The 139,703-nt window shown below is 42.7% G+C and overlaps 1 protein-coding gene across 1 annotated transcript; it reads left to right on the forward strand.

Moving 5' to 3' along the window:
* Window positions 1–34,405: 34,405 nt before the first annotated feature.
* On the forward strand, window positions 34,406–115,757 carry KDM3B (lysine demethylase 3B). The gene is made up of 24 exons (XM_068277026.1): window positions 34,406–34,776; window positions 39,137–39,304; window positions 44,236–44,349; window positions 45,105–45,213; window positions 52,667–52,791; window positions 63,158–63,232; window positions 64,375–64,929; window positions 67,763–68,954; window positions 69,743–69,944; window positions 70,918–71,132; window positions 74,169–74,321; window positions 78,024–78,128; window positions 78,671–78,798; window positions 82,646–82,907; window positions 90,949–91,190; window positions 95,538–95,801; window positions 95,888–96,059; window positions 97,108–97,198; window positions 98,742–98,872; window positions 100,541–100,660; window positions 100,789–100,928; window positions 101,018–101,194; window positions 109,618–109,752; window positions 115,436–115,757. The coding sequence occupies exons 1-24, from the start codon at window positions 34,621–34,623 to the stop codon at window positions 115,514–115,516; spliced, it is 5,112 nt and encodes a 1,703-aa protein (XP_068133127.1). The 5' UTR covers window positions 34,406–34,620; the 3' UTR covers window positions 115,517–115,757.
* The last annotated feature ends 23,946 nt before the right edge of the window (window positions 115,758–139,703 follow it).

Below are 139,703 nucleotides of genomic sequence, written 5' to 3' on the forward strand. Positions count from 1 at the left end.
GCGATTGCTTTAGTGCTACAGAAACACTAATCGCGATCGTGGAAAATTGCCCCAAGTGTGAATGACGATTTTTGGCATTAATCGCCAAAAATCGCCAGAGCAAAATGCTAGCAAAATCACTAGCGTTTTGTGTTTTGCAAGTGTGAATGGGCCCTAACAGAGACTTTCAGCACATTAGACCAGGTGTAGAAAATAAGTTATAAGCTTTTACTCTGTGCATATAATTAATCATGCAGCAAGACGGGGACTTTCAAGATACTCTGTACTTCACAAAGAAGTACAGATTTCAGGCTGACCAAGAGGGTCAATCTTGGTAATTCATAGCTGGCTGCCAACTGAAATGTACACGGATACATCTGTAGTAATTGGTGCATAAGTTGTCCCCTGAATTTGGTCTCCCCTCCATGGATCTGATGTAATGGATCATTCTTTCCTTTCTGCAATTTACATTTTGGGAGCTTCCTTTGAAGTTTCTGGAGCAGGACGCCATTTGCTCATCCTCCCTTCTCCATAGAATAGAGCGCTTGGCCAGGACCTGCAGCATCTGTGATATGCCAACACTTCCTACTGACAGGATCAATAATGAGCATTTATTTCATTGTTGATGATAAGAATCCACTTTCATTAAAAATGCTACAAAATACATCAGTGCTGCAGAAGTTTTTTTGTAATTTAATATTAAAAATATTTTTCCATTTGTTTGCAGCCAGCTGTGAATTTTTAAAACTAACCAGTAGCTCAAACATTGTACTTATTTGTGAGCCTGAAAACACGAATAGCAATATGTCCCAAGTGTCCTACACCCACAGGGGGTTATAAGTAATGCTATTAAAAACAAAAATAAAACTGTGTCCCTAAATTAGGCTTTAGGGGTGGATAGAGATTTTCTTAAGGGGCCCATACACCTAACGATTTTCCCGCCGATATACGGCCGATTCGATCACAGTGATCAAATCGGCTGTGAAATTGCCACGCACACCGCTGACAGAACGATCGATTTCCGTCCGAAATCAATCGTTCCCGTCGATCCGTCTGTGCAGAAGCTTTTTCTCGATCGCCGGTTCGGGAGTGCGTGGATAGCGGCGTTTGAATGCCCGACGACCGACGCAATACAGCGGGTATACATTACCTGTTCCGGCCGGCGCGAGTCCCCTGGTCTCTGCTGTCTTCTCCGCTCTGGTCTGGTCGGGTCTCCGGCATGCTTCACTTCTTCCTGCCTGGCAGGAAGTTTAAACAGTAGAGGGCGCTCTACTGTTTAAACTTCCTGCCGGGCAGGAAGAAGTGAAGCATGCCGGAGACCAGAGCGGAGAAGAAGACGGAAGAGCCCTGGGAGTCGCGCCGGCGGAGTAGGTAATGTATGCGGGGGGGGGGGGGGAGCAGCGGCAGCACGACTACCACCACAGATTGTGAACAGTTTCAGGCTGAAATCGGTTCACAATCTGTTTGCAGTAAGGTGGCCATACGATCCCTCTCTGATCAGATTCGATCAGAGAGTGATCTATCTGTTGGTCGAATCTGATGGCAAATCGACCAGTGTATGGCCACCTTTATTAGCATTGCCCATTCGTGACAGTCTTCGTATGAAATGTCACTTGATCTTTCATATTTGCTGGCTAATGTGGCTACTGTAGTGAAGGTAAGCAATGAAAGCTGCTGCAGTCACCTGCAAGGGAGTAGCCTGGTGAAAAAGACCCCCTGTTTTAATCCACAAGTGCATGGGGTGCATATTCTGTACCTGCTTCTACTATTTGCAGAGTTTTCACTAACTTCTGTGTGTAATGAAGCGAATTCCAACAGGCTGAGGGCAAAGAGATACTGACTGTATTTTCCTTACTGTAGGTATATATAATTTGTTTATGTTGTATCATTTATCTATACCTTTTTATTACTCATTATTCTTGATGTCTTATTTGTGGTGTTCTGCAGCACTCATCCACCTGATCTGCTACAACCTAAAAAGTGGCTTCTATGGCTCTGTAAACCAGCAAGGCAGAAATACCATTCATATGTAAATACTGCAGGTTTTTTTTGTATATAAAATGTCTATCCAGGGACTTAAAGGATACCTTGTACCCTTATAAAATGTCTTTCCAGGGACTTAAAGGATACCTTGTACCCTTCTAAAAAAAATGACATACTTGCCTAAGAAGAGGGAAGGCTCTGAATCCTTAAAGGGACCCTGAGTCATAAGAAAGAAAACTGGACTTATCTGGGGTTTCCTCCAGCCCACCATACTTAGCAAAGTCCCTAACCCCCTTCACGGTCCCGCTGGCAGCTCTGTTAATGCGCTGACTTCGGGTGAAGTCACGTGCTAGCCCCCGCTGCGTAGCCATCGCATTATCACGCTGGCTGCCGAAAGAGTCCTGCGCGGTTCAGTCTTTAGAGAACCACGCATGCGCAGGACTGTTACGGCGGCCAACATGATGACACGATGGGTACGCATCGGAAGCAAGCATGCGCGACTTCACACACAGTTGGCGCATTACCGGAGTCACCAGCAGGACCGCGGAGGGGACCAGGAGGATGCCGGGGTCCTCCCGGGCAATGGTGGGCTGGAGGTAGCCCCAGGTAAGTCCAGTTTTCTTTTTATGACACCACTCGGGGTCCCTTTAAGAGCCTTTCTAATCCTCTCTGCATACCCTCATTCCATCTCCAGGCCCCATTGCAGTGGCCTGACTTTAATGTCGAAGTCTTCAGGTCTCCTACAAAAGCTTTGGAATTACTTGGGTCTCCAAGCACTTCCGAAGATGCAGCCGGCGGAAAATGTAAATGGGAGATAGCGGGGGAACAAGGAGACCAAGAGAGCACCTGGAAGGCTCTATAGCAGTGGTCCTCAAACTAAGGCCCGTGGGCTGAATGCGGCCCCCTTAGGCTTTTTTACCGGCCCCCCACAAACAAAATGTTTTACTTATAGATGCGGTCAGCTACATCTTTAAATATTGGTGGTCCACACATAGAATAGCAGTGCTGGCACCACCCATTCACATGGAAGCCAGAAAGCAGTAATTCGCTGGTTTCCAATCAAATTCCACATCAGGTGACACTGCTGTCCAATTGGACTTCAGGTTGTCACCTGGGTATGCTTCACTGTCTGGCCTGCAAAGACATCATTTTATGTATACTCCGGTCCCCCAGCAGTCTGAAGTATGTTGACCTGGCCCTTGACCCAAAACGTTTGGGGACCCCTGCTCTATAAGATCCAGAGCCTTCCCTCTTCTTTGAGTATTTTTATTTAGAAGGCAACCGGTATTCTTTAATTTGATAGTAACTCTTAGTAATAAATTGAGCTGTCTTTTCCCTGATTTTGCTTTAGCTACCACTGTACACAGCTGTGTTCTTTTATATAATGCTATCTTGTGAACCTGTTTTGGCCATTAACTAAAGGACAACTGTACTGATTTTTGGGAAACCATGGTGAGACGCTTTTGTGCTATTTATTATATAAACCCCTTGTTAGATGATTGTTGTGAAGCAATCTGCATTATGGTGGCCACTAATGATCCAACCTGTCTCAATGATTAATTCAATATATTCACTCAATTTACCCTCATACTACATAGATTTGGTAAGATTAGGACAAAAAGATTGTATCATAAGTGGCCACCTTTAGTGACAGGACTGAGAGAGCCAATTTTTGTCAAAAAGTTGAAGTAGCAGCTTATGTACTAGCTTCTACTTGGTAGTCTCCAAGTTTTCTAAAGCTATCTCATAAGATTTTCCTTGAATGTTTGTACTGTTGTCAGTCACCTGACATTACTACCTTTCCTGGTTGTGATCCATCAAGTCAAATCGCTGTCCTCTGATGCCTATTCTTGTGGGGGATGTTGATGGAAGTTTCTGTAGCATGAAGTTGCTGGTATGTCTCCCCATCCCTATCTCCATAAAACAGAACATGCTGTTGGACTGGGAATTCAACAGCTTGTCTCTACAACGTTTATACCAAAACTGCTAAAGGATATGATTTATATAGTATGTACCTCAACGCAAATGTTAATAACATTGTTGGTACTAGAGTATGGGATAGCAGACACCGCATAGATGCTTTCTTTCCTCGCCACAAGTTTATTGTATATAGACTTAATACAATAACATTTGTTAACCACTTTTCTCCCATAGGACTCAAAGCACATAAGACTTAAGGCCCTTTTCCACTAGCAATAGCAATCCCAAATGCCAGCGACTGCGATTTTTCATAATTTTGTTATGAGATTGCAATTACGATTTTTCATTTGCATTGCATTATCCCTCTTAAAATCGCTCCAGAAAGCGATTGCGATTTGCAAATCGAATCACTATAGTGGAAAATACTTCTCATGATATTTATGATAAAGTAGCAACCCTAGCGATTTAAAAATCACTAGCGATTTGCGATTTTGTGATTCAGCTGTGCAGTGGAAAAAGACCCTTATAGTCTGTCGTTCTTTTTTGTTGCTACTTATCAGACACATGAATTGTATGCTGTTCCGTCTTTGCTTGAGGATATACAATAGCCTATTTGATGCCTGGATGTGCAGCTGCTGCAGTGTTCTGTGTGCATCAGATCACAGCACTTCCAGTCAGAGGCTCTGCCCACAATAGCAGCTGCTCCTCCAGGTCTCTGAGAGGCTGTGGCAATAGCTTGGGCAAGTCTGGTGTAGTAGTCCTGTCTCTTGCCTGACAGATTGAAACAGAGAAGTCCATAGACTGGACAAAGGAAGTGCAGTAAACCCCCCGTTATCTAGAACTCGGCCAGAATTCTCAAGCAACCAGAAAAAAATCCTGGCCTTGCAGAATGCCTAAATCCACTTTTACACTTCTTTATACAGTAATAAACCTCTGTTACATTGTCTGTCCTTTTTATAATTTGTTTTCAATTGTATTTCAACAATAATACAGAGTTTATGGAAAGTACACAGTATGGGGTATAGCACTGTTTTTTAGTTATGCCTGTTTGTAACATTGACTCTCTAGCAACCAGAAAGCACACTTATCCAGCATCAAATGATCTCTGTAGGTGCTGGAAAATGGGGGTTTTACTGTACATGGCATTTGTTTTCTCCTACTGCTTCAAACGTACTGAAATGTTGACGTTGGGAAGCTACCAAGTAACAGCCAATAGGTTAGCTGCTGATTCAGCTCCATAATGTAAATATCTCTCCCAGTCACCTTGCCATTGCAGATTGCCTCTCATAGGGCAGCTAACAAAAAACTTATTTTTATAAAAAAATAAAAGCACTTAGGCATGATTAGTTTTTATTTGGATTTTAGAAGGGTGTTAAGGTGTGCTCAAGAAAATACTATAGTAGTCCTTTAATGCAAGTCTGTCAGAAGGTTGTACAATTCAAGCTGAGCATATTATGGACCAGTACTTAGCTTGAAGTTCGTCTAAAGTAAATGCTATCTGCAGTGTCATTGGGCACCAGCCACCTATTAGTATGAGATGGTATACATTACCTGTCACACCTTTTCAATTTTTAGTGTTTATTACTGTCAGATGTTCTTCTGTTGTAAAGATTTTCCAGTTACTGTTGACAGCAAAAAATGTTTTTGCTTTATTCTAAACTTTAAAAAAAATAAAATACATTAATTTCACTTTAAGAGAAACCAGAGACAATGTAAAATAAGTTTTATACATACCTGGGGCTTTCTCCAGCCCCATGCGCACGGATCGCTCCCACGCCGGCGTCCTCAGCCTTCTGTTTCGCTAGTAACGTGACTTCGGCCAGTCTGCACAAGAGAAGTGTGCTTTCTACGTATCTCTCTGGCACCCGCCAGCGCACTTCTCTTGCGCAGAATGGCGGAAGTTACGAGACCCGGTACCAGTGATACAGAAGACTGAGGACAGCGGCGTGGGAGCGATCTGTGCGCATTGGGCTGGAGGAAGCACCAGGTATGTATAAAACATTTCTAAAGTCTCTGGTACACTTTAAGTGTCTTAAGTTTCTGGGAAGCCAGTACATATATCTTTGTATAATTTAGCTATATTATGATGAATTTATATAGTGAACATTTCTGCATGGCTTTACAGGTCACATTGAACAATTCATGTCTCAAAATGTCCTTGCCTCATATTCCTACCACTACCCGGGGCCAAATATTTGGGTATTCTGGGAAGAAACCCACATAAACACATGGAGAATATACATGCTCCATTCACATAATGTTATAGCTGGGACTTAAAGCTTGCACTGCAGTGCTAACCATCTTACCCGCCTTGCTGCCCTGCTGGTAAATGCAACTAGGCAGTGAGTTTGTGAATCCTTCCCAAACCTATAAGATAAAAAAAAATGGCATCCCTCTAGGAGTAATATTGTTGGCATTTTCATATTCCATATATCATCAATTCACAATACAGTAGTGGAGGTGAATCAAATGTTGCACATACCTTCTTTCTGTACCTCGTTATAAAATGCAAATGTAATAAAATTGTAATCTCTCAGGATCCACTCAGTTTGCCTTGCACCTCATTTTGTTTTTTTTTGCCAATTTTCTTAGGCCTAAAAATAGTAGTGGAAAATTATATATGCAGTTTGTCAGTTTTCTTATTCATTGCAGAAGACAAAAAGATAATGTTCTACCTTGTTGAGCATAATTATATGTATGTACAATTGGGACCCCTCTGTATAATTCTGAAGGAACTTTGTCCCTTGCAGTCACATAGGTGGGGGTATTCATAAAGATTACAGCTGCACCCACACAATGACATGCTTCTGCTTGGACAACATCAGAACTGAATTGTTGGACTGAAACCCATTTTTACTGGCCATACATGTTTGTATGTTGTTGTATGATTACATTGATTTGATAATACCATCTCATCTAAACAAAATCAAGCTGGGTTAATGCTAGGAACACATCATACAATTTTGTGGCAGATTTACCTGCCAGATCAATTATTTCCAACATGTCCGATCCGAATTTTGATCGATTTTACAATTTTTTTTTTAAATTGGTTTTTCAATTGTTTTCCATAGAACTGAATGAAAATCGATCTGAAAATTGATGAGAAAAACGATCAGAAAATCGGTTGTAGTTCAGATCGGACATTGTATGATGTGTACCTAGCATAAGAATGACTGATGTCGATCATGTTCCAAATGAATGTGATCAAACTATCAAACAAGGTCACCCAGGAGTTTTCATTGAATGGAATCTGCTGATTTCAGTGTGGTTCAAGAGTATTTTTTTATTTTCACTAGCAATTGATATCAAATGAACTGCATAAGTTGATTACATTAAAATCTTTTCATATGTGGGCAGCATTAGATGCAGCAGGATGAGCTGGTTTGTATTTAGAACTGGATGTGATTCTTATAGCCTGATGTGTCAGTATGTTCTCCCTGAGATCCCAGCATTACTCCAGGCCAGCATGCAAGCTCAGCTGCTGTGTGAAGACAGGACTCCAGTGTTAGAACATAATAACACATCACGTTCTATCCAATTGATTTAATAAGATTGGAGAGCATAAATGATCTTCTGTTCATTACCTGGAATCCTAAAAATGTCTCTATTAGGGGGCAAAAGTCACCTGGGCCATGTCAAACTTGGTAAAGGTGCTGTTAAGTTCAAAAATGAGCTGCATGGGCAGGATTTATAATATCAAATAAGATCTCAGTGGAAGTGCCACACTTGTATATTTTATTGACTATAATGTACTAATCTTTTACATAAAACCCCAGTTGTTCCCAGGGCTGTAGGCTTTGCCCGTGTAATAGGAGGCCATATTTAAAGTGCTAATGTATTTATTCTCAAGTGTGGTCAGATGTTTTAACAGGCCCCTTTTATCAGTAATGCACTGTTTTGATTACTTATTTTTAGGCCAGTTTTTCAAATACTGCCCTGTGCAATCCATTGTCTACATTAAAAAACTGCCTGTATTTATCAATACGTGCAGTTTGCCAAAGTTCTGAAAGATCTGCACAGTAAATACAGAATGTATAGTGGTCTGTGGGTGTGGCGCAAGACACACTTTAGAAGCTGATATTTCAGGTACAGTTTAGCCCTTAATTAGAACGTACTCTTAACACTTCAAACGAACCAGCTCAGAGTTGCAGATCATGTATTTTCTCCAAGATTAGTAAATCAGTTCCTCTGTATCTTTTTCTTGCATCCTTTCAGCACTGTAAGTTTTACTACAGTGTCAGCTTTTGGCTTTCCTTAAAGGCATCATACAAGTGTTCACAGGTGTGCCAAGCCAACCCAAGGGCTGTACATAACAAAAATAAACCACGTCTCTAGAGGCCAATGGGGACATCAGATCTTGGTGATCTATAATATCAGGATGTAACAAAAAAACAAAAAGGGAGTACTCTAAATACCATTGGAGAGTTGGGTCTGTGTAACAGTGCAAAGCACAATGTAAACTAATAACCTTGCTGTATGCGGAAAAGGCTGGTACAATTAGGTAATATGGATGTGATCATTTCTAACTGGGATGTCTGGGAAGCAAATCACCAAAGTCTTAAGGGGTTTTTATTTTCTTTGTAATTTTTTTTTCCTCCTTTTTTTTTTCCTTTCAGCCACCCAGCACACAGAAAATAATCTCCTCGTCCTGTGAAATAACATGTATTTTATCCGCTCTCCTTTACAAGGAGCCTTTTTTTATACTGTTTAAAAACCAGCTTCATGAATCAGCTCAATGCAAGACTTTTTACGTCTCAGTATGACATGCACATCGCAGGTTTCTTTTTCTCCCATTCAAGGTTTTTGTGGCTGACTAGGGGTTCATAAGTTCTGGTTATGGCAAATCAGCTTGATAGATAAGGAGAGGGCCCTCGTGATAATCTGTGAATACAGACCATGCATTAACTATTTGGATAGTAGCTTTAATACCTTGCATTATAGTATTGATTTTGTTCTATCCTCTTTACGTGGGATTCTGTTATTTTTGGTTATTTCCCCTGTAATTTCCCATGTGACATGGGATAACATGAGGGTCTTTTGTTAACCCTCTTCAAAGACTCCTACTTCCTGGAGCTTTGCCTAGATCCGTTTCCTGTACTGGTGACGTCCCAATCTGCATGGAGAGGATATTAGAGCGTATGTTTCCCTGTACTGTGGCCCCACATCTGCAATGGGTGATCTTGTATTAACCCCGCATGGACTGAGCTGAGATGTGACCCTGTGTCCTAAAGGTGCAGTGCTGTGTGGTCAATCTTGTGTTGGTTTGTTACAGGTTATGCACAGCTGACCAGCTTTTTATAAATTACGCGGAGTGTCAGAAATATATTTTTGTAGACAATGAACAATATGCCTTTTTTCAGCTGGATAGCTAAAACTGTGAAACATTGAAAAGCTGTCTGTAAACAAGTGTTCTGTATTTTCATTGGTTATTTTTCTTTTTTTTTTTTTTTATTTGTCTGACTGCAAATACTTTAATTTTTTCCACGTATAGTACCTAGAAAATGATTTACTAGAAGATAGTTTCGTCTCCTAATCATTTCTCTATAATATTTTAATAAAGTCCTACAACCAGTGTCTTGTCTGTTGTTTTCTACTTATATGTTGCTACTATATACATTACAGGAGACTTGCCATTTAAACTATTCTGTAAATGAATCTGTTTGCTCCCAAAAGTACAGTAAAAACCTAAATTACACCCTCAGACCACAGATCTGGTCACTGCCCCTCCATTCTATTCTGGCAGTTGTAAACAGTTATTTTATCTTTTGTCTACTCAAAGTGAACCCAAGTTTTAAGGAAATGCCTAAGAAAAGGGAAACCTCTGGATCTTATAGGGCTTTCCTGGATAGCCCTCACTTGCCGCCACTTCCATCCTTAAAGGGAACCTGAAGCAAGAAGTATATGGAGACTGCCATATTTATTTCCTCTTAAACAATGCCAGTTGCCTTGCAGTCCTGCTGATCTATTTGGCTGAAACACACCAGGAACAAACATGCAGCTAATCATGTCAGATCTGACAATAATGTCAGAAACCCCCGATCTGCTGCATGCTTGTTCAGGGTTTATGGCTACAAGCATTAGAGGCAGAGGATCCGTAGGATAGTCAGGCAACTGGTATTGCTTAAAGAGGCTCTGAAGCGAGTATAAATTTACTTTTTTAACATGCAGTCATGTTAATCAGTATAACCGTTGCTAAAACGCAGCTATCCCGCGGGAAAACGAGGGGTCTTTATCCCCCAAATCCCCCCCCAACCCCCCCCCCCCCCCCCCCCTCTGCAAAATCCACAATTTTCTTGGTCGTGGATTTTGCTGCTCATGGAGGCAGAGCTATGAGCTGCAGCTCTGCCTCCATGCGTGTCAATTGCCGCACGGATCTCCGCCTCTCCCCCGCCCCTCTCTGTGAAAGCAGATTGAGAGGGGCGGTGATTGACGCGCTGAGAGGCAGAACTACAGGGCTTAGCTCTGCCTCTTCAGGAAGCGCACTCCCCCGAGCTTACAGAGAGGATTTGGGAGGTAAAGACCCCTCGCTTTGCCGCGGGATAGCGGCGTTTTAGCAGCGGTTATACTACTTAACATGACTGCCTGTTAAAAAAGTAAATTTAGACTCGCTTCAGAGTCTCTTTAAAAGGAAATTACTATGGCAGCGTCCATATACCTCTCGCTTTAGGTTCCCTTCAACATCGTCATTTTGTGTGGCTTGAACTTCCTGCACAGGTGCGGCCAAACTCGTGCCGGCACAGCAATGCTCGTGCTTGAAGAGCCAAGTTAACGTTTCTGACAAGCACTTGGGGAGGGTTGGAGGACAGAGTGGAAAGCTTCTACTGAATCCAGAGGCTTCCCTCTTCTTAGGTGAGACCTGAGAGATTTGGCTCAGGTACACTTTAGGTGTACTTTAAAGAGAGAAGCACATGGTGGCTGCCATATTTATTCTCCAGCTGCCTGGCAGCTCTCTCTTTGGTGATGACTGAATCGTACACCTGAAACATGCATACAGCTAATCCAGTCAGAAACATCTGATTTGCATTCTTCAGGGTCTGTGGCTAAAAGTATCAGGCAGAAAAGAAGTAGGACAGCTAGGCTATTTGCATTTTTTAAAGGAAAGAAATGTCAGCCTCCATGTATCTCTCACTTCAGTTATGTTTTAAAGTGAACCTGAGGTGTTAAGAAACCATTGCATTCATCCTCATGCAAAGGACTTATTAAATATCCCAGTTTTATGTTTTAAAAAGTAGATTTAATGTATTTTATTGTCTTTGATCAATGACACAGGCTTTCTTGTGTCCCACAGCTATAATATTTGAACTATTGGCCTTTGTATCTTTCTCCTGCACTCAGAAGCTGTTCTCTTCCAGGAAAGATTTTTTTTGGTTGTAACACCGTATCAGTGAGGACTACACTATAGTCTACTACACAAACAATTGAATGTGTGCATTAAACACCAAGTGAACACCTGACATATCTGGCTAAGCAAATTTGGCCTAATTTGCTATTCATGAGGCAATGCTCATGCAAATATGCATTCACTTTCGCATGCCAACTTATGCAGGGTCAAAAACCAATGCCGCAAAGCGGTCGCCCTGCGGGAATTCGTTCATGCTGCAATAAGCACTATCCAGGAGTGCCACGGGGAGGCTTCCCAATGCCTACACTATAGTCTGACTGGAGAGAAACTGTCACCCGAATGTTAACTCTTTCATGCAGAACTGGAAAAAAGGAACAAAGCCCAGTTATTTGTGTTATTTGTATGCCTTGCACGTACATACACGTCTGCCTCAATATGTTACTGTAAATGTATGTCACCTCCGGTTCTGGTTATGTGATATTTGAAACCTCTCTCTTACTAGCATCATCTCTACCCTTAGCCACTACAAACCAAGTTTTCTGTATACTTCTTTGTGTGAATAGAGATGAAATCACTAATAGTGTAGATTGAAGCACTAAGTCACAGTGGCCAGATCTCTTTATGTAGACAGCTTTGGTAGGGTACTCATGGAAATAAGAGGCGCCCAATAGTATGAAATGATTTAAATCACTGAAATGAGGCAAGAGACTGCTTACCTTAAGATGAATGTTTCAGCTTGTGTGCTTCAAAAGAATGCTTATTGCACACAAAAAAGAAAGCGTTTCGTGGGCTATAATGCCATTTCCTCATGTCAATAACGTGCTTAAAAGGTAAAGGACGATGCTAAGAGCTCCACAAATATTTAACGTTAAGTCCTATATCGGGAACTATCAAGTATGTAGACATACATTTTCAAAACAAATCTAACTCTAGTATAACACAATTTGACAAATCTATTACTAAAGAAACAAAACCCACACAGGAATGTCTACTGAAGATCCTCACGTTATATCTATTATAAATAGGGACTCAAAATAGTAGTATTGCATCATTGCCCACATATAAATCAGATATTAAAAAAAAAAAGACTTAAAAGTGTAATACAATGTATAAGGACATACAGAGTTTGAATAAAAATAATATATAATCTCTAAGATGTAAAAGCATCTCCATAAAACCTAGTCCCTACCCACATGACTATTTACATGTATTATAAATCAGCTGGCAATGTATAGTTAAAGAGACTCCGTAACAAAAAATTTCATCCGGTTTTCTTCCATCCTACATGTTCCAAAATCTATTCTAATGTGCTCAGGCTTACTGCAGCACTTTCTACTATCACAGTGTCTGTAATAAATCAACTTATCTCTCTCTTGTCAGGCCTGTGTCTGGAAGGCTGCCAAGTTCTTCAGTGTTGTGGTTCTGTGATGCATCTCCCCCCTCCAGGCCCCTCTCTGCACACTACCTGTGTATTATTTAGATTAGGGCAGCTTCTCTCTGCTCTATTATCTTTTACAAGCTGGATAAATCCTCCTCTGAGCTGGCTGGGCTTTCACATACTGAGGAATTACATACAGGCACAGCTGTCTGCACTCTGCAGGAAGAAACAGCCTGCCACTTCAGTGGAAGATAGCTGCAGGGGGAAAGAAACACACAAATGATCTCTTGAGATTCAAAAGGAAGGCTGTATACAGCCTGCTTGTGTATGGATGTATTTTCTATGTGTGGACATACTGTACATCAACCTACTTCCTGTTTTGGTGGCCATTTTGTTTGTTTATAAACAAACTTTTTAAAACTGTTTTTAACCACTTTTAATGCGGCGGGGAGCGGCGAAATTGTGACAGAGGAGAATAGTAGATGTCCCCTAACGCACTGGTATGTTTACTTTTGTGCGATTTTAACAATACAGATTCTCTTTAAAATTAAAAAATATATTTAAATACAGTAGAATCTATTTATAGTAAACTCCAAAGGACCAGGAAAAGTCATTTACAATATAAGTTTACTGGATTGCTGATACATTGTATATTTATACAGACAGTTGCTGAGGACTGAGTTTACTATATCCAGAGGTTTACTATGATATTCTACTGTAATATAAAAATGGTAATTAGTACTGTTTATATAAAATATCACCCCACTGCATATATATCAAAACATAAAGAAATGTATTGCTGTACATTGCAAGCATAAGTAAAGACCTGTGCCAAAATATAAAGCTTTCTGGGCGGTTCACAGCTGGACTGTATCCGGGGCTAATAGAAGATGCCTAGGATGTAATCTGCCTTTAACTAGAAACCGTGTTCTCCCCAGAATTTTTTTCCAGCTAGGTGGCATGAAAAAGTAGCCGGGTGGGATGTGAGGGGTGGAATGCAGAAGCCGGAGCAACTCTGCGTACAGTATAGGAGGAGGTAAGCCAATGACAGCCGAGTGCTCACCAAAATTAGACTGGTGGAGCACCAGGTTAAAAGTGCCTGGGAAAATACTAGTAAGAACAGTAATGAGGCGTGTGGAGCGGGTAGGGGGAATGGAAACGTACCTGATCAGCTGTCTGATGGAGCTCAGTGCACCTCTATAGAAGACATGTCCACTCTGGATAGTTTAAATCTGTATTAGTCCTGAAGTGTTTTTCAGCCTCATGCCTCATTACTGTTCTTACTAGTTATACCCAGATTACCTAGTTTAATTCCTAGGCATCTTCTATTCACCCCAGCTGTTAACTGCCCATATAGCTTTATATTCTGTAACAGGTCTTTACTTATGCTTCCAATATACAGCAATACATTTACACATGTTTTGGCATACATGCATTGAGGTGGTATTTTATGTATACTACTCACCATTTTTTTTTACAGTATTTTATACATTTTTCATATCTAACTATACTGTACATTGCCATCTGATTTATATTACAGGCAATCAGTCATGTGGGTAGGGACTATGTTTTATGTATATGCTTTTATATCTTAGGGAGAGATCATATTTTTTGTTTGGGGGGGGGGGGGGTCAGGGATGCTATGCAAGTCCTTATACATTGTGTTACACTTTTAAAGGATATCCGGAGCAAGAAATAAAAGTTATGTTTACTTACCTGAGTCTTCTTCCAGCCCCTAGAGGTCACGTGTGTCCCTCGCCGCAGCTCTGGTCTTCTTCCGGTCCCGCTGGCAACCTCTGCAGTATTGTCGACTACCGATGAGTCGGCATCTACTGTGCATGTGCTAGTGTGCGTCTATGGCACGGGTGCATGCGCAGAAGAATTCTACCCATCGGGGGTCTCTATGATGGATATAACATGAGGATCATCAGTAGGCATTCTTATGTAGGTGTTGTTTTCTTCATTTATTTGTCAAATTGTGTTATACTAGAGTAATGCTAGGTACACGCCATACAATTTTCGGTTAGATTCTTCTGTTAGATTTACCTACAACATGGAAAAAAGCTATGTGGCAGGTAAATTTAAGAGAAAATCTAACAGTAAATGGTATGGTGTGTACCTAGCATTAGGGTTGTTTTGAAAATGTCTACATACTTGATAATTCCGATATATGACTTGTTAACTTTATGGAGCTCTTAGCATCGTCCTTTATCTTTTAGGCACATTATTGACCTGAGGAAGTGGAATTATAGACCACTAAATGCGTTTTCTTTTCTTGTGCAATAAACATTATTTTTGAGCATACAAGCTTAGACACATCTTTAGGTAAGCAGTCTTTTACTTTATTTTTATTCATTTTAATAATTGTATACTATTGGGTGGCTCTAACCTCCCAAAGTACAATTGTGTTACCCTCATTGGAAGACAGAGACAACTGTCTTACATTTTTAGAGAGAGTGACCTACCCACTGAGAGGCCAACCACTAACTCGAGTGCAGGACAGGTGTTCCCCACACGCGCTGAAGGTGGTTGCTACAGCATCTAGCAACCCGGGTTTGTAAGTACATTATTTTTCTACGTACAACTTATTTTAAGTAGTCTGACATACTCCACTATAAAGGGCTCCTGTTCTTATTTGTGTGCATTTTTCTGATCAAGGGCACTCGATCCCTTTCCTGCAGCTTAGTTAAGCGGTCCAGTTTAGTTTTTAATATTCTTTAAAGGACAAATGGGTGACTACACTTTTTTGTGCATTAAAATATAATTAACCTTTGAACAAGGTACTTTAACCTCCCTGGCATTAAGTTTCCACTGTTTTTTTGTGCAAAAAGAGATCCAATTTATTGTCATAACATTTCTTCCAGTAACTTACCAATATGTATCAAGCAAGGGTCTAATATAATGGGTGGGCCATTTATATGGATACACCTTAATAAAATGGGAATGGTTGGTGATATTAACTTCCTGTTTGTGGCACATTAGTATATGTGAGGGGGGAAACTTTTTAACCCTCCTGGCGGTCTAATGAATTCCGCCAGGAGGCAGCGCAGCAGTTTTTTTTTTTTAAATCATGTAGCAAGCCCAGGGCTCGCTACATGATAGCCGCATCCCCCCGCCCGCTTCGATCAGGAAATCCCGTTCAAAGAACGGGATTTCCTGGAGGGCTTCCCCCGTTGCCATGGCGACGGGGCGGGATGACGTCACCAACGTCGTGACGTCATTGGGAGTCCCGATCCACCCCTCAGCGCTGCCTGGCACTGATTGGCCAGGCAGCGCACGGGGTCTGGGGGGGGCGGGCGCGGCACGACGGATAGCGGCGATCAAGCGCGGGGCGGCGGCGATCGGTGTGCTGACGCAGCTAGCAAAGTGGTGTGCTTGGTTTTAACGTAACTTTATTATTTCATAAAACACCAATAAGGGGAGCCCCAGTGCTGCCACTGCCAGGGGATTCACCCACACTTCCTCTATATAATGCTGAATGCAAAACACACAAGAAGAAAATGCTCACTCCCAGCCAGCAATCCGCCATTTTAATATGGTACACAACGAGGGATTAGGGCCTGTTTCCACTACACGCGGATTCTGGATGCTGAAAAACTGACTCCAATAAATGTCTATGGGAAATCTGCGTCAGAAAAATCGCCTTTAGTGGAAATAGACCCATAGGCATTCATCGGAGTCAGTTTTTCTGCAACCAGAATCCGTGTGTAGTGGAAACAGGCCCTAAGCACGCCAATGGTGAGCATAAGCCGACGTCAGCACCAGGGTGCTGGGTGCTAACATCACACTGTGGGAGCCTTATTGCATTGTGGGAAATAACAGCTGTTTCCAACAGCCAAAAATGTATCATCTCTTTCCACAGACATCACCTGCCAGCGGTAAAAAATGTCGTCATGTAATAAATGTCAGAATGTAAATCAGGAAAAGGAAAGTTTTGACAAACACTGACTAAATCATTTATAAATAATTATTGTAAAAATTAAGCACTTTTTTCATTGTTATTTTCACTGGAGTTCCTCTTTAAGGCTATCTGTGCACCACCTGAAGCTCAGCAGAAGATGGGTGTTGCAACAGAACAACAACACAAAGCATAGAAGTAAATCAACAACAGAATAGCTTAAACAGAAGAAAGTACACCTTCTGGAGTGGCTCAGTCAGAGTCCTGACCTCAACCCAATTGAGATGCTGTGGCATGACCTCAAAAGCGATTTACACCAGACATCCCAAGAATATTGCTGAATTGAAACAGTTCTGTAAAGAAGAATGGTCAAGAATTACTACTGACCGTTGCGCACGTCTGATCTGCAACTACAGGAAACATTTGGTTGAAGTTATTGCTGCCAAAGGAGGTTCAACCGGTTATTGAATTCAAGGGTTCACATACTGTTTCCACCTGCGCTGTGAATGTTACATGGTGTGTTCAAGAAAAACATGGAAACATTTAATTATTTGTGTGATATTAGTTTAAGCAGACTGTGATTGTCTATTGTTGTGACTTAGATGAAGATCAGATCACATTTGTGCAGAAATCCATATAATTCCAAATGGTTCACATACTTTTTCTTGCTACTGTACCTTTTATTGGGATCACCTAGGCTTGCTAACCTATTCTGGGGGAAAACATTTCAACAAAAAACCTCCTGAGCGGCATTTCCAACACTTTTTCGGGCATACCATTTTTAGCTTTTCTTTTCTAGCCTGAGAGTGTGGGGCATACCGCCAAGGAGGTTAACTAAGGGTTAAACTTCACCCCAATCGGTAGCTGATACCACCTTTCCCATGAGAAATCCTTTTTCTCAAATAGATTGGGGGGGAGGGAGTCTTGTGGTGAAAACCCTCCCATAGTGTGATGTCATGACCATGTTTATGACCGTTGGATTATCTAGAGCAGGGCTTTCCAACCGGTGGTATGCGTACCACCCGTGGTTCTTTGCAGCTGCCCAGGTGGTACGCGCCGGGTCGGTGCCGGCACCGCTCTCCACAGCCTGCCCGCCTTCCCTCTCCGTCAGACCTACAGATCAGCATGGGACCCGAGCAGCACACAGTTACATCGCACAATTCAGATGTGGAGTGACGTCACTTCCTGGATTCGAAGAGATTTGCGCGGCTGCTGGGTGCCGCTTGGGTCCCATGCTGATCTGCAGGTCTGTTGGTCGCTGTGCTGATCTGGAGGTCTGAAGAGCCAGGTGAGCTAGCTGTACTGGGAGCAGCATACTACCTATAATGGGGGCAGCATAATGCTTATAATGGGGCAGCATATTACTTGTAATGGGGGCAGCATACTACCTATACTGGGGGCAATTTTGTACCTATGCTGGGGGCAGCACTACGTAATATGTTGGTGCATTATAAATACAATAATAATAAGTGTGCATACTTTATCATTTTTTTTATTGAGTTGTTGAAAACGCTGGTGGTACTTCAAAATTTTCATGCGATAAAAGTGGTACAATTTCTGAGAAGGTTGAAAAGCCCTGATCTAAAGTCTTCCCACTAAACTTTTATACTTTTTACCCACTTCAGGATTGTATGTATGGTCACAACCATAGATGCTGTTTGGAGAGGAGTCGACAAGGCCTGTGTTGAAAAGTAGGGCTGTGGAGTCGGTACAAAAATCTTCCGACTCAGACTCCTCAGTTTATGAAACCACAACTCCGACTCCGGGTAATCAAAATGGCTCCGACTCCTTAGGCCACATACACACATCAGACCATAGTCTTTGGAAAATGAAAGATCACAGACCAATCTTACCACCCTTCATGTAGTATAAGAGCCATACTCTACAGTCTTTTCTATGGAGCTGAACTTCCCATCTGACAGAAATCTTTGCAAGATGCTGCACACACCGATGCTGTACAGACACAAAAGATCAGTATCTGCAAAAGATCTGTTCCTGCCAAAAATCCATTCCTGCAAATTGCAATGATAGTCTATGAGATCTGCAGATCATCATACACACATGATTTAACTGACATTCATCTGCAGATCAGATCCACCAGGATGGATTTTCAGATCTACAGATGATTGCTTGATCTGCAGATGAATGTCAGTTAAATCATGTGTGTAAGATGATCTGCAGATCTCATAGACTATCATTGCAATTTGCAGGAATGGATTTTTGGCAGGGACAGATCTTTTGCAGATACTGATCTTTTGTGTCTGTACAGCATCTGTGTGTGCAGCATCTTGCAAAGATTTTTTTCTGATGTGGAGTTCAGCTCTATAGAAAAGACTGTGTAGAGTATGGCTCTCATACTACATGAATGGTGGTAAGATTGGTCTGTGATCTTTCATTTTCCAAAGACTATAGTCTGATGTGTGTATGAGCCTGCCCTTTAGTCTAATATTTAACAGGGCTGTGGATTTTGTACAAAAATCACCCAACTCCGACTCCTCAGTTTATGAAACCACGACTCCGACTGCCCAAAATTGCCCCGACTCCAACTCCACAACCCTGTTGAAAAGTACACCATCACTACTGTGAAGCACTGTGCAGGATCGTTGATATTTTAGCAGACTTTTCAACTTTACAATGATCCCAAACAAAAGGCCAAATCGACCACTCATTGGCTACAGCAGAAAAAAAAGTGAGATAAGGGAGAACAGAGATGACTGGCACTCGTTGCACACTGGCTAGGCAGTTGGAATTTGAGCAGACTGTGCTCTCCACCTATAGAAACTCACGTTTTGATGCTCAAGAAGAAAGCAGGTCCGGCACCAGTCTCAATGCTTCAAAAGTAATTTAATCCAACAGGTACAGTAATGTCATTAGGGGTACAGAAAGAGCGGCCTGACAGCCGTTTCGCAGGTCTCCCTGCTTCGTCAGAGGCCTCTGACGAAGCAGGGAGACCTGCGAAACGGCTGTCAGGCCACTCTTTCTGTACGAAAGGTGAAAAGGAGAAAAACAGAGCGAGGAGAAGGACAACCGCCGGCTCAGAATCCTCTCGGCAAGCCGTCTGACGTCACTACGCGTTTCGGCGCTTTAGGCTGTGGCAGACTGGTGAATCCCACACAGCCCAGTGCTACGGATCACGTAAGTCCTGTGTTTATTTTAACACAGCTAAGCACCCTCCGCATTTCAGATATACCCTCCGTAGCACGCCATCCAATATAAGTTTGAATGTCTTAATTACAAATTATATACAAACTTTGTTTCATAAGCATTTCTTTTATCAAATTCTTTTTTCCTGAGCGTTTTTATCAAAAAAAAAATTTTATAAAAAAAAAAAAAAAATTTTTATGAATTTTCAATTAAACTTTATCAAGTTTTAAACTTTGACATTGTGCGCCTTGCCCCGCCCCAATAGGCGGGTCAACATGCAATGCCCCTCTACAAAACGGCAGCCGTCCAGCCGTCGCGTCACCCGAAGAAGGCGTGGCTAAAGCGCCGAAACGCGTAGTGACGTCAGACGGCTTGCCGAGAGGATTCTAAACCGGCGGTTGTCCTTCTCCTTACCTGCCTACCATCTGCACGGATCCTGTTAGCCCTGGCCAGGCACAGGAAGCTGAGGGGACTCGCTGGTGGCCTCTTATATGCGCAATTCTTGCGTATACACTGTAAGTGTATAAATTTTAGCGTGTGATTTTATTAAAAGTGGTAACGCACCATTGGAGCGCTCTGTTTTTCTCCTTTTCACCTTTTCTACCAGCACACTGGCACCACCCAGTTAACCACTTTACCCCCGCGCGTACGTATTTCTCCGCCCCTTTTTCCATCCTTTAAAAACCAGGGACGGAGAAACACGTACTTTCCGCGTTCCCGACGCTGCCCGCGCTCCCGCTCGTAAACACGCCGCCCGCCGCTAGTAAAACCGCCGCCGCCCGCTCGCCCAGAGATCAATGAACGGGAAAATCCATTCCCGTTCGTTGATCTAAGCCCCGCAATGATCAGCTGCTCTCCTATGGGCAGCGCGATCATTGTGAGAAAAAACTCACGTGTCCAGCCTCCTTATACTTCCTCCAAGCTTCCGGAAGGAAGCTTGGAGGTCGCATTAAAACAAAAAGTTACTGTGGCCATCTTGTGGCCAAATAGTAAACTACACCCTACACATTTTTCACATACAAATAAATGACTTTTACACATAAAATTAACTCATTACCTCCCACACTCCCCATTTTTTTTTTTTTTGTAATTAAAAAAAAATTAAAAAATTTACAATTAAAAAAAATACATAAATAGTTACCTTAGGGACTGAACTTTGTAAATATTTATGTCAAGAGGGTATAACACTGTTACTTTATAAACTATGGGCTTGTAATTAGGGATGGACGCAAAACTGAAAAAAATGCACCTTTATTTCCAAATAAAATATTGGCGCCAAACATTGTGATAGGGACATAATTTAAATGGTTTTATAACCGGGACAAAAGGGCAAATACGTTTCATGGGTTTTAATTACAGTAGCATGCATTATTTAAAAACTATAATGGCCGAAAACTGTAAAATAATTATTTTTTTCCCCACATTTTTCCTATTTTCCCATTAAAACACATTTAGAAAAAAATAATTCTTGGCATAATGTCCCACCTAAAGAAAGCCTAATTGGTGGCGAAAAAAACAAGATATAGTTCATTTCATTGCGATAAGTAATAATAAAGTTATAGACGAATGAATGGAAGGAGCGCTGAAAGGTGAAAATTGCTCTGGTGCTCAGGGGGTAAAACCCCTCAGTGGTGAAGTGGTTAAAGGAGCAGCACCGAGGCACATCCACTTAAAGGGCCATATTTGTCTCCAGCTAGCGCCGGCACTAACACTTTGCAGCTCCACTCTTTCTGTACCCCTAATGACCTTACTGTACCTGTTGGATTAAATTACTTTTCAAGCATTGAGACTGGTGCCGGACCTGCTTTCTTCTTGAGCATCAGAAAAAAAAGTGAGGCCTCTTTCAGATGGATGGCTGAACTGCTGCATACTTGTGGAGCAGTTTAGTGTCCCGTCTACCGGCCATAGGTGCCATTTGAATGCAATTTAAATACAGCCGAGTGGCAGTATTTGACCCGCAGCGTTGTTACTCTGTGACAGAAAACTCATGATGTGTCGCATCTGAGCACAGTGACTTCATGAGGGAGTGTCTTTCCCCCTCCAGTCAGGGCCGGATTTGTACTTCTTACCGCCCAAGGCCGACTATTACCAGCCGCCCCAACCGAAACCGTATCCTACCACCTCTCTCCACACACACATCCACCCAAACATTTTTGGGCCGCTGGTGTCCTCTATTGCGGCTAGTGCCGAGGTCTCCATGGCAATATGAAGTGAATCAATCACGTCTCACTGGGAACTGGTCAATCAAGCGATCTACAGGTGATGGCCTTGGTGGGAGCCGTCCACCACACACACATTGTCAAAAGTGGCTCACAATTGGACATTGGGTTGGGTCAGCAACACGTAAAAGTGAGTCCTGTACCCACTGCTGTTTTCAGGGTAACAGCGCTGGCCAATCAATAATTAAGAAATGGGTACTGTGAGAGGCTGCCTTCTGTATTCTGTACTATTTGCTGGTGCTGCCCCTGGTCCTTTCATCCCCCACGCCAAGTGCGTGAGACCCGGACCTCTGTAACTGCCTGCAGCTACTGCTATGTCATTGGACAAGGTCTGGCTTTTTGCTAGTCACACACTGTTCACAAACGTTTGGTTAACGGACTGCAGCTGCCTGTAGCACAGCACAGGCAGATGCCAGCTGGTACTAATAGTGCAGTTATCCTGACCCCTTTCATTTGTTTGGACACTTGCAAATAATGCCCTGCAAATAATGCCCACTGTCTGCAGGCCGCCCCTTGTTTATCTGGAGCCCTAGGCCATGGCCTATGTGGCCTTGCCAGAAATCCGGCCATGCCTCCAGTAGCAAACACTAAAAAGCCCCCGGCCAGTTGACAAGAGCAGCTGACAGATGGTAAATTCACAGCCTTCAGCTGCAATCTGAGAGGCCTAAAGGTTCTTGAGTGACCATCACAGTCCCCTGAACTCAATATCATTGAGTCGCCTTTGAGGAGATCTCAAACAAGACAGCCTAAGAATGTGTAGATTTTTCTTTATTTTTTACCAATAAAAATGAGCAGTTTTACCGTCTGATAAAATTAAAGCGTAACTGTAGATAGGCTTAAAACAAACTTTCACTTACCTGTGGCTTCTGCAAGCCCTCAGCAGCCGTCCTGTCCCGCGCCAGTCCTCCATGAGCCTCAGTTCTCCCGCCACCGCTTCGTTCCGATCCTCGAATTGTAATTCGAGGCCAGCGCAGCCCTGCCAAGCATATCCTTTCTATGCGTTCCCATCTGCAATTCCGCTATTGCGGACTGGAACGCCAAGAAAGAATACGCAGGCGCAGTGGCCCGGCGGCAAAACCGAAAGCAGCTGTCGAGAACGAAGGCTTGTGGAGGACAGGCACGAGACAGGACGGCTGATGGGGGCTTGCAGAAGCCCCAGGTATGTGAAACAGCTTGTTTTAATCCTATCTACAGTTACGCTTTAAAGTGAACCTAAAGTGAACAAAAAAAAATAAGACTACCTCACCTGGGGCTTCCCTCAGCCCCCTGCAGACGATCGGTGCCCTCGCAGCCCCGCTCAGATGCTTCTGCACCCGCCGGCGAACACTTCCGGTTTGGCCGTCAGCGGCCGACAGGCATGGGAACGCGAGTGATTCTTCGCGTTCCCAGCCTGTATATCGCCCCCTATGCTGCTATTGCAGCCAGGAGGTCGCAATAGCAGCATAGGGGGCGATACACAGGCTGGGACCGCGAAGAATCACTTGCGTTCCCATGCCTGTCGGCCGGTGAAGGTCAAACCGGAAGTGTTCGCCGGCGGGTGCAGAAGCATCTGAGCGGGGCTGCAAGGGCACCGATCGTCTGCAGGGGGCTGAGGGAAGCCCCAGGTGAGTTAATCTAATTTTTTTTGTTCACTTTAAGTCCCTCTTCCAAAACTTTCACTATGACATTGCAATGGATAAGGAAAACCTTAGCAAGGTTTTCAGACCCTAAACCTCACCTCTATCAGAATTCTCCCAACTAACCAAACACACCCTCTCTCCTCTTTAAATCACTTCCCACTCATTATCTGCCCCCTTGTTCTTTCCTCTTCTACCATATCTGCCCTAACCTTTCTTTTTAACCTTGTCCCATCCACTCATACTTTCCCATCCACATTCAAGCAAGCCTTCATAACACTTAATTTAACAAACCTTTTTTAGACCTCACTGCACTCCCCAACTAAAGGTATTTCCTTATGCCTCCATGGCAGCACATTGGGTAGTGGCCCCGCTCACGCAACCCCATTGGACGAGTAAATATTTAAATAGTTTGTGAGGACAGAGAACCCTGCTTTTTTCTCTTGTCCTCACCTCATGGACTGAGTGGCAGTTTCTATGCCTAAATTTTTTTTATATTTTACCCCTTACCGGCCGCATCATGTGGCGACCACACAGTTTCCCTCCCCCTGTGTGAAGGTCTCCTGTATGTCCTGTAAATCAGGTCGATGGAGACACCCCCGTTCTGCTGGTCTTGGGGGGTCTGGCTATGCGTAGTAGCTAGCCATGAGTTGTGGAGGGTCTGTGGCTAAATGCTGCATTCTCCGTGACTCACATTGTTAAAATCTGTAATCGAGATTGATGGCGGTGTTCTTCCTCCTCTTGGGGTGTTCTCCCGTCTTCTACGGCGGGGAGCGGAGCGGGGTTTGCCAGGCTCTAGTGAGTACTTCCGCCTTCCCTTCCTCTCGCCTGCGTTCCGGGGACCGGATGTCGGGTCCCGCGGACCAATGGGAGGCGGAGGGCGGTGCGGGGAGGAGCGGACCTCGCTCTCCGCATATTTGAATGGCTGACGGCCGGCGTGCGCTTCAGTGGCGGAAGTCATGGCTGGGAACCCGGACTGCGGCCATTCCTTCCTAGCGTCTGGATCCTTGGGAAACTATATATATATATATATATATATATATATATATATATATATATATATATATATATATTCTATATCCTCCTTGGGTAAGTCGTGTGCTACACTTTTTATTTATATATGGCATATGGTTCAGATGTGAGCATGTGTTGGGTGTAGCTAGGGATATGTATATATATATATATATATATATATATATATATATGTATGTATACTTAATGGGGGTCAATCTCTTCCTCTTTTACCTTCCTATGTTTCATTCTTTTACAGTGGAGTTTTCTGCTGTCACTATGGACACCTATGCACCCAACACAGACCAGCGACACATTGATAGGTAAGGGGGGTCAGGTAAGTGGTTTCTACAATGGGAGTGTCACAAGACTAATAGTCATAATTTTGACTATCTTTTCCAGCCCCAGAAGATCTCGTCATAAGGAATCGAAGAAGCGATCGTCTAAGAGAAGATCAAAATCTAGAGAAAGGTCACGGTCTCCTCGAAGATGTTCCTCCGACCACAGAAAAAATGACGCTTCAGCTCAGGGCCACTCCTCCACACTACCTTCACAACCAATTACGGGCTGTTGGGCCTCCGGAGATGTAGTAATGCCGGGCAAGAAAGTATGCTCTACTTGTTTTGAGGAGATGGCGGGGGGATCAGAGCAGACATCAGTCGATGTATCAGCTATCATAAAAAGAGCGGTACAGGAATCGATGGAATCCTATATGGCGAATCTCCCCACGGCTCCGGTACAAGCCTCTGAACCCATACCCTCAACTTCGTCTGCAGCTATACATGAAGCGGATAATATCAATGTGGGGTTTGATCTTTCACTAGTACAGCCTTTCATTAGGTCTGTCAGAGAGGCAATAGACTGGGCTCAGGAAGAAAGATCGGAAGAAACTTCGGAAAAACGAAGATATACTCACTTAGATAAATCAGAGGACACCTTTCCACTCATGGTGGAAGTGGAAAAAATCATTAAAGAAGAGTGGGAGAAGCTGGAAAAGAAGCCCTCCTTGACAAACCGTTTGATGAAACTGTATCCACTGTCAGAGGAGGAGGCAAAGCCCTTTGATAACGCACCAGTTATGGATGCCTCGGTCATTCGTTTAGCGAGGCACATGACTCTCCCACTAGAAGACTCCGTCTCCTTTATAGACCCGTTACATAGGAAGGCGGATCTGGACTTGAAGATCTATATTTCTTCAGGTGGAGCCTGTAAGCCGGCGATAGCCCTCACGTCAGTGGGAAGAGCGATTAAAACCTGGACTGAGAATGTAGAAGATGCGGTGAATGCAGGTATGGACAAAGAGTCTATTATTTCAGCACTGGAAGATCTAAAGCTGGCAGGAGACTTTGTAGGCGAGGCTGCCTTTGATGTTCTGAGATCATCAGCACGTGCAATGGTGTATTCTGTAACGGCAAAGAGAGCACTCTGGCTCAGATCTTGGTCGGCAGATTCCAATTCTCGTCAATTATGGTGTAATTGGGAAGGCGGTTTTCGGAGAGAAGATGGATGCAGCGATAAGTCGTGTCACTGGCTCAAAATCGGGGTTGTTGCCCCAAGAACGTCGTGCTAAAAGGCCCAATGTCTCTAAAAAACCCCCAACAAACCAGATTCAAGAACGCAAAATCATACCGGCCGGGAAGATCTTTTCGCAAGAACTGGCAAAGCTCTCAATCAGCACTTCATAAAGCCACGAAGCAAAAATAAAAGTCTTTTGGACGGTGCGCTGGTCCAGGAAGTCCCGGTTGGAGCAAGATTGACAAAGTTTTCAGCCATTTGGAAAGAGAACATACCATCTCCCTGGGTAAACAGGACGATATCTACGGGACATTTCTGGACTTTCATAAACAAAACCGAGGGACAGCTTCACGCCCACAAAGATTCCTCAGTGTCCACAGAGACGGGAAATCTTAAATTCATATTTAAAGGAGTTGATCCAGAAACGGGCCATCTTAGAGGTTCCTTTAGGAGAAAGAGGAAGGGGGTTTTACTCCCCATTGTTTTTTGTGCAGAAAAAGTCGGGAAAGTGGCGACCGGTGCTCGATTTGAAGAGATTGAACAGACACATCGATCTCAAAAGTTTCAAAATGGAGTCCCTCCAATCTATCATTCAAGCAGTGATCCCGAACGATTGGATGTTGTCCGTCGATCTGGAGGACGCCTACCTGCACATCCCCATACAGTACAATCTGCAGAGATATCTAAGATTTTCAGTGGCGGGGCAACATTTCCAATTTGTTTGTCTCCCGTTCGGGATATCGACGGCACCGAGGACATTCTCAAAAGTCTTGGTGTCAGTGGTGGCTATGCTACGCCTGAAAGGACTTCGTCTTCATCACTATCTCAACGATATTCTTCTCCTATCCTGCGACAGAGATACTATTCTGGCACACAGACACCTCTTGCTTCAAACCTTGAGACAATTTGGATGGTTGATCAACGCGGACAAAAGTCAGCTAGACCCAGCCCAGGATCTAATATTTCTGGGAGCACGCTTTCAGACGCACCGCAATTCAGTATCTCTTCCAGAAGAGAAAGTTCCGATTATACGTCAGAGAGTTCTCAACGTGGCAGTCTGCATGAGATCAACAGCGAGGCAATGCCTCAGGTCATTGGGAACGCTCTCCTCCACCATACCTATGCTTCCGTGGGCCCACTGGCACATCAGGGGCTTTCAGTTTGGGTTCCTGAACCAGTGGAACAGGTGGAGATTAGATCAGCCAATCACTATTCTGCCTCGAATGAGGAAGAGCCTAGCTTGGTGGTTGGAGGGCGACAACATCAGAGGTCATGTGCCTCTTCTGATGGAGAAGCCAGTGACAATAACAACCGACGCAAGTCAAAGAGGTTGGGGAGCACTTTGCTGTGGACGGACAGCTCAGGGCACCTGGGATTCCATAACTACTGCAAAGCACGCGAACCTCCTAGAACTGTCGGCGGTACGATGCGCTTTGCAAGCCTTTCTTCCCCACATCAGAGGCAAGAACGTGTTACTAAGAACAGACAACAAGACTGCTGTCGCCTATATTCAGAAGCAAGGGGGCACACGCAGTCTACCTCTATTGACAGTTACCAGCCACATCTTTTTATTTGCGGAGAAACATCTGAAATCCCTAAGGGCGATATATATTCTGGGAGTCCAGAACATGGAAGCGGACTTCCTGAGTCGTATAGTTTTAGACAACAACGAGTGGTCGCTCCAACAGGAGGTGTTCGAGAGCATATGTCGCCGATGGGGTCATCTGGAGATGGACTTAATGGCATCCAGCAGGAACAACAAGTGCAGAAGGTTCCTGGCCAGATTTCCGTTCCATCAAGCGGAGGCTGTAGATGCTCTGTCAGCTCCTTGGGAGTTTGGGATGGCTTACGTCTTCCCTCCAGTTCCGGTTATTCACAAGCTACTGGTACGACTGATCTCGGAGCCGGTGACTCTCTTGGCGGTGATACCCGATTGGCCAAGACGACCGTGGTACCCTCTGCTCTTGTGGATGTCTGTAGCGGAGCCATTCCCGCTTCCTCGCAGGAGAGATATAATATCCCAGGGACCCATCCTGCATCCCAACCCGGGTTGTCTAAACTTGACAGCGTGGAAGTTGAAAGGGGGAAACTTAGGAGGCTGGGCTGTTCTGGGCTGTTCAGACGAGGTCATAAACACTCTACTACAATCGAGGAAAAGAACGACCAACTCGACTTATCATAGGATTTGGGACACATTTTCAGAGTTTGCATCCAGTAAGGAATTTGACCCTCTTATGCCTCAAACGCAACATGTCCTGGAATTTCTACAAACTGGATTACAGAAGGGCCTAAGTTATAATGCGCTTAAGGTCCAAATATCGGCCATTTCGGCCCTTACCGACAACAGATGGGCCTTCCATCCATTGATCAAACAATTTATTACAGCGGTTCTAAAAATAAGGCCACCGTTAAAATCAATATTCCCTAAGTGGGACCTGCCCCTGGTGCTTACCTACTTGTCGGGTGCCCCTTTCGAGCCAATAGAAGAGTCTCCAGTTTGGAGCCTTACCCTGAAAGCTGTGTTCCTGGTGGCTATCACCTCTGCTCGCCGAGTCTCTGAGTTACACTCTTTAAGCTGCAAAGAGCCCTACACAGTGTTCTATCATGATAGGGTACAACTGAGGCCAGTGGACAGTTTCCTGCCAAAAATCACAACACCTTTTCATCTGAATCAGGAATGGTCCTTGCCAGTGTTCCAGGAGGAAGAGGCGTCACATCTCCATACTTTGGATGTGTCAAGAACTCTAAAAAGCTACATAGAGAAGACTAAAGACTTCAGGAAATCTGAAAAATTGTTCGTCTTCCCGATGGGGTATAGGAAGGGCCAGGCGGCCTCCTCCCGGACAATATCCTCTTGGCTCGTCAGAACAATTCAGCAAGCATATCAGGCTATCAATGTTCAGCCTCCTGAAGAGATCAGGGCGCACTCGACTAGAGGTGTATCCGGTTCATGGGCAGCTTTCGCTAAGGTGTCACCCTCGAAGATCTGCCAAGCGGCCAACTGGGCTTCGATTAATACTTTCGTTACACACTACAAAGTTAATGTGTCGACTCCCACTTCGGTGGAATTCGGGAGAGCAGTCATCTCCTCTTGTTTCTGACCACACCCTCTCAGGGCAGGTCAGTCACCACGTGAATGTGCTAATATCCTATATAACACTTCAAATCCTTCTAAACTTCTATTATGTCTCCATAATCTAACAGCTATCCCTTACATCTGTTACTTCACAGGTGATGCATAGCTGTCATCAACAACATCAATGATAAGGACCACGGGCACCTCTTCAAAGAATACCCAGTATTTGCATATAAGCGAGGCAGAACTATTGGTGAATTCGTGAGTAATAAAGATCTAGCTACAAAAAAGAAACCTAGGTTTCAGGGAACAATAAGAAAGGGGACTTTCCCTTGTCTTTCATGCAATTGTTGCAACGCTGTACTCAAAGGAGACTGGTTCCCACACCCCCGGACAGGTGAAAGGGTTAACTGTACTGGGTACTATACGTGTGAGAGTGAGGACGTAGTGTACGCCATTAAATGCCCCTGTGGATTGTATTACGTGGGAAAGACCACCAGGGGGGTTAAAACACGAATACAAGAATATAAGAATAATATAAAGGGATATGCCAGAGGTGAAACACGACACGAGACAGCTGTATCCAGACATTTTGTAGAATGTGGTCATAATTCCATACAGTTGAGATGGTTAGTACTTGATCAAGTGGGTCCTTTACCGAGAGGAGGGGATAAAGAGCGGTTGTTGCTCCAGAAGGAAATAAGATGGATTAAGAGACTAGACTCTGTAGCACCTAGAGGCCTGAATGAGCAGGTGAACTTAAGATGCTTTTTGTGATTTTTTTCTTTTACAGGAGATGAACTGTGTTGCCGCACTGCACGAAATTGACAAGCAATTGTATGTAACATTTATTACATTAATTGGAACAATGGAACTGTTATGCTGCGAGCGCAGCTCTTTATCTGTTTGTCCAGGGTAGACCTTGGGTAGTGCCCTGGTTTAGAAACTGTTCTTTTAATTTCAATTTTAATTTTATGTTATGTTGATTGATCATTGTATATTTTTGAACTTCTATCACCTGATGTTGATGACAGCTATGCATCACCTGTGAAGTAACAGATGTAAGGGATAGCTGTTAGATTATGGAGACATAATAGAAGTTTAGAAGGATTTGAAGTGTTATATAGGATATTAGCACATTCACGTGGTGACTGACCTGCCCTGAGAGGGTGTGGTCAGGAGTATAAATTGAATATGGAGGTGGGGGGAGGTTACACCTGATGAAGGGCGGAGCCCGTAACATGTAGTGTGTATTGACATGCAATAAAGTTGAACGCAAGTTCCTGCCTGTGGAGTGCCTCCTTCTACTAGAATTTATATCACGGTGTGGAGCAGGGGTGGTGTACCTGCTTGGAGGAGTTGCACCGGCACCGACTCTCCCGCAGGGATTGAGTCCTAAGGAGTCAAGTTCAATCATTCATTACTGGATCTCCTCTTGTTTGGCAAACGCTGAATAAATGTATGTTATTTGAAACTGCAAAAAAGTTTCCCTCCCTTTTTATTTTTCTAGTTAGATCCCAATGTGCTGCCATGGAGGCATAAGGAAAGCGGAAAATTGTATACTTACCTGTCGGTAATTTTCCTTTCCTGATGCATCCATGGCAGCACATGGGTCCCACCCGATAACATTTCAGTGAGCTAAATAGTAACAAAAGCAGGGTTCTCTGTCCTCACAAACTATTTAAATATTTACTCGTCCAATGGGGTTGCGTGGGTGGGGCCACTACCCAATGTGCTGCCATGGATGCATCAGGAAAGGAAAATTACCGACAGGTAAGTATACAATTTTCCGCTATCTCTCTTCTTCCTTTTTTCCCCAAACTACCTGAGTGACATGTTCGCTATGAATTGGTGTATCACCAATCAATTTTTCACCCCAGTAATTAAATGGAGGCAGTCTGAGTGGTCAACCACTTATTGACTGCTAAATTTAAATGTCTCTACTCTATTATCATCCTTCTTGATCTCTCCTTAGCTTTTGACACAGGAGATCATCATCTGGTTCTCCAAATCTTCTCCTTTCTGGGAATTTAGGGCCTTGCTCTCTTCTGGATTTTCTCCTCTCAGATAGGACCTTCATAGCTGTGTACCCTGGAACCACCTCTCTGTCGGAAGTACCCCAAAGCTCGGTCCTCTGACTTTTTTCTGACTCCATCTATACCTATGGTCTTGGTCAACCACCCAGCTCTGAGAAACTGTGACCAAGAATTGAAATTCATCCCAATCAGTAGCTAATATCCCCTTTTACATGAGAAATCTATTCCTTTTTACAAACTGATCATCAGGGAGCTCTGTATGGCTGATATTGTGGTGAAACCCCTCCCACGAGAAACTCTGAGGACCGTGGTACTCCTGGCAGTTTCCTGTCTGTGAACCTTATTGCATTGTGGGAAATAGCTGTTTACAGCTGTTTCCAACTGCCAAAAAAGCAAGCAGCAGCTACATCACCTTCCAGCAGTAAAAATGTCACCATGTGATAAATGTCAGAATGTAAATTAGGGATTTAAAGGATACCCGAAGTGACACGTGACATGAGATAGACGTGTATGTAAAGTGCCTAGCACACAAATAACTATGCTGTGTTCCTTTTTTTTTTCTCTGTCTGAAAGAGTTAAATATCAGGTATGTAAGTGGATGACTCAGTCCTGACTGACAGGAAGTGACTACAGTGTGACCCTCACTGATAAGAAATTCCATCTATAAAACACTTTCCTAGCAGAAAATGGCTTTTGAGAACAGGAAAGAGATAAAAAGGGGAATTTCTTATTAGTGAGGATCACACTGTAGTCACTTCCTGTCTGAGTCAGGACTGAGTCAGCCACTTACATACCTGATATTTAACTATTTCAGGCAGAGAAAGAAAAAAAGGAACACAGCATAGTTATTTGTGTGCTAGGCACTGTACATACACATGTCTATTTCATCATGTCACATGTCACTTCGGGTGTCCTAAAGGAAACCTAAATTGAGAAGGACATGGATTTTTCCTTTTAGGCTGCTTTCACAGTGGGACGTTAAAGTCCCATGTTACAGCAGCCTGTAACGCAGCCCAACTCACAGTAATGTGTTCACAGTGTCCACGTTGCGTTACATTGTAACGCTACACGTTGAATGAAAGTGCAGCATGCTGTGCGTTATACTGGGCTTTAGCTACGTTAGACTGCTTGCACATGCTCAGTGACTAGCCACATGGCTAATTAATATTAACTGTGGTGACGTAACCTGGACTCGTAGTGTTGTCCGGATCATGAATGAATCGTTCATTTGATCCGGATCTTTTTTGGGAGTCGAATCATCCGGATCATCACAATGAACGATTCGGTTCACAGTGGATGTCTGTCTGGAAGAAACAAGAACATACAGAATGTACAGTGCAGGGAAAGTAGTGTCCTGCTAGTCATTTCATCCCCAGTCTGCTTCCCTAGTAAAATGATTCAAATGATTTGGTTCAAAGATCAGGATCTTTTCAATGATCCGATTCGAATCATCCGAATCCTTGAAAAGATCCGGACTTCCCATCACTATCCTGGAGTGGCTGTTCTATCAGTATAGATAGGACGAAAACAGCGAACCAAGAGCTGCATAACGCGGCTCAATCTGACGTCCAACTTCAACACCACCATGCGTTGCGTTAGGGGCACGTTATGCGACCTTAACGTCCCCTAAAACGCAACGTCTTGGTGTGAAAGAGGCCTGAAAATAAAACCAGCTGCCTGACTCTCCTGCTGATCCTGTGTCTCTAATACTTTTAGCCACAGACCCTCAACAAGCATGCAGATCATGTGCTCTGACTGAAGTCAGACTGGATTAGCTGTATGCTTGTTTCAGGTGTGTGATTCAGAAACTGCTATAGTCAAAGGGATCAGCAGCACTGCCAGGCAACTGGTATTGTTTAAAATGAAAAAGCCATATCCCTCTCAGTTAAGGTTCCCTTTAAAAGATTTTACAATGGGCAAACACTGACTAAATTATTTATACATAATTATTGTAAAAATGAAGTACTTTTTTCATTAAATTATTTCCACTGGAGTTTTTCTTTAAAGTGTACAAGAGATGGTCTAATGTGTGTATTTATACTTACCTTGGGCTTCTTCCAGCCCCATGAGGTGCATGGGCTCCCTCGCCATCCTCTATGGCCGCTCAGTTCACTCGCTATCGTTCCTGGTAATCTGGTCAGTCGTGCGCTTCTGTGCATGCCCAGCTGTGTGCACTCCTTGGAACACTCCCGACTGCAGGAGCGTGATACAGGGGTGCAGGCGCGGCCAAACCGTGCATGCGCAGAAGAGTGTGACTGGCTAAATTACAAAGGGGGATAACAAGTGAACCGAGAGGATGGTGAGGGAGCCCATGCACCTCATGGGGCTGGAGGAAGCCCCAGGTAAGTATAAATACACACATTAATGCCATTTCTGGTTTCCTTTATTATTTCACTATCCCCTATACACTGATGTGACATCCAAATCTATCGCTTGGCTCCTGATTTAGATACACCAACTACTCACATGCCCGACTGTCTGAACCCAAACATTTTCGGTCAAGGGCCTGAGTCAACAGAATACATAAAATGATGTAGAAAAACTTTACATTGAGCCTAGGTATTGTAGACAGCGCCTATTAACATGGGCAGCTCTCATGTCTCCCATTTATCCAGAGCTGATATTATGCCACCAAAACAGCATGTGCAGATAGTATGCCCCCAACACGCCTTTCTGGCTTCCATGTGGAAGGGTGGTACCAGCACTGCTATGCTATATGTGGGCCACCAATATTTAAAGATGCAGTGGGTGACATGTATAAGCAATACGTTTTGTGTGTGGGGGCCAGTGAAAAAGCCTCAGGGCAGGCCTTAGTTTGAGGACCACTGGTCTGAACTAACACGCATTATTTACTGGATGCTAAATTCAGTAAATTATTTTTTAACTCAATGGTTACAGATTTCTAGGCCACCAATGCTTACCCCAGACATAATTACTTTATTGACCTCTCCCACTTCTCATGCATCATCTTTTGTAAAGCTTGTGGCCAAACCTATTACATTTGTGCATAACATGCCACATAGTGGACCATTCAAGTGATGTAGACTCTATAAAGAACAATTTGACCTAAATCCATTATTCAATGCAACAATGGGACCCAACGCTATATCAGTAGACCAAAAGTAGCCTCCGCCCCTTTCACGCCAGCCAATCGCGTTTTATAGATGTACTCTGCGAATTGAAATGAATACTCCACACCACGAGGGGGCGCTGTATTGTTTTGGGCACATTGCTCGCAGCCCGCACTTGTACTCCTAGTAAAACCTTCGTGATCCCTGCCAGTTGAGGGCGCTCGTACTCATGTAACAGAGTGTGAACTGAACACAACAGAAGCCTCTCTGGTGTATTGTTCTGGCGACGCTTCTCCTCCTTGCCACACGGGGCGCTGTCGACTCGTCAAAGTGCACAGGCAGCCGCAGGGCGGCGTTGTTGTGTAACGCGTTGCTGTCTCCGCGGCGGCCTCCTCTCCAGTCCCGCTGTGGTTCCTGTGAGCTGTACGGACAATGGCGGCCCCGGTGTCCCCGGTAGGAAAGCGACTGAAGCTGCTGTTTGGCGAGAGCTCCGGAGTCCCGGCGGAGCCGTCTATCCCGCTGGGGAAGCGGGCCTGGGAGGGCGGAACTGTGCGGGGCCTGAAGGGAGCAGCGCCCGAGGAACTGGCGGTAAGTGGGGACTTGGAGTAGCCCTCCCCCACTCGGGGGTGTCCCGCCCGGGCCTAGTCCGGCCCCAATCCGCTGCTGGCAGCCCCGTGACTCCGGCCCCTCCCCCACACCGTGTAAATAGAGCACGCCCGCCCCGTGCCCGCATGGGGGAGTCTGTGTAGGGCTGTGTGTAGTGCTATAGCCAGTATTGCGCTATGGGGGGTGATGTTTTATGTAAATAGAAATGTATGTATATTAATGTGTATGCTGAGAGGGCGGGGAGGCCGTGTCCCGCCCTGTACACACATCTATACACACAAAACTCTTTACACCTGACTTGTCATGTCACATGTGTGCACACTACTGTACCCTTCACTGCACTCCTCTGTCTGCGGCTCCCTGGGCACACTATGGAGCAGGCCACGTTACCTCAATGTGCTGGGACAAGGCTGTGCTGGGTACCGTCTACCTAGGCTGAACACTAAGTTACAAAAGTTGTCTCGCAGTGTGCTAAAGCACAGCTCCTGACAAAAGTTTTTAAAGTTAAAACAAAACAGAAAATAGCACATTAGGACTGTATTACCTTGCATATTCATAGAGTAAATGATTCAGTGCCACCTTGATGAATTGATTATGTTGTGAGTTCATCGCTCTACATTTGATTAACCCGTGTAAAGTGTTTACAGCCCCTGCTAAGAAGTTAGGGCCTTTTTCCACTAGCCTGCGATTTGGTACATTAAAATAATGGAAACTGCAGCAGCAATTTCCATTAGTGCGATCCGATTGCGATGCGATTTTGGTCAAAGCGCAATCGTCGTCCTGCCGCGTTTTGTATGCGATTGAGCCGGACTATAATGAGTATAGTAGCTCAATCGCATGGTGGAAATTGAAACGCGATTGCGATCGCGATCGCATTTCATAGTGGAAAAGAGCCCTTAGTGTGGTTGAAGAGAGCCAGTGAGAAAGTGTAGTGTGGGTGTATTGTTACTACAATCTATGTGAAACCTGGCAGTTTAGAAGGGTCCTGTCCACTCACTTTAGTGGAATTGGCACTAGTGTACTTTAGGGGACCCAGTAAGAAACATTTATAGGGAAGATCAGCTAATGTGATTCTGTGGACTGCACCCTCTCGAACTGCTAGGTTTCTAGTAGGAAGTAGTAAACCAAGTCCACACTGGTCAATCACAACGCTTTGTGCTGTAAGAGGGTGCTGAGAACTGTTCCCTATAAGGTTTCTTGCTGGGTTCCCTAAAGTAGACCAGCGCTGCAGAAATTTCCTATGGGCCTTCTTGTTGGCTCTTCTCAACCATACTAGCGCCTCTAACAGGGCTGAGGAGTCGGAGGAATTTAGGGTACCTGGAGTCGGAGTCAGTGGTTTCATAAACTGAGTCGGATGATTTTTGTACTGACTCCACAGCCCTGTCTGTTAATACCAGTTATTTTAGCTTTAAAAAACAATAGGTTGCCTTGCCAGACGTGTATCGATTTTACTGACAAATATCCAATTAACTTTTCGAGTCTGTTGCCCCAAACATCACTGAGCGATCAAATTTCAATCTAGTTTGATTAGGTGATCAGGGACTTTCACAAGGGTAGACTGGCACCATTGATAGTAAATACGCCAACTCCAAAAACCTAATGCTAGGAATACACAGTGCGTTTTTGCAGTGAATTTGCCGTTCGATTGTGTTTCGATTTTTTTTTTTTTCCTCTCTATTTCCTGCTTGATTCTCCTATCTGTTCAATTTCCATTGACTTCTATCAGAAATCGAGCGGTAAAACGATCGAAAGTAAGATGGGACATGTCGGAAATTATCAATCGAACCATCTATCTGCCTCAGAAACGCATCGTGTATTCCCAGCATAAAAGTTTAAGAGGGTGTTGTCCACCCAGTCATGCTAGCGGAATTTCCTAATGGTTTTCCCCACTGGGTTGTACAACAAAAAGTTTAGTGGGTGACCAACTTTTAAGTGCTGCACCACTCTTCTGAGGAGCTGCTTCAGTATGTTGAGCACTAAACCATCAACAAAAACTGTTTTGAAGCCTCAGCGTGTGCTTACAAAAATATATTTATTAGTGGCATACAAAATTTGGAATGTGGCGGGCCCCAGACTCTGTTAAAACAATCCATGAAAACAATAACCTGCACATATGGTCTACATACATTGATCCCACTGTCTGTGAGGGAACTGTCCTGATCACCCAGCCAAAGCCTATGCCAACCACATTGGTCCCCAATCACAATCTGACGTATGGGCCCTCCTGGTACACACCTTGAGACCTCTCGATCACCAACCAATCGCACAAGTAAGGCAATAGTAGTTACTCATAGGCCAGTTGGCATATCCATGAACTATGCACTATAACTTGTAGGATCATTCAAATTAGGATGGTACCATTCTTTTATGTACACCCAGTTGTTGAATTCAGAAGCGGCAACCATTTTGCGTTTCCCGTCTTAAATTGCCTTTTTTGGCCATGACAGGTAATTCCGGGTCTCTTGTTATGTTGGAACATACAGTTGAAAAATCACCTCCATGCGATGTATTCTGTAAACTGCTGCATGCACTAATAAAGGTTCATTCCAGGCGCTGTAGCCATATGGGAATGTTTCAGTGTAATAAGGCATCAAGCTTCTGATCTACCTCCATAAAGGTGCCGTGTGATGTACAGCGTGTGGTGGTTTTGGAGGATCAAAACATCTCACGTGTCTCTCATAAAAGAAGGTAAAACCTCCCACGTTGGTTTCAATTTTCCATCAAGGACACTACTATGGGACAGCCTGGAGGGCGTTCCCTGCTCTTGTGGATCTTCGGAATGATGTAAAAAATTGGGGTTCTAAAAGAAATAACACCACAGAGTTAGTTAACTTTTATCTACTACTAGTGCATATGCCTTTGTCTTTATAATCAAAAAAGGATTCTCTTTCAATCTCAAATAGGTGCTTTGATCATCTAAAAGTCGCAGACACTCTCCTTTAATATTCAGTAGTGAGAATAACCACATTTCTCCCACTTGTATTGTACGGATGATTGTCATCTCTTTTCTTCAGATTCCAGGGCCATTCTCTCATCCAGGGTTACAGTTGTTGCTTTTTTGTGATATAACATTTTATTTAGGAATAACAAGAATATAAACATAGAAAATATAACACTGGAAAGTGATATTATACATGAAATAAGCATTACATACAGTATTTAGGCATCTTAAAGACACATTAAACCTAAGTTGGGACCAGGAAGCTTGAATCGTGTCCTTCAAAACCAATATAAGAGTCATATCGCAGTCATCCTGTATATTGAGTAAAGGAAGTCTCGATAATCGCATAAAAGCAATGCAATAGCATGAAGTGCCAAGTTGTACATAATCACTTAAAGCAACAACTTGAAGATCACCTTGGCAGGGGAAAACAAAGATAATGGAAAAAAGAAAGGTATGAAAAAAGACAAACCAAGTCAGACGAACGTATAGAAGAGTGGGAAAGAAGAACCAGCAAACCACCTCGAACCACCAATCTCGATAACTGTGCAGTACCCTAAGAACCTCAAAAACAACCCCAACCTGAAAAGATTTTGTATTAAAAACTATAAGTGGATTATATGTCACAAAGTTATCCGGCCAAAAAAAGTAATAGCCCCAAGAGATGAGGGCTTTGGACCGATCTGAGTCTCTATACTTGTACCAAACAGGCCACTTCATAACAAAGGCTTCATTGTGATCGTAGACACGATGGTACAGGTCATCTAACCTACAAATTTGAATAAGTTCAGTAAAAACTTGAGGGGGGTTCAGGATAGTAGCGCTTTTCCATTTACGTGCTATTAATTTAAAAGCTTGGCAATAATCAATAGTCTACTTGTAAAAGTTTTCTTAGCTTGGGTATTTTGCTGGGCAACAAATTAAGGAGTGCTATCTCAGGGGTGAATGGGAGTTTTTCCCAAGTACAGAGACTCATTGATGGTAAAGATCATCTCCCAAAACGGTTGTATGAGTGGGCATTGCCACTATATATGAAAATATGACCCTGCATGCTGTAAACACCTCCAAGCAGCATCTCTGTTTCCCCTGCTTTGTATTTGACTGAGCAAAGCCAGACTGAATGCTCAGTCGGGGATTTTATCAAGGCTGATTAGAAGCAGGCTGAGCAGTAAAGAATGAAACAGAGAGCAGGGTAGGTGTTTTCTCTAATGTTCCCACTGATATATATGATAAAATACATGAGGGTGCTTCGTCTCTGGTTCACTTTAAGCAGTATATATTTTCACTGAATAGAGTCTTTGATATGTATGTTTTCAGTGCTTTGTGCAATACACTTCCAGAACAAGTCAGATATAGTGGTTACTTGTTGAACATTTAATAACATGAAGGTTTTTATTTCAGGTGTATGTGGAATTTGATGAAAAAAGCTCCAGACGACCATCATGGGTACAAGTTCATGGAGAAGATATTTTGGTAATCCTACTGGAGGGACCATTAGTTTGGTCACCAAGAAAAGAACCTATCATTGTGCAAGGGAGCCGCATTTGCCCTACGCACTGGCCTGCTCTGGTAAGTTGCTTCACAGTAAGCAAGCATTTCTTTATGTACTAGGTATTATTTGCAGGTAAAACAAAGCTACCTGTTGGGGAAAGTTTCATTGTAGTTCCTTCATTTGTTGCATTTTCATTCCTAAGAGTAGTAGAGGCTTCTTTATTTCAGAGTCTCTTACCATTGGCTTCTGCCATCTCCCTGTGCTCTGTAGACACTGCAGTAGCAGCCTTTAATCTTGGGCAGCACTTTAATGCCTGGTGGAACACTGTTCAATAATAGAAATTATAAAGCATAATGTACACAATTTATTTCATTGAAACATTTGTCCTAAACTCTCCAATCCCATCATCATAATCCATATGAGGTGGTCAGGGACAGGGCAGTATATGTGTGCACAGATCACCTGACACCCCCCTTCCCCACTTCCACCCTTTTCTTGTTTCAATTGTTTTTTATTGAAAAGTTTTGTAGGTGTTACAGTTCAATTATCAACAAGAACAAATTTCAACATTGGAAAACAGAAACAGCATAAAAAGTTTACAATCGACTCATCTTTAACCTGAGCAAGTAAAAGCCAGTTTAACACTAGTAATCTCAACATACTGATCTGTGGGTAGAACAGCTATTACAGTTAATAGTCAGATAAGGAGTTCCTAAACGCTGTCGTACAGGATAGTCCATCTACCAACTCTAACCCATAAGGGGTCGGGAGAGGACTAGTCTATCATACCTGACCAGTACCTATAGCTATGAAACCTATGCTCCAGCGAGATAGGTTTTGCTAATTACCTAGCATAAGCTAGGGTCAGCTCATTAGGTTCTAGTTGCGACAGGAAGTGCCAACGCGTGAAATAGAAAGAGGAGTATGTTCACATGTAATCAAATTCACAGACTTATTCAAGTAAACATCTAGTGTCTTAACATCCACAATGCTATCATAGTAAAGACAGGTCAAAAGATAAGCAGTGGTTATATAGAGATTAGAAGAAAGTATAGAAGGTAAGAGTTAGAGAGAAGAGGGAAGGGACAGTAGAGGAGGGTTCCAGGGACGAGGGCCGCCATCCTTGCTTATGCGAGAGACTTCCACCCTTTTCTAAGCATTTAAATCCAAGTGCACACTTCCCTCTAAGAGAGTGGCCTGAAATCCAAAGTGTGTAAATGTCTTCCATGATGTTGATGGGTGCCTCTTTCGCAACCCACTTTTGTATTTGCCCAGTATAATCGGGCACATAAAAGCTGTGCAGTGCAGTGCAGTCTGGAAAAGCAGTGACGCATCAGCTGTTGCCATAGCGATGCATCTATTTAAAAGAGGAGGTGCGGGAGCAGAGTGAGGAGGCCAGGCAGAGTGCTATTCCTGCCATGCAAGTATTCCTGTTGCTGATTATGAGAGCAGTACAACAAAAAAAAGTTTTTGTTTTTTTTTTTGGTTTTTTTTTTTTTAAAAGCAGGGATTTAAAGCATTCATTTAAAATGAACTTTATGACCAACAATAGTTGTACAGAATTTTTGATTTCAGTCTTTTAATCCCACTTTTAAAAGTATGTAACACATTTAAAAGAACCTGTCCACAAATCTTTACCCTACAAATAACCTAAATGAACCACCTTTTATAATGGACCTTAAATTATTGCACAGGGCAGAATGAAAACATACAGAAATTACCCTGTATGTCTTTAGAGAGGGCCCTTTTCCACTAGCAATCACAAACACCAGCGATTGAGATTTTTCATTAATTTTGTTATGCGATTGCGATTGTTCACTTGCATTGCATTATCCATCTTAACCTCCTTGCCGGTTATCCCGAACTCAGTTCGGGGTAACCTGCGCAGGGAGGATTGCTCAGGCCCCGCTGGGCCGATTTGCATAATTTTTTTTTTTTGTTACAAGCAGCTAGCACTTTGCTAGCTGCTTGTAACTTCCGATCGTCGCCGCCGATCCGCCGCAATCCGCCGCGCCGCTCCCCCCCCCCCCCCCCCCCCCCCGCCCCAGACCCCTGCGCTGCCTGGCCAATCAGTGCCAGGCAGCGTTGAGGGGCGGATCGGGATTCCCCATGACGTCCCGACGTCCATGACGTCATCCGGCCCCGTCGCCATGGCGACCGGGGAAGCCCTGCAGGAAATCCCGTTCTCAACGGGATTTCCTGCATACTCTGATCGCCGAAGGCGATCGGAGTGGGTGGGGGGATGCCGGCGCTCAGCGGCTATCATGTAGCGAGCCCTCGGCTCGCTACATGATTTAAAAAAAAAACAAAAAAAAAAACCTCCTGCGCTGCCTCCTTGCCGGAGGAATTGAACCGGCAAGGAGGTTAAAGAAGGCAAATTTCACCAAAAATCGCTCCAGAAAGCGATTGCGATTTACAAATCGAATCACTATAGTGGAAAATACTTCTCATGATTTTTATGATAAAGTAGCAACCCTAGCGATTTAGCTGTGCAGTGGAAAAAGGCCCTAATTCCCCCTCATCTGTGACTAAGCTTATGCTGTAATTTGATCAAACAGTTGTTTCAGCTGCCTGCCACAGCAGAGAGCTAATTGGTAAACACAGGATGTTAACAATATGTCTGCTTTCATGAAAGCAGGAAGTAGAAACACTGCAGATTTATTGTAGGATTTGTGTAGCTGTAACAGAATTTTTTTTCTTTAATGCTGGGGATACACGGTACATTTCTGTACCATGTATCGGCCAGCTGATAATATTCAGCTGGCCCAATCATGCCGATCGACCCTCGCCCGCTCGATCCCCGCCGGCTGACAATGGCAGGGGATCGAGCGGCAATCGATCTGTGCGGACGAGCCGGCATTGAGCCGCTGGCTCGATCTGGCGCATAAAACGAGCCGTGTGTGTCCGACATAACACCTGGTTAACATTAGCAATTAGTGTCAAATGGACCCATGAAAACCAATCTGCTTACCGATTTGATCGGATCCGTTTTTACTCCATTTGCCTTCCGCTGCTTCTGTCCCGTTTCACCCCTCCCCCCCCCCCCCCCCCCTCAAATTTCCCCACATCCCAACAAATTTGCGGTCCATTCAACGTTTCCATAGGTTAACTTTGGATCCGTTCGCATCAGTTAGGATCCGTTCCGATCCACGAACGGACCGTTTTTAACGCTAACGTGAACCGGGCCTTAACCACTTTACCCCCGCCCGTACGAATTTCTCCGTCCCTTTTTCCATCCTTTAACCCCCAGGGACGGAGAAATCCGTACTTTCCGCGCTCCCGCTAGTAAACACGCCGCCCGCCGCTAGTAAACACGCCGCCGCCCACTCGCCCGGAGATCAATGAACGGGAAAATCCATTCCCGTTCGTTGATCTAGGCCCCGCAATGATCCGCTGCTCTCCGATGGGCAGCGCGATCATTGTGAAAAAAAACAAACACTCACAGCCCCCTTGTACTTCCTGCGAGCGTCCGGAAGGACGCTCGCAGGTCTCAATAATCAAAAGGTTACTGTTGCCATCTTGTGGCCAAATAGTAAAACTACACGCTAAGCATTTTTTACATAGAAATTAGTGTTACACAAAAAATTAACTCATTACCCCCCACACTCCCCTTTTTTTTTTTTTTTTTTTTTGTAATTAAAAAAAAATTAAAAAATTTACAGTTAAAAAAAAATACATAAATAGTTACCTTAGGGACTGAACTTTTTAAATATTTATGTCAAGAGGGTATAACACTGTTACTTTATAAACTATGGGCTTGTAATTAGGGATGGACGCAAAACTGAAAAAATGCACCTTTATTTCTAAATAAAATATTGGCGCCAAACATTGTGATAGGGACATAATTTAAACGGTTTTATAACCGGGACAAAAGGGCAAATACATTTCATGGGTTTTAATTACAGTAGCATGCATTATTTAAAAACTATAATGGCCGAACACTGAAAAATAATTAATTTTTTTCCCACACTTTTTCCTATTTTCCCATTAAAACACATTTAGAATAAAATAATTCTTGGCATAATGTCCCACCTAAAGAACGCCTAATTGGTGGCGGAAAAAACAAGATATAGTTCATTTCATTGCGATAAGTAATGATAAAGTTATAGACGAATGGAAGGAGCGCTGAAAGGTGGAAATTGCTCAGGGGGTAAAACCCCTCAGAGGTGAAGTGGTTAAAGAACCACTATTGCGTAAAATTTTAAATGGGTGTAAACATATACAGATAAGTTTTTCTTCCAGAGCAAAATGAGTCCTAAATTGTTTCTCCTATGTCGCTGACTTGCTGTCACTTACAGTAGGTAGTAGAAATCTGACAAAACGGACAGGTTTTGGACTAGTCATTCTCTTCATGGGTGAGCAAGGCTCTTATTCTTTATAAGACATTCCCTGACAAGCATTTCTACAGAGATGCTGGCCAGCCTCCCTGCTCGCAGCACACTTTTATGGCAGTTGGATGCAGCAGCTTTCATTCACTAAGTGCTTTTGAAAATAAAGAAAACCCTGAGAATACCCTATGAGGAGATAGACTAGTCGAAAACCCGTTGGTTCTGTCAGATTTGTACTACTTACTGTAAGTGACAGTAACATAGGGGAAAAGTAATATATGGCTCCTTTTACTCTGGAAAAAAAACGTACTTCTTCTTTGTATGTGTTTACATATATTTTAAATTTTACGTTTTTAGCTATAGTGGTCCTTTAAGGTCATTATGCTGTTGCTTATCATTTAGAGCAGAGAGGAAGTTCTGAGTTCAGGTCCACTTTAACATCCTAAACAGTTTATAGTACCTTATGAGCATCCACAGTGCAAATAATATAGATGTTCTGGTCTACTGCTGAGAAGGACTTTATTCCAAATCCTAATAAGGTGCAAATTTGTTTTGTTCTCTATTGGAATAGCAATTTATGCTTCAGAAATCAATATATGTGATCTGCCAGCAGATATCTGGTTAAAATGTTGAAATGCATAGTATGAAAAGTGAACTAATCTTTATTTCTTACATTTCAGACTTTCACAACTTTAGTGGACAAGTTGGGTTTGGGATCAGTTGTCCCTATCGAGTTCCTGTTGGAAGACGTATTATATTTTCTTCCCGATGCCAGCACACTTCGCCTTTATCAGGTAACACATTAGGAGGATGAAAAGTTAAAGAGAATCTGTATTGTTAAAATCGCTCAAAAGTAAACATACCAGTGCGTTAGGGGACATCTCCTATTACCCTCTGTCACAATTTCGCCGCTCCTCGCCGCATTAAAAGTGGTTAAAAACAGTTTTAAAAAGTTTGTTTGTAAACAAACAAAATGGCCACCAAAACAGGAAGTAGGTTGATGTACAGTATGTCCACACATAGAAAATACATCCATACACAAGCAGGCTGTATACAGCATTCCTTTTGAATCTCAAGAGATCATTTGTGTGTTTCTTTCCCCCATGCACTGAAGTTTCAGGCTGCTCTTTTCTTCCTGCAAACAGCTTTGCCCTTGTTTGTAATTCCTCAGTATCCTCAGTATGTGAAAGCCCAGCCAGCTCAGAGGACGATTTATCCAGCTGATTAGAGCAGCTTCTCTCTTATCTAAATAACACACAGGCAGTGTGCATAGAGGGGCCAGAAAGGGTGAGTTCATAGCAGAACCACAACACTGAAGAACTTGGCAGCCTTCCAGACACAGGCCGACAAGTCTGACAGGGGAAAGATACATTGATTTATTACAGAGACTGTCATAGTAGAAAGTGCTGCAGTTAGCCAGAACACATTAGAATAGCTTTTGGAACATGTAGGATGATAAAAAACAGGATGCAATTTTTGTTACGGAGTCTCTTTAAGTGGAGTTATTCTCTCAAAAACATGCTAATATTGTTGTTCTTCCCACTTCCAGCAGATGGGAGTAGACAGCCACAAACTGGTATTGAAAGAACAGCCTTTATTGAGGGATGCTGTGACTGATGTCATCAATTCAAGGAAAATCCAGGAGATCATTTTACGAGGTAGATGCTGTAATCCTGAAAATTTGCCTTTTATTTGCTATATTAGTATTTTAGCTTTAACCACCTTAGCGGTATGGACGAGCTCAGCTCGTCCATTACCGCCAGAGGGTGCCGCTCAGGCCCTGCTGGGCCGATTTTGATCAAATAAAGAGCAGCACACGCAGCCGGCACTTTGCCAGCCGCGTGTGCTGCCCGATCGCCGCCGCTCCGCGGCGATCCGCCGCGAGCAGCGGCGAAAGAGGGTCCCCCCAGCCGCCTGAGCCCTGCGCAGCCGGAACAAATCGTTCCGGCCAGCGCTAAGGGCTGGATCGGAGGCGGCTGACGTCCATGACGTCACTCCGCTCGTCGCCATGGCGACAGGAGAAGCCAAACACGGAAGGCTGCTCATTGCGGCCTTCCGTGTTACTTTTGGCCGCCGGAGGCGATCAGAAGAGCGCCTCCGGAGCGCCATCTAGTGGGCTTTCATGCAGCCAACTTTCAGTTGGCTGCATGAAATAGTTTTTTTTTTTTATTTAAAAAAAAACCCTCATGCAGCCGCCCTGGCGATCTTAATAGAACGCCAGGGTGGTTAATTTTGCAAACCACCAAGTATTGATTTGTAGCTTGACATATTGATTGCTTATCTTGTATTCATTATTCACTTTAATGAGAATTCAACAGGCATTTGCAATAGTCCAGATGTACTGCATCTCTCCCCCACTCCAGTAGTAAACTCCAAGGGACCAAGAAAAGTAGTTTACTATATCAGAAGTATACTATATAAGACCTTTTCATACATTGTATCAGGGCTGTGGAGTCGGAGTCGTGGAGTCGGGCAATTTTGGGTGCCTGGAGTCTGAGTCGGGGAAAAAATGCACCGACTCCGACTCCTAATGAATTTGTAACTGAAATTAAAATAGAAAATATGATAAAATGTTCTATTTCTCAGATAATAGTCATTAAAAATAATGTATATATACAATATATATACAGTAATAGCTGTGCTTAGTCCACAAAAATGAAATAAACCAATCAAAATTAGTTACTTGTGCTGCTTCAATAAAGCAGTCCCTGTATTTTTAAGTTCAGATATACTGTACATATCTGATTGTGACTGTATATATGATGTGTACACAGGAATCTCTTATATATACTAAATAACATCTATGCTGTAAGAATAAAGCCTGATGTGTAGCTTTGTCACTAATAGAGATGGTCAATGAGATGGAAATAATTCTGCACTGATGCTGGTTTATGCGAATGTATGCACTCCCTTTGCTGATGAAATCAAATAATTTGATATGTTGTTAAAATTTGGTTTGGTGACTACAAATTAAAGGGTACCTGAGACGGATGAAAAGTAAAGTTTTATACATACCTGGGGCTTCCTCCAGCCCCCTTCAGGCTAATCAGTCCCTCGCTGTCCTCCACCACCCGGATCTTCTGCTATGAATCCTGGTAATTTAGCCAGTCAGCGCTGTCCGGCTGCATGCTGCTCCCACAGCCAGGAACATTCTGCACCTGCGCAATAGTGCTGCACAGGTGTAGTATGCTCCTGGCGGCGGAGTGTGTGCATGCGCACTACGCCTGACTGGCTCAAGTACCTGGACTCCTAGCAGAAGATCCAGGTGGTGGAGGAGGACAACGAGGGACTGATTATCCTGAAGGCGGCTGGAGGAAGCCCCAGGTATGTATAAAACTTTAATTTCATCTCTCAGGTTTACTTTGTTACACAGTAGTACTATACTCTACATATCCACTCCCCACAGAGCTGCAGGGAATCCACTGAGAATGCTGTGCACATTGAACACAGAGATGTTGTCTGTCACCCATAAACCTTGTTCAGATTGTGCATGAAGAATGTGTAATAGAGGAAAAATCTCCTCATTCCCCTGCAGAGTACCTGCACATCATTCTTACATATACCCACACTTACATTGCCTAGGGCCTGATAGATGTTCTTTGTTCCGGTTTGTACCTTTTACAAGTACTCTTACCAAGGACTAGTTTTAGTCTAAAGGGAATACATATAGTAGTCTACATATCCTTCTCACTTCAGTTGTCTTGTAAAATTCCTAAGCGTTGGCAGTTAAGAGACGAATTTCATGTTACATACTTTTAATCAACAAAATTGTAATATGCAAATTAGAGGAGTCGGAGTCGGTGGAATTCTAAACTGAGTCGGAGTCGGTGGATTTTTGAACCGACTCCACAGCCCTGCATTGTATATTTATACAGGTGCAGTTGCTGGGACCTGAGCACTGAGTTTACTATACTCAGAAGTTTACGATATCAGATTTTACTATAGCGAGATTCCACTGTATACATACACTATGGCACAAGTGTGTGTGTGTGTGTGTCTGTCTGTCTGTCTGTCTGTCTGTCTGTCTGTCTGTCTGTCTGTCTGGTACATGCATACTATCGCATTAAATGGTGCTTGTCCCTTCCCCTGAGAGTTGAACAGATATGCTTGACTGAACCAAATTCGGGTGTAGGGCTGTAGAATTGTGTTCTGCATGGTTATCAATCAACTGTCTCCAAATCTGTGTGCAGACTATGCTGTGAGGGCGACTGGCTGGCAGCTGTAACTGCAAGTAAAATACCATGACCAGTAAACAGCAATTTGTGCTATAGCTGACACACTCAGTAAACAGCAATTTGTAACAAAGGGAAGGGTGCATCCTGGACTTTTTAACTTACGGTGCAGAGGTTGATTGGCAAGTCCCTTTCAGAAATTATATGACTGACAGATTGCTCAACTCCAAATATGTAGGCACTTACTCCTGATAGTAAAATAAGGAGCACATCAATATTATGTACACATTCTCCTTTGTTTTAAAGGAAGTAACATGTTTGCTTACAGGAGTTTTCAGAAACAAAATATGACAGGTACTTGAAATGTATAGGTTGCTAGGCAAACAATGTTCAAAGGAAATACAAGATAAAAGTGCATAGAAGGTATCCATTTATTAACTGTATTTTTGAAACGCTGCACTGTGATACACATCTTAGCCATGTCGCATTTAGACCTATTTTCCCCTTATGGCATAGAGCAGCTTTGACGTTTTAGCTACACCCCTATTTAATTAACAATAACTTTATCTCTACTTATGACTCCTTAAGCTTGGTACACACATCCAGTTTTGATTGGTCAAAGATTGAGTAGTTCATACCACTTTATATAGTATGAGGGCCAACATATTTTGAATACTATGAACAGATTGTGTAGGTAAGTTCTCACACCACATGGAAGTGGTAAAATTGGTCAGTGATTTTTTTTTTTTTTTTTTTTTTGGGGGGGGGATAAACTAGACTTTTTGTGTGGTACTTGTGTTCCCATATTTATTTCCTTTTAAGCAATCCCAGTTGCCTGGCTATCCTGCTGATCCTCTGCCTTTAAAAGGAAATAAATATAGCAGTCTCCTTTTAATTCTCACTTCAGGTTTCCTTTAAAGGCTACCTGAAATGACGTGGCATGACGACATAAATGTGTACATACATATAATGTTAACCTTGCTTAGAACTTGCACATGTTCCTTTTTTACTTTTGTTATTGCAAGAGTTAACAAATCGGTGCTTTATCGGCACCGCTCTTTTAGAAACTAATTAACCAGTTCGGCCTATCTGGACGAGCTTCCTCGTCCAGATAGGCACTGCTGCTGCCGCCGGCTGGTGAGCGCGATCTGGCGCGCCCCCGCTGCCCGCCGCTAGCCCCCCGATCAGTGAATGGGAATATAATTCCCATTCACTGATCTAACTTCCCCGCAGAAATACCGACGCTTTCTCTCCAGAGAGCGCAGTATTTCTGCCCCCAGGAAACTTCTCCCCAGCATTTTAGTTCCTGGATGCGAGATCGTTCGCATCCAGGACTTTTTTCACTGTGGCCATCTTGTGGCCAAATAGTAAACTGCACCAACATACATTTTTAATTAAAAAAAAATATTATTTACATTTAAAATTAGCAGTTTCCCTCCCACACCAAAAATTAACCACATACACTTTTTTTTATAAAAAAAAATAAATACAATTAAAAATACAATTAAAAAAAACAACAACATATAGTTACCCAAGGGTCTGAACTTTTTAAATAGGCATGTCAAGAGAATATGTTATTATAATATTTAAAATTATAAGCTTATAAATAGTGATGGACGCAAATTGAAAAAATGCACCTTTATTTCTAAATGAAATATCGGCACCATAAATTGTGATAGGGACATCGTTTAAACGGTGTAATAACCGGGACAGATGGGCAAATAAAATGAGTTTTAATTACGGTTGCATATATTAATTTCAAACTATAATGGCCAAAAACTGAGAAATAATGAATTTTTTTCATTTCTTTCTTAATCTTCCTGTTAAAATAGATTTAGAAAAAAATAATTCTTAGCAAAATGTACTACCCAAAGAAAGCCTAATTAGTGGCGGAAAAAACAAGATATAGATCAATTCATCAGGGCTGTGGAGTCGGAGTTGTGGAGTCGGGCAATTTTGGGTGCCTGGAGTCGGGAAAAAAATGCACCGACTCCGACTCCTAATGAATTTGTAACTGTAATTAAAATAGAAAATATGATAAAATGTTCTATTTCTCAGATAATAGTCATTAAAAATATTGTATATATACAGTAATAGCTGTGCTTAGTCCACAAAAATGAAATAAACCAATCAAAATTAGTTACTTGTTCTGCTTCAATTAAGCAGTCCCCATATTTTTAAGGTCAGATATACATTTCTGATTGTGACTGTATATATGATGTGTACACAGGAATCTCTTATATATACTAAATAACATCTATGCTGTAAGAATAAAGCCTGATGTGTAGCTATGTCACTAATAGAGATGGTCAACGAGATGGAAATAATTCTGCATTGGTGCTGATTTATGCAAATGTATGCACTCCCTTTGCTGATGAAATAAAATAATTTGATATGTTATTAAAATTTGGTTTAGTGACTACAAATTAAAGGGTAACTGAGACGGATGAAAAGTAAAGTTTTTTTATACATACCTGGGGCTTCCTCCAGCCCCCTTCAGGCTAATCAGTCCCTCACTGTCCTCCACCACCTGGATCTTCTGCTATGAGTCCTGGTAATTCAGCCAGTCAGCGCTGTCCGGCCGCATGTCGTTCCCACAGCCAGGAACATTCTGTACCTGCGCAATAGTGCTGCACAGGTGTAGTATGCTCCTGGCGGCGGAGTGTGTGCATGCGCACTACGCTTGACTGACTCAAGTACCTGGACTCATAGCAGAAGATCCAGGTGGTGGAGGAGGACAACGAGGGACTGATTATCCTGAAGGCGGCTGGAGGAAGCCCCAGGTATGTATAAAACTTTAATTTCATCTGTCTCAGGTTTACTTTGTTACACAGTAGTACTATACTCTACATATGCACTCCCCACAGAGCTGCAGGGAATCCACTGAGAATGCTGTGCACATTGAACACAGAGGTGTTGTCTGTTTACAATCTCCTCATTCCCCTGCAGAGTACCTGCACATCATTCTTACATGCACCCACACTTGATAGATGTTCTTTGTTCCGGTTGTACCTTTTACAAGTACTCTTACCAAGGACTAGTTTTAGTCTAAAGGGAATAAATATAGTAGTCTACATATCCTTCTCACTTCCGTTGTCTTGTAAAATTCCTAAGCGTTGGCAGTTAAGAGACGAATTTCATGTTACATACTTTTAATCAACAAAATTGTAATATGCAAATTAGAGGAGTCGGAGTCGTGGAGTCGGAGTTGGAGTCGGTGGAATCCTAAACTGAGGAGTCGGAGTCGGTGGATTTTTGGACCGACTCCACAGCCCTGCAATTCATTGTGATAAGTAGCAATAAAGTTATAGGCGAATGAATGGGAGGTGAACGTTGCTCGGATGCATGAGATTTTCGGACTGCGGTGCTGAACCGGTTAAATGCCATAAAATCTCTGTGTCCATACAAACACTCCTGAAAAGTGAAGTAAGTTCAAAAGGTTGTTTTTCTGTGTGGGAGTTGAACAAACAAAAAGTAATGTCAGTGTGAGGTTATATCTGACTTGATACTTCAAACCTAGCTTTTCAGCCATTAACAACTTCATTCCAAAGGCTGAAGGGTTTAAATCAGGAGTCAGGAACCTTTTTGTCTGAGAGAGCCATAAACACCACATATTTTAAAATGTAATTCCGTGAGAGCCATACAGTATGTTTCAAACTGGGACAGCAGGGTTCACGTCAATGTTGCCACGGTGATGTGTATACAGTTGATCCGCCGGGCAGCGGAAGTGTCAGACACGTCTTCAGCTTCTCTTGGATTTCAGCAACATCAGCAATTTCCCTGAGAGTCAGACAGGAGAAATATCGACTAACTGCTTATACAATTAGCTAGCTGACTTGGGGGTTGATTCACTTTGTAGGACGGATCCCTGCACTTTGGCCCAATAGGCTGCCTGTCAAGTGACAAGCAGCCTATTGGGCCAATCAAAGTGCGGGGATCTCATTTTGTAGAGTCACTGGAACTGACAGGGCCCAGGGTGGGACAATTGGAGCTGCTGTTAGCTTTGGGGGTAGTGCGAGTAAGTTAGTAGTGCATGATACAGCAGTAGTGTGCCTACTTTGAAAATGTTACTTGCGCTGCCACACTAAGCTGCGCTGCTTGAGCAGTGTAGCTTAGTGAATCAACTCCTACTGATTTGTCTGTGAGCCAGAGGTAGCCATCAAAAAAGCCACATCTGGCTCCCGAGCCGTAGGTTCCCTACCTCTGGTTTAAATGTATGTGCATGTGCGGGCCTAGGCAAAATGGATGTTTATATAAACTTCCTATTTGTACCGATGATGCACAAATAGGACGTTTATAAATGTCCATTTTGCAGGAAGTGGTTAAGTATCAGGGAATCCAGGAAAGTTCTATGGAGGAACAATTGTATAAATACAGTTATTTATCTGGTAAGTTTATTTTTAAATTCGGGTTTGCTTTAAAGGGCAGTGAGATGGTGTCTTTTTAATATTTTAGCTTTAAAAGGATACATTCAAGGTCCAAAAAAAAAAAAAATTCTACTTACCTGGGGCTTCCTCCAGCCCCTGGAGGTCTGTCTGTCCCTCTCTACAGCTCTGCTCCAAGCCGGTGTTCCCCTCCGTTGCAGATGCCGACCTTGCCAGGCTTCTTCTGCGCATGTACGTTTTTGTCTTTTTTCTTTAACCCCAGATATATCCTTTAACATTCAGACTGGCAAGCAGACATGTGTGTTCCTTTTTTTTTCTTTCTTTTCTTTATATTTGTCCCTTGATGCAGTCTTTGGTAGGTCTGGCTGAATGTATATATTAATCATGCATCATAGCTTTGTAAATTCTTTCTCTTCAGAAACTTACTACTTCCTGCTTTCCAAGTGGAGGAATTCTGATACACCAGAAAATCTGGTTCAGAAGCTATTTTTCATTCTCGCCTGCAGGAAAATAGTTGCTGCAGTAACACTCTGTATGCCTCTTTTATTTTCTAGGTATTTGCAGTATTCAAGGTCAGGAGGTTAAAGTGTTCAGGCCTGATGAGGATGAAGACTGGGTTTTAGGAGTTGTGACTCATCAAGATCCTATCAGCCGTATAATAAATGTTACTATGAGTGAGGTATGTGTACACTTTTCATAATGTATTTATGTTTATATTATGTTTATTCTTGCAACTGGTGCAGTTTTTAGAATCATTATTTACAGTTAAAATACCATTAGGTAAGTTGCACACACCCTGCTGCATTTTAAAGGACGCCTGTAAATACCTCAGTATGGGGAAGCCTCTGGATGGTCCAGAGTTTTCCCTGGTTTTACTTCGCTCCTCTGTTGGGACCCTCTAACAATCTTGAACTTTAATGTTGAAGATTGCATACAGCCACGCTCCCTTGTGTATGAGCGCACCGCACAAGTGTGAAGCACCACCTGCGCAGTCGCATGGCTTTGTTCTCCAGGCATGACCATCTCCATGCCACTGCACAGGTGCAAGCTCATTGGTGCCTGCACAGTGCGGCTGCCCTCGTACATGGAGGGGACTGCAGTCGCAAAGTTGAAGAGGTTCCATCCGGCAGCAGAGGAGGCAAGCATCCAGAGGCTTCTCTCTACCAACGTAAGTATATAACTTTTTGTTTGTTTGCGTTTAAAAAATGTACAGTTATACTTTAAACCAGGGGTCTCAAATTTAATTTACCTGGGGGGCTGCAGGAGGCAAAGTCAGGATGAGGCTGGGCCGCATAAGGAATTTCACAATCGCGGCGCATCGCCGCCTCTGCCCGCCCCTCTCACTCTTCCTTTACAGAGAGGGGCGGGGAGAGGCGGCGATCCGTGCGGTGATTGACGTCAGGAGGGGCAGAGCTCAAGATGAAAGCTCTGCCCCTTCCAGGAAATGCCGACGGATTGCCCCCCCGGGCGATTTGGGGGCTCTGCAACCCTCGTTTAGCGGCGGGGATGCAGTGGATTACTTGTGAGCACTGAAGCGAACTATAAGGAAGCTTTTGCCGGCGAGGGCCACAAAATATTGTATCGAGGGCCGCAAATGGCCCGCGGGCCGCGAGTTTGAGACCCCTGCTTGAAAAGAATATGGATGGTGTTTTTGTGCTGACTTCTTTTTAAATCGGTCATTGGCTATGGTACTAATTGTGCCTGTAATGTCATCTGAGTCACTGACCCAGAACAACAGTTCTGCTTCCACTAGTTGCCATCTTACTGTAGGTGTGAAACTGAGACATTTATTATATATTGCATTGTCATCTTCTGCAGCACTTCACAGAGTATATATAGTCATGCCCTATTTTTGTCAATTGTAGATTCTGTGGCTAAATCTTTACTAGTCATCAAATGTTTTTGATAAAATGACAACAGGGACACCATTTGTAATGTTTTAAGAATAATCCATTTTAGTACAGTGTATATACACATTTCAGACCTACATCAGCCCTTTGTCAAGTGCTCATTTGACAAAAGGCTAATTTCAGCCTGAAGTGTTGTGCATTTGTGATCATTTGAGGATGTATTTCAGTTGCGGTTTTAATATTTAGTCTCCATATTTCTTTCTGTTAATGTTCTTTATATGTTGTTAGCTTTTATGCTTGAGCTTGTAAAAGATCCATGCATATGAATTCATTGTTATACCTTGAACATCTGAGGTGACGTGTGACATGAGACGTGTATGTACAGTGCCAAGCACACAAATAACTATGCTGTGTTCTTTTTTTTTTTTTTTTTTTTTTTTTTTTTTTTTTTTTTTCTTTCTATGCCTGATAGAGTTAAAAATCAGGTATGCAAGTGACTGTACAGGTTAGGACTGGGTCGTACTATAGCGTAACCTTCACTGATAAGGAATTACAGCCATAAAACACTTTTCTGGCAGTAAATAGCTTCTGAGAGCAGGAAAGAGATAAAAAGGGTCAATCGTTCATACATTATAGCTCTGGCATACTTCAATGAATGTGTCATTGAGAAGAGGGCATGAAACTGTAAAAACTGAAAAAGTAGCTGTAAACATAAAATAAAACCCTGTCACAACCAAAAAAGTCAGGACGACAGATACAATTGTTTTCTTTAACCACTTGCCGACCGCGCACTCATACCGCGCGTCGGCAAAGTGGCAGCTGCAGGACCAGCGGCGCAGTTCTGCGTCGCCGGCTGCAGGCTAATTAAACAGGAAGCAGCCGCTCGCGCGAGCGGCTGCTTCCTGTCAATTCACGGCGGGGGCTCCGTGAATAGCCTGCAGGCCGCCGATCGCGGCTCGCAGGCTACATGTAAACACAAGCGGAAATAATCCGCTTTGTTTACATTGTACGGCCGCAAGGCAGATCGGCGATCGCCGCCATGTGACGGGGACAGCCTGTCACTGGCTGCACAGGATGGATAGCGTCCTGTGCAGCCCGGATCACCAGGGGGGACAGGGAGGAGAGGGAGGGGAGAATCTCGGCACGGGGGGGGGGGGGGGGGCTTTGAGGTGCGGACCCCCCCCCCCCCGCAACACCCATCAGGCAGGAGCGATAAGACCCCCCCCCCCCCCCCAGCACATCATCCCCCTAGTGGGGAAAAAAAGGGGACGATCTGGTCGCTCTGCCTGCATTCTGATCTGTGCTGGGGGCTGTAGAGCCCACCCAGCACAGATCAGCTAAAACAGCGCTGGTCCTTAAGGGGGGGTAAAGAGTGGGTCCTCAAGAGGTCCTAAAGAGAGTCTGAAGCGAGAATAAATCTAGCTTCAGACCTCATAAATAGCAGGGGCATGTGTGTCCCTGCTAAAACGCCGCTATCACGTGGCTTAACGGGGGTCCCTTCACCCCCAAATCCCCTCGGTGCAGCGGGGGAGCGCTTCCTGGTTGGGGCAGGGCTAACCGCCGCAGCCCTGCCCCACGCACATCTGTCAGCGCGTATCTCCGCCTCTCCCCCGCCCCTCTCAGTCTTCCTTCACTGAGAGGGGCGGGGGAGAGGCGGCGATGCGCCGCTGATAGACGCGACTGGAGGCAGGGCTGCAGGAACGACTAAATCTACGACCAAGTATTGCGGGGGTGGGTTTGGGGGTGAAGGGACCCCCGTTTAGCGGCGCGATTTAGCGGTTTAGCAGGGGCACACGTGCCCCTGCTAACTATGAGCTCTGAAGCGAGATTTATTCTCGCTTCAGAGTCTCTTTAATAGTTTATTTTCACCTTGGATGTCTTTGAAGGACCACTATCGCAAAAACATTTTTTTTAAATGCATGCATATACATATGTATAAAATGTATATTTGTTTCACAGTAAAATGCACTATAATTTATTTTTTTTCTAAGTCTCTTGTCACCTGAAGTATGCAAATCTGACAGGCTTTGAACTAGTCTATCTTAAGCCTCTTTGCACAATGCAATTCCAATTTTTTTTTTTTTTTTATGATCTAATTTTTTTTTTTATTACGATTAAAAAATATAGCAGCATGCAGTACTTTTTTACTTCTGAATCAAAAATCGTATTGTATAAAAAATCGGAATTGCACTTGATGTGCAAGAGGTCTCAGGGAGAATTCTCAGGGTTTTCTTTCTTTTCAAAAGCACTTACTGAATTGCAGTTGCTCATTTTAGCTGCCAAAAAAAGCATGCAAGTGTATTGGGAGGGCAATAGGCATCATTATATAGATCCTTTTCAGGGAGAGCTTTTGTGAAAGGTAAAATACTGAAAATCCCCTATGAGGAGATGGACTAGTCCAAAACCGCTCCGATTTTTACTACCTACTGTAAGTGACCACAACATACTGTAGAAGTAACTTAATTTATGGTGCATTGTACTCTGGGAGAAATGTACTATTTTGTGCGATAGTGGCCCTTTAATAAAACAGTAGCTACTTCTTGCCCTGAAAAATTGATTTTTGCAGTAATTGTTGCAACATCATGTTTTTTTTTTCAAATAGATACTTGTAGTGCTGGTTTAACCACTTGCCGACCGCCCACAGCCCATGGGCGGCGGCAAAGTGGATCCCCTAAGGACCGCAATACGCCTTAAGGCGGTGCGTCCTTTTGCTACGCCGGGGGAGCGATCGCGTCTTTGATGACGCGCGCTTCCCCCGGCAACTGGCTCCGCCCACCCGCCGTAACATCCCGCCGGCCATACGGAAGCGCCGGCGGGATGTTAACCCCGCGATCGCCGCTACAAAGTGTATAATACACTTTGTAATGTATACAAAGTGTATTATACACGCTGCCTCCTGCCCTGGTGGTCCCAGTGTCCGAGGGACCACCAGGGCAGGCTGCAGCCACCCTAGTCTGCACCCAAACACACTGATCTGCCCCCCCCCCCTGCCCACTGATCGCCCACAGCACCCCTCAGACCCTGCCCACCCCCCAGACCCCTGTTTGCACACAATCACCCCCCTAATAACCCATCAATCACTCCCTGTCACTATCTGTCAACGCTATTTTTTTTGTATCCCCCCCCCCCCTGCCCCCTGCCCCCTCCTGATCACCCCCCCACCCCTCAGATTCTCCCCAGGACCCCCCCCCCCAGACCCCCCCCCCCCCCCTGTGTACTGTATGCATCTATCCCCCCTGATAACCTGTCAATCACCCATCAATCATCCATCAATCACCCCCCGTCACTGCCACCCAACAATCAGCCCCTAACCTGCCCCTTGCGGGCAATCTGATCACCCACCCACACCAATAGATCGCCCGCAGATCCGACATCAGATCACCTCCCAAATCCATTGTTTACATCTATTCTCTCCTCTAAACACCCACTAATTACCCATCAATCACCCCCTATCACCACCTGTCACTTTTACCTATCAGATCAGACCCTAATCTGCCCCTTGCGGGCACCCAATCACCCGCCCACACGCTCAGATTGCCCTCAGACCCCCCCTTATCAATTCGCCAGTGCATTAATTACATCTGTTCTTTCCTGTAATAACCCACTGATCACCTGTCAATCACCTGCCAATCACCTATCACCCATCAATCACCCCCTGTCACTGCCACCCATCAATCAGCCCCTAACCTGCCCCTTGCGGGCAATCTGATCACCCACCCACACCAATAGATCGCCCGCAGATCCGACATCAGATCACCTCCCAAATCCATTGTTTACATCTATTCTCTCCTCTAAACACCCACTAATTACCCATCAATCACCCCCTATCACCACCTGTCACTTTTACCTATCAGATCAGACCCTAATCTGCCCCTTGCGGGCACCCAATCACCCGCCAACACGCTCAGATTGCCCTCTGACCCCCCCTTATCAATTCACCAGTGCATTAATTACATCTGTTCTTCCCTGTAATAACCCACTGATCACCTGTCAATCACCTGCCAATCACCTATCACCCATCAATCACCCCCTGTCACTGCCACCCATCAATCAGCCCCTGTCACTGCCACCCATCAATCAGTCCCTAACCTGCCCCTTGCGGGCAATCTGATCACCCACACCATCCGATCGCCTGCAGACCCGCAGTCAGATCACCTCCCAAGTGCATTGCATCTGTTCTCTCCTCTAAACACCCACTAATTACCCATCAATCACCCCCTGTCACTGCTACCCATCAGATTAGACCCCCATCTGCCCCTAGGGCACCCAATCACCCGCCCACACCCTCAGACCCCAGCCCTGATCACCTCGCCATTGCATTACTTGCATCTATTCCCCCCACTACTCACACCTTGAGACACCCATCAATCACCTCCTGTCACCCCCTAGCACACCTACCCATCAGATCAGGCCCTAATTTGCCCCGTGTGGGCTCCTGATCACTCGGCCAAACCCTCAGATCCCCCTCAGACCCCCTTCCGATCACCTCCCCAGTGCATTGAGTGCATCTATTTTCCCCTCTAATCACCCCCTGAGACACCCATCAATCACCTCCTGTCACCCCCCTAGCACTCCTATCCATCAGATCAGGCCCAATACAACCGGTCATCTAAAAGGCCACCCTGCTTATGACCGGTTCCACAAAATTCGGCCCCTCATAGACCACCTGTCATCAAAATTTGCAGATGCTTATACCCCTGAACAGTCATTTTGAGACATTTGGTTTCCAGACTACTCACGGTTTTGGGCCCGTAAAATGCCAGGGCGGTATAGGAACCCCACAAGTGACCCCATTTTAGAAAAAAGACACCCCAAGGTATTCTGTTAGGTGTATGACGAGTTCATAGAAGATTTTATTTTTTGTCAAAAGTTAGCGGAAATTGATTTTTATTGGGTTTTTTTCACAAAGTGTCATTTTTCACTAACTTGTGACTAAAAATAAAATCTTCTATGACCTCGCCATACACCTAACGGAATACCTTGGGGTGTCTTCTTTCTAAAATGGGGTCACTTGTGGGGTTCCAATACTGCCCTGGCATTTTAGGGGCCCTAAACCGTGAGGAGTAGTCTAGAAAACAAATGCCTCAAAATGACCTGTGAATAGGACGTTGGGCCCCTTAGCGCACCTAGGCTGCAAAAAAGTGTCACACATGTGGTATCGCCGTACTCAAGAGAAGTAGTATAATGTGTTTTGGGGTGTATTTTTACACATACCCATGCTGGGTGGGAGAAATCTCTCTGTAAATGGACAATTGTGTGTAAAAAAAATCAAACAATTGTCATGTACAGAGATATTTCTACCACCCAGCATGGGTATGTGTAAAATTACACCACAAAACACATTATACTACTTCTCCTGAGTACGGCGGTACCACATGTGTGGCACTTTTTTACACCCTAAGTGCGCTAAGGGGCCCAAAGTCCAATGAGTACCTTTAGGATTTCACAGGTCATTTTGCGACATTTGGTTTCAAGACTACTCCTCATGGTTTAGGGCCCCTAAAATGCCAGGGCAGTATAGGAACCCCACAAATGACCCCATTCTAGAAAGGAGACACCCAAAGGTATTCCGTTAGGAGTATGGTGAGTTCATAGAAGATTTTTTTTTTGTCACAAGTTAGCGGAATATGACACTTTGTGAAGAAAAACAATTCAAATCAATTTCCGCTAACTTGTGGCAAAAATAAAATCTTCTATGAACTCACCATACTCCTAACGGAATACCTTGGGGTGTCTACTTTGTAAAATGGGGTCATTAGTGGGGTTCCTATACTGCCCTGGCATTTTAGGGGCCCTAAACCGTGAGGAGTAGTCTTGAAACAAAAATGACCTGTAAAATCCTAAAGGTACTCATTGGACTTTGGGCCCTTTAGCGCAGTTAGGGTGCAAAAAAGTGCCACACATGTGGTATTGCCGTACTCGGGAGAAGTAGTATAATGTGTTTTGGGGTGTATTTTTACACATACCCATGCTGGGTGGGAGAAATACCTCTGTAAATGACAATCTTTTGATTTTTTTTACACACAATTGTCCATTTACAGAGTTATTTCTCCCGCCCAGCATGGGTATGTGTAAAAATACATCCCAAAACACATTGTACTACTTCTCCCGAGTACGGCGATACCACATGTGTGGCACTTTTTTGCACCCTAACTGCGCTAAAGGGCCCAAAGTCCAATGAGTACCTTTAGGATATCACAGGTCATTTTGCGGAATTTGATTTCCAGACTACTCCTCATGGTTTAGGGCCCCTAAAATGCCAGGGCAGTATAGGAACCCCACAAATGACCCCATTTTAGAAAGAAGACACCCAAAGGTATTCAGTTAGGAGTATGGTGAGTTCATAGAAGTATTTATTTTTTTGTCACAAGTTAGCGGACATTGATTTTAATTGTTTTTTTTCAAAAGTGTCATGTTCCGCTAACTTGTGACAAAAAATAAAATCTTCTATCAACTCACCATACTCCTAACGGAATACCTTGGGGTGTCTTCTGTCTAAAATGGGGTCATTTGTGGGGTTCCTATACTGCCCTGGCATTTTAGGGGCCCTAAACCATGAGGAGTAGTCTTGAAACCAAATGTCGCAAAATGACCTGTGAAATCCTAAAGGTACTCATTGGACTTTGGGCCCCTTAGCGCAGTTAGGGTGCAAAAAAGTGCCACACATGTGGTATCGCCGTACTCAGGAGAAGTAGTATAATGTGTTTTGTGGTGTATTTTTACACATACCCATGCTGGGTGGGAGGAATAACTCTGTAAATGGACAATTGTGTGTAAAAGAAATAAAAAAATTGTCATTTACAGAGATATCTCTCCCACCCAGCATGGGTATGTGTAAAAATACACCCCAAAACACATTATAGTACTTCTACTGAGTATGGCAATACCACATGTGTGGCACTTTTTTGCAGCCTAACTGCGCTAAGGGGTCCAAAGTCCAATGAGCACCTTTAGGCTTTACAGGGGTGCTTACAATTTAGCACCCCCCAAAATGTCAGGACAGTAAACACACCCCACAAATGACCCCATTTTGGAAAGTAGACACTTCAAGGTATTCAGAGAGGGGCATGGTGAGTCCGTGGCAGATTTCATTTTTTTTGTCGCAAGTTAGCAGAAATGGAAACTTTTTTTTTTTTTGTCACAAAGTGTCATTTTCCGCTTACTTGTGACAAAAAATAATATCTTCTATGAACTCACTATGCCTCTCAGTGAATACTTTGGGATGTCTTCTTTCCAAAATGGGGTCATTTGGGGGGTATTTATACTATCCTGGAATTCTAGCCCCTCATGAAACATGACAGGGGGTCAGAAAAGTCATAGATGCTTGAAAATGGGAAAATTCACTTTTTGCACCATAGTTTGTAAACGCTATAACTTTTACCCAAACCAATAAATATACACTGAATGGGTTTTTTTTTGTCAAAAACATGTTTGTCCACATTTTTCGCGCTGCATGTATACAGAAATTTTACTTTATTTGAAAAATGTCAGCACAGAAAGTTAAAAAAATAATTTTTTTGCCAAAATTCATGTCTTTTTTGATGAATATAATAAAAAGTAAAAATCGCAGGAGCAATCAAATAGCACCAAAAGAAAGCTTTATTAGTGACAAGAAAAGGAGCCAAAATTCATTTAGGTGGTAGGTTGTATGAGCGAGCAATCAACCGTGAAAACTGCAGTGGTCTGAATGGGAAAAAAAGTGCCTGGTCCTTAAGGGGTAGAAAGACTGTGGTCCTCAAGTGGTTAATGTATGTAGATGTTTACCTTTTTTTTTTTTTTTTTTTTTTTTTGAGTTGTATTTGAGAAATAAACTGAGGTGAGAAGAAAAAAATGCATACTTACCTCAATATTGGGAAGCCTCTGGACGGTCCCGAGGTTTCCTGGATCCTCATTGTGCCCGCCATACTAGCGCAGGGTCTTTCTATACCGATTTGACTTGCACCATTTGTATAGGTTTCATCTGGTTGTGAGTGTGGCTGTGGATGAGCGCAGCTGGAATGGGCATGCGTAAGCAAGGTCCACGCCTGCCCAGTAGCGCTTGTATACATAGAAATAAAGCTCTGCCCTGGTGGCTTCGTTCTGCTGGGCAAACGTGGACCTTACTCGCACATGTTCAGTCAGGATGTGCTTGTTTACAACAGTGAGCATCGCCAGAACATCAAAAGCATCCTTGAAGCCTCTGGGCTATGCAGAGGTTCGCAGCTACTGATGGAAGAATCTAATTTTTTTTTTTCTCTCAATTCAAGTGTACCTTAATTTACTTTGTCCTCGATACAGGGTCACTTTAATATCCTTATTACACCAATGCTGCTACTAATACATAACTAGGTACAACAAGGTGCTAGCCAAAATTGCAGGCTGTGCATTGATTAGGTCAGGCCAGCTTGTGACTTGAATAGCAATCACTGTCAGTTCTTCACAAATGGCTGAACACAGACATGAATGGAATTTCTGAAGTCTTAGGGGCAATGTTAAATTAATAGAGGGAGAATGTCTGGAATTCCTGTTTAAATGACACTAGTTCCAATTTATTAGCTATTTCTGCCAAATCATGGATCATAAAAATCTCAGGTTTTCATTTGCATTTGAGATGTGGAGTCCAGTACAAAAATCATTTGACTCCTTAGTTTATGAAACCACCGACTCCAGGTACCCCAAATTTGCTCCCACTCCCACTGGTAGACACCACTGTATTGTTATGAAAGTAACCCCCTGTAGTTTGTTTGTAACAACTAGTGATGATCAATGAATTGCAAATTATTTTCAAGTTAATGCAGATTTGATTGCAGTTTGGATGCATAGTAAAACTGGATCGGCTGCAGATGCAATTTTTTTAGTCTGCATACTCAAGCTGCAACCAAACTTGCTTTAATAGCATTTTAATGATAATCTCTAGTAACAGAGTTTCATAAAGTTAAATATTTATGTAGCTTTAAAATCTAATTTTTATTTCATTTATTTTTGTGAAAAGTCTGATTCGTAAAGATTTCCGTGGTCAAACCTAGAAGCAGAAAAAAAAATTCCACATGCATCTCATGGCAAAGAATGGGGATTGTTATTTTGTTATAGATGGCAATATTTGCAGTACAGTACTGTGTAGACGAATGTACATTTCACTTTTATTTTGCTTTTATTGAATTAAAAGAATGTTTGTCTCTTTTTTATTATGACACTTTTCAATCTGATTTATTACAGGGAGGCGAGATTGTGACAGTTGATCCAAAATTGGTACATGTGGTGCTAGTAGATGAATCTTTCTTAGAGCCAGAGGTGATCTATATATATATTTTTTTTCCTTTAAATTAGTTTTTACTCAGTATTAGCATAACTATTGAAATAAACCTGAGTCACTTCAGCTGCTCAGATTGCTAGCATTAATTCTAAACACTTTTCAGATTCCGTGCCTTGGTTCTAGATGACAGAACCAAATAACCACCATCATCCTAAATGCTAATACACACTCTTGTCTTTAATACCCTGCACTCTACTGGTGTGAATGGGCTCCATAGATTGTATAGAAAAGACAGGACATGAGCTGAATAAGGGCCTGTTTCCACTACACGCAGATTGGATGCAGAAAAACTGACTCCAATGAATGCCTATGGGAAAATCTGCATCAGAAAAATCGCATTTAGGCCTGAAACACACCAGAGGAGTTTTTCTGAGCGTTTTGAGTTTTTAAATCTGCTGTTAAGGTTATCCTATGTGTCTGTGCACACTGGAGCAATGAGGTTTTGTAAAAAAAACCCATAGCATTACATTGGGAAGAGGTTTTGAAACCTCTAAAAGCTCTTCCCAATGTAATGCTATGGTGTTTTTTACAAAACCTCATTGCTCCAGTGTGCACAGACACATAGGATAACATTAGCAGCAGATTTAAAAATTTAAAACGCTCAGAAAAACTCCTCTGGTGTGTTTCAGGCCTTAGTGGAAACAGGCCTATAGGCATTCATTGGAGTCAGTTTTTCTGCATCCAATCTACGTGTATTGGAAACAGACCCTAAATGTATTGCTGAGTTCTGTTCACCACTTGGCAATACTGGTGATACGAAGGAGCCCTTAAAAGCTAGAAACTGCTTTGGTGGCACATTTGAATATGAATGAAAACTAGAATATAAATTTGTAGCAGAACAGCAGCTCCCTATTAATAGGATTGAGTTTTCTGAAGTGATAGCTGTGTTTTTATTTGGCAACTAGCCCTTATTATTTGTATCCTCACTTTTTAACTACATAATACAACAATTTACTAACCCTCTCATATGCAGACTAAGCTTGTAGATTAATTTGTAAATAATGAATTAAATACTGTATTTTTCACTTTAATGGTTATCCAATATTTTATGCTGTCTTTAGTAGTGTAATTTTGTTTGATGTATGTACAACAGACTTGGTTCATTATCAATCTTTTGCAGGATTCACAAGTTAAAGCAACAAAAGCATCAAAAACAAAGAGGAGAAAAGAAAATACAGATGGGAAAGAAAGCCGCAGAAGAAAAATAACTGATGCAGAAGGGGATTCATCGGCAAAGAAGCAGAAAGCGGAGAAGAAAGTGGACAGCAATGGTGGCGAGTCTTGTGAGGTCAATCAGGGACCCTGGAAAGGAAGTGGCAGTGCTGAGCCTGCTACAGATCCAAGATCCAAACAAATGCTGCACTTTGTTCCACAGATCAACCCAAATATTCGCTTTGCAACTTACACCAAAGAGAATGGGCGCACTTTGGTTGTGCAGGATCAGCCTGTTGCTGATGGGACCTCCACCCCATATCCATCATTTAATGTGATGGCCACTCAGACCCCGTCTTGGTCCGAAGCAGCGAGATCTGGGAGCAAAGTTGACAGCGTTGAATGCGCACCGGAAAGTGTGACAGCAAGTGGACCTACCCCAACCACAGTACGGATTTCTGACTCTGCTCTTCCTAGTGTGGCTGCAGAGGAAAATAAGAAAACTGGATGGGCTATTGGAGAGGTATTTATTTCTTTTAATAGATGGAAAGTTTATCACTATGGCTCTAAACCTGAAGCTTAGAAGTAGTGCTGTCTCAAAGTGAAGTATGCTCAAAACACCTCTTAGGCCTCTTGCACACTGCATGCGATTCCGATTCAGATTCCGCTTTTTAATCAGTTTTTACATCCGATTCAGATTCCGATTTGCAGTGTGCAGGGAGCAAACTGCAAATCTGAATCGGAAATAAAAACAGATTAAAAAGCGGAATCTGAATCTGAATCGCTTGCAGTGTGCAAGAGGCCTTACAGCTGTACCTCTTTGGGGAGATTTTTCAAGACCAGTGCAAATACCGCGGTTTCCAGGTGGAAACCTTGCTTTTACAGCTAAAAGTTGACTTGTAGCTCCGAGACATGTTCCTTTATTCTTTTCAGTCATATTAATGTGTCCCTCTTCTGTTTAGTATGTTTTTATATTGTAACTGTTGGAGTGACCTGTCCAGACTACAGGTACACGTGTTACAAATAGCACTGAGCCCAACTCTGTATATTTCCCTGTAGCATTCTTTGGTTGTACATAGACTATATGTCTTCATAGATCATATTAAGTAAGACTGGTCTAGGAGAAGTTAGGACCCTTCACCAGTGCATGCGTTCCCAGCTGATATATATATTTGCAGGCCATGCGTTTTCTGATCAGCAGGGCAATCTACCCCCAAATGCAAATGTGCTGTATGTGGCTTTTGTTTCTGCTTAATTCACTGAGAATGTTTTGCACACAGAATGAAGAGGTGTTGTCTTTCTCCCATAAACCCAGTTTAGGTAGAGGATGAATAATGTGTAATAGGCCAAGCTTCCCCTCATTTCCCCTGCACATTATGTTAAACTGTACATTTGCTCTCAGATGTACCCAGAGTTGGATTTCCCAAGGCATATTTCTAGGGTCCGGCAGGTGTTCAGAGAGCATGTGTGCTTTCTCTACAAGTGTTCTCCTAACCAAGGCTGAACTGTTAGGCAGCTTTCTGCATGTCACCTGAGTACTAGGTAATCAGACAAGCAGGCCGCTGGAGCATTGCTAGTTCATGTTTATGTAAAGGAGAACTATGTTTTAACAGGACTTAATAAATCCCTTCAAGGTAGTCGGATTAATAAATCCCTTCAAGGGAGTGGGATTATTGATGCATTACATTTTCATTATTAGGTGGTATAGTAGATGCAAATGTGACCTTACCTAACTTTCCCCAAAGCGTATTTATCTTCAACCTTCCTGGCGGTAAGCCCGAGCTGAGCTCGGGCTATGCCGCACAGGAGTACTTCTCAGGCCCTGCTGGACCGATTTGCTTACTTTTTTTTTTTTTTTTTGCAACACGCAGCTAGCACTTTGCTTGCTGCGTGTGCATTCCGATCGCCTCCGCTCTGAATCGGTGCTGATCGGCCAATCAGTGCCAGGCAGCGCTGAGTGGTGGATCGGGGCTCCCTTAGACATCCATGACGTCGGTGACGTCATCCTGCTCCGTCACCATGACGGCGGGGGAAGCTCTTCAGGAAAGCCCGTTCTTTGAACGGGATTTCCTGATCAAAGATTGCCGGAGGCAATTGAAGCAGGCGGGGGATGCCGCTGTACAGCGGCTATCATGTAGCGAGCCCTAGGCTCGCTACATGATTTAAAAAAAATAAAAAAATAGTGCTGCGCTGTCCCCTGGCGGTTTCTAATAGACCGCCAGGAGGGTTAAAGAACAAGCGACACCCATGCTAACCTAGAAATAAAAACTACATATGTAAGTAGATAAATACTACCTCTACTTACATAACCGATGTATTGTGCTATCCACGTAATGATTCCTGTGAATTTTATAAAGGAAAAGCAGAAAATCCTTTCCTAGGCAGTGGCTATTAGGCCAAGCTAATGCTGACATCATATCCTCCCTGACTCTTGTTTTCCCCCCTCCCTTCTCTTGCTCATTGTGTATTCATTAGCTGCCCTCCTCCCAGAGTCTTTTTTTTTTTTTTACACATCCAATCACTGAGTCACCTCAGCCTTGCTTGTAAACACAAGTGATCAGCTAGGAAGGGAAATAAATGGAAGAGGAGGAATATATTATAGATAAAAAGAACTCCCAGCATTCAACTTTTTGGCACTGTTTGGCACTAGGGCCAGTGCTCCTATAGTATGTAATAACACCAAACCATAACAGCAGAAAAAAGTTTTGAATGCAGGATTAGCATCTTTATCACTTAATACACTCAGACCAGTTGCTGTTGAAATTTGATTTTTATGGTGACAATACCGCTTTAAAGAGACTCTGTAATGAAAAAAGTTCCCCTGGGGAGGTACTCACCTCGGTAGGAAAAAGCCTCTGGATCCTATTGAGGCTTCCCCCATCCTGTGTCCCACGGCGGTCTCGCTGCAGCCCATGGAACACACAGCCGACAATTTGTGAGGCTGTGCAATATTTACCTTTTGACTTGCTCCTGCGCAGTAGAGCAAACCGACAGAGATCGGCTATTTCCGTCTGTCTTCGAGCGGAGAGCCGATACTGTGCCTGCGCTGGAGCCAGGAAGGTAAATATTTACATACCCGCCGTTTGGGGAGCTTTATCACTGCCGCTGTGGGACACAGGAGGACGGTGGGAAGCCTCGATAGGATGCGGAGGCTTCACCCACCCGAGGTGAGTACCACCCCAGGGGAACTTTTTTTAGTTGCAGGTTTTCTTTAAATTACTTCCCTGACGTAATTGATTTTTAATAGTTTTGTGTTCAAATTTTGTTTCTAGTTATTGCATCTGTTTAGAAAGATAACCGTTCAAAAATCCAGCTTTATAAGCCATTTTCTTCCTTTTTTTTTTTTTTTTTTGTAGAGTTTCAAAAAGCCTGTACTGGGCAGCAGTGGTTTTGGGATGTCAGTCCAACATTCAACATTTGGAGAGAGCCAGAACCAATCAAATGGCACAATTCAAGGAAGCAAGTCTACTGGGTTCCAATTTGGGACTAGTGTTCAGGATGATTCAAAAGATACAGACCTGTCAAAAAATCTGTTTTTCCAGTGCATGTCTCAAACTGCCCCATCCAGTAACTACTTTACTTCCATATCAGAGAGTAGTGTAGAGGAATCTTCAAGCAAGGACCCATTCAAACAAATTAAAGAGGGTTTGTCTCCTAACCTGTTCAAGCCCAAGCCTATTGTTTCAGCAGAAAGTAAAGTAAATGCAAAACTGGCCTTTTTGGACTCTATGCCAAAACTCACTCCAGCATTTCCTGGAAAAGTACTTGCTGTACGTCCCCCTGAGACTCATGAAAATCTATTTTTGCAGCCACCAAAGCTATCACGTGAAGAACCATCAAATCCATTTTTGGCCTTTTCAACTACAAAGGACATATCACCATTTGGCTTTTCATCCCAGCCAGTTCAGAGTCCATTAACTGGTTCAGCTACGTCTTCTCTTTGGCCAGACAAGCCCAAAGCTGATGAATCAAGCTCTGTAATGAAAAGCAAACCTTTATTTCTTTCCACGGAGTCCTTAAAAAAGTTGCCTATTCCAACTGGTCCATTAATCAGCGAGTCCCTTCAAAGCTCTCCATTTTTGGGTAATGGGCGATCAAATTCTCCAGCAAATAGTTTGACTCAGCCTATTGAGATGCCAACATTGTCATCAAGTCCCACTGAAGATAAGCCTGCTATCGGATCTGGACAAGTGGACAACCCATTGTTAAGAACCTTCACTGCTCTGTCAAGTAGACTTCAGCCTGGTGTTGTTTCTTCTGCAGATTTTTCTCATGATGGGAAAGCAGCTTTTGAATCTGTTAATAGATTCACTCTTGATGAACGAAGTAGGACATCAAAACAAGATTCAGATTCTAGCACTAACAGTGACCTGAGTGACCTGAGTGATTCTGAAGAGCAGTTGAATGCTAGGGCTGGTTTTAAAGGGATCCCAGAACATCTTGTTGGTAGACTAGGACCTAATGGAGAGCATGGTGTTGACTTGCTGTTGGGAAAAGGCAGAGGAAAACAGGCAACAAGAGGAAGGCCGAGAACTGCTCCGCTCAAAGGTAGGATGGAAAAGCAGCAAAATTACAGTACAGTAAATTGGTGTTAGCACAGTTTGAAAATGTAATTACCCATTTAAATGTAGGCTATATATTACACCTGAACGATTTTAGGAATACATTGAATTGAGCTATTTCTGTCCGAAATCGCAATTTTGATTTGATTCACAATTTTCTTAAAAAAATGTCTTTGTGCACCCTCTATGCCTTTGTGCCCCTTTTTGTCTCTCTCTGTGCCCCCTCTGGGTCTCTCTCTTGCCCCTTTGTGTCTCTCTTCGTGCCCATTTTTTCTGTGTGCTCCCTCTGGGTCTCTCTGTGTTGCCTCTGTCCCCCAAGCTGTGGCAGTGCTGGACATACCTTCCAGCACGAGTCCAGTGATTCCTGTCTATCCACTTTGCCTCCTGCAGGCTCTAATGCATGGCATACTTCCTGTATGTCTTGTGACATACAGGAACCCAAGAAGTATGCCGCACACAAGAGCCAGCAGACGGTGATAGAGGATCGACAATGTTGGACTCTTGCGGAAGGTATGTCCAACACTGCCTATGCTGCGGGCCGCACGTGATGGGACTTGGGGGAAGTTTTAAGCCGCTTCTTCAAACTTCCCCCATGCCTAAATTACGTCATAGCTGAAATCACCATTTTTATGATTATGAAATCATGATCGTGGTGATCGTGATTTTGGTTTAAATTAAATGTATCTTTCAGGTCTACTATATATTGTGTATACAGTAGTTAGGTGTATAGTAGTATGACCTTTTAACATTTGTATATATTTTCTTCTATTATAGTAGGGCAATCAGTTTTAAAAGATGTGAGCAAAGTAAGAAAGCTGAAGCAGTCTGGAGAACCCTTTCTTCAAGATGGATCTTGCATCAATGTGGCACCACATTTGCACAAGTGTCGGGAGTGCAGATTAGAACGTTACCGGAAGTTTAAAGAGCAAGATCAGGATGATTCCACTGTGGCATGTCGTTTTTTTCACTTCAGGAGGTATGTTCTAACCAGAACTATTTTTCTGAAAAGCATCACATTGTCCTTAGTCTGCTCAGAAAACTAGAAGAACCATTTTGCTTTCATCAAGTCGTGTGATGAATAGAAGGTAAATGCAATGACATTGAGTTGTAAGGTTGGAGATCACTAGAGAACATAACTGATCAAACAAACTTGGGCTGAATAACCTTAAGGGAGGTGTGTAAACTGAGTAAGGTTTTGAGGGTTCAGGTTTGCTACATCACTTGTGTTCTGCAACCTTAGTGAATTATCCCTGGTCTCACTCAGCAGTTTATTGCTAGAAGCACTCCACTCCACTAGTCTGTATGTAGCTTCTCTATGGACTTTTTGCTGAATTACTGGTGAGTGAAATTCTATACCTAGACACAAAAGCCACCTGCTAATCACAGATTATACCAAAGAACAAATCTATATTAAGCACAAGATGCCATAAAGACCAATCCACCTATTCGTCCGGAATTTGTTGCTGCATACCCCTTTGCATGGTAACATTTGTGTAGTCTGTGAAGCCATGGTGTCCTGCGGCTGTGAGCAGGATGTGGTCGCAGGGGTGTAAGGTGCTGGGAACAGGGTCCTGTTGGTTGTCCCATCAGTACAGGTTGGAAGGCTTGGCAGGCATCAAGGTTCACATGCTCGCACCACACTGGCTTCCTTGGCCACATCCACATACGTGTTACGCCCCTGTCATGTGGGCTTCCTCAGTGTGAATCCAGTAAGAGTTACCGCTGCCTGAACTGCTCTACATTTTCTTTGAACGGTAATTTTACTATTTTTTTTTTTATTTTATTTTTTTTTTTTTTTTAATGTATGGCAACATTTGTTACTGAACCATCTATTAGTCTGGCTTTCCCTAGGATCTTTTCCTTCTTGTTAGAAGCTGTGTACAGTGTAAGGCTCAGGCTTTCCACTTCCGTTAATTGGCCAGATAATTGAGTTAATGTGTTCTGTCCAGGTTGATTTTCACAAGAAAAGGAATCCTCCGTGTGGAAGGCTTCCTAAGTCCCCGGCAAAGTGATTCAGAAGCAATGCGGCTGTGGGTTCCCTCATCTGTTCCTGCTGAAGGCATTGACTTGGAGACCTCTAAATATATACTTGCTAATGTTGGAGATCAGTTTTGTCAGTTGGTGATGTCAGAGAAAGAAGCCATGATGATGGTGGAGCCCCAGCGTAAGTAGATTGCTTTACTGTAGCATTACTGTTGCCTTTGTATGCGCTCACACTGTAAGTTGCATGCTTATTCTAGAGGATGGGAGAGGAAAGTCCTTACTGCTCCAGTAGGCCTAGAGATGGGAGAGGTTTACTGTGTGGCCTTATGTGTTGATAACTGACGTTCATTTCAAAGATAAAATATATTTTATAATGAAAACACATTCTAACAGGCACTGTGCCTGCTACACAGGTGGATTGTGGTAGAGTGATGTAATTGGACATGTAAAATTATATATGTAGGCCAGGTAACACAGGGACATGTATGCTGCTTACTAGTCTAAACCAATTACAATAATCCAAATGACAAAATTAAGTATAGCTATATCCATCATCCAGGAGTAACAAAAGTAAGCCAGTTTGCAAAATACAGTATGCCTTTTATAGTTGAATAAAAACCAAGACTTTTGGGCCATAAAATGGCCTCTTCAAGCGTTTGTTTATATTTGGGTCTGCATAGAGTGACATTGAAGCATTACACTTCCCTACCCCCAGGGTCCGCTGCCATGCAGTGCAGTGGTGCAGCTTCTGCCTTTGCCCTCTGCTGTTCCCATTACTAATTCCCTCTGTAATGCTCCACCATGCATAGTATGTACTATGCAGCAGAGGGTGTTGGAGAGGTAACGTATAGTTACCAGGGCTGTGGAGTCGGTACAAAAATCCTCCGACTCCTCAGTTTAGGATTCCACCGACTCCACGACTCCGACTCCTCTAATTTGCATATTACAATCTTGTTTATTAAAAGTATGTAACATGAAATTTGTCTCTTAACTGCGAACGCTTAGGAATTTTAAGACAACTGAAGTGAGAAGGATATGGAGACTGCCATATTTATTCCCTTTAGACTAAAACTAGTCCTTGGTAAGAGTACTTGTAAAAGGTACAAACCGGAACAAAGAACATCTATCAGGCCCTAGGCAATGTAACTGTGGGTACATGTAAGAGTGATGGGCAGGTACTCTGCAGGGGAATATGGAGATTCTTCCTCTATTACAAATTCTTCATGCACAATCTGAACCAGGTTTATGGATGGATTCCCTGCAGCTCTGTGGAGAGTGCATATGTTGAGTATAGTACTACTGTGTAACAAAGTAAATCTGAGACAGGTGAAATTAAAGTTTTATACATACCTGGGGCTTCCTTCAGCCCACTTCAGGCTAATCAGTCCCTTGCTGTCCTCCTCCGCCACCTGGATCTTCTGCTATAAGTCCAGGTACATGAGCCAGTCTGGCTTAGTGCGCATGCACACACTCTGCCGCTGGGAGCGTACTACACCTGTGCAGCACTATTGCGCAGGTGCAGAACGCTCCTGGCTGTGGAAGCGGCATGCGGCCGGACTGCACTGACTGGCTGAATTACCAGGACTCATAGCAGAAGATTCGGGTGGTGGAGGAGGACAGCGAGGGACTGATTAGCCTGAAGGGGGCTGGAAGAAGCCCCAGGTATGTATAACACTTTTCTTTTCATCCTTCTCAGGTACCTTTTAATTCGTAGTCACCAAACCAAATTTTAACATATCAAATTATTTGATTCATGAGCAAAGTACATTTGCATAAATCAGAATCAACGCAGAATTATTTTCATCTCATTGACCATCTGTATTAGTGACACGGCTACACGTCAGGCTTTATTCTTACAGCATAGATGTTATTTAGTATATATAACAGATTCCTGTGTACACATCATATATATACTGTACAGTCACAATCAGACGTGTATATCTGACTTTAAAAATACGGGGACTGCTTTATTGAAGCATCACAAGTAACTAATTTTGATTGGTTTATTTCATTTTTGTGGACTGAGCACAGCTATTACTGTATATATACATTATTTATGATGACTTATCTGAGAAATAGAACATTTTATCATATTTTCTATTTTAATTAGTTTAAATTCATTAGGAGTCGGTGCATTTTTTCCCGACTCCGACTCCAGGCACCCAAAATTGCCCCGACTCCACAACTCCGACTCCACAGCCCTGATAGTTACTGTATATTCCTGCGTATAAGACTACTTTTTAACCCTTGAAAATCTTCTGAAAAGTCAGGGGTCGTCTTATATGCCGGGTGTGATTGATGCTGGGTGATACACCTTATCCTGTTACCGCCTCTCAGATTTTGCTGCTGAGGACTGTAGTGAATTGGCGCAGGCACACATGTGTGAGATCCGAGAGGCAGAGAAGGAGGTAGGAAAGATAGGAGACAAAGGTGGGCCATAAGGATGAAAGAGGCATGTTTTATGGACGCAGCACGATCTATTATTCCATACCGCTCTGATAGACAGGGAGAGCCGACCAGTCCTCTTAAGGAGAGAGAGAGAGAGTTGACCAATCCAGCCAGTCAATTGCCTATATACTGGGTGCCGCATACAGTACAGTACAGCACCAGTATCTGTTCAAACATAGCACCAGTATATATATATATATATATATATATATATATATATATATATATATATATATGTGTATATATATGTATATGTATATGTGTATATATATGTATATGTGTATATATATATATATATATATATATATATATATATATATATATATATATATATATATATATATATTATTTTTTTTTTTTTGGTGTGCGTTGGAAGAGGGGTAGTCTTATATGGCGTGTATATCCCAAACACTATTTTAACTGGAAAACTTGGGGGGGGGGGGGGGGTCGTCTTATATGCCGGAAAATACGGGTACCTTTTCTGTGCGCCAAGTGGCTGGGCTAAACACGTGGGCACAAATGCAGGCGCAGAAGAACCGATCCACCAGCAGGGTCTTTGCCAGCGGGACAACACAGAGGACTGAGACTGCTGCTAGGGGCTGGAAGAAGCCCCAGGTGAGTAAAATCTGTTTTATATCTCTCGCATCGGAAGTCCTTTAATACAAACTTGATTAAACATTTTATTTTGTATGTGATGCCATCGCATTATTTTATACATACATACTGTATCTGATTTACTTTTTATTTCCTATTCTTCCTTTCAATACAGAGAAAGTGGCATGGAAGCGAGCAGTCCGAGGCGTGCGGGAGATGTGTGATGTCTGTGAGACAACACTCTTTAATATCCACTGGGTGTGCCGCAAGTGTGGCTTTGGTGTCTGTCTTGATTGCTACAGACTGAGGAAGAACAGGCCTCGCAGAGGTAAGGATCTGCACATAATATTGATGGGCAACAATTCATAAAGCACAATTACAGGAAAGAAGCAGAATTGAGGAAAGATTTTATCTACGTATAAAATATTAATGTGTGTATCCGTTCTTTTGTGAGCTTAGTGACACTATTATTTTGTTATTTAAAAGACTACCTTGTGTATGTTTGAATGCAATAAAACAATTTTTACAGATTATTCCCCTCAGCTCTCTGCCATTACATGACCTCCAATAAACTCAGCTAAACTTCTGTCTGGTAGTGTCCTGAAGGCTCCAGCCCTTCGCTATCCCCTGCCTACCCACACTAGTTATTAATGCTATTGAGGGAAGAAAACTAGCTTGGCAAGCCAGATCACTGAGATGACTCTCTCAATGCAGTAACCTGTGCACTGTGCAGGAATTGGAGTTGGATTCACTTAAACAGCAATTAACACATTTAAATTTTAGGACGTGTTGAATACAATGTATGCCTGACCACATGCAAAGCAATACTGGCCTACTTCTGTGACAGGAGATAATTTTAAGCCCAATCTAAACATGTGTAATGTTTAGATAAGTGAATAGTGGACACACAAAACTTTCAAAAAAATGCACTGGAGGTTAAAGTGCGCTGAAACTCTGACCGAACATTTAATAAAAATGTGTTTTCCTACTTTTTTATTACAGTTATACTATTTGCTTTTGTGCACAAATAATATTGTCTATCTACAAATTACAAGTTTCCAAAGTGTATTTCATATGCCGTGAAAGTTGCCATTGCATTTTATTCTAGCTGCTTTTTATTATATATTAAAATCTTCTAGTGAGCTGTTCTGAACTGTGTATGTGCTTGAAGCACAGAGAGATTCTCAGTGTTTTCAGTTATTACACACAAATGTAACAACATTGAAATGTAAACAAAGATTTTGTTATATCCAGTCTGGATGCGGATTTGAAGCTGAATAGCCTTTCCATAGCAGGACAAAGTGCTGTGTTTTAACAGTTTCAATGATGCGCTGCTACAATTTTTTTTTCTGTTATAATAGCTTTAAAGCTGTAAGGAATCTTTGAGAGCAAAGTCGAAATGCTGATTTTCAGACCACTTTAATGTGTGTTTTTTTTACTCATTACTGATACACCCATTGAAGTTTCCAGTTTTGCAGACTGAAAAGACTTGGAGTCTGTACTGAAAGCAATGGAATTTCAATGGAATAATTTCCATTTAATGCATTTTTTTTGTAGTCCATTCCGAAAAAAATATCAGGCTGCTTGCTGCAGCTTTTTGCACCCACTTCCCATGTGATGACTGCAAAAAATCACATACAAATTTTTATGCAATAACAGTAAACCTTTCCATAAGGGTGACATACAATAGGTGTGTTCACACCTTTAGAAGTTTAATGAAAGACTTCTGAAGTTGCAGCAAATATTGGTATTCCTAGCACAAATATTTTAAGGAAAAGATATGCAGGTCATACTCCACATTTTCATTATTTGCGGTAAACCCCCTTGACTGTATTCAGGTATAAACAAGAAACGTTGGTTCTAGATATTAAAAAGAGATTTTGGGTCTTGTTCACATTATCTGTAATTTCACATACCAATAAACATGGGATGGAAATTTGTCTTAATGGTTGCAGCTCTATCTCACGTCAAATGCTAGCAGTAGAAGTGGTTTGTTCCTGCATTGCGAAAGCTTGCATTGCCAAACACTAGATCCTGTGCATTTGCAATATAAAGGTGGATGAAACTGTTAATTGAGATCCTCTTGTACCTATTGCTAGGTACAACAGTATTAGTGCATCATTTTTCCCACCCATCATGCTTTGTTATAAATGGATCATTTTATACATTTGCCTGTATACTGGAGCAAGTGTTGAGCTACAACAAGCTCTCTTCAGCCGGATCCACACTATAAACGCTTTTGTGAACGCTTGCGTTTGATTAAGGCTTGCTGAGCGCTTGTTAAAAAATTGCTCCCATTCACTTTCATTAAAATCGCAGAGATAGTGTTTTTCACGTACGTGATTGTGGCAATCATGGCGAGTTTTACGTGATTTTTACCACGATTTTAATGAACGTGAATGGAAGCAATTATTATTATTATTATTTTTTTTTTTTTTAACAAGCGCTCAGCAACCGCTAATCAAATACAAGCGCTCACAAAAGCACCTATAGTGTGGATCCAGCCTTCCAGTTATAATTCACTCCTCGTTCATACTGACATATTGCCGTAGAAATAGCTGATGCGTCATTCATCAATTGACCTGAGGTTTTTCACTGGCACGATGGGAAGGAGTGAGCTATAACCAGAAGAGAGCTTCCTGTCGCTCACCACCAGCTTCTGGTATACAGGCACCTCAAGGACACAAGTAATGCATTATCTGTAACAGGAAGTGGTGGGAGGAAAATATTGCACGTAGGTACAAGAGCTTTTCAATATCTGTTTCACCCCCCTCAAGAATTTTATTCAAGCTGAAAACACTTTCCATGTGGGAAGTTAGTATCTTTAGTTCATTATGAAGTCTGTGTCTATGTAATTGCAACATCATCCAGTCCATCCAGGTGTAGTAACCGCTCACCAGATACATCATCCTAGTACATCCTGAGTGGTTACTGTATATTCTGGCATGTAAGACTACTTTTTAACCCTTGAAAATCTTCCTAAAAAGTCAGGGGTCGTCTTACATGCCGGGTGATACGCCCTATCCTGTTACCGACTTTCAGATCTCTCTGCTGAGGACTGTAGTGAAGCAATGCAGGCACACGTGCGAGATATGAGAGGCAGAGGAGGAGGTAAGTAGGATACAAGGGTGGGCCATAAGGATGAAAGAAGAGTGTTTTATGGGCACAGTGCGATCTATTATTCCATACCGCTCTGATAGACAGGGAGAGCCGACCAGTCCTCTTAGGGAGAGGGAGAATTGACCAATCCATCCAGTCAATCGTCTGTATACTGGGTACCACATACAGTACAGTACAGCACCAGTATCTGTTCATACATAGCACCAGTATATGATTTTTTTACATTTTTATTTGGTGTGCGCGTTGTAAGAGGGGTAGTCTTATACGGCGAGTATATCCCAAACTCTATATTTTAACTGGAAAAGTTGGGGGGGTCGTTTTATACGCCGGAAAATAAAGTAGTTCTGCTTCCTTGTGCTTCATAAAGTGCCCTTAGTGGCCAAAAACAGACTGGTGCCATTTTCAGATGTTCTCCAGTAATTCACAGACCATGCAGAAATCACCCACTCATGACTAATTTTTTGTACTTGGAAATTATTTTTATATATAAGAAACAGGTACCATAATACAAATGTATTTATATACAAGGACATCAATGCGACGGTGACTAAATGTCTAATGCTAGGTACACACCATACAATTTTCTGGCAGATTTACCTGTTAGATTGAGAGATCTGAATTTCAATCTATTTTTCGATTTTCTGATCTTTTTATTCTTTTTTTTAATTGTTTTTTATCGAATTTCGCTTAGTTTTATGAAAAGCGATAAAAAAAAAAGATTTTAAAAAATTTGAAAAATCGATCGAAATTCAGATTGGACATGTTGGAAATATTCGATCTGGCAGTTAAATCTGCCAGAAAATTGTATGGTGTGTACCTAGCATAACACAACACGCCATTACATAAAATAACAGAGGAGAGACCCCCACCCTTGAAAAAACTCACTTTCAATTCTCCTTTTCTATTTTAGAAGATGAAATGGCTGATGAAGATGTGTTTTCATGGATAAAATGTGCTAAAGGACAGTCTCATGAACCCGAGAACCTCATGCCTACTCAGATTATCCCTGGCACTGGTAAGGACATTCCTAAACCTTAACAGCTGTGTTACTCCACTGCTGCATTCTGTGATAATAAAGGCAGTTGCTAGGCATTCTGCAAGGTGTGAGGGGTAGCTATATTAGAAAGAGTCCCCATGTTTTTGGATTTCAGTACATCCAAGACTTACATACTGTTAGTTATTCAGTTGGTGAAGGGGCGCAGTTGTCAAAATGGAAGCACTGCTTAGCATAGCCCACAATACCCAAAATAGCATAGAAAAGTGGCATGAACAGGTACCATTTTTCTTTATGGTGACACCAAGTGAATACATTCAAATGTCATGTTTTTTGTGGGTGTCATCAGGTGCAAGAAATTGTTGCTATTATTTAAAATGCTTTAATCCCATCAAAACAAATAAAAATTGAAGTCTATGCTCATGTATTTGATTTTATCCAAAACTGTAGCGTTACCATCAGTAGTTATGCTTGCAGCTGGAACACATTTTCTATGCTGCCATAGCAAATAGCTTTAGCTCTTTTATGGCATTTTGTTAACACATTGTATTTTTGTTTTTCAGCTCTGTACAACATTGGGGATATGGTGCATGCAGCAAGAGGTAAATGGGGTATCAAAGCAAACTGTCCCTGCATCAGCAGACACAGCAAAACAGTTTTGAGACCGGCAGTCACTAATGGCATGTCACAGGTATTTAAGTCTTTATGTATTTTTCCTCAGAAAGAAATTGTATTCCCTTATGGTTGTCTACCTGGAAGAAACATGCTTGTTTGTTATTTTTTTGTTTCGTTGTTAATAGAATTATAGCTAGTATATGAGAAAATTAATTTTCTAAGTAGATGTGGGCCATTTCAAAACGGTTTCCCTAGATGATCTCTTTAATAAAACTGGAGATGGTAATATGTTTAGTCTTGTGACAGGCAAAAAGCTAATCGGACTTAAAAATTCCATTAGTTGCAGACAATGGAAGGAAAAAATTGCTAATAATTTAACATACAGAACCATATTTACCATGGAAACGTAGATACCAAGATGAAAGAGAAAGATGAAACTAAACAATAAAAAAAATGTGAAAACTGTGCAACATTTAAAGGACCACTATTGCAAAAAAAAAAAAAAAAAAAAGTGACCGTTCACAATACTTGTGTACACCTACTGATAAGAAATACATTTCTCCCACAGTAAAATGCTCTAAAAATTTTCTGTTGCTTTCACTGGCTGTAAAAATCTGACTGTTTTTGGGATGGTCCACCTCCTCATGGGGAATTATCTGTATTTCCTTTATCATATATAACATGATCTTTGTCCCTGCCTTTTCCTGTGTCCATGTGTTGGGGTGCCTGTGGTGCATGCATGGCACGCGGGCAGGCTTATGGCAGCAATTGTGACGGGCGGGGGTCACGGGCACATACGCAACTCGTCTGTGGACGGCGCCTTGCCTAGCATCCGTTATGAAAATGGGCGGACCTTTTGCTAGATTTTTATATAGCACTTCTTGGAAAGGAGCTATACACTGCTCACTGTGCACTATTATGTCAGTTGGACTGAGTGACTGCAGTTCAATACGTGCTTATGAAAATAAAGAAAACTGAGACTCTCCAATGGGAACATGGACTGGTCCAAAACCTGTGAGTGACAGCGTTGTTGTAAAAAAAAAAAAAAAATACATTTATGGGGCATTTTATTCTGGAACAATACATTTTTATACATATACATACACATGCATTTAATTTTTTATAATTTGTGGACCTTTAATAAAACAGCAGCAGATGATTCATGACTTCACCTACGAGCAAAATTACATTTCCAAAATAGCCCAAAAAAGAAAATTTACATCCATTAACATCCCACAAAACAGGGCTCATACATCAGATCCCTGTCCCAGTCGCATAACAGAACATCTGCAAAACACTTCTATAAGAATAATCCCTCCCCTCCCTCACCGATCCCATCTCTGTAGCAGCAATAGAAAACCAATATCAAAAACACAAGGCTAGACACACGCTCAATATTTTTTTGTTGTTATAAACTTTACATTTACCCAATGTGCCTTGGAAATCACTAACTATATAACACTCAGTACATTGATAGGGAGTCATTATATGCGAGATCGCCTTAGCAGTAAAGGTGTTATTTAATACATTTCTCCCATATCAGAAAGAGTTTTTGTCATCCTGTCCTTATGAAGTTTGGTTTCCAGCTCATCTCTGTGAAACATATTTAGTAATACTTCTTTAATGCCCGAAATCATTGGCACACTTTGATGTATCCATTTGTTGAACACAACCTTTCTGACTGCTATCAATATGAGGTGGGCCAGCTGTGGTATAGGTTTCCGAGTACTGGTATTGGGAGGATTTGTCAACTCTGGAACCTCATAGTAATTGCAAACAATTGCACATCATAAGGTACATCACACCCACATATTTTGGATATATAATTTTGCGTTTTAGTCCAGTAAGCCCCAGTTCACATTAGAGTAAAAAAAGGTTAGTTCCCGGATCGGAAGGGAACAGTGCATAACGGATGTAAATAGATCCAGTGTTAACCTATGGATCCAGTCACATCTATCCTTTCAAACAGATCCATTCCGCATGATCCGCTGAATGGACCTCAACTTTGGTTCTGCAGCAATATTTCCGGACCGCTGAGCCCAGTGGAACGGAAATGGAAGCTGAAGCGCTGCATTGGGTGCAATGAGAAAACGTAATGTTTCATCATACTAATGAAGAACCATGGACCCTTCTACATATAAAAATACACATTGGGGGCGAGGGATGTGGGCAAACGGAAGCATCTGAACGGCAACAGATCCTTTTGCCACTTTAACGCACGTGTGAACCGGGCCTAAGCCTCATTGCATCACATTCTTATAGGCCATGGAAGATGTTCGCCTCAGGGGTCTTACATTTTGGGCAGTGTGAATCATAATACAGTTGGGCACCTTGTGTTTTTTATATTAAATCCTTTTTTGGCCTGGTGTATCAGTTTGTATTGAAACTCTCTCCAGATTTCACTTAACACTAGCTTTCGCTCTAGTGCCCATTATAATATGCTCCCCCACATTATCATCGGAGATATCTTTGTCCACATTGCCACATTATGTTTGGCCATCACCTTGACCTATAAATTTACCTTGAATTTTACCTAAGTGCTGCAAAAGTTTAACTGAAAGCTTGTACTATTTTATTGACAATTGTGAGGGCTGGCTTTTGAACTCAACTGATTATAAAGCTAGTTGGGTCCTCTTCTTTACCACAGAGAATGCAGCATCCGTGTTCAAAAAAAAATAACTACAGTTTTGCATTTTGCCTCAGTCAAGTTAACCTCTTGAGAACCACAGGCTTAAAACCTGCAGCAATCCCCAACCTCCCCCCCCCCCCCCCCCCCTCTCCCCAAGTGACCAGGCCATTTTTTAGAATTCAGCACACTGCAGCTTTTACAGTTTGCTGCACGGCCATACATCTTAGGACACAAATGAATCTTGCCTCTTTTTCTTGCCACCAACAGAGCTTTCTGTTGATGGCATCTGGTTGCTGCTGCGATTATTATTTTTTTAATTGTGTATATGTATATAATTTTTTTTATATTATATATATATATTTCCTTTTTAGTTTATTCCGCACCCCCCCCCCCCCCCTTCCATCCCTTCCTCTGTCCGAGATCCAATCCTTGTGATCACCTCTCATAGGCATCAGCCTATGAGAAGCGATCAGATTGTGAGCCTCTCCTGGGGACCTCTCAGTGACAGAGCTGTTCCCCATACAGCGCAGCACTAGATCACAGCGCTGTACAAGTAATTGTGGCCTTTTTTGTCTTATTTACAGCCTGCCAGTTGCGATTGCTGCTGGCAGGCTCAGCGGGGATGCGTGCGTATCCGCGTGTGCATTCCCTGCTAATCTCTGCCCCAGGACTTGACACCATTAGGCGTTAGGCGGTCCTGGGGGAGCCACTCTGCAGTTGCCAATTAACGTTAGGCGGGCACAGAGTGGTTATTAATGTGCCCAGATCCTTAGAAATGGGTTGCATTGCAAGGGATCTTACTAAAATGGTTTCTTCTTCACATGGTGGCATTTTAATTCAGAATTGAGGCTGCAGCCATGAACTCTGTTCACAGATAATTGGTTTCAGAAGTGTTCCTAAACCCATGAAGTGATTTCTGCTTCATGATCGTGTCTGCTTTTAATGACGCAGTCGCCTGTGGGTCTGAAGATTAAGGCCATCTAGTATTGTTTTTTGGCCTTTTCCATTGTGCAGAGATTTTTCATGATTTTCTGAATCTTTTAGTGACCTTATCTACTGTAGATAATTATATTCTCCATTTGCAATTTTACTTTGTGGACAGTTATTTACTTGTTGCACTACACAGTGTATGTATCACAGACAGGTGTACCCCTACCCATCTATAGGGATGCACTTCCTATGTTACTGACCCTGTTGCCAGTTGAACTGATTTGTTGTGTGTAAGCGGTTTATGAAATGTATCTAAAACAAAATGTATCTTAAAACAAGTTTGTCTGATTACATTTCTGCTTAGCTTCCAAGTGTAACTCCTTCCTCATCGTGTGAGGCCACTGCTTCTTCCATGCCTGCTGAGTTTAGTGACATTGGTAAAACAGAAGATATTATGAAACCAGAAACTACTGACTCTGTTGCAGAAGACATAAAGCCTGAACCAGATAATATTCAAGACAGTGTGGATAAAACCAGCAAACCGCAGTCACCAGAAACTACCCCATCATCTGCCTTACATTGGCTTGCAGATCTAGCTGCACAGAAAGCAAAGGAGGAGACAAAAGGTCTGTACTTAGTTTCATTTTCACACTTTGGCTTCACTGCAGAGTTAATACAAGAGCATATTAAATAACATTGTGCTGTGACTTGTTAGTTTAAGGCATGGTTCTAAACTGTAGTTAAAGTGTAAAATCAGGAGCTTGTTAAAGTGGGATTGGACTGTACTCCCACACTAAAATTTCAGTAGCTACTGTTAATTACAAACAAGAACATTTGAAAGCTTTCCCAAGTATTTCCTATGTGTAAAATTGGTCATTTTCACTGCACAGAGCACACAAAGCTTGCTTATCTCTGGTTATCAGCACATGTAATCATTGCTGGACGAAGCTATCTGAGGCAAGTGTCTTCACTCTGTATCATCAGCCAGTGTAATCATTGCTGGCAGAAGTTCTCTGAGGAATGTGTCTTCACTCTGCTCCATCAGCAAATGTAATTATTGCTGGCTGAAGCTCTGTGAGGCATGTGTTTTCAATCTACCCCAGGGATGTCAAACCGGTCCTTCGAGGGCCGAGGTCCTCACACATTTTTGACACAGCTCAAATTATTTGATAGTGCTGAATCAGGAAAGGTGGTCCATCAGGTAGAACACATTCCTCTCTTTCCCACTGGCATGGATCTGGCCCTCCAGGCCTGGAGTTCGACACCTGTGCTCTGCCCGATCAGCAAATGTAATTATTGCCGGTTGAAGCTCTGTAAGGCACGTGTCTTCACTCTGTCCCCCTCATTTACTGCTGAAGTAACTCAGCTGTTGCCAGGGAGATGTCTGTTCACATCGCCCTGAGAGAGGGTAAAGAAACACATTCCTCATAAAGCTTCAGTTAGCAATGATGCCTTTGAAAAGAGATAAGCAAACTTCTCCGGCTTTCTGCAGTGAAAATAAAGGTTTTTACACACAGGGATTGTGTGGGAGTACTTTGAAATGTGCTTTCATGTAATCAAGAGTAGTTACTGAAATTTTAGTTTTGGGAGTACAATCCCACTTTAATGTTATAGATACCAATGTAAAAGAATACTCTTGTCCCTTGTAACTAATTGAGAATCATCTGTCTTTTTTTTTTTTTTTTTTTTTTTTTTTTTTTTTTAGCAGCTACAGAAATGAAAGGACGACAATCGTGTATAATGTTTCTATAAATTAAAAGGAAACATTCCTGGCAAGAAAGCAATCAGATTTCTTGACCTCAGTGGTATTATATTTTCGTCTTAAACACCCATTTCCACCTTTTATTTCAGCCTGCTGCTGCTGGGTATTTAGAATATTTAGACAGACACCGTGAGCGAACAGCAGTTGGAGACACATAACAAAAAATATGGAAAAAGGGATATTTTCAGACAGACATTTATTACCACTGTAGATTACAGATTTGTGTTTTTTGTCAGGGATGATTCACCATAGGTTTCAGCAGTGATCTATCTGTATCTAATGATTGTTGTCCTGTAATGGAATCTGCTTGTTCTGAGCAAACGCTTACCGTATTTTTCGGACCATAAGACGCACTTTTTCTCCCCCCAAAAAGGGGGGGGAAAGTCTGTGCGTCTTATGGTCCGAATACTACATATTTGGTCCGGCGCCAGGTGCCCTGTTTCTCCCACACTGTCCCAGCAATAATGTATGTGTGGCGAGATTAGCTGCCAGTGGCCCCCAGCAGTGATAAAAGTGCGGCGAGATTAGCTTCCTGAAGCCCCCAGCAGTGACAAAAGTGCGGCGAGATTAGCTGCCCGAGGCCCCCAGCAGTGACAAATGTGCGGCGATATTATCGTCCCGCATCTCCCAGCGGGAATGTACTGGTATGTGTAGCCTTGCACATTGCACTGTTTACCTCTCTAGTCGGCGCGTTCCTCGCCCGGTCTTGTCCCTTCCTGCATCTTCGCTGGCGTCATCTCACTGCGTGACCTGTCAGAGCTTGTGCGCCGGGGTCACGCAGTGAGATGACGCCAGCGAAGATGCAGGAAGGGACAAGACCTGGCGAGGAACGTGCCGACTAGAGAGGTAAACAGTACAATGTGCAAGGCTACACATAACAGTACATCCCCGCTGGGAGATGCGGGACGATAATATCGCCGCACATTTGTCACTGCTGGGGGCTTCGGGCAGCTAATCTCGCCGCACTTTTATCACTGCTGGGGGCTTCGGGCAGCTAATCTCGCCGCACTTTTATCACTGCTGGGGGCTTCGGGAAGCTAATTTCGCCGCACAGTCATCACAGTTGGGGGCCGCGGGTCATCTCTGTCTTGCCGCACATACATCACCGTAGGGGCTGCAGGCAACTACGGTATGTAGCAAAAGAGTTATTCTTGCAGGCTGCAGCACGGGTATTACTGCTGGGGATGGGGGAGGGGGACACAGACGGTGCTGTAGCGAAAGACACTACTCCAAGCCTCTACCCTTCTTTCTAAAGGCGAAAGCTAACCTCCTGTTTTGACAATACCTAGCTAACGAGTCCCCCTAAGTATTGTCTAACTGAACCTATAATGCAAACCACCTTATAACCTATCCTGGTGACAACCTATCTATGGTTATAATGATCATGATAACAGCAGAGTTGAGTTCTATTTCCCAAACCAACCATCCTTGCCTTGTTTAGGAGGGGGAGAAGTTACACAAGACGCCCCTGCACCATGGATGCACCAGGTTTAGTATATTTTTTTTTCCCTGATTTTTGTCCTCTAAACCTAGGTGCGTCTTATGGTCCGGAGCGTCTTATAGTCCGAAAAATACGGTAATTTTTGTTTGTGTAAAGAGTCTGCTTTATCCAGATCATGATGTATCCATTGTAAATTGAAGCTTTATACTTTTACAACCAGTTAGGCCCCGTTTACACTTAATCAGTTGCTCTCCGTTATAACTGAAAGAAAACTGATTTTCAAAGTAATGCCCATGGTTTCCTATGGCACCTTTCACACTTAAAGAGAAACTGCAACCAAAAAATGAACTTTATCCCAATCAGTAGCTGATACCCCCTTTTACATGAGAAATCTATTCCTTTTCACAAACAGACCATCAGGCAGTGCTGTATGACTGATATTGTGGTGAAACCCCTCCCACAAGAAAAGTTCGAAGTTTTGTCAGTTTCCTGTCTGTGAACCTTGTTGCATTGTGGGAAATAGCTGTTTACAGCTGTTTCCAACTGCCAAAAAACCATGCAGCAGTTACATCACCTGCCAACAGTAAAATGTTCACTGGAGTTCCTCTTTAACGCATTTTAACTGAAATCTTTTTCACAATGCACTGCTATGGAAAAAAACGTGTACCAACGCGTACTAACGCACACCAACTGAATAAGTGTAAATGGGCTCTAAAACGTGGCAGACATAGATTTCCTTTGGAGCTCCAGTTTCTTTTGAAGTATAACTTTCATTAGGGTTGAGTAAGAATAATGTTTTTAATTTCTACCTGAACATTTTTGGCTTTTCAAATCAACATTTCCTTTGCCTGAAGAAACTGATTGTGATTGTGTTAGGACAGGTGTCCCCTGATATTGGTAGCCTACTCTTCATGCAGCTGTCCAGTTAAAAAAAACTCAGCTCATTTAAACCACTTAAGGACCACAGCATTTTTTGAATTTCTGTGCTGCGTGGGCTCTCCAGCCCCCAGCACAGATCAGCTGGCAGGCAGGGCGATCAGTCCCTCTCCTTCCCTCCCCTTCTCATCATAAGTGGTACAGGACAGCGATCCGTCCTGTACCGTCTCAGATAGGCTTCAGCCTATCGGATGCCGGCGATCCCCGGCCAATCAGAGGCCGGGGATCGCCGATCTCCTTCACGCCGCTGCTGTGACCGGCAGCGCCATACGATGTAAACACCGGGGATTTTTTCCCCGGGTGTTTAAATTTAGTCTGTGAGCCGCGATCGGAGGCTCTCGCAGGCTGTTCATGGAGCCCCCCGCCGTGAACTGACAGGAAATGTTTCCATGAAAATACAGGAAAGACCAGCCTATCGGCGGCGGCTGGTCGTTAAGTAGTTAATTGTATGCTTGCAGCGTATGCTTGCTGTTCATTCTACTCTAGTCACTTTCCATAGAGCAGAACAGACTGCTCAGCAGCTGTAGTTTTTTTCAGGATGACAGTATTAAAGAGGAACTCCGTTGAAAATAATGTAATAAAAAAAGTGCTTCATTTTTACCAGGGCTGTGGAGTCGGAGCAATTTTGGGTGCCTTGAGTCAGTCGGGAAAAAATGCACCGACTACTAATGAATTTAAACTGTAATTAAAATAGAAAATATGATAAAATGTTCTATTTGTCAGGTAATAGTCATCATAAATAATTTATAGATACAGTAATAGCTGTGCTTAGTCCACAAAAATTAAATAAACCAATCCAAATTAGTTACTTGTGCTGCTTCAATAAATCAGTCCCTATATTTTTAAAGTCAGATATACATATCTGATTGTGACTGTATATATGATGTGTACACAGGAATCTCTTATATATACTAAATAACATCTATGCTGTAAGAATAAAGCCTGATGTGTAGCTATGTCACTAATAGAGATGGTCAATGAGATGGAAATAATTCTGCGTTGATGCTGGTTTATGAAAATGTATGCACTCCCTTTGCTCATGAAATCAAATAATTTGATATGTTAAAATTTGGTTTGGTGACTACTAATTAAAGGGTACCTGAGATGGATGAAAAGAAACGTTTTATACAATACAATACAATACAATACAATAACATTTCTAAAGCGCTTTTCTCCCATAGGACTCAAAGCGCTTAGGCTCTCTCAGATTCAGTAATTAGTAGGATGAAGTATTCACACAACAAAAGTTATATTTCTGCAAATGCCAAACTGAACAGGTGGGTTTTCAGTCTGGATTTAAACACATCCAGGGATGGGGCTGTCCTGATCTGTTGAGGTAAGGAGTTCCAAAACATAGGGGCAGCATGACAGAAGGCTCTGGGACCAAAAGTTTCCAAGTGGACTCTGGGTATGACTAGATTATTAGAACCTGTTGATCTGAGAATGCGGGGATTGCTACGCAGCTGCAACATATCTTTCATGTATCCAGGGCCTAAATTATTCAGGGATTTAAATGTCAGTAGGCCGATCTTGAATAGGACCCTCCATTCTATAGGTAGCCAGTGAAGGGAGTGCAGGACTGGCGTTATGTGGCAGTGACGGGGTTGGTTGGTTAGCAGTCTGGCAGCAGTATTCTGTATCAGCTGTAGTCGGTACAAGACCTTTTTTTGGAAGGCCAGTGTAGAGAGCATTGCAGTAGTCCAGTCGGGATGTGATGAAGGCGTGGACTAAGGTTGGCAGATCTTCTGGGGGTATGAGGTGCTTGATTTTTGCAATGGTCTTCAGGTGAAAATAGGATGATTTCACCACAGCAGAGATTTGAGTTCTGAAGTTTAAATCCCAATCAATTAGAACTCCCAGGCTACGCACATGATCAGAGCTGCGCAGATCCGTGCCTCCTATTCCCAGTGGTGAAGACTGCAAGTTAAGTTGTTTTGTTATCATGCTCTGCCCTCCTATCAGAAGGACTTCAGTTTTGTCTGCATTTAGTTTCAGCCAGTTGTCATTCATCCATTGCTGTAGTTCACGTAAGCAGGCGTACCTACATACCTAGGGCTTCCTCCAGCCCCCTTCAGGCCAATCAGTCCCTCGCTGTCCTCCTCCACCACCTGGATCTTCTGCTATGAGTCCCGGTAATTCAGCCAGTCAGCGCAGTCCGGCCACATGCCGCGCCCACAGCCAGGAACATTCTGTACCTGCGCTATAGTGCTGCGCAGGTGTTGTATGCTCCCGGCGGCGGAGTGTGAGCATGCGCACTACGCCAGACTGGGTCAAGTACCTGGACTCCTAGCAGAAGATCCAGGTGGCGGAGGACAGCGAGGGACTGATTAGCCTGAAGGGGGCTGGAGGAAGCCCCAGGTATGTATAAAACTTTAATTTCATCTGTCTCAGGTTTACTTTGTTACACAGTAGTACTATACTCTACATATGCACTCCCCACAGAGCTGCAGGGAATCCACTGAGAATGTTGGGTACATTGAACACAAAGGTGTTGTCTATCACCCATAAACCTGGTTCAGATTGTGCATAAAGAATGTGTAATAGAGGAAGAGTAGCCTCATTCCCCTGCAGAGTACCTGCACATCGTTCTTACATATACCCACAGTCACACTGCCTAGGGCCTGATAAATGTTCAGATTGTGCATGAAGAATGTGTAATAGAGGAAAAATCTCCTCATTGCCCTGCAGAGTACCTGCATATCATTCTTACATGTACCCACGGTTACATTGCCTAGTGCCTGATAGATGTTCTTTGTTCCACTCTGTACCTTTTTACAAGTACTCTTACCAAGGACTAGTTTTAGTCTAAAGGGAATAAATATGGCAGTTTCCATATCCTTCTTACTTCAGTTGTCTTTTAAAATTCCTAAGCATTGGCAGTTAAGAGACAGATTTCATGTTACATACTTTCAATCAACAAGATTGTAATATGTAAATTAGGAGTCTGAGTCAGTTGGTGGAATCCTAAACTGGGGAGTCGGTGGATTTTTGTACCGACTCCACCGCCCTGATTTTTACAATAATTATGTATAAATGAATTAGTCAGTGTTTTCCCACTCTCAAATATTTTAAATCCCTGATTTATATTCTGACATTTATCACATGGTGACATTTTTACTGCTGGCAAGTGATGTAGCTGCTGCTTGCAGTTTTGGCAGTTGGAAACAGCTGTGAACAGCTATTTCCCACAATGCAGCAAGGTTCACAGACAGGAAACTGCCAAGAGTACGTACTTTTCTTTCTTGTGGGAGGGGTTTCACTACAATAACAGCCATACAGCGCCCCCTGATGGTCTGTTTGTGAAAAGGAATAGATTTCTCATGTAAAAGGGGGTATCAGCTACTGATTGGGATAAAGTTAAATTCTTGGTCGGAGTTTCTCTTTAACTTGTTTTACCCAAACTTTTCCTTTGGTCAGTCATTTAAGTAATTTAGCGGCAGAAAAGAAAAGCATACAGTTTGTGCACCAACACTTTACAGCACTCCTTTTCATACAAAACTTCTCACCATGGCTACCAAGGGCACTTTAAAGCACACTCGAAGTAAGAGGGCTATGGAGGTTCCCCATCTCTCACTTCAGGTGTCCTTTAAGATTGCCTACACACATCTAATTTTGTTTTGCCAATTTTATACTACAAAACCTGTCCATAGTAGGCCTGAACGATTTTAGGAAAAATTGAATTGAGCGATTTCTGCTTGAAATTGCGATTTTGATTCACGATTTCCTTCAAATCAAGCTTTGTTCCCCCTCTGTGCCTCTTTGTCCCCCCCCATCTCTTTGTGCCACCTTTGCCTCTTTATGCCTCCTCTGGGTCTCTCTCTTGACCCCTTTGTGTCTCTGTTCCCTCTCTTTCTCTCTGTGCCCACTCTGTGTCTCTCCGTGCCTCCTCTGTGTCTCTCCGTGCCTCCTCTGTGTCTCTCTGTGCCTCCTCTGTCCCCCAAGCTGCATCAGTACTTGACATAGCTTACAGCATGAGTCCAGCGATGCCCGTCTATCCACTTTGGCTCCTGCAGGCTCTTATGCACAGAATACTTCCTGTATGTGACATACAGGAACCCGGAGTTTTGCCAAGCACAAGAGCCGGCAGACGGTGACAGAGGACAGACAGCGTTGGATTCGTGCGGAAGGTATGTCCAGCGCTGGGACTTTGGGTAAGTTTGAAGCTGATTCTTCAAACTTTCCCATGTGGAAATGACGTGATCGCGATAATCGCCACTTTGACTATTCCGAAATTGTGATCTTGGTAATCGCGATTTCGGTTTAAATTCGATTTTATCTTTCAGGCCTAGTCCATAGTATTCAGAATCTGTTTGCCCTCGTACTACATAGAATTGGTAAAACTGTCCAGTCAGAATTAGATGTGTGTAAACGCCCTAAGATATTGGAAGACATTTCATATATGAACATTGTATGTACTGCATGCAAAGCCTGTTCTCTTGATTTGCAGAACTGTTGTTTCCTGATTCCACATTTGAAACTTCTGTCTCATTAACAGATTGCTAAAATATTGATGTTTGTTGTTTTCCAGATCCCAACTCTGTGAAGACTGTACCGCCTAATGAGTCTACTGCAGCTCCAGATCCTCCTAATTCCAATGGGAAGAGTAATTCTTCTCCCAAACTCTTCAACAGCCTTTTATTAGGTCCAGCTGCTTCCAGCACAAAGGCAGAAGGCTCCAGCTTAAGGGATCTTCTGCATTCTGGTCCTGGGAAGCTGTCACAGGGAGCTGTAGAGGGAGGCGTGCCGTTTCCACCTGTGTTTAATTCTACAGTACGTAGTACACACTTCAGTGCTTTTCTACCAAAAAGTTCACTGTAACAGTACAAGCTTCTAATTCATACATACTTGTGACCAGTGTATCAGCTTTAGAGTGGCTGCTGGCATCATTTATTAACACTTTAATCCATTTATTGTAAGAACTTATGTAGCATTGTCATTTTTCAAAGCTGTCTCTTTAGTAGGAAGTTCCATGATTTTTGACTATTGTTTTTCTTGCTTACCCCTTGCTGCCTTTGCAGAATTTTAGGTACGGCTTGTGGTTTTTGCAGGATAGAAGTGCTGTTCCCCTCATCCTCCTGGTCTTTCTTGAGAGAGAAATGTGGAGGCTTTCTTTTTGCCTGGCGTACTGTCTCAGCAGCAATCAGCGTTGGTCAGGGCTCACAGAGATATACTAGTAGTGACGTCACTGCTCACTTCCTGTATTTAAAGTTTATGGCGCTTAACACCACTCGCTCTCTTTATCTCTGTGAGCCCCGACCACTGCTGATCGCCTCTGAGACAGTATGCCAGATAGGAGGCAGCAAGAAAGGGCGAGATGAGAAGACGGTGTAAAGAGGTATCACTGTGGATGGCTGGATGCGGGCAGGTGGATGGAGGACGGACCACGGATGGAGTGGTCATATGGCTACCTATATTGTACTGGGGGAGGGAGAGGGCTGCTGGCTATCTATATTGTATGGGATAGGGGGCAAGAGGTCATCTGGCTAACTATATTGTAGGAGGGGGAGGGAGAGATCAGCCGGCTATCTATATTGCACGGTGGGGGGTTATCGCTCTACCTTTACTGTACTGGGGGGGGGGGGGGGCGGTAATCTGGCTACCTGTACTGGGGTGAGGGGAGGGGTCATTTGGCTGCTGGGAACAAGGTGTTGGCGGGGGGGGGGGGGGTCTGTTTGCCAGGGGGCAGCTGGTGATGATGGGCCTTGGGCAGGGAAAAGTGACAAATCCGGCCCGGTTTACATCTACATTATGCATATTAATAAGCAAGACTAATGATTAGGTGATGAGTGATGACATGTCCTTCCTGAGGTATACTGCTAATTCATGCAAAGGTTTTGTGAATGATTGTGATCTTGTATTCGTTTTTAAAGAATTTATGAAGTGAAAAAAATAAAATAAAGCTTTACTTACCTGGGGCTTCTTCCAGTCCCTAAAAGTCTCTGGTTCCTCGTCACAGTTCAGTCTTCCTCCAGGGTCCCACTGTCAGTCCAGTAATGATTGATGGCTTCTGCGCGTGCACGGGCACCTCTTGCTAGCATGCGGAGAACGCTTTTGACTATGCGCCGAAGCTGCTGATTTGGCCAAGTCAACGAACATGACGAGACTGACAGCAAGGCCCTGGAGTGTAGCAGGACTGCAGCGAGGAACCAGAGAGACTTCTACGGGCTGGAGAAGCCCCAGGTAAGTAACGCTTTATGTGCTCCCCCCCCCCCCCCCCCCTCATAAATCCCTACAGGGGCTACAGCAATAAATATCCTGATCTTTAATAGTATTTTTTTTTTTTTATTTTCTCTACAAAGGTAGATCTATATTACGCTGTTTTCTAATAGAGTAGACATCAGACATGATAAAACTTTGACCTAAAGGTAGGTGGACAAGCACCATCTTAAACATACCTAAGAATTAAACCAGTAATCCAAAACCAGAGTGTGCAGAATGGATAATCTACATATAGTACTTCTCCAACAACAGCATAAGCCTCAAAATACTGCACCACACCGGATGTTATTGTGAATAATAATACATTTTATTATCAATCTCTACACGACACTAAAAACATCTAAAAACTTCAAAATGGTGGGGAGGGGATTGCAATAAGGAATAATGCCCATGTGGTCAATAAATACTAAATCCACAATAATATTAACACTGGAGGACAATTAATTATAAAGTGCAAGTGCCAAATCACAATATAGACCACTCAATTATATTAGGTGAAAAACCACATTCTAATATTATGTATCAAAACTGTGCGAATAGTCAATTAAAGTGCTATAAAACCTGTGCAAAAATTGCTATTGACCAAGTATTATGGGGATAAAGGCATCACGTAGAGTATGACGGTAGCAGAAAAGAACCGCAAAGTAAAATGGGCGAGTAACCCAAACAAGGAAGTGCAATAGAACAGAGTAAATGAGTGGTGAGTAACACCCTAATCATAAGTGATAGTATGTGAAACGGAAGTTGAAATCACCAAAAGAAAACCAGTTGTAAGAGAAAAAGTGTCCACGGGAGAGGGAAGTGTCCTACCAGGGATATGTAGCCGCATTCCCCCGCCACCAGCTTTCGTGATTCGCCAACCGCCACTGGCTTCCTCAGAGCTGTCACTTGATAATACTTTGATTCTGACAAAAATCTGTCATAGAAGAAAACCCAAACCACCCATTTAAACATTGATCAGGAAAAGCTGTTCTGTAGGAGACTGAGTGGACAAGGCATGGGCAGGAGCAGCACAAGAGCAAAGGCTCTATAGCGGGGGTGTCAAACTCAAATACAAAGTGGGCCAAAATTGTACACTGGGACCTAGTCGCAGGCCAACCTGAAGGTCTACAGGCCACCTTTCTCCCTTATTAAGTTCCCTGGGGTCAAGAGGCCACCACAATCCCCTATACAGTTCCCTAGTGTTTAGTGCACTGCTTTCCCCCTACCCCTCCCCATATGGTTTCCCTGGTGTTCCTGGGCTTCACCTTCAATATAGCTTCCCTGGTGGTCTAGAGTGGGCCAAACATAATGGAAAGTGGGGAAACCACTTTAGGGCCAAATTTAATGGCTCTGAGGGCCAGATTTGGCCCTTGGTCTACAGTCTGACATGTATGCTCTATAGTTTTGTACTGCAGGGAGCAGCACAGACCTTGCAGCAGGAAAGGGATATCAAATTGAATCTTTGCTGAGATCTATTCTAATATCTTATGGACGTTCTTTGGCAAGATGGTAATACCAAATAGATCACTTACCACATCTGATGTATTCCTACTCTTATAGATGTATGTGTAAAAGTAGGCATTCATTTAGAAACTTCTCTTTAAAGCACACCTGAGGTGTGAGGGATATGGTGGCTGACCTATTTATTTCTTAAAGAGACACTGAAGCGAAAAAAAATTATGATATTATGATTTGTATGTGTAGTACAGCTAAGAAATAAAAAATTAAGATCAGATACATCATTCTAATTGTTTCCAGTACAGGAAGAGTTAAGAAACTCCAGTTGTTATCTCTATGGAAAAAAGCACTTAAGCGACTTTCAAAGTCATGGAGAAGGCTGTTATCTGACTTTTATTATCTCAACTGTTACTAAACAAATTCCTTTTTCTCTGACAGAGGAGAGGTCATTAGTTCACAGACTGCTCTGAAAGAATCATTTTGAATGCTGAGTGTTGTGTAATCTGCACATATTATAGAATGATGCAATGTTAGAAAAAACACTATATACCTGAAAAAAAAATATGCATATATTTTCTTGTCTGCTAATCTTTTAGTAATTATTCATAGTACACAACCAATTCATTATATCAATTTTTTTTTCGCTTCAGTGTCTCTTTAAACAATGCTGATCCTTTGCCTCTAGTACTTTTAGCCACAGACCCTGAACAAGCATGCAGATCAGGTGCTCTGACTGAAGCTTGACTGAATTAGCGGCATGCCTTTTTCAGAAGTGTGTTTCAGAGACTACTGAAGCCAAAAAATTCAGCAGGATACCAGGCAACTGGTATTGTTTAAAATTGAATTAATATGGCAGCCTCGATATCCCTCTCATTTCAGGTGCACTTTAAAGAGTGCCTGTAACTAGGAAATACAGTACATCTGTGTATTTAGATGCCTATGTAAACTGATATATTTTCCTGACTAGTACATCACAGTAGTTGTAGAGCAGGAGAGTGACTTCTCTGGACTACTTTGAAGTGATTTAGCTTGAATCAGGAATATATAGGATCTTTGAAAGTCTATTCACACCAATCCTGGATTCTTATTAAATATATTTCTTCACTTACCACAACGTGAAGAAATACATTCAGTTATACTTGTTATATGGCTTCTGGTTTTTAAAGCTTCTAGATTTAATTTCCTATTAGTAATGGGCTCATGTATTTACTTCGAACATCCAATCATCTGCAGTGAATTTAAAAGGTAAAATGTCCCTGAACATGATTGGATCCGTGAGGTTAGCGGGCATTTCCAACAGTCTTTATGTAAGTGAAGTCATGACAGTTAGCCAAATGCAATACTTGGGCTAAAAATGTTTGCGCTTTACATTGTACTATTTCGTAGTGCTAAATCGCCATTATATTGCACTGTTTAATTACAGTTTGCCAAACTAAATGAGAGTTTGGAATCTTGCAGGCAAAGGGAAAATCCAGCTTGCCGAACTTCCTGGACCACATTATTGCTTCTGTTGTAGAAAACAAGAAGACGACAGATGCAGCAATGAGAGCCGGGAACACAGCCGAGAGCCTGAAGGAGGGCAAGGAAATGGTGATGGGCCTCAATGTGCTTGATCCACACACCTCACATTCCTGGCTGTGTGACGGAAGACTGCTATGTCTGCATGATCCTAGCAACAAAAATAACTGGAAGATATTTAGGGAGTGTTGGAAGCAAGGCCAGGTAAGTGATGTTATGTTTTACCTTTATACGCATTTCCATATATGGAAAATAAGAATCTGAAAATAATCTAAATTTCCCATTCTTAGCCTGTCTTGGTTTCTGGAGTACAGAAGAAACTGAAATCTGAGTTATGGAAGCCGGAGGCTTTCAGCCTTGAATTTGGAGACCAAGATGTGGACTTGGTGAATTGCCGTAACTGTGCCATTATTTCAGATGTAAAAGTGCGAGATTTTTGGGATGGATTTGAAGTTATTGAAAGTAAGTTAACTGTTTTGTTTTAGAATTTGCTATGAGAAGCATTTACTTTCAAATTATTTGATGATTAACTCAATAAAAATGGTTAAGTAACTACTGGTTGAAAGTTCAACAAACATACAAAAAATATTGCTGACTTTTAGAGAGCTGCCCCTCTCCCCCAAGGACACTGTAAAGACGACATCTGAGGAGACTTACCTTTGACTCCCTGCTACCTCCTCCCCTTACAGACCAAGGGGTCTACATGACCCGCCCCCTCTGCTCCCGTGTGTGTGTGTGTGTGTGTGTGTGTGTGTGTGTGTGTATGTATGTATGTATGTATGTATGTATATATATATATATATATATATATATATATATTTTATTATTATTATTATTATTATTATTATTATTATTATTATTATTATTTTCTTGAGGGAGGGGCATCTACAAGGAGGAGCCATGAAGGAAAATCGCTTCTATCAGAATTTGAGAATTTTTGGCAACTTTTCTTTTATAGAGGGAATATGACAGAAGTCTAGATTTAATTAGACTTTTCACAAACACTGACTGTAGCAGCTAAATGTACCATAAAGGTTGCATGCTCAAAGTTTTGTTCAGGTTACAGGCTCTTTAACCACAAAGTGGCATAAGCAAAACTGCAGTCTGGCACAAAAATACATTTTAAACGTATATCCTAACTACTTGCTGGTATAGTTATCCTACTTGATTTTGACCTTAAAGTAATGTTTGTGATAATCAAAAGGCTATGTTCACAGTGACACATTGCAGTGTGTAGCCTGGAAAAGTAATGAAATGTACCTTTTCAGTATAATTGCATTGCATTACTGATGTGATTATATTGTCCAACACACATGTCACTGTGAATGTAGCTTAGTACACGTAACTAACATTGTCTGTTTGCAAAAGTTAATGATCTATAAAAGGTTTGCTTTAAACTTTTGGTGATGATTTTTAGGAAATTCTGTAAATCTTGGCTTTTGCTAATTTCACTCAGATAAAAGGATATATTACCATTAATTAAATGCTGTATCCACAACTATTTGTACAGAACGACTGCGAGCAGATGATGGTAGTCCTATGGTTCTTAAACTGAAGGACTGGCCACCTGGAGAAGATTTTAGGGACATGATGCCTACAAGGTAATCTATACATTCTTGCTTGGTGAGCATGTCCATCCCTAAAAAAAATTTTTTTGTCTTATTGCTGATAGGGAAATGCAGTAACTGTAGATAAGGTTAGGCGTGATGTAAGGTGTGGCACCTTATGTCACTACACCACTGGCATAAATATGAGGGTAAAGGAAGCCAGGCCACTCTGAGTGTGAACTTATGCCTCATAGTTATGCCAGTGGTAAAGTCCACCACCAGTTGCCTTTAAAGCGGAATATAACCCTGCATTTCAACTTTCCTCTAAAACATTATTTACAGCATATTATATGCAACCAGCATTTTTTTTTTTTTTACTAGACCAGCATTGGAAGGGTTACACAGAGCTTTCAAGTTCCGTGGAGAGATATGCAGAAGTTCATTTAGATACATTTAACTAAATAGAATGTAACAAGTGATAAATGTTACACACTCTTTGGCTGTCCTCCAGCTCCTTCCCAGTCAGAGAGAGTGAGTCACATGTCACACTTAGATACATTTATGTAAACAAAATGTATCTGTCAGCTTCGGATGCCTCTGCAGTTCTGTCCAGGAACTTGAAAGCTCTGTGTAACCCTTCCAATGCTGGTCTAGTAAAAAAAATGCTGGCTGCATATAATATACTGTAAATAATGTTTTAGAGCAAAGTTGAAATGCAGGGTTATATTCCGCTTTAAAGTGGTCTGAAACTCTGACATAACATTCAATAAAAATGTTTCCTACTTTTTGTTACCCATACAGTTACCATATTTACTTTTGTGTACAAGTAATATTGTTTGTTTACAAATTACAAGTTTCCAAACTACAGTTTTTCTGCTCTGAAAGCTGCCATTGCATTTTACGCAAGCTACTTTTTATTATATATTAAAATCTTTTAGGGAGCTGTTCTGAACTGTGTGTATGCTTGAAGCACAGAGAGCTCCTTTTCAGTTGTTACACACAATGTAACAACTGAGGAATGTAAACAAAAGATACTCGCCTTCGGATTGGATCCTAAGCTGAATGGGCTGTGCTGTGTTTAACTGTTTGAATGCTGTTCTGCTGCAATTTTTGTTTGTGCTAGTAGGTTTAAGGCTGTAAGGAATCTTTTAGAGCAAAGAAGACCTGCTGAGCTTTAGACCACTTTAATTAGCAGACAGGCAGTGCTGAGAAACCTGGTTATCTCAAGAATAGAGATTTAAATAATTTTTTTCTTGCATGCAGATTGTATGTATGGTCTACACTGCAAGCACCTTTACGAAGTCCTAATGATTTGAAAACCTGTTGACAATGTTGTGTGAAATTTTTTTTTTCTTTATAAAATTACATTGCTCAAGTGAAAACACCCACATAGCATTACATTAGCGAGAGATTTTCCAATCCCTAGCTCTTAGCATGCGCTTGCAGTGTGAACCAACCTGCAGGCATGTACAGCACAATGGAACTTGAATTGGATTAATCACAAGGTGCCGCGCTGGCACCGCTCAGCACACAGATCTTTGAAGCATTATTGAAATAATTATATTTCCTGATGGGTTTTATTTAATGTTTCTTTTAGATTTGATGATCTCATGGATAACCTTCCTTTACCAGAATATACAAAACGGGATGGGAGGCTCAATTTGGCTTCAAGGTTGCCCAGTTATTTTGTACGGCCAGATCTTGGACCTAAAATGTACAATGCCTACGGTATGTTCAGCGAATGTCTATTATTTATTTGACTTTTATATTATGTATGGATTTATAGTTAGTGAGTCTTAACAGTGTTTTTTGTATAGAAGATGTTAGCTTTTTAAACAGTGGAAACTCCTGTTATGTCCCTAGTGGAGCAAATTTCTCACAAAGACTAACAGGAAGTTTTCCGTGTTTAATGGCAACCTGGAGAGAGAGTTTTACTAAAGCTGCCATCTTCATTCTGATAAACAATACTAGTTGCCTGACTTCTGTGCTGATGCTCTGCCTCTAATGCTATAAGTCACTGGCCCAGGATGTCCATACAGATCAGCTGCTCTGATAAAGCTCAGCATGACGGCCAGGAAATTGTTTATAAGAGAAATGGATGGCAGCCGCCTTGTTTCCTTTCACTTAATGTTCCCTTTAAAATCTAATGCAAGCTCTTAAAACAAAACATAAAAAAAAACGGAAAACACATTGATTTTCCTGTTCAATTCCTGGTAGATTTGATTACTCTGCCTAGAATCTGTTGCACATCATGACTGATCGCTGTTTAAATTTTACCAAAAATAAATCAAAATGATCATACAAAAAATCTCTGCCGCACTTAGGGGCCTGGAGAAAAGGTAGATCAACAGCCCATAGCTGTGGTTTCAATCGATTTTTGAGAATCAGTGTGCTTTTAGTAGAAATTGGTTCAGATCAGAGAGGGATTGATCATTTTGCCACATGGGGTGGCAATCTGTACGTATGGCTACTTTGACTGACTGACTAGACTGTGTGACTCAGTGATTGTGTAATCATATCTTAGAATAATAGACGTAAACTGCATATATTTCAGTATTGTTTAAAGCCGAACTGTAAAGTGCTGAAAACAATAAGTTTCACTTACCTGGGGCTTCTGCCAGCCCTCTACAGACGACCTGTGCCCTCGCAGGCCTGGACCGATCTTCGGTTCCCCCGCCGTGGCTCACTTACTGCGCCTGTGCAGTACGGGAACATGAACGTGGAGGCGCTCAGCCAGGGCCACGCAGGGGCAGTTCTCCCGAAATGCGCAAAGTGAAAGTGAGCCGCGGCATGGGACCAGAGCATCGGTGAGTGGCTGCGTGGGCACAGGTTGACTGCAGGGGGCTGGCAGAAGCCCCAGGTAAGTGAAACTTATTTTTTAGCTGTTTACAGTTCCGCTTTAAGTACTGGCCCACTCGGATTTCAAGTATTACCTTAATATATTTCATGTTTGTCAATTTGAATCTTTGTAATCTGTTTTTTTTTTTTTTTAATTTGTACTTTTAAATCCAAATTGAAGGATATAGTGGTCTGATTCCAATCAGTTGATTTCGGTGCATGGCTCTGAGAGCCGAGCTCCGGAACTGAGTGCCGGCATAGCAGCAATGCTATGATGTGCACCCCGCATATCGGTATTTCGAGGCTCTGGCAGGTGCCAGACCCCAAATTACATCTCCCTCCGAGTCGCGACAACTCGTTGGGGGAATAGTATTTAACGCCGTCTCGAAGTTTAGCGGCAGCAGGGAGAGCCGTCATTCGGCTCTCCCCGCGCTGAACTGAGCGGCGCCGATATGACATGCACCCCTGATTGATTTCCCCCCCTTCCCTTATATTAAGTTTTATTTAACAGTATGTTTGTACATATCAACCAGTTTACATCATTATTTGTTGCTTTAGGCTTGATTACAGCTGAAGATAGGAGAGTAGGTACTACGAACTTGCATTTGGATGTGTCTGATGCAGTTAATGTCATGGTATATGTCGGGATCCCAGCAGGAGAAAGTGGCCTTGATGAAGGTAAGACTGTTTTTCTAAGGTATAATGTTTGTTAGATATTTGCGACCTGATAGCTGCCAGCCCTGCACTCATTTCCAGTTATTTACCTTGACTGCTGTAGCATTGTGACCACTGTATTCATTTCTCAGAGGTGCTGAGAACTATTGAGGAGGGAGATGCTGATGAAGTAACAAAAAAGCGTATTCATGAAGGAAGGGAAAAGCCTGGAGCATTGTGGCATATTTATGCTGCCAAGGATGCAGAAAAGATTCGTGAACTGCTCAGAAAGGTATATGAATTTGGAAACCATGCTTTAGTGATTTGTCACGAAGACTAAAAAATGCTGATGGCGCTTTTTCTTTTTGTAAACTTCTTTAGGTTGGTGATGAACAAGGGCAAGAGAATCCTTCAGACCATGATCCCATACATGATCAGAGTTGGTACTTGGATCAGATGCTACGTAAGCGTCTCTATGAGGAATATGGTGTACAAGGCTGGGCAATCGTTCAGTTCCTGGGAGATGCTGTGTTCATTCCAGCTGGAGCTCCCCATCAGGTGTGTGCTTAATGCCTTTTTCCTAAGCATATAGACTATTCTCTATCACGTTGCTGTCCAAACTTGTTATATATATGGAGGGCTGAATTTCTGTCAGCTTAGATGCTGGAGCTAGAGGCCTGCGCCGGTCCACTTTTTTCATACCCGACCCGCGACCTGCTTTCTGGTGAATTTGATACCCGCAGACCTGCTACCTGACCCTTTTTTTTTTACATTTTCTTCTAAAGTGCACATTTAAAGTAACATTGAGCTGTAAAGTTAATAAAACCTATTTTTATACACAAACCAAAGCTAAAGAAGCAAGCAAATGAAGAAAGCAGGAAAGCTGGCACTGCTGCTAGTGTTCAATTTATTATAGCATTTGTAAAGTGCAAACGTGCAGCATCTTTCAAAATTGCATTGAGTAAAGCACATACCCTTGTGAGAGGAGGCGTGGGTGGTGGTGGTGGGTGCTGGGCATTCTGTGCCCAGCACCCACCACCACCCTCGCCTCCTCTCACAAGGGTATGTGCTTTACTCAATGCAATTTTGAAAGATGCTGCACGTTTGCACTTTACAAATGCTATAATAAATTGAACACTAGCAGCAGTGCCAGCTTTCCTGCTTTCTTTGCTTGCTGCTTGATTTCTCTGCTTGAGCACGCTGAAGAGGTTCCAGAGAAGGTGTATTTGTAGTCCTCCTGTGCATACTGCATGTCTTTGAAGCTGAGCAGTGCATGTTATGCTGCTGTAGTGCCAACCTTTTGCTTTCTTCTATTTCTTCAAAGCTAAAGAAGGTTTACATGCTTGCTTTCACTACCCGCGACCCGCAGACCGCTACCCACACCCGCAACTCGCTACCCGCACCCGCAGCTTAAAGTGAATGTTTACCAATTTAAAAATAAAAAAGTCAGATACTCGCCTAAGGAGAGGGAAGGCTTGGTCCTAATGAGCCTTCCCTCTCCTCTCCCGGTGCCCGGTCCCGCACAGGATCCCCCGTAGCAGTATTTGACCAGTTCGGTCAAATGCTGCCACTTCCGCAGCCTTCGGGAGCTTTCGGAAGCCTTCGGGAGCACTCGGGCTCCCGAAGACGGGCCGCTCCATACTATGCATGCGCGAGCGCCCTCTATGACGCACTCGCGCGTACGTAGTATGGAACGGCCCGTCTTCGGAAGCCCGAGTGCTCCCGAAGACCTCTGAAGTCCCGGCGGCGGACGCGAACGGGGGAGCCAGCGTAGCACCGAGGGCACCGGGAGTGGAGAGGGAAGGCTCATTAGGACTGAGCATTCCCTCTCCTTAGGTGAGTATCTGACTTTTTTTTATTTTTAAATTGGTAACCATTGGCTTTAAATCAATTCAGGGTACCCGAACATGGCCCGCATTTTGGGTTACCCACGGTTACCCGACCCGCTGCAGGCCTCTAGCTGGAGCCTTCAAGCCTAGTCCCAAAGCTTGTATTTTCCTTGCCCAAAACTATCATGATAGTTTCTGCTGTAAATCTAGAGTTCTGTACAAGTGTCCCCCAACTTCTGTTAAAGGGTACCCGAGGTCACAGACATACATAGGCTGACATATTTATTTCCTTTTAAACAATGCACATTGACTGGCAGTTCTGTGTTTCTGTCAAAAATCTGACAAGCTTAGTTGCATGCTTGTTTCAGGTGTGTTATTTAGACACTTCTGATCAGCAGGCCTGAAAGGCAACTGGTATTGTTTAAGAGAAAATACATATGCTCCATGTGTCTCTCACCTTGAGTTCATTTTAGTTGATCAGACCTGTTGAATAGCTCTTGATTAGCCACTGTTCTTTTGTATTCATACTAGATGGTGCTGCTTACTTGATCTACCCTGACCCCTTCCAAAGGACCAGATCATAATACCTAGTCAGAAACCAATACAGGGGGGGAGGGTAGGAGGCGTCCAAGATATCAGTACTCGCACTATAGATAGGTAAGAAGTCTTACCCTTAAAGAGACTCCGTAACAAAAATTGCATCCTGTTTTTTATCATCCTACAAGTTCCAAAAGCTATTCTAATGTGTTCTGGCTTACTGCAGCAGGTTCTACTATCACCATCTCTGTAATAAATCAATTTATCTCTCTCTTGTCAGACTTGTCAGCCTGTGTCTGGAAGGCTACCAAGTTCTTCAGTGTTGTGGTTCTGTGATGCATCTCCCCCCTCCAGGCCCCTCTCTGCACACTGCCTGTGTATTATTTAGATTAGGGCAGCTTCTCTCATCTTTTACAAGCTGGATAAATCCTCCTCTGAGCTGGCTGGGCTTTCACATACTGAAGAATTACATACAGGCAGAGCTGTCTGCACTCTGCAGAAAGAAATAGCCTGACACTTCAGTGCATTAGAGATGCAGGGGGAAAGAAACACACAAATGATCTCTTGAGATTCAAAAGGAAGGGTGTATACAGCCTGCTTGTGTATGAATGTATTTTCTATGTGTGGACATACTGTACATCAACCTACTTCCTGTTTTGGTGGCCATTTTGTTTGTTTATAAACAAACTTTTAAAAACTGTTTTTAAGCACTTTTAATGCGGCGAGGAGCGGCGAAATTGTGTCAGAGGGTAATAGGAGATGTCCCCTAACACACTGGTATGTTTACTTTTGTGCGATTTTAACAATACAGATTCTCTTTAAGTCTTACCTTAATGATGTCTAGCTTCAAAAAATAATTTTTTTTTCTTAAAAATAACATATTTTATTATGCACATCAGACAACGCGTTTTGCGGATGCAATCCGCTTCATCGGGTCAAATTCAAGTGCCTTTTTGTGTGGTATGTGCCAACAAGGTCCTGAACGCGTTGTCTGATGTGCATAATAAAATCTGTTGTTTTTAAGAAAAAATTCTCATTTTTGAAGCTAGACCTCATTAAAGGAGATACCCGAGGTGACATGTGACATGATGAGATAGACATGTGTATGTACAGTGCCTAGCAAACAAATAACTATGCTGTGTTCCTTTTTTTCTTTCTCTGCCTGAAAGAGTTAAATATCAGGTATGCAAGTGGCTGACTCAGACAGGAAGTGACTATAGTGTGACCCTCACTGATAAGAAATTCCCCTTTTTTATATCTTTCTTGCTTTCAGAAGCCATTTTCTGCTAGGAAAGTGTTTTTTCCATTAACCTCCAGGACAGGTCCACCATGAGAACGACAGGCTCCTCCCAGGAACAGGAAACGTCCAGATAGAGTACTCTATAAATCTTTGTCCAACCCCTTGATCCTCAGTTGACGTTTCCTGTTCCAAGGAACAAGGAGTGCTCTAGTCGCTCGCCGGTCCGTCAGACCAGGTGTGTTTGGGACCCGGTTGGCGGCGAATGGTGGACCTACCTAGAGAGGTATTTGGGTCTAGTAAGGAGAAGCGAGGTGTACCTTCTCCTGTGGCTGTCCTGGCTGCCCGAGTTGCAGGTGGATCCGGAGGACACGCGCGGTGTCCATGATTTCCCTAGAGCGGAGGCTAATGGCGCACCGGAAGTGACGTGGGAAGTCTAGCAGGCCTCCGGAGGGAAGGTGGCTGATTGCCCTCAATGGCGGCGTCCTTGTGACATACTTCCGCCCTTACGCGGCGTCACTTCCGGTGGCGCGGGGAAGAGACGCCGGAAGCCCGCATGGTTCGGCATTTCGTGTCACGAACGGAGCGGGAGGGACGCTAAGCAGGAGCCAGGAAAGGTGAGAGTGGCGGAGGCTTGGGGACCTATATGGTATGAGCCGTACGCCTTATGCCGCGTCTGTACGGAGGTCTGTTACTTATTATCTGACTGTGCAGTATAATATAAAGCCGGCTTAGCGTCTCATCTGAGGTCTGTATAAACTTATGCATATAGCTGGAGATATATGTTTTGCAGATATTCAGTTGTGATATTGCTGGGTCATATGTTGTGTGTGTGGGTGTGTATATATATATCACCCAAAATACAGAACACCAACACCAGTTTAGCTGCACTCATAAGAGAGAACCATTTATTGCACAAAAATATGCTTCACTGTTTGAAAATTTGAGCAAAAAAAAAAAAAAAACCCCAATCAATATAGGGTATAAATTGCATAAATCTAAAAATGACAAGATCCAATTGGGGCCCCAATACATCTACCAGAGAGAAACCACACTCACATCACCCACTCACTCATAAATATGCAGGGATACGACTTCAATCCGAAGATGCAATAAATTATGCAGTGATTGATATCAACAATTCATCAAGATTAGCTAATCAAAAAAAAAAGCTTTCTTCTGAAGTAAAGTGCACTTTTAGATAGAAAAAAACTGCATATGCAAAAAATAGTAGTTCCTATCCAGGAAATCCTATGTATAATTCAAGCAATCTTCTATTATGCCCATATAGTCCGTGTGAGATGGTGTAGCAGCATCTCTGCATCAAAAACAATGTAATGCTGAGGCAATGTCCCAATAAGGTTTACTTGTCATAATAATGATAAAAGGCAGCATACGACCTGGTAGATGAAAAGATCACTTAGGGGCAGCTCCACCACGTGCCAATCAGCATGATTGCAAACTGTGTGATCATCAGTCCTTGCCACACTAATCCTTATCCAGTTAGCTGATAGCGGTGATGCCCCTTCCAGACAGTTCACATAGAAGGTTGCTGAAATGCAATGTGTATTTCCCTCAGCACTTCATATAAGTATGCAGACTACTGCCTATTTCCACTTATCTGTATACTGTGCTCTGCTGCCATAGGATGTAGTAAGCAGGGAATAATTGCCACGTGGGAACTGCCCAAACATTCAGATCATCCAGGACGCACACCAGCAGCGGCCATCGCTAATGCATTTCACCCCTCCCTTGGGGCTTCTTCAGAGCGTGCAACATAGGGGCCAACATAGGATCAGTGTACAGGCAATATAAGTGTATATAACCCTGTTGGCAGTTTATGTGGTATCATCCCCTGTCTAATAAATATAGGGGGATTATATAGATGGCCTCAAATAAATCATATGTATATGATATTTCTATACATGTTCTTATCCATCTGGGCTCAGGGTTACTTATCACTCTTTGACATATGCGCACCAGGGTGTTCTTTCTTTAGGTTTAGAAAGAAAAATGACACTATATTTTTTGTTTGTATTGTTATAGGGCACAGAGTCTACTGACCCAGCAAGGCCAAGAAGGTGGTGCCCGCTCTGTGATACAAAAATGGCCCATACTTATAATAAGCAGTTTTGTCAAACCGGTTTAAGTAAAGTTAATGTAGGAACATTCAGGGGACTTAAAGGAAGAATTAATGTCAGCCGTAAAAATGGAGAGGGCTGAGACAATTAAGTCATTAAGGGAAGTATTTGCTTCTGCTATCATCCCAGCAACAGAAGCAGTAATCCCTGGTACTAGTACGACCAGGCCGGCCGTAGATATACCAAATACAGAGGGTGAAGAGGAGGATAATGATGAGTCAGACTCTTCTTCTAAAAGTATGGACAGCCAGACTGAAATCAGAAAATCTCCAGGTTTAGATTTCCAGCTGATGAGACTGAGCAGCTTATCTGGGCTATTAATAAAACTCTAAATATTGAATCTAAGAAATCAGAATTATCGATGCACAATAGATTGTATCAGGGAATGGAACCAAAAGAATCTTTGACTTTCCCTATACATAGATCTACAACATCTCACAGGTTAATATAGACAATGAATTAGCCTTTGAGGATCCGGGATACCTGAAGGATCCACAAGATAAGAAGGTGGAGTTTGCCCTTAAAAAGGCCTGGACTGCAGCAGGGGCAAATTTTCGACCAGCAGCAGCCACAACATATGTAGCAAGGGGAGACCTGGGGCTATTAATAGAGAGGGAACGAAAAAGAGTTTTCTTTTTCGAAACCAAAATAGTCAAGAAAAGAAGTGACGCCAGAGAAAGAGTTGGGGGTCGTCTATCGGAATTCTATTCCCAGTGGACGAAAATAAGCAAAAACGATTTCATCCTCAATCTTATAAACCAGGGGTACAAAATTCAGTTTCAGTCCCTTCCAGCAAGAAAATTATTGCCACTCCTCTTCCAAAAGGACAGAGAGAAAAGCCAGCATCATAAAATCAATGTTAGACGAGAACATGGTCGGACCGGTTCCGGGCAGTCAGATCACTGGCAATCAGGGATTTTATTCGACGGTTTTCTGGTAAGAAAGCTGACGAGAAAATTCAGGTTAATTCTAATCTTAAAAGCTTAAACACCTTTTGTGTCTTATCAAAGATTCAGGATGGAATCAATATTCTCTTTGAGAAACTTGTTAACCACAAACTGCATGATGATAAACATAGATTTGAGGGACGCATATTGGCACATTCCAATAAGAGCGTTGTCTCAGAAGTTCCTGAGATTTGCGGTAAGGGAAAAGAAGACGATTCAACATTTTTAGTTTACTGTCCTGCCTTTCGGAATATCATCAGCACCGAGGATCTTCTCAAAAGTAATGGCGGAAGTGATAAAGTATTTACATGCAGAGGGAATTCTCATAATTCCATATCCAGACGATCTCCTTGTAGTGGCGGAGTCATACCAAAAAAACAGAGAGAAATACAAGAAAAAGTACTAGATCAGTTACAGACCCTCGGATGGATAGTAAACTGAGACAAGTTGGTCCTACAACCAACGTCAAAGATTCAGTTTCTAGGAGTCATAATAAATTCAGAAACAGAAAGAATGTACTTAACAAGCGAAAAGATAAAAAGATTAAAGAAAATAATACAAGCCGGGTTTAGATTTCAGAAGATGTCTTAGATGCTATTTAGAAAGGATAGCGGAGTTTAGGAGTTCTAGAGCCCTTTTAATCAACACTTCAGGGCTACTAAAGGCGGGAAAAATGCCAAAAAAGAACAATCGCTAAGTGGATAAAACGGTGTATAGAGGAATCCTATAAGATTACAGGGGATACGGTATTATATACAGTTAGAGCTCATTCAGCTAGAGCAGCGGCCACTTCATGGGCTTACAGAGCGAGTGCTACGCCGGAAGAGATCTGCAGAGCAGCTACGTGGTCAAGTCTAAGTACCTTCTCTAGACACTATAGAGTGAACCTGATGTCTGCAGGACAGCAATCATTTGGGAGAAAAGTCCTGCAGGCAGTCGGCCCACCCTAATTGGGTAAGATTCTTGCTCATCTTCTCATGGTGGACCTGTCCTGGAGGTTAATGGAAAAACCAATGTTAGTTACCTGGTAACATCCTTTTTAGTAACCTCCAGGACAGGTCCGTAACCCACCCGAGTAAAGGATTTATATGTGTATATAAGTACAAGAAAAGTATATGTATATGCAGTATGAATATTAAAACCCCTTTGTTTTTAGGAACAGTACTTGGAATTGACTGAGGATCAAGGGGTTGGACAAAGATTTATAGAGTACTCTATCTGGACGTTTCCTGTTCCTGGGAGGAGCCTGTCGTTCTCATGGTGGACCTGTCCTGGAGGTTACTAAAAAGGATGTTACCAGGTAACTAACATTGGTTTATAGTTGGAATTTCTTATCAGTGAGGGTCACACTGCAGTCACTTCCTGTCAGGACTGAGTCAGCCACTTACATACCTGATATTTAACTCTTTCAGACAGAGAAAGAAAAAAAGTAACAGCCTAGTTATTTGTGTGCTAGGCACTGTACATACACATGTCTATCTCATTATGTCACATTTCAGTTCGGGTATCCTTTAAGGTAAGACTTCTTACCTATCTATAGTGTGAGTACTGATATCTTGGGCGCCTCCTACCCTCCCCCATGTATAAAGTGCTCATTCTTAAACTGCACCACGAGCATATAATATCTTTTCAAAAAAGAAACAAAAATACTGCTGACAAACCTTTTCGGCATTATACTGTTTTATGGATTTTATCAATGCTGGGACCAAAACTGAAAGGAAGAATAAATGTTGACCTTCAGGTGAAAATATGAATTCCTGAAGCTGAAATTTGTGCAGTAACAGTCTTCCCCTCCCTTCCCAGGTTTTAATACTCTTATGAGTTTGTGGAGAATGTCAATTGCTAATGCAGACACCGCTGAATGTCATAAAAACTAGCCTTAGCTGTAAGAGGCATGTAGTGTGTATTCATTTACACTGTGCTACAAATTTTATATAAATTCATATTGAAATGGTGAGAATTAGTAATCTGTAGTGAACATATTGTCTGTAGGTTTTCAGTATCCACTCTGTACATAGAAGGTGAAAACAATGATATTTTGTCTACATATTGTTATTCTGTAGTTTAAGTATCTATTCTGCATATAGTTTGAGGTCCATCAACCAGTATTTCTTGCAGAGTGGATGGTTTTATTTGTTAATTTATTTGTATATAAAAGGTAGCAAGTAATCCAATGTGTGTATACAAAGTGCAACTGGTGCCTGAAATGATGGTTTGGTTATCCTGTCTATTCAGGCATTTTTTTTGTCCTGTCCACTTACAGCGTGTTGTTCTGCTTCTCCCAATAAAGGTCCACAATTTATACAGCTGCATAAAAGTAGCAGAAGATTTTGTTTCTCCTGAACACGTAAAACATTGCTTCCGCTTAACACAGGAATTCAGGCATCTATCAAATACTCACACAAACCATGAGGACAAGCTACAGGTAGTGTACCCTTGTTTTGTTTTTGAAACCTAAAAGCTGTGCTTGGTTATCATTTTTCATTCTGAAGAGCAGACTGGGGTCAGGCACCACAAGCATTCCTTTTCTAGTAGATTGCAGGGAGAATTCCTTTCCTGTCTGGTGTGAGCTGAAATACCCTCCAATGTTTTCTCCTGAGCCTTGCAGATTGGACATCCTTGATTACTCTCTATTAGGATCCTTTCTGCAAAATCAGTGAAGCAGTTTGTGGTTACCCAGTTCATGATGGCCTGATTGTTAAAATTCAGTAGTGTTTGGCTATTTAGAGAGCTAGTACTCAGAGCACCAGGTATTGTTGCCTAGAGTGTGATGCATGGAATCATAATTCTTGCTTATTCATCTTAAGACCTGTCTCCAGTCTGCTCAATGGCAATTTAAAGAAAGCTGAATGCTTCCATAAATGGATAGGCATGTTAGTACAGATGAATTAAAAAAACATCAACTGAAGCATCTAGCAAACAACTTTCTGTATGAAGTCAGTTCACAAACGGCTGCAGCCAGTTGGCCATTCATTTTTATTGGCTATCGATTGGCAAATTTTACAACTTCCATGTAGCATGAGGGCCAACAAATTTTGAATACTGTGAACAGATTGTGTAGGTAAACTCCTACATGGAAGGGGTAAAATTGACCAATCATTGGCTAATTAAACCTGGATGTGTCTCATTAGACCTACTGTACACAGGCTTTTGACATCTGTTTGCTCTCAGGCTATGATCAGTTTGAGGGCTCTTTTCCACTATTAAATGCGATCGCGATTCCGATCGCGATCGCAACCGCGTTTCAATTTCCACCATGCGATTGAGCTACTATACTCATTATAGTCCAGCTCAATCGCATACAAAACGCGGCAGGACAACGATTGCGATTTGACCAAAATCGCATCGCAATCGGATCGCACTAATGGAAATTGCTGCTGCAGTTTCCATTAGTTAAATGTACCTTGCGATTTGCGATCAGAAGCAAATCGCAGGCTAGTGGAAAAAGGCCCTGACATCGGTTCCTGTCTGAACTATACTAGTAAATGGAAAGCCAGACGTTGATCCAGCACAGTCTTGATGTTGTATTATAAGCTCTTTATTGAAGCATCATGAGATAAAGGCAGGATACAGCAGAAAAAGAGGCTAGTGCATCCAAAAGCAATGTTTCGGAAGGACGCCCTCCCTTTGTCAAGCCTGCAATGCCTCTAACACAATGAATAAACATCCACCTTTATATACGGGTTTCATAATCAATGAGTCATTCAGAGTAAGGATAGCAACGCTGGGCCGGCCCATCAGAGGCATGACTGGCACAAAGGCGGATACACACATAGGACCTGATGGGAAACTGATAACCATCAGTTTCCACCAATCGGGAACATCCAGACAAAAAAAAGCAACCAATCCAGAACAAAACGAACAGACTGTCAACCAGAAATACTGTAAAAATGGTCAGCATACCACAACAGCCAATACATTGCATCAGTCAAAAATACACATCAACGCTTGAATGCGTAGAAACGTATGCATTAAACAGGCGTCACTAAAAACCGGCGACTAATGGAAATGCAAGCGACAAAAATATGCGTAAGCACTAAAGCTTAAAAACAGACGCAAAAAAGATAAAGGGAGCTGAACCAATAAAAGATCTTAACGCTCCAGATTAGCAAAAAAGGTCCCTCCAAAGAGATTTAAAAAGGGATCTCAGCCCAGCCAGTCATGCATAAGAAAGGGCCACCCAGCGCCACTGTCCAATAAAAAGCATCATTCACTTTAGATACAGTGTCCCAACTCCTACTCACGATTAAGACCCCCGGGTGACAAGGTTCCAAGAGTCTTAATCCAAAAAGCCTCCCTTCTAAGTAACAGCTTCACCCCATTTCCCCCTCCCCCATTATGGGTATGACCACCCAACCAACCGCTCAAAGCTCGTATTGTCACATAAATCTGCCATTAGATCTCGGTGAAGTGAACAAGCAGTTGCTGCTCACTTCACCGAAATAAACCATTCTGTCAGTCGAAAGTATCAGCGATAGATTTGGTACTGGTACCTAGCGTTGATGTGTATTTTTGACTGACGCAATGCTATTGGCTGTTGTGGTGTGCTGACCATTTTTACCTCATTTCCTGTTGACAGTCTGTTCGTTTTTGTTCTGAATTGGTTGCTTTTTTGGTCTGGATGTTCCTGATTGGTGGAAACTGATGGTTATCCGTTTCCCATCAGGTCCTCCTATGTGTGTATCCGCCTGTCGTGCCTCTGATTGGCCGGCCCAGCGTTACTATCCTTACTCTGATTGGCTCATTGATTATGAAACCCGTATATAAAGGTGGATGTTTGATCATTGTGTCAGAGGCATTGCAGACATGACAAAGAGAAGACGTCCTCCCAAAACATTGCTTTTGTATGCACTAGCCTCTTTTTATGCTGTAACCTGCCTTTATCTCATGATGCTTCAATAAAGAGCTTACAATACATCATCAAGATGGTGCTGGGTCATCTCCTGGCTTTCCAGTTCGTCACAATCCCCAAAGGCTGAGGGATTTGGACCTAGGAGCACGTCGACCTGTTTGGTGGGTGCAACCTGCATCTTGGCTGTTACCTATACCAGTAAATGACATTGAGGTGTCCTAGAGTATTTGGCACAAAGACATTAGCAGATCATTTAAGTCCTGTAAATTTTAAAGTGGGGCATCAATGGATCAGTCGTCCGTTTTATGTCGCATCCCATAATTGTTTGGGAATTTGGAAACCAAAGATTACATAATTCATATGAACAGGCCATCTTCCATTTTTACACTTACCAGTTCTCACCCGGTACCTATAAGCTATCACAGCAGTGGATGGGATGAGCATAGTTAATCCAGTGGCGTATCTAGGCAAGACAGCGCCCATGGCAAATACTAAAATTGTGCCCCCCCCCCCCACACACACACACACACACACCTACAATCAACAGCATCCTGTCTAACCTTTTTGGACAGGATAACCCCATCATGCATTCAGAACACACACGCACACACAAATACCAGAATGTAACAGTCACTATGAAATAAATGAGGCTATCCTTCTGATCCTCTGCCTCTAATACTTTAAGGCAGGGAACATACTTGACTGTTTTCATACGTGTTTTCGGCACAGAAGAACTGAAAACTCATGTTAATCAAGGGGCTAGTTCACACTTTGTGTTTTTCTTGCACAGAAAAAAAAAAAAGACATTCTGCAAGATAATTCTGCTCATTTTGTCAGTTTTCTGTATCAATTACATTAACTGTTGTGAAAAAAGCACACATTTTTCTGCATAGAAACACACTTGGTGTGCAGAAAATGTGCGCAGAAAAAGCTGAGTTGAAAACTGAAAAACAAGTGTGATCCCTGCCTTAGCCATAGACCCTGAACAAGCATGCAGATCAAATGTCTATAACACATCTGACAAGATTAGCTGCATGCATGTTTCAGGTGTGTGATTTAGACCCTAGTGACTAAAAGGATCAGCAGGATTTCCATGCAACCTGTATTGTTTAAAAGGAAATAAATATGGCAGCCACCACTCATATGAATGAAAGCAATGAAACATTTGCAGTGACAATTATAACATAATAAAAGCCTGACAACCTATTTAAATATCAGTAGATAGGTACTGAGCTAGAAATATAATGCATTTTAACAACTGAGGTATACTGTACAAGAGAGAGGTTGTTAAATCTGGCCACAGAGATGCCAGCAGCATATAATGGTTAAAGTGCAGAGAGTGTCATAAATAAAAGTAAGTAAACAGCACACTGAGATAAGGCTGAGGAATGTGTGAATGACAGAGCTGAGTGGATGTGAGATCTTGTAACCTCCAGACCAGGAGCATCTGCTGCTATCTCGGGGGACTGAGACATGATCTGTGTTAGGGAGTGAGGGAAAACTTCGGAGCTCACCTCTCAATAGCTTGTAATGTAGATATAAGACAAAGGCTGAGACAGGCAGGCTGCTGGATGATTGTTACTCCCTTAGACTCAGGAATGCTGTCAGCAGCACTGCACCGCCCTGATGATTGAAGAGGGAGGTCGCCTGGGGCACGTGTCATGCCTGCATCCCTCCAGATACGTGTCTGAGTTAATCTGTCTGGTTTGCAGCCTTAAAACTCCTGAAAAGCAGTGTGTTTTCTGGAAGCATTCTGTGGCGTGAGGTGGTGGGGCAGGTTAAGGTCTTGAGAAAGCCGCAGCTTGGGTGAAACGTCCACCTCCTTGTAATTCTTGTGCCAGATGTAAGTGCACTATTTTATACTTGTTGAATTTTTAATGTTGGAGACTTAAAGGGAACCTTAACTGAGAGGCATATGGATGTTTTACTTTAAACTATACAATTTTAAACAATACCAGGCAGTCATGCTGATCTCTTTGGCTGAAGATGTGGCTAAATCACAGACCTGAAACAAGCATGCAGCTAAATCCAGTCTGACTTCAGTCAGAGCACCTGATCTGCATGCTTGTGGAGTGGCTGTGGCTAAAAAAAAAAAAAAAAAAAGTTTGACATACATGGGGCTTCCTCCAGCCCCATTCGCACAAATCACTCCCACGCCGTCGTCCTCCGCTGCCTGCAGCTCCGGTATCGGGTCCCATTCGTTCTGCCAGTCGCGACCAGTCAGTGCAAGAGGAAATGCGCTCTCTGCGTATCTCTCCAGCGGCCGGTAGAGGGCGCACTTCTCTTGCGCAGACTGGCAGAACTAACGAAACCTGATACTGCAGCTGCAGGCAGTGGAGGATGGCGGCGTGGGAGCGATCTGTGCACATGGTGCTGGAGTATGTATAAAACCTTTTTTTTTTTTTTTTTTTTTTTTTTTTACTTACCCAGGGCTTCTCCTTGCAGCTGACATGTCCCACGCCGCAGTTCCGCGCTCAGCCGTTGGCCTGGGGTCCCCGCCAGTGCAGAGGGAGACCTTGAGGTCGTCTCTACTGCGAATTCATGAGTGCTGCTGTCATTCAAGTCTACGTTGTCCATGGTGTACTGCGCAGTACACCGCGGACAATGAGTATTTGATAGCGCTGCTCGCATAGGCGCACTAGAGGAGGTCGGCATCTGCACCACCAGGTACCCCGGGCTGGTGGCTGCGAGCGGAGCTGTCAGTGTGGGACATGTCAGCTGCAAGGGGCTGGAGGAAGCTCCGGGTAAGTAGAGGTAACAAATGTTAGGCTCTAGGCAATCTCTTCTACTATCCAAGCATTCTGTCATGGACCAGTATTGGGTTTTAGGTAAGGAAGTCCTTCTGCGTGATTGGACCAGATGGGCAAGCCTTCACCCCACACATTCATCAGTCGCACCTGTGTGCCCATGACACCCTGCTGCTAGTTTACTGGTTATCCTTCCTTATGCAGTGGTTAGTATTCCTTTTATATCCTCGCTTAACTGGTACCATTGTGATGACATAATCCTAGTTGTTCATGTCAGTGGTTCATATGTTGAGGATGACTGATGTAATGCCTTTAGCAAAGTAGAGTCAGAACACCTGATCTTCTCACTTGTCTTGGGTCTGGATAGCCATGATTGCTGGAAACTAAAACATCTTTTTTTTTTTTTCTCTTTTATAACAATGTCAACAATGGTAACTTTAAAAATCTCTCTCTAGGCGCACTTTAATACATACTCTTGAAACTGAACAGTAAACGTTTTACCTTTTCAGGTCAAGAACATCATCTACCATGCAGTGAAAGATGCAGTTGGAACACTAAGAGCTCATGAAGCGAAACTGGTTAGAACATAGAAACTGTAGTTTTACTTCCTCAAGACTGTGGCACATGAGCCTTGTCATTTGGGATTTCTCTGCTGCATCGATTAGAATGGACTGTTCCTGCTCAGAAATCCAGCCTCATATCTGAAGTACTTTTGACATGCTTACCTGAATTGAAAGGCACCTTTTTTTGTGTTGCCTCCTTGATTTCAATTTCTAAACTGGACAGCTGCTTTCTTGTACCATTCAGAAGTAGAGCGATAGAAGAACACAACTGATAACTTGGTGCATCTTTTTCCAGTCTCTGAAGAAGTCTTCTGCCTAAATTTCACACTGACTCATTTTTATGGTATTGAAAGGAAAAAAGTTACATTCAGATATCTTAACAAAATGGATAAATTGAACTTTATCCTCTATAGATCACTGCAATACCATTTAAGTCGTTAAACAGCATAGTTCAATATGCTAGTTTTAAATAAAAGGAGGGTGCTGAATTAATGCTTTTACTGGGGAAAGGGGGTTGCAAATATGTATTTATTAAGAAGATAGGTTTGTAGCAAAATATTTACTCTTTCATCAGATAGACCTTTTTAGATCCAAAAAACGATCACTGGCGTTTTCCTGCATTACGAAAAGGCGCGTTCTATTTTAGTCTTCCTTTCACACTGATTTTTCACCGTAGAATCTTGAGTGTAACGGCTGGGGTTGGTCAGAGATGACTGATGTCCTGTGCCGCTATTGGCTAGAACATATGCAGTGGTGCTGTAGCTCCTGCACAATGCGTGGCGTGCACACTTTTATTCCGAACGTAACATGGGATGATTATAGCTCAATTGTGGTTTTAAGTGGGAGTAGCTACATCGGTGTCCATTGTTTCAGGTTTCATTTTTCCATATTGACGTTTGGAAAGGTGATCCTTTTCTTTCAGCTGTAAAGTCCTGCCACTTTGCAGATCTGTTCATATATATATATAAATATATATATATAGTTACATTTTTTTTAAAGTCTTCTACTGTAGAATATTTCAAATTTGATTTCCTGTACCTTGATTTTGTGAAGGGCTGACTAGGGTTTCCATGTTCTTATTAAAGTTCAATGAACATTTGTGTTGTCATGTCATTATTTTAACATGGAGCACTAACATGTAATTATTTGCCAGGGGGGTTATGAGTGGCTGGATGGTGTAATGGTTAAGGGCTCTGCCTCTGACACAGGAGACCAGGGTTCGAATCTTTGTTCTGCCTGTTCAGTAAGCCAGCACCTATTCAGTAGGAGACCTTAGGCAAGTCTCCCTAACACTGCTACTGCCTATAGAGCGCGCCCTAGTGGCTGCAGCTCTGGCGCTTTGAGTCCACCAGGAGAAAAGCGTGATATAAATGTTATTTGTCTTGTCTTGTCTTATGAGGAAGCTGTTCAGTGGTTTTCACAATTTGCTATTTCTCTGCTTACTTGCCTCCCTGAATATAACAGATCTGCATTAGACTTGGTGTTAAGGCACAATCCCATACTGTTATCAGAAGGAGTAATTTGTATGCTTCTTCTCCCCAATATAACTATGAGCCTGATCCAATTCACTTTTTCTCATAAGTTTTCTCCTAGGCAATAAATGTAATCTCCTGTTTGATGTAACTGTTCAGCACTCTGCAAGTAAAAAGTACTGGCCAAATTATTAAGAGTATTTTTCCATTAACCCTCCAGGACAGGTATACATCGAGATTTGGCCCCTCCCAGGAAACAGGAAACATCCACAAGCCTCTCTATAAATAAAAAACTTTGTCAGGTATCCGGCAGTATGGATGTTTCCTGTTCCAGGGACAGGTCTCTCTATACCTGCGCTGCATGTCCTGGAGAGCCTGGGGGGCTAGGGACTGTTGGTGCTGCGGGGACAGGTGAGGATCATGAGGCAATGTTATCTGCTGTCAGCCGCTTACCTCTCTCTATAGCCGCTGTGGAGGGTCTGGGGAGAGAGATGGCTGTGGTAGCTTCTTGCTTGGCAGGCGCCGCCGGCTGGAAGGACGAGGGCACGCTGCAGGGAAGGCGGAGGCCGAGCGGGCGCAGCGTGCCAGTATCCATGATGGCGGACGGGACACTTCCGTTTCCGCTTATGTCGTCACTTCCGCCCGCCGGATTGAAGAATGCGCAGCATTCCCCGCGTCTGGGCACTCGTGCAGGACGCAAGATGGAGCACAACCAGCGCCTGGGACGAGCGGAAGCCTGTAGGCTGCTCAGGAGGTCCCAGGGCACATGAGCCTAAGCCGGATACTAAGGTATCGCGTTTTTCACATGTAAAACAGTTGTTTGTGTGAAGGCTGTTCTAAGGTGGCTCACTGGACTGGCTGTGTTATGGGGAATTTTTTGGTTGGTGAATAGCTTCTTGTGGGAAGTTGCCTCACACTGTGGCGGATGGTGGTTACTCTGGCTGCATGGCAGTTAAACAATATCTGTATTATGTTTATTTTATTACAGAGTACAGCAGCTTCATCCTCTGCTCCATCTGCTACTGCTATTGAAGCATCAAATACTGCTAGGCCTAAAGAACGCTGTCCCTCTTGTAATGGGAAGCTACCGGTGCCTTGGAATAAGTTATGTCAGCAGTGTGCAACTTGTGTTTTGAATGAAGAGTCTGTTATGGCTTATAAAGATTTCCTTAAAATGGTTCGCAAGGAAATGACAGAAGTCCATGTCGGCTCAATCTGGTGTTAATCCTCCACCTATTATTATTGCACAAGTGCCGTCTGGATCTGTTTCTTTAGCTGCTACGGTGCCACAGCCAATTGTACAACAACCAGTAGTCATTGCTCAATCACCTACTGTTATGCCTAACTATCCTATAGATCAAACAGCAGTACCTGCTGACAGGAGCTGCTGGTGGACCTATGGAAGAATCCTCACCATCGGCAACAGGGCATAAGAAAGCATCTGCTAGAACAAATCATCCTGTCTTGTCAGATTCTGAACCAGAGGAATACTCTGATGATATCTCTGAGTGTGACTCTGATGAGGACTTGTCTGAAAAAGATCAGAATAAATTGTCTAAATTTAGATTTTCTGCTAACGAGACAGAGGAATTGTTAAAGGCAATTTATGATTCTTTAGGTTTGAAGGATGACGCTCTTTCTTCAGTGTCTACGCATGATGCATTATATGCGGGCATGGAAGGAGAGAAACCAATGGTTTTTCCAGTACATTCATCTACTAAACAATTGATTAATAGTCAGTGGAAGAACCCTGATAGGAAGGTCTTTTTATCTAGAGGCTTTTAAAGAAGATTTCCTTTTGCAGAAGAGGACTGTAAACAGTGGGATAAATGCCCTAAGTTGGATGCAGTCTTTTCGCAGGTCCACTAGGAAAATGAATTATCCTTTGAAGATCTAGGTTTTCTAAAGGAACAATCAGGAAAAAAAAAAAAAAAAAAAAAAAAGCTGAATTTGCCTTAAAGAAAACTTGGTCAGCTACCTGCGCAAACTTCCGTCCTGCTGCTGCTACTACATGTGTAGGCCGTACCCTAGATTTATGGATGCATCAAGTAATGCGTCGCATTAAGATGGGGTCAAGTTAAGAAATTATTTTAAATTCATTTACCGTAATGTTTAAGGCTATAAACTTCATTATAGATGTGGCAACGGAATCTATCCGTTTGATTGCAAGAGCGGCGGCGTTGTCTAACGTGGCCAGAAGTAAGGTAGTAAGGTTTCTAAAAACCTGTTAGGTATCATTCCTTTCTCAGGTGACCTATTGTTTGGTCCCCAGTTGGATGAAATCCTTGAAAGGACATCAGATAAAAAGAAGGGTTTCCCTAAAGAAAAGGCAATTTAGACAGGGGAAAAAGTTTTTTCGTAAGGACAAGAGAATAAAACCAAACCCCAAGACGGACGTAAACACTGGTCCTTCTCTCGCGAGCAGAACAAGCCAAATGCATTGTTTGGCGGTTCAGACTCCACTACAAGAAAGCAGCAGTGACAGCGAAGAAGCTGTGGGAGAAAGGTTGGGCCCCTTCCTCCCGCAGTGGCAGAAGTTTGCGACCAGCCCATTCATTCTCAATCTGATCGAGTTGGGATACCATATTGTATTCCAACAAAGACCTTCAACAAAGTTCATAGTGACAAGAGTTGAGGTCAAACCAAGAACAGAGGGCCATATCTTGCATGCTACAAGATATGTTAACAAGAGAGGTGGTCACTCTGGTGCCAGTTCTGGAGCAGGTAAAGGGTTTTTTATTCAAAAATCTTCCTAGTGAAAAAACCGTAGGGCAAGTATCGTCTAATTCTGAATCTCAAACCACTCAAGCTTTTCATAAAGCATCAGGTTGCCTCCCCTTGGGCATACTGTCCGCTCCGAGAATTTTCACCCGAGCTGATCTCACATCTGCACAAAAGAGGTATTATGATTGTTCCCTATTTGGACGATCTTCTAATTATGGCAGAATCAAGGCAAACATTTTTGCTCTACAGAGATAGTTGTAAAGGAACTCCAGCAAGCAGGATGGAGTGTAAGCCTGGAAAAATCATAGTTAGAGCCCACTCAGAATATTATTTTTCTGGGATTCATAATGAACTCAATAGAACAGAAGATGTTCTTACCGGAGCAAAAGCCTGCGAAGGTAATACAGCAGGTGGGAAATCTCAAAAGATTGGATGTCATCTCGATACGGGATGCAATGAGACTCCTGGGACTGTTAAACTCAGTGGCACCAGCAGTACAGTAGGCAATGAAGCATTCACGAATCCTACAGAGTTGGGTCTTGAAAATTTGGGCAAGACAATCGAAACTTTGGATCAGTTAGTACAGATTCTAGTGCAGGTAAAGGAAAGTCTAGATTGGTGGACTATTTCCCACTCATTATCTCAGGGCAGACCTTGGCAATTTCCAACTCAGGTAGTCTTGACCACAGACGCAAGCTTGTTAGGTTGGGGGGCCATTGTTCAAGATTTCAAAACACAGGGTCTTTGGCAGCATCATATGAAAAATCAGTCTGCAAATCACAGAGAATTGATGGTGGTGAAGTTGGCTCTGATAGCATTTCAACATTTGATAGCAGTCAAGCAGGTGCAAATAAGGACGGACAATTCCACAGTAGTGGCGTATATAAATCGCCAGGGGGGAACAAGGTCACACAAGCTATTGACCCTGGCGTTGAAAATACTGGACATAGCAGAACAGATTCTGTTGTTAATTACAGTAATTCACTTGAAAGGGTCTATGAATGTACTAACAGATCTACTAAGTCGAAAACAGCTGTCGAATACAGAATGACAATTGAACCCCGACGTATATCAATGGATAACGTCTGTGTGGGGGACGCCTGTCATAGATCTGTTTGCCAACAGGGAAAATACAAAGTGTCGTCAATTTTTTTCCCTTAACGCCAAAGACAATCCAACAGCAGTGGATGCTTTGTCACAGACATGAAATTTCAATCTAGCATTTGCATTCCCTCCGCTGAATGTGTTACCATGGGTATTGAGAAAGATTGCAGCATCCAGGACAAAGGTGATTCTTATTGCTCCAAATTGACCACGAAGGTCGTGGTATCCTCTGCTTCTGAAATTAAAAGTGGCGGAGCCGATGCTACTTCCTTTTCTGGACAATTTAATTTTAATTCAGAGGCAGGTTGTTCCAGACATCAACAAATGGAAGTTAACAGCCTGGTTACTGAAGAGCACATTTTAAAGACGTATGGACTATCAGATAAGGTAGTAGATACTCTGATTAAGAGTCGGGAAAAAGAACACTAGAACAATATACCTGAAATATTGGAAAACTTATAAATTATGGAAGGAACAGTCAGGATTTAGATCTAATGAAGTTGCTACTGTTTTAGAATTTCTCCAGAGTGGAGTTGATAAGAAATTGGCCTCAAGTACGATTAAGGTGCAAATTTCAACGCTTTCTGTTTTTTTAGACAGACAATTGGCTGGTCATCCCTTGATTGCTCGGTTTGTTAAATCAATAGAGAGAAATAGGCCAATTGCTGTTAAACCATTCCCGAACTGGGATTTATCTTTGGTTTTGAAGGCTTTGACGAAGCCTCCTTTTTGACTGTGCCAGTAACATGAATTTACGTTTGTTAACGTTCAAAACAATATTTTTAGTAGCAATCACCTCAGCAAGGAGAGTGAGTGAACTTGAGGCCTTATCCTGCAGGGAGCCTTATTGTATTTTTTATAACGATAGGGTAGTCCTTAGAACCAGTTCAGAATTTATTCCGAAAGTTGGGGATATTTTCTATCGATCGCAGGAAATTATACTACCAACCTTTTATCCTAATCCAACAAATGATAATGAGAAACGACATTTGTTGGACATAAGACAAATTCTTAAAGATTATCTGGAGAGAGTAGAGTTTAAGGAAAACTGAAGCCCTTTTTTTTTGTAAATTTCACCGGAAAACTAGTGGGACAGAGGGCTTCGAAGAGAACGATAGCTAACCGGATCAAATTATTTATTATGGAGGCCTATAAAGTGATGGAAACGACTCCGCTGAAAGATCTAAGAGCTCATTCTACTAGAGGGACAGCAACTTGAGCCTTCAGAGCTGTTGCTTCTCCTATGGAGATCTGTAAGGCAGCAACGTGGAAGAACTTGGGAACGTTCATGCGGCATTACAGATTGGATATCTTCATCAGACCAAGACTTTGTAAAAAAAGTCTTGGAGGCGGTCAGCCCACCCTAAAGTTAGTGTTTACTTGAGAATCATCTCGATGTATACCTGTCCTGGAGGGTTAATGGAAAAAACTAAACATTAGCTTACCTGGTAATTTAATTTTAAGTAACCCTCCAGGACAGGTGGGGTAACCCACCCCATTTCCTTTTATGATACATAGTGTTTTAAAAATGCAAAGGTATAAATTATATATAAATGTATATAAGACACTATTATGAATGGTTAGGTGTCAGGTAGTTGAGACCTGTTGGAATGTTTCTTTATTTAATACTGCCGGATACCTGACAAAGTTTTTTATTTATAGAGAGGCTTGTGGATGTTTCCTGTTTCCTGGGAGGGGCCAAATCTCGATGTATACCTGTCCTGGAGGGTTACTTAAAATTAAATTACCAGGTAAGCTAATGTTTAGTTTTCTTGCTTGCTGGTTGCTTAAAGAGGAACTGTCGCAAAAATCTTAAAATTTAAAACTCATACAAATAAGAAGTTAATTTCTTCCAGAGTAAACTGAGCCATAAATCATCTTTCTCCTATCTTGCTGGCACTTACAGTAAGTATTAGAAATCTGACATTACCGACAGATTTTGGGCTAGTCCATCTCTCCATGGGGGATTCTCAGCATGGCCTTTATTCTTTATAAAGATATTTCCTGAAAAAGATTTACACAAAGATGCTGGGCAGCCTCCCTGCTCACTGCACACTTTTTTGGCAGTTGGACGGAACAACTGCCATTCATAAAGTGCTTTTAAAAATAAAGAAAACCATGAAAATCCCCCATAAGAAGATGGGCTAGTCCAAAATCTGCCGGTAATGTAAGATTTCTAATACTTACTGTAAGTGACAGCAAGATAGGAGAAAAGTAATTTATGGCTCATTTTACTCTAGAAGAAACTTACTTCTTATTTGTATATGTTTACATGTATTTAAAATTGTAAGATATTCACGACTGAGGTCCTTTAAGGAATTTTATTGATATAGTGATACTATTACCTATGAGAAAACTTAGGCGAAAAAGTGAATTGAATAATGGTTAAAGGGGGTTGCTGTTCTGGATCCACCCCCCCCCCCTTCTTTTCCCCACCATTTGAAAATGCTTTTCAGGACCCTCTCCCTCTTTTGTTCAGTTGAGTATGTTGTTTTTGGCTTGCAAATGTAGACGCCTGCATTTGCTTTTGAAGCTATTATTACAATCAGGGCAATCACACAGGAGGAGACGATGAATGGGTTCTTCAGAGGGTCATGCTGAGTTCATTATTAATACAATAGATGCAGTAGAAATTTGATAAATAGCAGTTGGTCAGTCTCTGTGGACAACCTATCTTTTGTGCAAGCAATAGGTTAACATCTAAAATAATGTTCCCTTCACTGCTCTTATGCTGGGCATACACGAACATGATTCTCCTCATCAATCGAGCCGCTGATGGCTTAATTGATAATTTCCGATAGGTGCGATCAGCGAGGCGCACGATTCCCCGCTCGATACCCGCGGGCGGAAAATGGGCAGAAAACGAGCGGAAGATAAGGAGCGCCCGTGGGTATGAGCGGGGATCGATCCAGGCACTGGCGGGGATGCGCCGGGATCGAGCCAGCGGCTCAATCCGGTGCATAACTCACCGTGTATGCCCAGCATTAGGATCAGGTTGGGGGTGTTGACATTGGACCAGGAAGTGGTAAGGTTACAGTTTACCTATGTGGATTTGATCACAAATAATGCATAAATAACCGTGAATTAAAAAGTTCAATAACTTTGTTTACATGACTTTTTCTCCTGCAAGAGGGTGACTCTCCCCAGTCATCCCTCTTGCAGGACACCGTTCTGAGGTGCACTGCACGTCATTGTAATTTCATAGTGATAGAGGTGTTGTGATGTGTCTGTACAACATGGACTGTTGCCTGGGGGATTGATCCTGATCACTGCCGGGGACAGTCATAGTTGTGTAGGAGCTCTTCATTGTCTCCTGTGCCTGGCTATTGCCCTTATAGCTGCATTCAGAAGATGTAACAAAAGGAAGATTTTATAGATTTTGACAGGGAGGGGTTTATGGTATAATAAACCTGGCAGTTAAAGTGAACCTCCAGACTAAAAATTTACTCAACAGAACTGAAAAGGCTTGGTGTTTAAAGGGGCACTATGGCTAAATTCTTCTATTTTAGTCACTTTAACATAAATATTTGTTTTTGCAGCAATGTTATTGACATTTATGTGGCTGATTGTTGTTGTTTTTTTTACACTGGCAATATCCATTTATTGCAAATTAGTCACGTCAGAAGATTTACCTTACTGACGCCACTTCAGCATAATCCATTTCGTTGTAGGCGGCATCTGGCCTGTGTTTGCTTTGCCGTTTGCTTCCCCCCCCCCCCCCCCTCTGGTCCGCTCACTGAGGATTATTCCAACGACTGCACACTTTGTGCAGTTACTGAGATCAGTGCAGCCGCCGTACAGCGCAGAACACAGCAATAGCGCCTGTGTCTGCAATATTACGCAGCGGCTGTCTGTCTGTGCAGAGCGCGCACTTGGTTACCACAGCAATGGACAACAATAGTTGTCCGTCGCTGTGCCAGCTTCAAATAAAGGGTCCTCGGCGTGAAGTATAGAGCCGTACGGCGCCGTTCTGCGCTGTACGGCGGCTGCACAGAGCTCAGTAACTGCGCAAAGTGTGCAGTTACAGTTGGAATAATCCTCACTGAGCGGACCAAAGGGGGGGGGAAGCAAACGGCAACGCAAACACAGGTCAGATGCCTCCTACAACGAAATGGATTATGCTGAAGTGGCGTCAGTAAGGTAAATCTTCTGACGTGACTCATTTGCAATAAATAGATATTGCCAGTGTAAAAAAACAAAACAATCAGCCACATCAAATGTCAATAACATTGCTGCAAAAACAAATATTTATGTTAAAGAGAATCTGTATTGTTAAAATCGCTCAAAAGTAAACATACCAGTGCGTTAGGGGACATCTCCTATTACCCTCTGTCACAATTTCGCCGCTCCTCGCCGCATTAAAAGTGGTTAAAAACAGTTTTAAAAAGTTTTTTATGAACAAACAAAATGGCCACCAAAACAGGAAGTAGGTTGATGTACAGTATGTCCACACAAAGAAAATACATCCATACACAAGCAGGCTGTATACAGCCTTCCTTTTGAATCTCAAGAGATCATTTGTGTGTTTCTTTCCCCCTGCAGCTATCTTCCACTGAAGTGTCAGGCTGTTTCTTACTGCAGAGTGCAGACAGCTCTGCCCGTATGTAATTCATCAGTATGTGAAAGCCCAGCCAGCTCAGAGGAGGATTTATCCAGCTTGTAAAAGATAAGAGAGAAGAGAGAAGTTGCCCTAATCTAAATAACACACAGGCAGTGTACATAGAGGGGCCTGGAAGGGGGAGTTCATAGCAGAACCACAACACTGAAGAACTTGGCAGCCTTCCAGACACAGGCTGACAAGTCTGACAGGGGAAAGATGCATTGATTTATTACAGAGACTGTGATAGTAGAAAGTGCTGCAGTAAGCCAGAACACATTAGAATAGCTTTTGGAACTTGTAGGATGATAAAAAAACAGGATGCAATTTTTGTTACGGAGTCTCTTTAAAGTGACTAAAATAGAAGAATTTAACCATAGTGCCCCTTTAACAGTTTCACAGCATCAGAACTTTGTTTTCCTTATAGATGTCTCATTTTTAGCTAAGCTCCACCCCATCAAAGAAAACTGCCCGGGGTTTTTTCCCCTGATGCTGTGCAAAGCATGATGGGATTTCCTATTTTGGTGTTCACGTTGCCCTGCAACTGGGAGAGGTGATCTGGACACAGGACAGTTGGAACTGTCTCATGCTCCCTGTCACCTTCTTTCAACCAAAAAGATGTCTGCCCTTGTGAAATCACAAACCTTTGCCTGTTCTTTTAAAACAGGGTGGGTAAGGGATTATATTACCTATCTATTTTAATTAACATAACTAATGTAACTTAATGACAGTATGTTTGCTTAGGCTGAAGTTCCTCTTTAAAGGTAGCCATACACTGGTCGATTTGCCATCATATACGACCAACTGACAGATCCCTATCTGATTGAATCTGATCAGAGAGGGATCGTATGGCTACCTTTACTGCAAACAGATTGTGAACCGATTTCAGCCTGAAACCGTTCACAATCTGTTGTGGTGGTGGTGCTGCCGCCGCTCCCCCCGCCCGCATACATTACCTGCTCCGCCGGCGCGACTCCAGTCCCCAGGTCACTGCTGCTCCGTCTCCGCTCTGGTCTCCGGCCCCGGCATGCTTTACTTCTTCCTGCCGGGCCGGAGGAACTGAAGCATGCCGGAGACCAGCGTGGACACGGAGCAGCGGTGACCGGGCGTGGACGTGCCGGCGGAGCAGGTAATGTATGCGGCTCTATTGCGTCGGTCGTCGGGCACTCGAACGCCGCTAGCGACGCGCTCCCTACCCGCGGGCGATCGACGCTAATTTTCCGCACGGAGCGATCGACTGGATCGGACGAAAAGGATCGAAATTCGGCGTGTAGCGCGAACGATTGGCAGCAGATTCGATCCCTGTGATCAACTCTGCTGTCGAAACGGCGGCGAATCGGGCCAGTGTATGGCCACCTTTATTGTAAAGTCCAGGGCTTTTCAACCCTGTCCTCAAGTACCACCAACAGTGCATGTTTTGCAGAAAACCACAAACATGCACAGGTGAGGTAATTAGTGTCAGTACCAGTCCCATAATTGCTTTTCCAACAAATCTTAGAACAATCTGGGTTGAATTCATGTATTTTCATTTTTTGTGGGGGGAGGCTGTCCTGTATCATCTTGGTACGATTGTATAGCCTGTGCCTTGTGTGTTAGTGTTGATAGACCCTATATGTCGGCATAAATATTTTCCCCCAGTCTGCTTTATCTTGTTCAGTACTGTGTTCCCATTCCTGTACAAGTTTCCACTCCATGTGTCGGGTGTCATCTTCCAGCAGGCTATAAGGTTATAGTGTGTCGGATTTGTGTGCTCTCTTCACATATTTTCTTGTACGGAGTCCAATATCTCAGCACATTTGGTTTGATTCGAGACTTTAAGTGAACCAGAGACAAAGCACCCTCATGTATTTTACTATATATATCAGTGGGAACATTAGAGAAAACACCTACCCTGCTGTTTCATTCTTCACTGCTTAGTCTGCCTGTTATCAGCCCCGATAAAATCCCAGACTGAGCATTGTCTGGCTTTGCTATAATGACTCAGCTATAATGATTCCTGAGCAGAGTCACAAGGGGGCAGGCTTGGGCTTCAAAAGACGCCAGAGAACACAGATTCAGCTATAATGATTCCAGAGCAAAGCCAGACTGAATGCTCAGTCGGGGATTTTATCAGGGCTGATTAGAATTGAGCTGTGCAGTGAAGAATGAAACAGCAGGGTAGGTGTCTCTAATGTTCCCACTGATATATATGGTAAAATACATGAAGGTGCTTTGTCTCTGGTTCACTTTAACCACTTGCCGACCGCCCCCAGCCGATGGGCGGCGGCAAAGACTGGGCTCAAACGACCGCAATACGCCCATCGGCGGGGGCGGCTGCGTGAGTGGCTATGCGGCGATCGCGTCATTCGTGACGCGATCAGCCGCCGGGGACTTGCTCCGCCCACCGCTCGTAGTAACCCGCCGGCCGTTCAGAAGCGCCGGCGGGTTACTAGCACCCGGATCGCCGCATTTACATTGTATAATAGGCTTTGTAATGTATACAAAGCCTATTATACTGGCTGCCTCCTGCCCTGGTGGTCCCAGTGTCCGAGGGACCACCAGGGCAGGCTGCAGCCACCCTAGTCTGCACCCAAGCACACTGATTTCACCCCCCCCCCCTGCCCCCTGATCGCCCACAGCACCCCTCAGACCCCCCCCTGCCCACCCCCCAGACCACTGTTTGCACCCAGTCACCCCCCTAATCACCCATCAATCGCTCCCTGTCACTATCTGTCAACGCTATTTTTTTTATCCCCCCCCCCCCTGCCCACTGCCCCCTCCTGATCACCCCCCACCCCTCAGATTCTCCCCAGACCCCCCCCCCCCCCCCGTGTACTGTATGCATCTATCCCCCCTGATCACCTGTCAATCACCAGTCAATCACCCCCTGTCACTGCTACCCATCAATCAGCCCCTAACCTGCCCCTTGCGGGCAATCTGATCACCCACCCACACCAATAGATCGCCCGCAGATCCGACATCAGATCACCTCCCAAATCCATTGTTTACATCTATTCTCTCCTCTAAACACCCACTAATTACCCATCAATCACCTATCAATCACCCCCTATCACCACCTGTCACTGTTACCCATCAGATTAGACCCTAATCTACCCCTTGCGGGCACCCAATCACCGGCCCACACGCTCAGATTGCCCTCGGACCCCCCTTTATCAATTCGCCAGTGCAATATTTACATCTGTTATTCCCTGTAATAACCCACTGATCACCTGTCAATCACCTGTCAATCACCCATCAATCACCCCCTGTCACTGCCACCCATCAATCAGCCCCTAACTTGCCCCTTGCGGACAATCTGATCACCCACCCACACCAATAGATCGCCCGCAGATCCGACATCAGATCACCTCCCAAGTGCAGTGTTTACATCTCTTCTCTCCTCTAAACACCCACTAATTACCCATCAATCACCCCCTATCACCACCTGTCACGGTTACCCATCAGATTAGACCCTAATCTGCCCCTTGCGGGCACCCAATCACCCGCCCACACCTCAGAACGTCCTCAGACCCCAGCCCTGATCACCTCGCTAGTGCATTGCTTGCATCTATTTCCCCCCTCTAATCACACCTTGAGACACCCATCAATCACCTCCTGTCACCCCCTAGCACACCTACCCATCAGATCAGGCCCTAATTTGCCCCGTGTGGGCTCCTGATCACTCGGCCAAACCCTCAGGTCCCCCTCAGACCCCCTTCCGATCACCTCCCCAGTGCATTGATTGCATCTATTTTCCCCTCTAACCGCCCCCTGAGACACCCATCAATCACCTCCTGTCACCCCCCTAGCACTCCTATCCATCAGATCAGGCCCAAAACATCCTGTCATCTAAGAGGCCACCCTGCTTATGACCGGTTCCACAAAATTTGCCCCCTCATAGACCACCTGTCATCAAAATTTGCAGATGCTTATACCCCTGATCAGTCATTTTGAGAAATTTGGTTTCCAGACTACTCAGTTTTGGGCCCGTAAAATGCTAGGGCAGTATAGGAACCCCACAAGTGACCCCATTTTAGAAAGAAGACACCCCAAGGTATTCTGTTAGGTGTATGATGAGTTCATAGATGATTTTATTTTTTTTCAAAAGTTAGCGGAAATTAGATTTTTATTGTTTTTTTCACAAAGTGTCATTTTTCACTAACTTGTGACAAAAAATAAAATCTTCTATGAACTCACCATACCCCTAACGGAATACCTTGGGGTGTCTTCTTTCTAAAATGGGGTCACTTGTGGGGTTCCTATACTGCCCTGGCATTTTAGGGGCCCTAAACCGTGAGGAGTAGTCTAGAAAACAAATGCCTCAAAATGACCTGTGAATAGGACGTTGGGCCCCTTGGCTGCAAAAAAGTGTCACACGTGGTATCGCCATACTCAGGAGAAGTAGTATAATGTGTTTTGTGGTGCATTTTTACACATACCCATGCTGGGTGGGAGAAATCTCTCTGTAAATGGACAATTGTGTGTAAAAAAAAAATCAAAAATGTGTCATTTACAGAGATATTTCTCCCACCCAGCATGGTTATATGTAAAAATACACCACAAAACACATTATACTACTTCTTCTGAGTACGGCGATACCACATGTGTGACACTTTTTTGCAGCCTAACTGTGCTAAGGGGCCCAAAGTCCGAAGAGTACCTTTAGGATTTCACAGGTCATTTTGAGACATTTGGGTTCAAGACTACTCCTCACGGTTTAGGGCCCCTAAAATGCCAGGGCAGTATAGGAACCCCACAAGTGACCCCATTTTAGAAAGAAGACACCCCAAGGTATTCTGTTAGGTGTATGATGAGTTCATAGAAGATTTTATTTTGTCACAAGTTAGCGGAAATTGATATGTATTGTTTTTTTTTTTCACAAAGTGTCATTTTCCGCTAACTTGTGACAAAAAAAAAAATCTTCTATGAACTCACCATACTCCTAACAGAATACCTTGGGGTGTCTTCTTTCTAAAATGGGGTCACTTGTGGGGTTCCTATACTGCCCTGGCATTTTAGGGGCCCTAAACCGTGAGCAGTAGTCTAGAATCCAAATGCTTTAAAATGACCTGTGAATAGGACGTTAGGCCCCTTAGCGCACCTAGGTTGCAAAAAAGTGTCGCACACGTACTCAGAAGAAGTAGTATATTGTGTTTTGGGGTGTATTTTTACACATACCCATGCTGGGTGGGAGAAATATCTCTGTAAAAGGACAATTGTGTGTAAAAAAATCAAACAATTGTCATTTACAGAGATATTTCTCCCACCCAGCATGGGTATGTGTAAAAATACACCCCAAAACACATTATACTACTTCTCCTGAGTACGGCAGTACCACATGTGTGGCACTTTTTTGCACCCTAAGTGCACTAAGGGGCCCAAAGTCCAATGAGTACCTTTAGGATTTCACAGGTCATTTTGCGACATTTGGTTTCAAGACTACTCCTCACGGTTTAGGGCCTCTAAAATGCCAGGGCAGTATAGGAACCCCACAAATGACCCCATTTTAGAAAGAAGACACCCCAAGGTATTCCGTTAGGAGTATGGTGAGTTCATAGAAGATTTTATTTTTTGTCACAAGTTAGCGGAAAATGACACTTTGTGAAAAAAAACAATTAAAATCAATTTCCGCTAACTTGTGACAAAAAAAAAAAAAAAATCTTCTATGAACTCACCATCCTCCTAACGGAATACCTTGGGGTGTCTTCTTTCTAAAATGGGGTAATTTGTGGGGTTCCTATACTGTCCTGGCATTTTAGGGGCCCTAAACCGTGAGGAGTAGTCTTGAAACGAAATTTCTCAAAATGACCTGTGAAATCCTAAAGGTACTCATTGAACTTTGGGCCCCTTAGCGCAGTCAGGGTGCAAAAAAGTGCCACACATGTGGTATCGCCGTACTCAGGAGAAGTAGTATAATGTGTTTTGGGGTGTATTTTTCCACATACCCATGCTGAGTGGGAGAAATATCTCTATAAATAGACAATTGTGTGTAAAAAAAATAAAACAATTGTCATTTACGGAGATATTTCTCCCACCCAGCATGGGTATGTGTAAAAATACACCCCAAAACACATTATACTACTTCTCCTGAGTACGGCAATACCACATGTGTGGCACTTTTTTGCAGCCTAACTGCGCTAAGGGGCCAAAAGTCCAATGAGCATCTTTAGGCTTTACAGGGGTGCTTACAATTAGGCACCCCCCAAAATGCCAGGACAGTGAACACACCCCACAAATGACCCCATTTTGGAAAGTAGACACTTCAAGGTATTCAGAGAGGAGCATAGTGAGTCCGTGGCAGATTTAATTTTTTTTTTGTCGCAAGTTAGAAGAAATGGGAACTTTTTTTTTTCTTTTTTTTGTCAGAAAGTGTCATTTTCCGCTAACTTGTGACAAAAAATAAAATCTTCTATGAACTCACCATGCCTCTCACTGAATACTTTGGGATGTCTTCTTTCCAAAATGGGGTCATTTGGGGGGTATTTGTACTATCCTGGAATTTTAGCCCCTCATGAAACCTGACAGGTGCGCAGAAAAGTCAGAGATGCTTGAAAATGGGAAAATTCACTTTTGGCACCATAGTTTGTAAACGCTATAACTTTTACCCAATCCAATAAATATTCACTGAATGGTTTTTTTTTTTATCAAAGACATGTAGCAGAATAACTTTCGCGCTCAAATGTATAGGAAATTTTACTTTATTTGAAAAATGTCAGCACAGCAAGTTAAAAAAGTCATTTTTTTTTGCCAAAATTCATGTCTTTTTTGATGAATATAATAAAAACTAAAACTCGCAGCAGCAATCAAATAGCAGCAAAAGAAAGCTGTATTAGTGACAAGAAAAGGAGGTAAAATTCCTTTAGGTGGTAGGTTGTATGACCGAGCAATAAACCGTGAAAGCTGCAGTGGTCTGAATGGAGAAAAGGCTCTGGTCTGGGGCGAAAAGACTGTGGTCCTCAAGTGGTTAAACATAAAGGTTCTAATTTGGAAATGAATTCAGAGGGTAATATCTGGTATTTCTGTTTTTCCGTGAAATAATAAAAAAAAAAAAAAGCAGTTCTTTGTTGTGTTAAACCTGATATTGTTTTACAGCCCAGCTGAATGAACACTAGTAAGACATCAATGTAGAATTACCAGGTATGCCTCTGGAACATGTTCTCCAGATGATTATTAGTAGAATTCTGGCTCTACTAAAAATCTGGTAAAGCTGTCCACTGTCAGCGCCCCCTATTGGGCTCTGAACTCTCCAAACCTGCACTGATATATTTAAAGGCGTGTCAGGTAGTGTTTGTGTTACTGCCGGAGCATACAGACCCCTGCAGTGAGAATGTTTTCTTGTAGAGCTAGCACTAACTGGATGTATATTACAGCATTTTACACTGCAAGTGCTGCACATGACTGCTCTTCCACTAGCTTTTTAGCAAACCTCACATACGTTTGATATAGCCAAGGTGAAGGTTGGAAACCTTTGCCACTTTTTTTTTTTAATAAAAAAATTGTCCACATGCTCTCTGCTGTACTGCATCCTTTGTAATTAAGGACCAGTGTCACTAGCTCCCCTAGTGGAGGCTTACCTGGAATGTATGCAAAATCATTCTAGAGATGGAACAAACCACACTGCGTTAATCTCCTCCTTGCTATGATTAGCAAGTTATTCAGGGAAAAAGTATGGTAGACTGAATTCCTGCTAGAGCCATATTTCCAGTGGAAGCAGACAGTGTAATGTCCTCTCCAATCGTCCTATTGGAGTCCAAAGCAGATGCCTTTCCATCATAGGCGTCTATGGGAAAATTGTCCAGTAATTATCATGCAAGTTCCAATTGTGCATTCCACTTAACACAGCAGATCCAACTCAGTCTGAATATAGGCTATGACTATAGGATACATAGAATGTTAGTTCTGATCCAATGAAAGGGACAAAAATGGTCTGTTTTGCACTATAGTGGGACTGGAGCTTAGAGGTCAAAAAAGGAATAGTCATTGGAGAGGGCAATTTATGTCGCATGGGCTTTGGGTGGAAACACTCTGTATGGTAGGAATAATTACACCTAGCACTGAGGTCTGCAAGCCCTGAACATAGTTGGCAACACTTGTCTTACTGCCCCCCACCCAGTCTTCTCTCTAGAAACAGGTCACTCTGCCCCGGAATTGTCATCTGATGGACAACACCTACTCCTGGATCTCTCTCCAAAGAAGAAGTCCTCCGAAAGAAGAGTGAATAGATCGTAAAGGGTTGAAGGTACAATATTGGTATTCTACAGTGTTTTCTGTCCGGTGAACACAGGTAACTGTGCAAGCTATGAAATCTAAAAATAAGCGAAAGGTTTAATTGTATGTAGGATTAGCACAACCCCTCGAATGAATAAGCGCATTCATAAAAAGTACAAAAGGAAAAATACATAAATGAAATTGTGTGGGCATGGATGTATCGATGGAATTTACAGTAGATTAATAGCAATGGAATAATAAAGCATCCTCTACCAAGTATGATTTTCTGAGTAATAAAGGCACAATTTTTTATGAAACTTTAGAAATGAATAAGAGATTATACTGCAAAAAAACAGGATAAGAATCCTTCGGTAAGAGAATTAGTTGATGAAAATTCATGTCATTTGGCATGGATAATAAGCATTATAAATAAAAGTTTAATAAACCAATTATGTAATAAGTATTTAGAATAGAATAGAAGGGAAGGTTTTGGTTGTGGGATGGCAGGGTAGGAGGCTAGCACACTGGCTATTGCAGTAAAGTGAAACATTTGGAAAAGCCTGCTGCATGACAGATCTGTGAGTTTTACTAGAGGGATTTTTCACCCGAATAAGTAACCACCTCACTCCATTATATAAGTGGTTATCCATGCATTGCTGTAAAATCTCTGCAGTTTTATTGGTAATTTCTACAGTTTTAAGGGTGGATGCTGATATATATATATATATCTCCACCCATGTTCAGTATGCTATCATGCTGCTGCTTTAAGTTACCCTGTACCCCCACCTTTATAGTTTGCCTTGTGTGCTCAATTAACAATGAGTGGGGTAGAGTCATTAAGCCTTAGGCTCTGTTCACATTACAAACGCGGACAGCTGTGCGTTCGGAACGCAGCGTGTACAAACGCACGCCATCCGCGTTTGTATGCGTTACGTGGCTGATCCCATTCACTGAAGTGAATGGGTCAGCCGCACGTTTCTGTAAAAAATGCGTGCAGCATGCGTTCGCGGACTGCACTGGTGCAAATTTGTGCAGTTTGAAAATGGCCCAGTCGTCAAGCTGCATACATTTGCATTACGGAATTGCATAATTCTGCATCATCTCTGAATCTGCCACTATGAACCATTTTTTTTAGCTTGAATGTACAAAGCTTATATGAGATCCTCTTCATTCTACAAATCCCCCATTTAACACCTTGCAGGAGTCACACGTAAGAATAACTGCAAAGTTTTGCTGCATACTGGAAATGAACGTAATGATAGTTTATGGTGCTGCTGCGTTTACTGGATGATTGTGTGAATCTGCAACGTGTTAAAAAAAAAAGTACAGCCTGTAGTATGCTGTGCACAAGGCATGCCTTTTCTAATTCAAATCAATGGCTTCTGTAAAACATAAAAAAATGAATGTTAAATACCACAAAACGCACAATTGTACGGCAAAATGCTATCCGGGGAATAGTCTGTGATAGAAGTGTCATCCCTCCCAAATACTTTCTGCCAACTTAAACTATCAAATGCTTGTAATACACTTATAATCAGAGCAGGGACAAGGTCCTCCAGCACCCAAGGCTGAGACACCAAAGTGCGCCCCTCCATCCCTCCCACCTCAGCTGTCACACATGGATTGCTATTAGACTAAGAGGGCCACAGGGCCCACAACCTCCCCAACACCTTAATATCTAGTTATCTGGCTTGCAGTCACTGCTATGTATCCCCTTTTCTTATTTCTTTCTGCTTCATACACAATTAGGAATGACAGTTGAATGAATTGTGCGCCCCCTCCTACACTGCGCCCTGAGGCTGGAGCCTTTCCAGCCTATGCCTCGGCCCGGCCCTGCTTATAATGCATTAGAATTCCATATAAACACTTTTACAAATGGAGAACTGAAAAAACTTTGCACATCTGCAGAGGTTAGTGTGGCTATGTAATACGAATGAGATTTCCATTGTCTGTTAATATTCCCTTCCTCCATCATTCAGGTGAGAGAGGCTTACTTACGCATGTGCTACACATAAGGCCTAGTGATGGGTGTGTAGCCGTGCTTCACACACCGGCCCTTCAGTTTCTGCTTGAATCTTACATTCACAGTGGTGCATGGCGGTGCGATTTTATGGGCACATGTGAATGTTGCATAAACTTACGACTTTCGACTTGCTAAGAGTGCATGCCGTGTGTTGGGATCCAACACACTACAGCAGCCTTTCTCAACCAGGGTTCCTTGAGGACATTGCAGGGGTTCCCTGGCATATTTCCTCTTCGAGGTGATCTGCCTCAGCTGGCAGGCTGAGAAAGTTTCAAAATGATGTCCCTAGCTTCTCAATCCTCATTGGAAACATGGAATGGGGACTGTTACAATAATAGTTGCAATAAGTGTTTAACCTCACCCACTTTTAATGACCAATCCTAACATAAAATAAATCACCTCTCCCTCCGTTAATGCAGGGGTTCCCAGAGATCCGAAAATTATTTGAAGGGGTTCCTCCAGGATAAAAATTTAGAGAAAGGCTGCACTACAGGATCCAAACACACTGCATGCAATGTACTAACGCATAATGCATGTGTTAAATGTGATGGTGTAGTATACCCATCATTGACTGTATGCTTCCCTGAATACAACCTAAAGGCCACATGATGTGTGCTGCTCTTCTTAATTCTGCTTTATTTCATTTTTTTTTTTTTTTTTTTTTTTTTACAGGGAAGGCAACGCAGCTGTTTTTTTTTGTTTTGTTTTTTTTTAGATTCCCCCCCCACAACGCTTCTTTCTGCGATTTATCAGTGTTTGTGCCAATTCTATTTTTCTTCCAACACTGGTCAGTGTAATTTCCACAGATAAGGAGCATATACTCCATGGGGTCACCATTCATCAGTCCTTGTTGGTATGTCACACCTATCTTTACATGATGGTGAAACATTATTATGCTGATATAAATGATATAGTTCAGCTATAGCCTTTACCCTAACTGACTGCAACTATATTTGCAGATAAGAGAGAGACTGATTTTTACTGAAAAAATATATTTATGGGTGTGATCTCCCCCGTGTGTAGACTTTTCCTACTGCAGCTGTAATAGTTTAGTTTTTTTTTTTTTTAATATGCAGGAATTTTGAATCCAGCAAATACATTCTTATAACAACTGTGGTGCTAGCAGAGTAAGTTGGTGATTGAATATTTACCATAGTTGAAAGGACCATGAATTGTGCATTAGGTCATAAAATTTAATTGAGCCTGAATTGAGACAAATACGTTATTTATTCTATTTAAAACCAAAAATGTACGTTTGCATGGCTGAGAGCTAATAGTTTCACTTCCTTTAATTACTGACACATGCATTATACAGGTCTTGTGGTCAGTTAGATGTAGTTTAGGCATTGATTGTGCACAAGTAGCTCTAGAACCTGCATGACCTAGGGTACATACACACATGCAATTTTGATTAACCAAATTTTCCTCTTCCATGTAGTATGAGACAATCTGCCTACACAATCTGTTCTTAGTAATCAGAATCTGATTGATCAATACTACACGGAAGTGGTAAAATTGGCCAATCAAATCTGGATATGTGTATGCACCCTTAGCTGTACCAGTATTTAAAGGGATGATTTGGTAACCCTGGTCTAAGACCTACTGTAACCCTGTGTGTGTGTGTCATTGCAACAGACACACACACACCAAGGGTTACAGATGCATTTACTTTTTGTGGAAAGTGCTGCTGTAAAGGGAGCCTGCAGGTGCCGCCAGGGGGAGCCAATGAGCAGGAAAGAGGAGAGAGAAGCTGGGCATGTGCAGGGAGGAAGTAACAGTTGAGTTTGACAGTTGAAGGCTAGTGAGGGGGAGGAGCCAAGTAGCCGTGGAGACTGAGCTGATGATGCAGCAGAAATAAATTGTGTCACGATACTACACTGTACTGCAGCAAGAAATACGCTTGATTTGCGAGGAAATTGAGGAGAGACACAAGAGACCAGCCATTGGTGAGACAGTCTGAGCAAGGCAGAGCCACAGACAAGTGAGCACTACTGAAAACTAAACTAAGGAAGAGAAAGAGAGCTGCAGACATTACATGAGGAGAGAGACCACTCACAGCTACAGGCCAGTAAAGAGCAGCGATACTGGAGAGATAAGCCAGAAGAGAAACAGTAAGCAATAAGAAAGAAAGACAAGGACATTAAAATGTACCTGTAACAGAGAGAGAGAACAGAAAACAGCAGAGACATTACAGTGACACAGAGACAACAGGAGTCAGGACAGCAAAGCATACAAGAGTGAGACAGAGAAACAAGTGACAGGATTAAAGAAAAGGAGTGAAGACTGCAATGCAGTGTCTGAAGAGATTTGTGATAACAGCTGGCAGACAAAATACAGAGGAGACAGCAGTGTGTCTTATATGTTAAGTGATCATTCACAATCATCAATTTCACATATTCTGTCCCATCCTGGATGTTGCTAGGTAACCGCCAGACATTTCTCTACGTTTCCTTCTGTCCTGTGCAAGAATTCAGGTCCACTTTAAAAAGACAGCTGTGAAGAAGTTGCAGACAGCGGAGTGTTGTGTGAGGAAAATTCTGGCAAGTTAATGCTAATAAAGTGTATCACATATATGTTTCCTGAGCTAGCCCTGATCCTAGCAGGCGGATGTATACAAGAGGCTTACTTATACTCATCTGCTAAGAAGAAGTTTATGAATGTGTTTTGTCACTGAACTTTTTTATTCATATGATTTAATACAAATATTTCTTAAAAAGAACCTGATTGGTGTCTGGAGGATTTCTTTACAGTTAAAGCATTTTAGAGGTGTTACACTACTTGGAACAAGCATGCAGTCAGTGCAAGCGAGCATCTATGCTGTGTGGCAGAAACTCAATAGATATTAGATAGGGATGGTCAATAAGATGCAAATCATTCTGAATTTCATAGCACACCACTGGGACTGGTTCACACTGGGGCACTTTGCTTATTTGATGGCTTGAGTAATCTCATTATATTTGCATGGATTGGGGGCCATAATGGTGTAGATTAGAAAAACATCTTCACCTCCTACCTAAGCATCTCTATTGCCATAGTAACAGCTAGGACTTACCTGGAGTGTGTGGGAATAGGCAAAAAGCAAAGCTTCTCTGCTGGCTTTGAAAATGGGGTAGGAATAGGGTGGGGTTCAGGTTATATTCCCTGGGCCATAGACATGACAAGCCATGTTTATAAAGATCTTGCATGGGTGCTGCTGTTTTCATTAAAGTGAACCTCTGGACTAAAAATCGACTCAGTAGCACTGAAAAGGCCTGGTGTTTCTTTAACAGTTTCACAGCATCAGAACTTTGTTTCTCTTATACAAGCCTCATTTTTAGCTGCACAGAAGAAAAATGCCCGGGCATTTTTCCCCTGATGCTGTGCAAAGCATGATGGGATTTTTGATTTTGTTGTCCCCGTTCTGCTGTTTTGGTGCAATTTTTTTTTTTTTTTTACATTTTGAATTTGACATTTGAAGCCTAGTGTGTGCAGCTGGGAGGGGTAATCAGGACACAGGACAGTTGGACCTGTGTCTCCTGCTCCTTGTCACCTCCTTTCAACCAAAAAGATGGCTGCCCCCATGAATCACAAACATTTGCCTGTTCTTTTAAAACAGGGTGGGTATAAGATTATATTACCTATCTATTCTAATTAACATAACTAATGTAACTTGATGACTGTATGTTTGTTTAGGCTGAAGTTCCCCTTTAACATTTATTATAGTTTGTGAAGGAATGGATTAATTATAGGGAACTATCTGCCACTATATACTTGTATGAGTTGTGTACAGACACATGCACTGATCACATGACCCAGGAATGCATTAGGCTTTGATTCTGAAACCAGATGCACAATTCATTGTCCTCATTTTGAGGCTTTGGAGCAGATTTAAAGAACTAATCTGGAGTTAGCTGGGGCTTTCAGAAAAGGCTGCCAGCCGGTTGTGTAATTGATAGTTGGTGCATTTCCTTGGTGGGCGGTAGTTGCATTAGTATGTGATTTTCATTAATCCTTTAACAGCTGACTGCTAAGTTTATACTGTCAGCTGCAGGCAGAGATACTGAGTAACAAAGAAGAGTGTAGATCAAAGAAGGTGTCATCAGTCACATCGTTTCTTTTCTAGCCGCA

The sequence above is a fragment of the Hyperolius riggenbachi genome, chromosome 3 (genome assembly GCF_040937935.1).
Source record: "Hyperolius riggenbachi isolate aHypRig1 chromosome 3, aHypRig1.pri, whole genome shotgun sequence".
Classification (NCBI taxonomy): domain Eukaryota; kingdom Metazoa; phylum Chordata; class Amphibia; order Anura; family Hyperoliidae; genus Hyperolius; species Hyperolius riggenbachi.

Coding starts and splice junctions, on each gene's coding strand:
- KDM3B (XM_068277026.1), top strand. CDS start 34,621: ATGGCGGCCCCGGTGTCCCCGGTAGGAAAGCGACTGAAGCTGCTGTTT. Junction 39,305..44,235: donor CTACGCACTGGCCTGCTCTG/GTAAGTTGCTTC, acceptor CTTACATTTCAG/ACTTTCACAACTTTAGTGGA. Junction 91,191..95,537: donor CACCTGTGTTTAATTCTACA/GTACGTAGTACA, acceptor GGAATCTTGCAG/GCAAAGGGAAAATCCAGCTT.